The following is a 144,179-nucleotide window of genomic DNA, read 5'->3' on the forward strand; positions in this document are numbered from 1 at the left end:
CATTTATTCAGTTAATGAGAATGATTTTGCCAATTATTCATTACCTTAATTCGTTTAGCTACGGTTGCTTGTTTTAGAATGTTTGTTCAAAACCTTGAATTCACAATCCAATTGAAATTAATCAATTTTATCTTACCCGTACTGCTTGAAATCTCTTCCTGTTCGTTTTTGATCGGAGTGGAAAACAGTCAAGAGCGCTCCGCTCCGCGGATAGCCAGTCATCAGCGACCCAACGGAGCTCTTTTCTCTGTTAACTCATCCATCCTGCCGACAACGCCAAAATGTGGTGGAAGTTTTCCGTGAAGCAGCAGGGTTTAGTAAATATCAATGATCAAAATGAAAACGAATAAAGACTGTTTGAGAATTAAACCAAAGTTTGGTCTTTGAGTATTTCTTTACATTTGCAAATGCAGAGAAAACAGTTTCACAAGTACCACGGCACATCTGAAAGGGTCTTCTAACCTAAAGTCTAAACATCCACACATCATATAGTGAAAACCTCCATTAAGCCACCCCTCTACACTTATCTCTTAGCATGGCCATAGTTGAAAAGAGGACATCATTAACAGTCACACCATTGTCTCACCTTCCCCTCTGCTCTCTGTTCCTAACATTAGCCTAAACAACAGTTTATCTCAGGAGGCAGAAGGAGACACGACTCAGACAGTTCTATGGCCTTCTTCACTTTATCTGCTAAGAGTTAAACAAAATGAGAAGCTAGAGTTTCTTAAAAATAAAACTACTAGCTGAGAGTTCATGGCTGCAGCTGTCCCTCTCTGGTCTTTAAGAGTCTAAGAGGAAGGAACAGGATTTTGTGGAGGTTTAAAACAATCTTTAAACAAATGGTTAACATCATTAAACAAAATGGTTAAAATAAAATTTGGCATCACACTATTAAACATTAGATCTCTGTCTTCTAAAGCAATATTGGTAAACGAATTGATATCAGATAACCAAATTGATTTATTTTGTCTAACCGAAACATGGCTCTTATCGTGTGTAGTTCTTCAATCAGACAAAGTACTTATTGTAGGTGACTTTAACATCCATGTGGACATTGACAGCAATAGCCTTAGTACTGCTTTCAATTCACTACTAGATTCAATTGGTTTCAGTCAGAGTGTGCATGAGGCCACGCACTGTTTTAACCACACCCTCGACCTTGTGCTAGAATATGGAATCAAAATTAAAGATTTAATAGTATTTCCGCAGAATCCTTTATTATCAGATCATTTTTTAATAACTTTAGAATTCCTTTTACCAGACCATAAGAAATTAAATAAAAGTTTCTACACTATAGATGCCTATCTGACAGTGCTATAGCTAAATTTAAGGAAGATATTCCAACAGCATTTAACTCAATGTCGTGCCTTAATATAACAGAGGACCTTTATGTTAACTTTAGTCCTTCCCAACTTGATAATTTTGTAGACGCTGCTACGACCTGCCTATGGACAACTTTGGACTCGGTTGCTCCTCTCAAAAAGAAGACGATGAAGCAAAGGAAATTAGCACCTTGGTATAACTTGCAAACTCGCAAATTAAAACAAATCTCACGAAAACTTGAAAGTAAATGGCGTTCCACCAAACTGGAAGAATCTCATGTAGATTGGCAAGATAGTCTGAAAAATTATAGGAAGGCCCTCAGAAATGCCAGATCAGACTATTACTCAACACTAATAGAAGAAAACAAGAAAAACCCAAGGTTTCTTTTCAGCACTGTCGCCAGGCTGACAGATAGCCACAGCTCTACTGAGCCATCTATTCCTGTAGCTCTGAGTAGTGATGACTTCATGACCTTCTTTAATGATAAAATTATAACAATTAGAAATAAAATTCATCACCTTTTGCCCTCAACTTCTAACAGCTCTCCATTGGGCGCAGGAAGACTGGAGAGAACGATAAGACCTGATACATACTTAAGCTGCTTTTATCCTATAGACCTTGAACAATTAATGTTAAAGGTCTACCTGTCTCTTAGACCCCATTCCAACGAGGCTACATAAAGAAGTGCTACCGGTGGTTAACACTTCATTACTAAAGATGATCAATATGTGTCTATTAACAGGTTATGTACCGCAGTCATTTTAAGTAGCTGTGATAAAACCTCTTCTGAAAAAACCCACGCTAGATCCTGAGGTCTTAGCCAACTATAGACCTATATCTAACCTCCCCTTTCTCTCCAAAATCCTTGAGAAGGTAGTCGCTAACCAATTATGTGACTTTCTACATAGGAATAGTCTATTTGAAGACTTTCAGTCAGGATTTAGAATGCATCATAGCACAGAGACGGCACTGGTGAAAATTACTAACGACCTAACTGCTGCTGACAAAGGACTTGTCTCCATACTTGTCACCATACAACAGAGGGAAGTGAGATGGGACAATATCAGACAGCTGACAAACACAAGGACATATTATTAGTGATAGGGTAGAATGATCTGTGATTCACATTGGGTGGTCACAGTTAGGGTGTTGAAAGGAGTTGGAAAAACATGTTATGCACGAGTGTGGATAGTTTGTGCCTGTGTGTATGAGTAAAGCGGTAACTGCAGGGGCAAAAAAAGAAGGGGTAAATAAATAATGTAAAGGAAAAAGGGAGGGCAGTGTATATGTCTTGTGATGTCTTATATGGCTTGTAGTTATGTTTTTGTTGAATTTAGAAACGTTAGAAATAGGGACCAGCTGTCTTCAAAGGCTGACATTTGCTTCCTTCTGTGTACATTGTGTTTTTCCATTGAAATGTATTCTGAGATTAAATTTGTCCAGTGATTGATGTGGCAAGATTCCTTTGATTTCCAGTTTTGGAGGACTACGTTTTTAGCGACAGCTAGAGAAATGAGCAGTGGATTCCTGAATTTTTGCGGGATGTGGATTTCGGAGATGTTACCAAGGAGAGAGTGTTGGAGATGACGGGATGCTGTAGCTCAGGGTGGTGGACAGTGTCTCAGTGACCGTGATCCAGAAAGAGTGAACTGGTTGACAGAGCCACATGGTGTGCAGAAAGTTGTCTGTGCTACCTAAAGTGCATTGTGAACAGATACCTGTGTTTACTAGGCCCATTTTGAACATTTTCCTTTGGGTGATGTGAGTTCTGTGAATTACTTTATATTGTATAAGCTGCAGGTTTGTGTTAGCAGTCATGGAAAAGGTATTCTTACAGATGTGTTCCCAGTAATCAGGGTTGGGAGACAAGGCCAGATCAGTTTCCCACTTGATTGTTGGCAGTGTTATTGTTGTATTTAGGTTGGAAATCATTGTATATAGCTGGGAGGTTAGTTTTTTGAAGTTATTAATTTTCATAAGGTCTTCTGTAAGCTGAGAGGGTTGTAATGTGTTGTTGGTAAGTCCGATGTTATCTTTAATTTTAAGTCTGAGTTGTTGATATTGAAGGAATTGTTCTCTCCCAACCCCATATTTCTGTGTGAATGTGTTAAATGACATGAAATGGTTGTTCTCAAATAGGTGGTGAAGGTGTGTGATTCCTTTTTGTGCCCATGTGGAGAAGTAAAAAGGTTTGTTCTGTAACATGAACACAGAGTGGGGGTGAACTTGTTTAATTCTAGTGATGATTTTGTGATTTGGTTGGTTTTCCACCAGGCTGTCAGAGGTGAATAGATGGTGATGCGTTGGCAGAAGTTGGATTCCTTGATTGATTGAGAGAGGAAGGGGAGATCTGCAGTTGGGATGTTTGTACATTGGTTTTGTGCCACTTCCAGCCACGGGTAATTGTACTTGTGTATGTTGATCCATTTAACCAAGTACTGTAATTGATTTGCCAGGAAGTAATGATGGAAGTTTGCTGCCTCAAGCCCACCATGTGATTTTTTATTTTGTAGTGTTGAGAGTGATATTCTGTTTTTTTTGTTTTTCCAATAAAATTGTGTTGTTAATGATTGACTGCAGCTATTCTTCCGATGAGTGTGAGTGGGTGGTTAGACCAGTGTTTGTATTTGTCTTTGAGGAGGGGAGTATAGTTGAGGGTGTAAAGCTCCGACAGCCTGGGGGGAATCTGACTCCCTAGGTACTTGATGTTGCCTGTGTGAAGGTGGAGGGAAGTGTCCTGAGCTCCAAAATTCCATGGGTCATCTGAGAGGGGTAGTAACATTGATTTATTCCAGTTGATAGTGTAATGTGAGACATGGGAGAATCTGGCCGGTCTCCTCCTGCATCTCACCAGGTTAAAGTTTTAAAATGAAAGAACATTACCTGGAGGTCAGGAGGGGAAACACAGCCATATCAGGAAGAAAAAGGGCCTTTTTACGGTCGCTGCAGCCGACCTGTCATGCGCCAATGTGACGTCAAAATTACGTAGATCTCGATGGCGCACCGCTCTATTTATTTCAGTGGCGCGCGACAAAGTGGAAACAGGAAGCATGGACGAGTTCGAGGACAACCAGATGCCTCGAATAGCCTTATTTTATTTCATTTTCTTTTGTATTTAATTCTTCCACATTCCAAGACATTTAAAACAATTGAATCATTGAGTACGTTTACATGCACACCAATATTCCATTATTATTCTGAATATAACAATATTAGGAATTTGATACAGGTCATGTAAACAGCATGTTCCGGTTGAATGTTCAGAATAAGGCTTTTTCCAATTAACACGTGGGATATTATTATGATTTGGGTTTTAGAGGCATTCTTTGGACATGTATACAGGATATTCAGAATATGCGTCTCAATCGTGGTTGTACTGGAGGCTTACAGTCAGCTCAGTGCGTTGCTATGGTTACTGTACACAAACCAACCAGCTGACCCAATGAGAAGGAGAAACACAGCTACATGATCAAAGACTTGGATATCAACAGGGTTTTGGATATGCGCACACATCGCTACGCCAACCTTTTCAAGAAGCTGGTTGAAGAATGAAAGAGGGACGCTGTGTTGGCACGGTCGAAAAAGTCCGCTACCACTGGTAAAAAATAAAAGAAACATTCAGTTACAGAAAATACAAACAGTGAATATAAAATGTCAGACAAAGATTATTAAATGAAAAGTCCACAAAGTAAGATAATATGATGGTAAACTACAAAACAATAACTTAATAATAATAAAACTACTAAATAAAAAATGGCGAACTTCCAGTTGGGTGGAGCTAATGAAAGTAAATTAGAAATATGTCTGTATGTCGGTAATATGAGAGGAATGTTTGGATTTTCGTGAATATTGAAGCAACTGTGTTCAAATTGAGGCCTTCCGCGCATTAGGGGGTGCTTGTTGAACTTGCGTGGACCAAATTACTGTTTGTACCAAATTCTGTGAACATCAAATACATTTTTCCAACTATGGCATGCATTTGGGGAACGCTATGAAACTCGCTGTAAATGCCTGGACCCAATAACTGCAGAACTTTGCACGTGTACACATTTTTGTGAAGTTTTAAGCATCCTAAGCCCCTCAAAAATGTGATTCAATATATCTAACATTCTTTCACATACAAGCCAGTAATGAAGTGTAAGCCTTTCAGCATCTAGCATTCACACTCACACAACATTCATGTTTTCATAAAATGCATTTTCTAGTTTCCATATGTACCTTTACTTGTTAATCTAACACAAATAAGATAATAAAATTGTTTGGCTGCCTAAACTTAATTGTCTGATTGCTTCTTCAGGATTGGAGGGAGAGACCAGGTGCCGCTCCAATCAATGTTCCTCTCCTCAAGCAGGAAGTGGGAGGGAGCGAACCCAGCTGGACCAATCCCTGACTGTAACTTGGCATGTTTACAGATTAAAAAAAAGTTAAGACAGGTAGAGGTGCCAGCGGCAGCCGAAACAGCCAGCGTTGTTCCACTCCTCCAGGAGCCATGACCGTCTCTATCGACTGCTTTTAACATGCTACGTTCACGTGAACATACAACTGCTTTTAACATGCTCCATTCATGTGAACGCTATTATGGCTACACTTTGCAATTAATCTGCGGTTCATATGCATTCCGAACCGTGAGTGTTGATCCGTAGGCGTGTTAGTACTAAATCATTCTCAGTAGGTTATCATTCAAACAAACTGAATGAGGAGAAACAGCCTTTGACCCACTCCTAACAGGACTCCACTCAGAAATCCACTTTAAAATCTGATCATCGTAATGAAAAGAAGAAATAACAACATCCCAACATATCCTGTTCTTCTAGGGTTTAATGTGGTCAACATTCATGTACAAACTAATCATCTGGTTCAAATCTACATTTGTGTGAAAATATGTTATACTGCTGTAAGATAATAAATGATCCAATCAGCTCATGATTTAGTCATAAAACAGAAGGTTTCTTGGAGTTTTTATTATTCAATATTACATAAATAAGTATTCCGTATCAGTATTCAGTTTAAGTTTTAAAAAGCTGTGTACCAAATTCTGCGAATATCAGAGCAAATATGTCCAAATAAAGGCCTTCCTTTCATTAGGGGCCGCTAAACACGCATGGTCAAAGGCTTAAACTAATTATGGGGCGCTCTAGAGCCACCATGACACAGTCAAGCCAAAATGTGATGTACTTCCTACCAAATTTCGTGAACATTTAAGAATCTTCTACTTTCTATCCATCCATCTATCTATTCTTCTTTCACATTTAAGTCAGAAATGCACTGTAGCCTCAGCTTTTCAGCACCAGATATTCACACTGCAATTTTTTAGTTTTCATATGTTCCTTTACTTATTAATTGAAAACAGATAAAATAGCATAACATTATACCAGCTAGAGCCATGGGATATGAAGAAAATATGCAATATGCCATGAGATGTCCAGAATCCCAAGCCCCTATAAAATGCTAAAGCATGCCAGGAAAATAATAATAATCCTTTCATAAACTATAAGTTCCTCGCACTTTCAGTGCCTGGGACAACCTATAACTAGAGACTATGTATGAGTCAGACTAAAACAATAACCGGAACAAATCTGTAATAAATCATTCTCAGTAAGTAATCGTTAAAACATGAGACAGGAGAAACATCATCTGACCCACTAACAGGACTATTCCTTCAAAGAGAGGGAGCGTAATATGTAGTCGTAGCCAGGATACCATACATGCTGTTCAGAAGATAAAGTTACTGCTGGTCAGCCTTCAATGTGGAGAGAAGATCAGAATATAACAACACAGCTATCAGGGCATGAGGAGGAGGAGGCAGGAGGAAACAGCTTGGCTCTGAAACATGTTCACTACGAGGCAGTGTGAATGCTCTGGTGGTGAGATTTAAAGTTACTACTACAAGAAAATGTTTTCCCACATTGTTCACACCAGTACGGCTTCTCTCCAGTGTGAATGCACTGGTGTTTTTTAAGATCACTTCTCTGAGAAAAAACTGCCCCACATTGTTCACAGCTGTAAGGTTTATCTCCAGTGTGAATGCGCTGGTGTGTTGTAAGGTGACTCTTGTGAGAAAACATTTTCCCACATTGTTCACACCAGTACGGCTTCTCTCCAGTGTGAACACGTCGGTGGCTTTCAACATGTTCTGTTCTGTTGAACGTTTTCTCACATAGATCACAGCTGTAAGGTTTATCTCCAGTGTGAATGCGCTGGTGTCTTTTAAGGTGGTTACTCTTAGTAAAGGTTTTCCCACATAGATCACACCTGTGTGGCTTCTCTCCAGCATGAATGCGTTGATGTCTTTTAAGGTGGCCACTCTCAGAAAATGTTTTTCCACATTGATCACAACTGTGAGGCTTCTCTCCAGTGTGAATGTGTTAATGGTTTTATAGGTTACCCTGTTGTGCGAAAGCTGCCCCACATTGATCACAGCTGTATGGCTTTTCTCCAGTGTGAACTCTCCGATGACTCTTCAAATATCCAGATGTTGTGAAGGATTTGTCACAGTGTTGACAACTATAACATGTGTGTCCCTCTCCTCTCCGTTTCTATAGCAACAGACAAACAGAGCAAGAGAGAGAGTTAGTGAACAACTTTCTTTAAACCCTGGATTTGCTCTTACTCACATAATTTTCACTCGTCATACAATAATTTATGACAAAATGAAGGAAAATGTCTGCCGGTTGCAGACATGTTATTATGGAAGCAAATCTACTTTTCATAACTTTTATTAGTTCCGAAAAATTCAAAAATTTTCAGGAAAGTCTCAATGTTCAAATATAAAACATTTGAGCACTCGCTTCAGTTTTAGTTTTCAGAAATTTTTCATACATTCTGGTAGTTTTCATTATTTAAATCCCATTAAAACCTTTTGAAATACATACATTAATTTGATGTCAAAGTAAAGTCGTTCTGGTTGCAGACATGTTACTATGGAAGCCATCGGGCTCTGTAGTGTGGACATGAGGCGTAAACATAGCAAAAGAAAACGATGATTGATGTAAAAAGGTTAGCCTGGAGCCCTGATTTGCCAAACTAATTTTTGCGTTTGGAAATACTGCACTCTCCTCTAGTGCAGTGGTTCCCAACCTTTTTTACTTGGCGCCCCCCTTACTCATGTCTAAGAAAAGCTGAGCCCCCCCCGAAACAGAAGTTGAGGAAACTGTCGAGATAGAGCCTTACTTTCTTTTTTGATACAGAGCAGTTATCAGCACTTTTATGTTTCTCCGCCATGTTTCATTCATAAAATGGTGATGCTGTGGCGACAGGAAAAATGAGGATGATAGCAGCTAGCAGCTGACCTGATGACAGCAAGGGTCCCAGGTTAAGAGGTCCCGGAGATTTGGCCTAATAAGTAGCCTGCCTACAATTTTAAGCGAGAACAAAAATATATAGTTTTTATACAGGCTTTTGTATACATTATATATTCTAGTGTATTATCATAATTTGTTTAAGTGCAAATATTTTTTTTTTCCTCAACCTCAAACCAGATTAAGACTTGTGATCTTTGCCGCCCCCCTGAGGGGTGCCCGGACCCCAGGTTGGGAACCACTGCTCTAGTGGATGACTGAGTGGCTCATGTTATTTCAGAGTTGAGCGCAATCATTTTTTCTAGAGAAGGAGCAGCAGCATTATGGATGATTTTAAAGAGTAGGCAAACATTCAAATGTATTATCAAATTTTCAAAATTGAAAATATTGTACTTAGTGATTATTTTGCAGCGGTGATATTGACGAGTTTTTTTTGTCTTGGATCTTAAGGCTGTTTTATATAATGATTCAAGTGGTCTTAAGGCTGTTTTACCTGCTTGACACCAACTTGTCATGCAGTACAAAAAATGTGGAACGATCATTGAACTTAAGTAGGTAGACGATGCCTCAATGGTAAGAGAGTTTGTTACATTTCCAGGGTCCAGGGTAACAACCAAATTTTTCAATTCTTCCACATTTTTTATTTTATGCCCATTTACTAAGACCTCAGGACATGTAGTAAGTTTGCATCTATTTTTAAAAAACATGGTTACCGTCTTCTCAACATTTGTTGTATTTTTCTCAGGAGTGTACAGCACAGTGTCATCTGCATACATTATTAAATCAATATCATTACATACGAGCGGAAAGTCATTTATATATATATATATATATATATATATATATATATATATACATACTAAAAAGCAGTGTGAAACATTAACATCCGTTGTTATCGCGCTTTCCATGTTGGGGTTTACATTTTTAATTTCTACGAGTCATTTTTATATTGAAGGGTTTATGGTCTAAAGTTTAGTCTCCAGTTTAAGGTATGGTTGGTAAAAAATTTCAATATATTTTTTCTAATGGTCTTTACACCCCAACAGCTATAAATAACTTATAGGCTCTAAAAAAGGAGCGTAAAAGATCCATCATCAGTAGCTGCCGTAATCCTGTAAAAACTTTGAGCCCCACTGAGTGTACTCTGCACGATATTGACAAAATGTGATATCGCAATATCAATTATGAATATTGCGATATCGATATTAATTCAAATATTTTTAAACATATGTAAAATTACAAAAGGTTATGGGAAAACGTATCAAATTAGATTCATAACAAAAAAAACAAGTTTTCTTACAACACAAGGTTTATTTCAACTGACGGTGATATTGGACTGGTACTAGGGGTGCACCGATCCGATATTAGGATCGGATATCGGCCCCGATATAGCAAAAATAGCTGGATCGGTGGATCGGAAAAATTAACAGATCCACGAGCCGATCCAGTTTTTTTTTTACACTCCGTTGCAGCACCGGGGCCCCTGTTAACTGCGTACCCTTCTCACTCATGGTAGTAACTTTATAACACAACAATTAATAACCCACAACTAACTCTCTTAAAAGGATAAAACACCAAAGCATATAACAATTTGAGACTTAAACAGTTTCTAACACTAATAATTTTACATTTACAAATGTAGCTACACCGCCGAATGGCATGCTGGGTAACATTACATCTGCTAGCCTAGCTAGCCAGGTAGCATAACAGTCTGTTAAGCTGGGAGAGGCTACGGTCGCTACTGCACAAGAACCTAGAAGAAAGTTAGCTAGAGGATGAAGAAAGACCGGAGATACACCAGAACAACGTGTGCTCAAGAGAGGAGCCGTCTGTTCCCAAGTTTTTTCTTTCTAACAAATCGGACATAATTTAGCCACGGCTGTTGCCCGTCGCTCTAACGTTACTCGGCCGTGCTAACGTTACTGCGCTAACGTTAAAGACCTGTCACTTCAAGCATGCAGCGGAGCAACGTTATGAACGCAATCCACCTCCGGTCCCGCTATAGCCCGTTGAGAAAGACTGGTTCGGAGCAATGATTAAAACTCTGGATTTAAGATGTCTTGCCTCGCTGAAATACGTCCGCCAACCTACTAACGTTATTCAAACAGCGAAGGAGGCTGACAGCGGAGCTACGTTCAGTCCCCCACTACAACCACACTACAACCTAACTTACCTGTGGCCAAGGTAGTGGTTATACAGTACTAGCTTACAACTATTTAGTTTTGAAAGGGAAACGGTGTTAAAGTTGTTTGTATGTGTAAGCTATTCATTCGATTTGAGTTTATTTTACTACTTTGCAGTTTGCACAATACAAATAGTTTAGCTTCTGTAACTGTGGAGCCAAGCAAACCCTTAATCAAAGCTTTTAGTAAACATGATGACATTAACATGTTTTTGTGATATTCTATGTACTCCTGACAGTAGAATAAGCCATTATAAACCTATATAAAGGTGGCCCATTATTGATGGCCCATTATTATGTATTTAAATTTATTTTAAGAAGTTTGATTACATTATATTTTCGATTTGAATGCACAATTGTTTTTTAAATAACAAATAAATAAGAATTCAATACATTACTATGTTATTTTGTCTTAGTTAGGAAAGTAATGTTTAGTTAGGAAGGTCTGGTGCCTTTAGTGTCTTCCACATGGTGGAAGGAAGGTATGATGTGGAAGGTATACAGTTTATTATTAATTCATTAACGGTATCGGATCGGTATCGGGTATCGACAAATACACAAAGCCCTGGCATCGGTATCGGTATCGGGACTGAAAAAGTCGGATCGGTGCACCCCTAACTGGTACAACATGAATAAATAAATAAGGACCATGTCTATAGAACAGGATGTGTTAGAAACAATAAGAAAATGTCATGAGAAACAGGGCCCATTTAGCCGAACTTAGCTCCGCCCACAACATTTGAGGTCGGGAAGTTCGGTCTGGACTTGATCCGTTGTGGAGCAACTATGCCCGAACCAGAGCTGTTTGGACCAATCAAATTGTCAGGGTGGGCTTTATAAGATGATGGACAGATTTCGCCATTGCGAAATGACTAGAATCTGAGTATGACCAGGTCAGGCTAGGGCCCATTAACAACCGTGTAGCCTTTAGAAGGCAATTTGCACTTTCCCCGGCAACTCACAGGGAGAGAAAAGAAAATAGACTGTAGCTGAAAAGGCTTTAGAGGACAAGAGGACAAACAGCGATTGAGATAAGAGGACAAACAGCAATAGCTGAATGAGTTGAAAGGGATGAAAACTGACACTATGGTTGCGTCTTTCTGTTGGACAGGTAACGTTACAGATTTGGTTTTGTTGTGGGGGATTTGTTTCTTTTAGGAAATGTCTAGCCAACGTAGCTTTACATTTATGTAGCGTTACTCATATTAGCCCAATGCTGCTTACGTGAGCTTCCCTGTCAGGCTACTAGTAAGCTAACGTTACACTAGCTAATTTCTAGCTTGCCTAACAAAACGCTAATTTGTATAACTTTATATGATCGCCGGGGTCTGAACATGTGTCATTTACATATTGGCTTTTCACATTTTTCCTTTTATTATTATTTTGTAGTTTTGACAAGGATATTGTTTCACAGTCTCTCTCCGACCGGTGAGTAACATTAGCTTGATGTAGAAATGAGCTGTTCTCTTTGATGTGCAACACATGCACAATGAGTTATATCAATGATACTGGTACTAAATATTAGCCTAGCGCCAGAGAAATGGTAACGGTACTGTTGTTCATTGTGACTGTCTGTCTTTATTCTCTCTCAAGGACAATTACTGCCAGAGTAGTTTACCACAGCTGATGATACTGTCAGAGCCAGACCCGTCTGCTAACACTTGAGCCCTGGACTAAGGCTGAATCCGAATCCTCCCCTTATCCCTTACCCTTTGTCTTATCCCTCGTTGTGCGCGTTCACGTGAGAGCTAGCGCTGTCCGAATCCTCGTATTGATCGAGTGTTAGGGCTTAGGGGGAGGGTCAGATGTCCCTTCCGACCAAGTAAGGACGCAAGCTTACTTCGCCAGCAGGGGTACATTGCATACATTGCACAACAAGGAACATGGCTGCCAGGTCGACCAGAGAGACCCATAAATGTAAGTATTCTCGGCTTAAAAAATGTATTTAAAAATTACGACGGTGTTGTTTTGTGCTCTACACAGTCCTGTACATATATAGTTGCAACCATGTTCTTAATTGAAAAGTTTTTAAAAATCGCTAGTTTGCTATTCTAATGTTACATTGCTGATTTGCACAACAGCCCCACATTTCATTTGAATGGACTCCATGCATATCTACAGTTTTTTGTACAAGTCCAGTCCTGCTAGCTATTTAACGTTTTGTGCTTTGTTCTGGGGGGGGGGGAGACAACTCTAGCTAGTCACGATGTGTTTTATTTTGGGGGGAGACGTAAAACTGTAGCCACTAGCTAGCTATGTGCTTTGTTGGGGTATAACACACACACATATCATTCCCACATGACATGGTCAAAAACATTTGTGGATTGTAAATCAAGATCTATCTTGTTCCTTTAGGAGCCCTCATCCCCAGCTAGCAGCTCCAGCAGTAGCAGCTCTGCAGTCAGCAGGTCACCACTGCCAAGTCCCTCGCCCGCAAAGAAAAGAAAAAGAAATGCCATCCTGGATTTCCTCACTGAGGAGTCCAACAGGGAGCAGCGGCGCCACGAGGAGAGCGAGGCCGAGAACAAGGCAAACACACGGCAGTTGTTGTCCCTCCTTGAGGATTGTTGAGAAATTGTTGTAGTATTTTTTTTTATTTTTTATGGCTGCCATTTGCAACTTTTTTTGCAACGTTTTTTTTTTGAGTTTTCTACATTTGACTGCCTTTTTTTTTTTAACAGTCATCTGCCTCATGTATAGTTTTTATTCTTTTTGGCTGTCTTTTGCAAAGTTTTTTGAGTTTTATACATTTGAGTGCCTTTTTTTACTGTCATCTACCTATGTATATTTTACTATTCCAATATTGTTAATATTATTGCCATTGCACTGAACTGCCTTGCACTACATTCATATTTAAATCTCAGTACACTCGATATTGCACTATTGAAGTTTGACTTTTTGCACTGACTAATGTCCAGTTTTTATTCTGGCCAATAAAGCTATATTGTTATATAATGTTTTGCCCATTTACTTTCATTGGTCAAGTCATATTTGTGCAATCCAAACTTGAATTAACTATTTGGGGGGTCTAACTGAGATGTATTAAGATAAGATAGATTTTATTAATCACACTTTGGGCAAACTCCTAAGCACTGTTTGGATACTGACTCATATTGAGAGACAATAATTGTGTTAAGTTAAAAGCCTCTGATGTAAAGCGGCTGACGAAGCTGGTGAGTGAAATAACTGTAACACATTGTAACACACACGCTTCTTTGCACATCTCATCCCAATCTATTCAATGTGTTATTTTACAGTAATTCAATCATATTGTGTGAAGGCGTATCATGAGCCTTTCATAAAAGCAAATAGAATCATGCCAACAGAACACTTTTTTTCTTATTACTTAAGCACATCATTTAAATGAAGCAGTGGTTACAACAACCACAGAGACTAACCATAACTTAGTAGTTGAATAAATCTGAGTCAATAGTCAAATAAATCAATGTCTTTCTGAACATGTGTGACATTCAAAACCATAATAACTGACACAGATATACAAAACACCATGCATTGTGTATACAAATGTTTATTGCAAACAGACCTAAGTAGTCCACATACATAAAAGAACATAAAAGAATTATAAAATGTATACACTGGTCATGTTCATGGGGCTTGCACATTGCCTGAAACTAAGGCAGCCAGTCTGTGTCTTGCAAATCGGAGTTTCCAAACAGGGATACCCACCATCACCCAGGAGGATGTAGCCTGTTGGGGTATACCGTCTTGTGGTGTAAAAACTGCTGTTTTTTTCAGTATCCGTGTGTCATGGACAGACCCCGGATACCCCACAAAAATGTCCAGAAACCTGCCATTCGAGTCACATATTGCCTGCATGTTGATTGAGTATAATTCAAATAGTCCAATCTGTGACGCTGTGGTGGTTTTATACATATGTGGCTGCCATCGATTGCTCCAACCACATTGTGGAATGCAGGGGTTCCAGAAATGTTGACAAATCCCTGACCCACTGCAGGCAGGTCCACTGTTTGAGGGAAGTCGATTGCTCTCCTCAGATTGTCCCATATGTTCTGGGCCACTCTGTGGATGATGTCATGAACTGTGGCCTTTGGCACATTAAAGACACAGGCCACCACCCGATAAGAGAGTCCATGTGCCAGCCAATAGGTGTATATGAGTACCTCAAGCTCATTACCCCAGCCATGGTCCTGCTCCCTGTGCAAAAGCCTCTGTAAACTGTGCATCGCTCTTCTGGTGAGGCGGAAATCCTGCCTCAGCTCAGTCTCCACATCGAACCACAGGCGCAGTATAGGCATGTTGTGGTGTATGGCACAGTATGTTGTTGGCTCACCAGTCTGGAAAAGAAAACCATTTCACACCATTAATGGGCTGAGTTGGAAAAATCAAACTTTCAAAACCTTCAAACTACTTTTAAACCGTCTCCCCTTCCCCACAACAATAGCATATAGTGGCTACAGTTACGTCCCACCCCCCCATCCCAAAAAAAAAAACATCGTGACCCGAACAAAGCACATAGTGGCTACAATTACGTCGCCCCCCAAAAATAAAACACATCGTGACTACAGTTGTCTCCCCCCCCAGAACAAAGCACGTAGCAGGACTGGACTGGTACAGAAAAATAATCGACAAAATAATACTTATACACATAGATATGTAATGGGTTCTTATTACAATATAATACAGTCCATGTAATGTACACGAGTCCAGCTCGGCTAGCTACACCATAACGTTGTTTGCAGCGAATCCATACATACCATAAACTGATCCACCAGCATTCGTAGGCGTTGTAGACGTCTTCTTCTCCTCGCATGATTTCTTCTATTTGTTGCAGACAATCGCAAAAGAATCACTATAACCAATGCAATCGACATGCGCACACTTGCAGACGGCATCTTGGATGTTTGTGATCAACTTGTCACCTCTGGTGATGTAACAGCCAGCTAGCGACAATGCTTGATGACGTAACCGTAACCAAGTATTTCTTAGGGATATGTTTCCTCCTCTAGCCCTTAGCACTCTGCGTGTAGGGCCTAGGGTTAGGGATAAGACAAAGGGTAAGGGATAAGCGGAGGATTCGGATTCAGCCTAAGTCTGGAATACAGGGGGAGGGGTTAGACGAAGCCCAGAGGAGATGCCTCTTTCAAATCTTGCTAGCTTCTAAACCTTACCAACCCTGCCTTTAATGAGAATCTCCACAGTTTGGCTATAATTGTGTTTGTTCGGCTGCGTTTTGTAAAACTAGGTTTGATACGTTTTTTTTAAGATAATTTTGGGCTTTTCCGCCTTTAATTGACAGGACAGCTAGGTGAGAAAGGGGAGAGAGAGGTGGAAGACATGCAGGAATCAGTCACAGGTCAGATTCAAACCCTGGACCTCTGCGTTGAGGCATAAACCTCTAAGTATATGTGCGCCTGCTCTACTCACTGAGCCAACCCAGCCACAGGTTTGACAATTTTAGTTTTTTTTTTGTTCAGCAATTTTTATTGATTTTCCATTAAACCATGTATCATTTTCTACAGCACATATTGGACCAAATATATACAAACCTACTAACCATACTAACCAATGTGAAAGATACCCCCCACCATCCCAGTTTGTCCCTTTAAATCCAGATCTTCACAAGAATAACCATCCAGGTTTGATAAGTTTTGATGGGAATGATCCCTCCAAGACACAAAGTATTTAGTTAGTTTGAGTCTCTACAAGATGAAAGCAGGAAACATAGATACATAAAAATACATCTTCCTTTCTCCACATTTGATCTCTAACAAGAGAATGAACGGATGATGGAAAATGAAAAACGAAAGATTTGTAACATTTTAAAGTTGGAAAGTATGACTGAGATTTTGACTAATGATAATGAATAAAAACAAAGATTAGAAAATGTTGGGAAAGTCCACATTCATAATTGCGGCCGAGAGATGCAAAACACACTGTGACGCGCTGAAGATAGAATTTCATTGATTTATTCATCCACACGTAAAACACAACTAGTATCTTCCTGCAGTTACCAAAATGTTAAGTTACTTATGATTTGAATGAGTGTGTGATTTCAGTCAACAGAAAGTGTCCCAGGCTTACCCCCTCTCTGTCAAAGCCCAAAAACCCAGGTGAACAGGTGAAGCCAACAAATATAATGTTATCACTTCCTCTCAAACCACGATGAACACGCCCACCACCTAAAATATCAGTGCCTAATATAATAATCAATAAATAATATAAACGAGACCAAAACAACATACAGTTGATACATGTGACTCCTACATCCATTATAGGAGGGCTTATATTGTATAATACAGTATCAGTTAAAAGTTTGGACATGCTTTCCCATTTTGGTGAAGGAGAACATGTGTCCAAACTTTTGACTAGTACTGTATATTACTCATCATTATTATACATTATTAGTGTTTATATGGTGTATATGGTGAAAAAGTAAAGAAGGACTGCGATTTTAAATAACTACCTGTTGGTACTGGAGTCTCACTACATTTTAAACTTATCAACATCACTGGAGGCCACAGCTTCATCACCGTTGATTAAAATTAATTCAAGCAGCAGTCTGTCTAACGGTTGTTCTCTTCAGAAAACGTGAAATCTAACAGGATCCCATAAATAAACTACACAGAACCTCACGACAAGGCCACGCAGCGATTACATTCTTTAGTACAACCTCTTTGGAGGGATATACAGTTAGGTCTAGAAATATTTGGACAGTGACACAATTTTTATAATTTTAGCCCTGTGCGCTAACACAATGGATTTGAAATGAAATCATCAAGATGGAATTGTAGTGCAGCATGTACGATAGAGGTGTGAATCTTCATTGCTCTCCCGATTCGATTACGACTATCGATTCGATATCTCGATGCATCACGATGCGTCAAAAAACATTTTTCTATTAAAGCCATATAGGATATTTGACTTGACAAAGTTGCATTGTGCAATGCCCAAGCTGCAATACGTAACTTTAGACTGGAATGATGAAGTCTTTGGGTTCATTTCTTTAAAGTTGCTACCACAAAGGTTTACCTATTTTGGATTAGTCATATACCACCCTACTTTTAACCAGCAAATCTATTGTCCTGTATTGGAATAACTGACCCCAGACAACTCTTTAACAAAAAAGGTATTGTTTACTGAACAATAACTTAAATGTACAAATAATATTTAGCCGTTAGATTGAATAAAAAAAAACATAACACAAATCACACCTTGCACACATATGCTAACTTCAATATTTCTTCAAATTATATTACACACAACTACCCCTTTACCAGTTTCTCTATCAGTTTCCACTTAAAACACTCCAGCTGCACAAAATGATTCCTCCTTAAAGCATTTCAATGTAAAACTTACTCAAACCCTATTAATCCACTGTGTTACCACACACACCTACCCACCCACACACGTCGAGAGGGGAAAAAAAAGAAAAGAAAAAAGTTGCTGGCTCATGTGGACGTGCAGCAGCCAGCAGGACGTTATCTTCAGTGAAGCAAACACACAGAAATCCAACTTACAGTTAGCTGTTAGTCCAAGAAACACAGCTCCAACACGACAACCAGTCACCAGCTACGGCAAAGTCCTCCTCAGCAGGGAAACACGCTGTTGTCCACTCCAGTCCAAAATCAGCGTCCTCCGAACCAGCAACTCTCCGCAGTTAGCTCCAACTTTAGCTAGTCCGTTAGCTCCAACTTTAGCTAGTCCGTTAACTCCAACTTTAGCTAGTCCGTTAGCTCCAACTTTAGCTAGTCCGTTAGCTCCAACTTTAGCCAGGCACACTAGCACAACGTTTGTTCTAAACCACTGCTGTTAGACAGGAAAAGTGCCGTAGTGTAGCTACACCTCTTCAGCTTCGTTATTCCACTTAGCTCTTCTCCAAGCTAACTATTCTAGCGTCTCTCGATGTTTCTCAGTGTTTTCTTTCCTCTTCTCAATTTGTGATCCTCTCCACTCTCCCGTGTCTCCGCTCAGCCGTTTTGCGTGTGTGTGTCTGGGTTTGTTTGTTTGTGTGTCTGCCTGTCTGTGTGCATGTCTGCCTGTGTGTGTGTGTGTGTGAGAAACTAGTTAAGCTACTGAGAATGTTATTTTTCATTTGAATGTTTATGCCGCGGCAGGAAAATTAACGAGCGACGTCATTGCGTTATAATCGATTATGGTGGGCCACTGCATCGATGCAGCATCGTCCATGTCCACATCCCGATGCATCGATTATCTGATTAATTTCAACACCTTTAGTGTACGAGTGTACGTTCAGCTTTATTTTGAGGGTATTTACATCAAAATTGGAGGAAGGGTTTAGGAATCACACATTTTCATACATAGTCCCCTTATTTCAAGGAACCTAAAGTAATATACTTGGACAATTGAGTCAAAAGCTGTTTCATGAGCAGGTATGGGCTAATAATTGGACAAATTAATATAATCATAAATAAAATGTCCATTCTTAATACTTTGTTGAGAATCCTTTGCAGGCGATGACTGCCTGAAGTCTGGAACCCATAGACATCACCAAACGTTGGGTTTCCTCCTTTGTGATGCTTTGCTCTGTCTTCAGCTGTTGTTTGTTTGCGGGTCTTTGTGCCTTAAATTTTGTCTTAAGAAAGCCTGCACTACAATTTCATCTCGATGATTTCATTTCAAATCCATTGTGTTAGCGCACAGGGCCAAAATTATGAAAATGGTGTCACTGTCCAAATATTTCCGGACCTTTTTAAAAATTTTAAATCAAACTACAAAATGTAATACCATGCAAAATGGGGTTTAACACTTTATGATTTTTTGTAGCTATGGGTGCAGAGGGAAGCACGACCAGTGAGCGCCACAGCTGAAGACAACAGTGATGACTACCACCTACACGCAACGGTGAAGACGATTTTCAGATAACGTTACAACTTTTGTTATTCATGTGATTGCATCTGCTGTGTATTCATTTTCTATGGCATTTTAAAATTCGAAAGATTTTGCATGAGCGTTATGCTAATTTAGCAGATAGCTTAGCCTTGCTGCACTCTGTAACTGTAAAATCACATAAATAAAATGTTCAACTATCAGACTAAGGTAAGCCTTCATGTTGTGGCACAGCCATACACGTATAGTTAAAGCTGCTGGGTTTTTTGTTTTTGGGTTGTTGTTGTTGACACATTATCCTTAATTACTTAATTCTGGTTTCCGTCTTTTTTGAGAAAGAGCGCATCCTGGTGAAGTACAACAGAGAGAATAGTGTGATCCATGCCCATGTGTGTTCTCCCTGCTTATGGCACCCTTCAGAGAGAAACCTGAGGGACTCATTTTGATGTAAGTGTGAAATTATTATAGTTTGAGGCATCTGAAAATTATATTGTATATGATCTTGTTACCATCAACAGTTGACCCGAGGGCTATATCAATATTAAACATATTCTGTTGTAAAGCATTGCAAAGACAGACAAAGACTATATGAAGGATTACAGTTTAACATGTGGAGGTTTATGTGGAAGGCAACAAAAAAAGTTTCTTTTTGTGATTTTGTGATGTCAGATATTTCATTGGAATCAACCCAACCAGTGGCATCAAGATGATAAAGCTGGTCAGCCAAAGACATTTATCGGTGTTTTAAGCCCCCAACGGCTCCTTCCAGGCAGCGCTAGTCCCAGTCTGCTGCTGGTCTTCTGGGGACCTGGTTGCTCCGCTGCTCCGGGTTCTGGTTGTCTTCCTCCATTCCTCTCTGGTCCTGAAGTCCAGCAGATCTCCACTGGGGCTGCTGGACTCACTCTGGATTCTGTTTAGGACAAATCAAATCACTCAGAGATATTCAGGAGCTGCTGTCTCCTCTCGTTTTCCTCACATCCACACACAACTAAAACAACAGTCTGACAACTCAAAGCAGCGGCTGTGAAACGGTTTAATTTCCTATATGTTCTTCACAATAAAAGCCCCCCGTTATCTTGTTATTTAAATGCTTTTCTTATGAAGTGTCCCTGAACTGTAAAGTTACAGAATGACAAGCAGTTCTGTCTTCTCTTCACTTTGACTGCCGTGTAAAAGAGCAACTTTATTAAAGTGTTTACCTGATTGTGTGCAGGTTTACCTGGAGCTCTGTCTTCTTAAAACTCACTAATAACAAACAACACAGCTATCCCGCGGCCAGCCACACATCACAGTGAAGCAACAAGACTTCCTGTTTCCTCCAAGTCAGGGTTTTTCAGATTAAAAGTTTAAAATGAAAGAACGTCACCACCTGGAGGTCAGGAGGGAAACAACAGATACACATTCAGTTTATTAATCAGTTAGTGGTGGACTGGAACTGAGTACATTTACTCAAATACTGTACTTAACTCGAGGTATTTGTACTTTACTTTCTGTACAGCATTTTAATAACTAAAATAATGTAAGTATAAGGAGAAATTAAAAAGTATAGATTCATTTTGAGCATTTTACTTTATTTTTCACCAGATGAATTAATTAAAACAGAAATGTTATGATTATTAAACACACTGCATTCAAAGCAGACAGAAACTAAATAAAACTATCAAAAGCCATCTTGGTCCATCTTTCCATTGTTCCAACAATCACCACTCTGGTTTGGTTGAAATAAACCCTTAATTCGAGGGGGGTCTGGCTGCAGACCTCCAGTGTCAGGCTGCCTCCAGTGTCAGGACCAGAAATAACAAACTTTTTGTGCGTGTCTTAAAGGAGTCTGGCGTATATATTGCGACTAAAAACAACGAAAAAGTAGGAGAAGAAGATTTATTGCCGCAGATTGACTACCATTGGGACAACAGTAAATAACAAATATGTATATATAGATATAGACATAAACACACACCATATGTTTGCTGTTTTACTAGCCGCATTACGCACGCAAATTACCGAATGTTACTAACGTGGATGGGTTGTAATTTTTTACGCTAACGGTGGCTAACGGTTGACTGACGCTCAGGTTATTTGTTGTCTAAATGAAAATGACATGAGGATAAGTTTTTAAGTTTTTCTATCCTTCATTCCACTCATTTTATACTTTTACCAATTGAAATACATATATTTTAACGGCACTTTTTCTGTGTTATGTAGATGCATCGTTCAATCTATGAAGAGGGTAAAGGGTTTAAAGTGGAACGCTGTACAGCTTGTTGTAAGCTGTTCCACTGCCCCCTTTGCCCCAAATACAAACCCAGCCAACGAGCCAAGCTTCAGCAGCACCTCGATGTTCACATTAAAAATGCTATTATATTCAAAGGTATGGATTTGTGTGTGTCTGTGTCTTTGTGTACTCTCATGTCTTGTTATTGGCCAATTTAAACTTTTCTTTACTTGCTCTTAGACTTAGACTTACTTGATTGTCTTGGAAATATTAACACCTTACCTAACACAATCTTTGTTATAGCCAACACTTATTTTTTTCTTGATTTCAGCCATGGCAAACAGTTTGCCCACTGGACAGACACAGCAAAGGCCATCCTGCGAGGTGAGGTGCCATCAGTGTTCCGTCTGAAGAAGCGGAAAATGGATGACGTCACTGAGGTCAGTTTTGAGTTTGTGAGTTGGAAGTAGAGGGACAGAGGGGATTTTAATGAGTTCCCACAATAACAAACTAGTTGATGATGACATAAAGCTGGACCCTGGGAAAACAGGAATGAACAAAGTTGGTTGTGCTTTTTCTTTCAGAATACTACCACAGTGTCATTTTTTAATCCATCCCTCAGTCAGCAATGTTTACAGAATCTGAACTTCATCCATGTTCAGTATTTAGATCTATCTTAGATCCATCAAGGTGGATGATCTAAAGAACTGGCCCTGATGGGATCATTGTATTTGACCTTAAAAAGGAGGATTTGTGTTTTTTTCTTTTAGGGAGAGGATCAAGTACACCCTGTTTTGCAGCCTCCCGAAGCTAGGGATGAAAAAGATGTTGAGATGGTAGGCATGCTCTGTTTTAAACTGAGGTTATTCTGACAAAGCTCATTTTAAGTGTCCCTTTGCTACTTATGCTCTGTTATTTTGACTGTAGAAAATCAGCAGAGTGGGTGGAAACAAACCAGCATTTGTTTTCATCCAAGGTGGAGTTGCCCAGTGCAGTCGGAATGGGAGAGGAGGAAATGGAAGAAGCTGCAAAGCAGTATGCCAGACTTTGGTCTGAGGAGGAAAGTTCCAAGCTTGAGGAACTAGAGAAAGATGACATCCGGGAACCATTTAAGTTCAAATTCTCCACAATCGAGGACATGTGGCTGTTTTGTGATGAGATTTGTGACAAACAAGGATACTTGGCATATTGTGAATGTAAAGTGGAGTAGTAACATTAAATAAAAGCTTAGCTGCAACCACCAGCCTACTTTTTACATTCACAGGACTAATTGAGGACATTGTTTTTTGGGGATTTTTTTCCTGTGTGCCAGTTAGTGTCCAAAACCAGCTGTAAGTTCAAAGATTACCTCTAGTTTTTATGTATTGTGATATCACCATGTTTCTAGTTCTACACCCGTTTCTGCAGGTGTAGTTTTTGATATTTAGAATTTCTGTAAAGAAGATTGCAGTGCCAATTTGTCATTTTATTTTCATTATTTGTAAATAAACCGTCTGTTGAAAACGTACAAACCGGTGTCTCAGGTTTACTCTGTGGCTTGGGGCACAACAGCTGCGATTACATTAGTATGTATAACCCTCTGAGCAGACATTAACTTATCTCAATAAATACATTTTCCATTAGAAAATGCGTATTCCATTAAGCTCAACGTTTTTACATGGACTAATGTCGCTAAACTATAGGCTATGAATGGTGTTTATTTTGACACTTGATGTAGGCTAATGCGATAATAATGCTGGTAGACTTCTAATGCAACGTATAAATTCATGTTTTTCGTGTTAGTGTTGATTAATTTAAAATTAATTAAGAATAAATCAACAACAAAGCGGCTTCTTCCAAAAGTGTGTATACAGTTATATTATAATGTTTCTTGCGCATAAGAGATCGTCAGATAACCTGATTGTCAGTCAACCGTTAACCACCGTTAGCGTAACTTATTTATTACAAACCATCCACATTCGGTATTATCATTCGGCAATATATTCGGCAATTTGCAAACGTAACCCGTGGATTCAGGGTGTTCAGACGCACAAAAAGTTTATTTCCAGTCCTAACACTGGAGGCAGCCTGAGAGTGGAGCCTGCAACGGAAGCAGCCTGACACTGGAGGTCTGCAGCCAGACCCTCTTGCTTAATTCACCCATTTACATGTGGAGATATGCTGGCTCTATACACGCTAAAAGTCCTGATTATTTACATGGAGTCTGGTGGAAATATGCTGGCTCTATACACGCTAAAAGTCCTGATTATTTACATGGAGTCTGGTGGAGTTTGGTGATGGTGATTTTGGGGCTGTTTCATGTTAAACTAAAAGGATCTTACTCTTTAACTAAAAGATCTATCTCTGTAGGGATCCTTTCCAAAATGTTGTCAGACACTTAAAATAATAATCTGAGTCTGTCAGCGGCAAAAACAGAACTTTTAGTGGACGGAAACTTTACCTTTTGATTAGGAGTTTAAAGACAGACACAACAGGAAGAATAAATCCATCAAATCAAGTCACAAATAATCAGCATGTGGCCTTGTTTTATTTCATTAATTTGCATTAAAGTGCTCATATTATGCTCATTTTCAGCTTCATAATTGTATTTAGAGTATTCAGAATAGGTTTATTTGGTTTAATGTCAAAAAACACCATATTTTTGTTGTACTGCACATTCCTGCAGCTCCTCTTTTCACCCTGTGTTGAGCTCTCTGTTTTAGCTACAGAGTGAGACATCACACTTCTATTCCATCTTTGTTGGGAGTTGCACATGCTCAGTACCTAGGTAAAGACTACTAGCCAGTCAGAAGCAGAGTCTGAGGGTGTGCCCTGACAGTACCTAGGTAAGGACTACTAGCTAGTCAGAAGCAGAGTATGAGGGCGTGCCCTGACAGTACCTAGATAAGGACTACTAGCCAGTCAGAAGCAGAGTATGAGGGCATGCCCTGACAGTACCTAGGTAAGGACTACTAGCCAGTCAGAAGCAGAGTATGAGGGCATGCCCTGACAGTACCTAGGTAAGGACTACCAACCGGTCAGAAGCAGAGTATGAGGGCGTGCCACGCTAGCAGCTAGGCGGTCATTATAATGTGTTACAAATAGTGCTGTCAGTTAAAAGCGTTATTAACGGCGTTAACGCAAACCCATTTTAACGGCGTAAATATTTAACGATTAACGTTCTTTTTGGCCCAGCAAACTTTGTAGTTTTTTCACATGCTGTTGGAACAACTAGTAATGTTAGAAAAACTACAACACCACACCGGATCTAGCTAGACCGGAATCAAAACAACAGCCACGCTGCACACACTTGTTTACACTTGCTTGCGAGCCGGCCAAAGAGTAGTAGGCTACATACCTGCAAACTAGTCGCTTTTCGACGAAAATCGCCGTTTTAAATGGGGTCCGAGACCCGGTGCCTTAACGACCGTTATCTACCGGAGCAAATAGCAACGTGGATTTCGGTGCCTTATTTAGGTGCCACTTAGATGCCTGCGCTTCTTCATGATGCTCCGAAAACGGACGTTAGAGGCAACTGAAACATTGACGCACAGGAGGCCAGTCAACACCACACTTTGCAGCAGGTAACGTTAGCCAGCAGCTGGATTAATTGGTGGTTTAATTTAAACTGGTTTAATTTAAGCCTACCGATAGCTTGCAGTTGGATTAAACATGGTTAAAATGTTTACAGCTAAACGGTGTAAAGTGTGTCTGTATTTCACTGGAGAGGACTCCCAACACCAGACTGTAGCTGCCATTGTCTGAAAAACACAGTCATGATGTCATGTTGCTCGCCTCGCCAGCATTGTGGTGCATTCACTGTAATTGTAAAATACCCTTTTCCCATCCAGTGGTTGTTTTCATCGTTTGTGCTCCTTTTTTTTTTTTTTTAGATCAACTTTTTATTGTTTTATATTTTTGACCATACAGAACAGACAAATACAATTGAACAAGGTGCTCCTTTTTAAAATATATATATATATATATATATATATATATATATATATATATATCTATATCTATATCTATCTTTCTGTTCAGACACCATTTTAAAAGTATCGTATCATGTTGATAAGAGCATTAAAATGAGAAAAAAAATAATGGGACAAAAAGAAATCAAGGGACATTTAAAATAGATAAAAATGTGCGATTAATTGCGAGTTAACTATGACATTAATGCGATTAATCGCGATTAAATATTTTAATCGTTTGACAGCACTAGTTACAAAGTGACGCACGTTCATCACAGAAGTAAAGGCTGGACTACAATAGAGCTGTTTGGAGCAGTTTGTGAAAAGTGTTTTCTGTTGGAAATGGTAAGTCCCTTTGGGGTGGACTTTGGGCTTTTTCACTTTGTAAAAAGATATATAACAGGAAAGGCAAATGCCAAAAAGTATAATATGAGCACTTTAATTGTTCCACATTCCAAAACATTTACAACAACTGAATCAATGATGTTATTCTACCAGTCAGATAAATAAATCAGCTGTTTGCTATCGATTGTCTGACTTTGTATTAAATTGATCATTGAATCATCGTCTTTACTTTCAGTCTGAACAAAACTCAACAGATTTAAAACCACATTCAGTCACAGAAAATACAAACAGTGAATATGAAATGTCAGACAAAGATTATTAAATGAAAAGTCCACAAAAGAAGAAAATATGATGTTAAACTACAAAACAACAATAACTTGCGAGCATACAATTAAAAATGGCCAACTCCCAGTATGCCGGTAATGATGAGAGGAATGTTTGGACCAATGTTCGAGAAGATCGAAACAACTATGTCCAAATTAAGGCCTTCCATGCATTAGGGTGCGCTTATTAAACTCGCATGGACCAAATAGCTGTATAGTCTCACAATGCTCAAAGTTTATGGTTTTTGCGCCAACCTTTGGGAGTTTTGGAGTATATAAGGGCATCAGCCAGCATACCTAGGCCCAAATGAGAAAGTAGCCCAGAGAAATTTTAATTATTTTGAACATTTATTCCTAAAATGAAAATTAGACTGAAGAAAATGTATAAACAAAATGTAACATGTTTCTAAAGATGAGAACAAAGTTTTTACCAAATTTCAAAAATGCCTACGTTTTCCAACGAAAACGTTGAGGCAGAGCAGCCTATGTCATCATTCATAAGAGCAAATACTAAATGGTCGCCTTTGAGCCTTCCCCTTCACACTGTGGGTACATTGTTGTAAAACAACTTCAAAAAAATTAAATTAAATCAACAAACATACGTAAAAATAAATGTCAAAAAAACGTCAAATGAACATCGAAAAAAGTGTAAAGTCGAGTGTTCTGAGGAAAGGCAAAAAAACGTCCAGCTGATCCACGATAACATACATGCTGTTCAGAAGATAAAGTTACTGCTTGTCAGCCTTCAATGTGGAGAGAGGATCAGAATATAACACAGCTATCAGGGCATGAGGAGGGGGCAGGAGGAAACAGCTTGGCTCTGAAACATGTTCACTACGAGGCAGTGTGAATGCGCTGGTCTTTTAAAGTGACTACTCCGAGAAAAAGTTTTCCCACATTGTTCACACCAGTACGGCTTCTCTCCAGTGTGAACACGTCGGTGGCTTTCTAGGCTACCACTCTGAGAAAAGGTTTTACCACATAAATCACAGCTGTAAGGTTTATCTCCAGTGTGAATGCGTAGGCCTGTCGCGATAGTCAATAAATCGAGTTATCGCATGATAAGAAAAAATGAGCTCGATAATTTTTCCGGCCGCGATAATTTCCGTTTGCATGCTTGTTTATTTTCCTCGTTTCTCCCTCTCTCTCTCTACCAAAGAGACTGGAGGACCACTCTCGGTTCCTTAGCGTAACGAGGAGTGAACCCTCTTGTCAGGCGCATGGTCTTTGTGTGGGCGGTAGGCTACTCCACAGGCGAGAGAGTTGGAGCAGGGTTTCCTGCAGCACTTTGCAGTTAAGGCCGTCAAAAAAGAAAGTATATGAGCGATATCCACCGCGTTACTTTCGGCGTCCCGTTTTCTCCGTTTCATTCCAAACCACACAGCTGACAACCTGCAGGTGGAGACTGTGGAGACGGGCTCGGACGCTACGCCGCTGTGGACTCTTCAGTTCCGCATAGCGGTTTCAGGAAAGTGGCTCCATGTGTCCGACAACCGCACCAAGACGTAACGGTACAAGCCTACAGCTGTCCGCGGAACGGAGTGTGGAAAGTGTCGTGTGTGTGTGTGTGTCTGTGTGTGTCGGCCCGCCCCACGAAGCTCCGACCTGCAGAGGAGTAGAAGCCGCACCTTCGCCAAAATGAAGGCTGAAAAACAGAACTATTTTGGTACATTTACTCGCACGCGTGGCAGCTAGCCATACATTTAGATTTTATTTTTTATTATATATTATTTAAATGTAATATTTAGTGTTAAATAATTGTAAAATGTAGTACAGAGTCTCTAGTCTGAGAACTTACGTGTCACAAACGGCAATTCCACAACTGTAGCCTACATCAGCGTGAAAGACGACATACCAAAGGAGATCAAAGACATATTGTGGATATTTAAAATGTCTTCCAGTTCCAGTGTTAAATATTCTTTAGAAATAAAAGTGTATTGATCTTTGAAAAGGTGTACCTGTAGTAGTAGTAGTAGTAGTATTATTAGTATTAGGCCTATTATTTGGACATTATCATTATATTAGATGCAAATGGTCTCTCGATGACAATATTATCGTTTATCGCAATAATTTCTGGGACAATTTATCGTCCAGCAAAATTTGTTATCGTGACAGGCCTATGAATGCGTTGATGTCTTTTAAGGTCGCCACTATGGGAAAAAGTTTTCCCACATTGTTCACACCAGTACGGCTTCTCTCCAGTGTGAACACGTCGGTGAGATTTAAGGTTACCACTCCTAGAAAACGTTTTACCACATTGATCACAGCTGTTCGGCTTCTCTCCAGTGTGAATGCGTTGATGTTTTTTTAGGGTACCCTGTTCTGTGAAAGCTGCCCCACATTGATCACAGCTGTACGGCTTTTCTCCAGTGTGAATGCGTTGATGTATTTTTAGGGTACTCTGTCGTGTGAAAGCTGCCCCACATTGATCACAGCTGGGTAGATTATGTCCAGTGTGAACTCTCTGATGAATCTTTAAATATTTTGATGTTGTGAAGGATTTGTCACAGTGTTGACAGTAGTGACGTCTGGGTCCCTCTCCTCTCCGTTTCTATACCAACAGACAAACAGAGTGAGTTAGTGAACAACCTTCTTTAAACCCTGGACTTGCTCTCACTCACAATTTTTTTTATATTATACAATAATTTATGAAAATATGTGCCGGTGGCACACATGTTATTAAGGAAGCAAATGTACTCTTCATAACTTTCATAAGTTCTGAAATATTCTACATTTTTCAGTCAAGTCTCCCCATTCAAATGAATGGGGACAATTTAAAAACTAAAACATTTGCACACTCTTCAGTTTTACTTTCAGTTAGAAATTCCATGGTAACTTTAAAATAACACAAACCATTCATTAGTGCTAAAACAATTCTTCAAGTAACTCGAATAATTTGATTACTAAAAATCCTCGATGCAAAATTGTTAGCCTCAAAGCTTTGTTTAATAGATGTAACTAACGTACGGCTCACTGTGTTTCCGCACGGATGATTCTTACTAGCACACATCGGGCTGACGCTGGACACAAGACTAACAGTGCAGATTACAAAATGAAGGAAGACAGCGAAAATAGTGAGGGGTTAAGAGAAGAGACAGACGAGAGAAAACGACAGAAAGTTTGGGATCATATAAAGCTGCAAACATGCTGCTACATCATCGCAGTAGAAAACATCCATTCCACGGAACACACAACTAGCCTACAGCAAGCTACTCTGCAAATAGCAATGTTTTACAAACAAGCTAAACCGAAAGCTTCCGGTTTGTAATCTAACTGTTTATTAGTTTGCTACTAAACACACTTACCCTCGGCTTAGTGAACAACTCTTTTACATATCCAGTGCAAAGAGCCAGAGGCCAGAAGGGGAAGGGGGCTTAAAATGTTTACATTTAGGCCACCAAAAATGTACTTCTGCCAACAGAATAAGGGGCTTGGTGGAACATGCTGCTCGCGCTTAAAAATATTATATATATATATATATTACAAAGACAAGCAATAAATCATTGTATAGTATGAACAACACACAATTAGATAGATTAAACAAACTGTTCTTTCCTGGAGGCCAGGTCTGTATGTGATGATGAAATTAGGTGATGCATGAATTTATATGAATGACATCTTTTATTTAACTACTTCAATCACAGTAGTATATTGAGAACTGACCAAGCCTGGTGGAAACATTCATATGAAAGTCAGAAACAAATCACACATACTAAAGTGCAGATTGCAGAAATTTAAAAATAATTAAAGCTGCGAGCAGCGATGGACGGGCCCTCGCGCCTCTGTGCGCATTGGGGTTACCGGCGGACGCCCGTCCTTGCGACCGTGCATTTGCGCGGCACTCAGACACCGTAAATCGTCAACAATGAAAAGAGAACTCCCCGCTGAGTTCAACGATACCTCACACAAGACTCTACGTCATACGGTTCATTAGCTGTGAAAAGGGCCGTGGCTAAAGCATAGGGGGCGGGTCAAACCATCACTAATTAAAAAGGAACTCTCTGCTGTGTTCAATGATATCTCACACAAGGGTCTACATCAAACGGGTCATTAGTTATAAAAGGAGGCGTGGCTAGATCTTAGGGGGCGGGCCAAACCATTACCAATGAAGAATGAAGTCTCTGCTGAGTTCAATGACACCTCACACAAGACTCCACCTTAAACGGTTCAAATGTTATGAAAGGGGGCGTGGCCTGAGTAAGTGGGCGTGGTTAAATTATAGGGGGCGGCTCAGTATCACATGTAGACCACACATTATAAGTTTCATGTAAATCGGATGATGTTTGTCATATAAGGCGCATTTCCTTTTGCCAGCGGGGGGGTGCTATGACCAAAAGTCAATTTTGGCCTGTAGGTGTCCTCAGGCCTGGACCCTTGTCAATTGTGAGAAATTTCGGGCACATACGACAATGTACACTCAAGTTACAACAATTTCTTTGTTCATCGCTAAACACTCAAAATGGCCACCACACCACGCCCACACTGTTTGACGAAAAGTTTTTCTTTTAATAACTTTTCATCTTTCAGGTGTTGACCTGGTACAGAAGTTTGAAGTCCATCGGATGAAATCTCTAGGAGGAGTTCGTTAAAGTATAGCACCTTGACTTTTAGGCCTACTTCCTGTTGCCACTAGGGGGCGCTATGACTTTAAGTAAATATCGGCCTTTATTTGTCCTCAGGGTTGGACTCTTATGAATCCTGGAAAGTTTCGAGCCAGTTGGACAACGTACACTCGAGTTACACCCACTTCCTGTTTCGGCGGCGAAATGTACAAAATGGCTGCCCCGCCACGGCCTATGACGAAAAGTTTTTCTTTTAACAACTTTTCATCTTTAACGTCTTAAGATGGTACAGACCGAGTTTGAAGTTGATCGGATGAAATCTCTAGGAGGAGTTCGTTAAAGTACGACATGTGGAAATGGACAAAATCACACTAATTTCGAACTTCGAAATCAAAATGGTGGAATTCCTGTTGGGTTTAGGGTGTGGCTCTAGTGACGTTTTTTGTACATCTTGACATGTTACATATGTATACCAAGTTTCGTAAGTCTATGTTAAACGCACTGCAGGGGCTCAATTTTTGTAACTTTCTAGGGGCGCTAGCGAGCCATTTTTGCGCGCCTATTCCCAAAACCTTTAAAATACGTACATTTTCACCAGACTTGATGCAACCGCCAAATTTGTTGAGTTTTTGAATATGTTAAAGTGATGGTTCGGAGTAATTTCACCCTAGGGTCCTTTGCACCATGACCTCGAGCCAAACACCCCCCCCAGAAGCTTTTTTCAGCTGGGTCGAACATTGGGAGAGTTAGCGTAGAGTAGCGTTATCAGCTGAATAGCTTAGCGCAGGGGCTAATGGATCCGAAGTGTCTCTTAACATTACCCCACTAATGGAAATAATCCAAACGTCTACAGTAGTACATATAGGTTATGCACTCATAAAATGATGGATTGTAAAGTTTGTAAGTACACCAGAAGTTTATGAACACTTGCCTGCTGGCTTCTGCTCTCTGCTGCTGCTGCTGTTACTACCGGGCAGTAAGAGTGCTTAGGGACATCTACAAATTACAACACCGAAAAGAGATGAAAAAACGAAAAATATGTATTAATTTAATGATTAAATAAGGTAATGTCTCCAAACTTACCTCAATTATAACTTGTCTCCTGCTAGTTATTCTACAGTACTTACTTTAAAAAATAAGTGAAATTAAAAAATATTTTTGTTGCATCTCTTTTCGGTGTTGTAATATGTAGACGGCCCTAAGCACTCGTCTTAGAGCAGCAACAACAACAGCAGAGAGCAGAAGCCAGCAGGCAAGTGTTATTTACATAAACTTCTGGTGTACTTACAAACTTTACAATCCATTGTTTTATGAGTGCATAACCTATATGTACTACTGTAGACGTTTGGTATCATTTCGGGCATTATTAGTGGGTTAAAAGACACTTCGGATCCATTAGCCCCTGCGCTAAGCTATTCAGCGGCTAACGCTACTCTACGCTAACTCTCCCAATGTTCGACCCAGGTGAAAAAAGCTTCTGGGGGGGTGTTTGGCCATGGTGCAAAGGACCCTAGGGTGAATTACTCCGAACCATCACTTTAAGCCCCTCAAAAAGCCAATTCATTTGACGGGAAAAGAATAGAAACAATAATTATATATATATATATATATATATATATATATATATATATATATATATATATATATACACACACATTTTAGGGATGCACTGAATATTCGGCCACCGAAAATCTTCGGCCGAAAATGGCCTAAAAGGGCATTTTCGGTTTTCGGCCAAAATACTTTTATCACCGAAACAATACGGCCGAAATGTTGTGATGACGCAAACGGAAACCGCGACCTGCACGTGTGTCAGTACCCGATCCGTTCCACCTGCAAAGTGTCTCCTAAGCAAAGAGGTTGAGACGGACCACAGAGTGAAAACAATGAAAAGTGCTCTTAGAGTCTGTCAGCACACGTTTCACTGAGATCTATTCGGATCCTCTGCACTTCAACGCGACTGGACTTGATCCGCGTTATAAAGACCATTACTTGGATGCGGAAATAAAGCAGGGCGCACGAGAAATGATCCAGGCCGCGATGGATGCGGAGACGGAGCAGCACACGGAGCAGCGCCCAGCGCAGGAGGAGATCAGAGAACAGATAAAAAGACTCATCTCTCTGCACCAGATGAGGGGCATGCACCCTCGTTGTCTGATATGTTCAGTGAAATCCTGCAAGAAAGTGCCTCAAATAATAACAATAGGTAAGCTATTCTGTTCTTAGGCTACTATATACTGTATGTGACTATCAGATTGTAGCCATATTTCTGCTAGATATTTTTTTAATTAAACTTTAATATTAATTTATACAATTACAATGCCTTGATTTTAGTAAAGTTAGTACACAGTCATAGCCATAAATACAATGGTACTAATAATTGGCATAATTTCTTTCGGTGTTTCAGTTTTCGGTCTTGGTTTCCTCTTTTTCGGTTTCGGACAAGAATTTTCATTTCGGTGCATCCCTAATATATATATATATATATATATATACAGTGCCTTGCGAAAGTATTCGGCCCCCTTGAACGTTTCGACCTTTTGCCACATTTCAGGCCTCAAACATAAAGATATAAAACTGTAATTTTTTGTGAAGAATCAACAACAAGTGGGACACAATCATGAAGTGGAACGAAATTTATTGGATATTTCAAACCTTTTAAACAAATAAAAACTGAAATATTGGGCGTGCAAAATTATTCAGCCCCGTTAAATTTAATCTTGGTGGTCGCGCCACCTTTTGCTGCGATTACAGCTGTAAGTGGCTTGGGGTATGTCTCTATCAGTTTTGCACATCGAGAGACTGACATTTTTGCCCATTCCTCCTTGCAAAACAGCTCGAGCTCAGTGAGGTTGGATGGAGAGCGTTTGTGAACAGCAGTTTTCAGTTCTTTCCACAGATTCTCGATTGGATTAAGGTCTGGACTTTGACTTGGCCATTCTAAAACCTGGGTATGTTTATTTGTGAACCATTCCATTGTAGATTTTGCTTTATGTTTTGGATCATTGTCTTGTTGGAAGACAAATCTCCATCCCAGGCTCAGGTCTTTTGCAGAATCCATCAGGTTTTCTTCCAGAATGGTCCTGTATTTGGCTCCATCCATCTTCCCATCAATTTTAACCATCTTCCCTGTCCCTGCTGAAGAAAAGCAGGCCCAAACCATGATGCTGCCACCACCATGTTTGACAGTGGGGATGGTGTGTTCAGGGTGATGAGCTGTGTTGCTTTTACGCCAAACATAACGTTTTGCATTGTTGCCAAAAAGTTCGATTTTGGTTTCATCTGACCACAGCACCTTCTTCCACATGTTTGGTGTGTCTCCCAGGTGGCTTTTGGCAAACTTTAAACGACACTTTTTATGGATATCTTTAAGAAATGGCTTTCTTCTTGCCACTCTTCCATAAAGGCCAGATTTGTGCAGTATACGACTGATTGTTGTCCTATGGACAGAGTCTCCCACCTCAGCTGTAGATCTCTGCAGTTCATCCAGAGTGATCATGGGCCTCTTGGCTGCATCTCTGATCAGTCTTCTCATTGTATGAGCTGAAAGTTTAGAGGGACGGGCTCGGTTCAGATTTGTAGTGGTCTGATACTCCTTCCATTTCAATATTATCGCTTGCACAGTGCTCCTTGGGATGTTTAAAGCTTGGGAAATCTTTTTGTATCCAAATCCGGCTTTAAACTTCTCCACAACAGTATCTCGGACCTGCCTGGTGTGTTCCTTGTTCTTCAAGATGCTCTCTGCGCTTTACACGGACCTCTGAGACTATCACAGAGCAGGTGCATTTATACGGAGACTTGATTACACACAGCTGGATTCTATTTATCATCATTAGTCATTTAGGTCAACATTGGATCATTCAGAGATCCTCACTGAACTTCTGGAGAGAGTTTGCTGCACTGAAAGTAAAGGGGCTGAATAATTTTGCACGCCCACTTTTTCAGTTTTTTATTTGTTAAAAAAGTTTGAAATAGCCAATGAATTTCATTCCACTTCATAATTGGGACCCACTTGTTGTTGATTCTTCACAAAAAATTACAGTTTTATATCTTTATGTTTGAGGCCTGAAATGTGGCAAAAGGTCGAAACGTTCAAGGGGGCCGAATACTTTCGCAAGGCACTGTATATATATATATATAAACAACGGTGTATTTTTTTTTACAGCGCATACAGAGGAGCTGCCTCCTGCCCCTCCCCCTCATGAAGTTGCGTGCCATGACACCGTCAACGTAGCACTTGATCATTTAGGCTATCGTTACGTTAGTAGTAGCATGCTGCTGGTGGTCTTGCCGTGGGATTAACTGTACTAATAAAACCGTTGAAACAACGCAGCCACGCTGCAGTGAAAGCTCCCCGAACGTCATTTATCAGTCTGGTTGTTACCCCTGTCCGCGGCAGTCTCCTCCACTCCATATTTTATAACGGAGCTAGCTAGCTAACCGCTAATCAGAGCTAATCGTTACTAACCGATCCTTCAGTTCTGCGTGCCTGTATCCATTAACTGCATGTATGGACTGGAGCCCGAATAAAAACCTTCATTTTAATAAAATGGCTGTAAAAGTTATAAACTACAATTCAGTTGTTTGAGTTGTTTGAAAGACAGAAGTCTGCTCAAGGTACAGCGTAGCATTAGCGTGCTAAGTTGATGCTTTCTCTGCGGTGCAAACTGATTTGCTCTCGCGAGACACGTGTCACTTGACCAAATCGCAGCCTTTGTGTTTAGGAAATCATGTTTTAACATATTGCGATATTATTGCAAATGTAACCGGTAGGTTAAGTACCTTGTCACGTGAGACATCACGTGAGACACACGGAAATAAATGCCCATCTGGTAAGCTCCGACTTTCCCTTTGTCTGCTGTTGTCGCTGCCTGATGTGCCTCGTGTGCTGTTCCGATTTATGCCCTGTAGTTTGCGGGTTCGCTGGAGGAGATAGCAAGGTACTTCTACTTTGTTTGTCACTCTTATTGTGTGTTTTTGCCATGTCAGGATAGACATTGACTTTTTCTTTTTTTCTCTGTTCATGCAGAGCGCAGCGCCGCTGCCGTTTTGCCTAGTCTGAGTTTATACTTATTTACTTAGCTTACCTGTTTTATTCATTTTAACTTTTCTGTATCTTTTTACGAACGGGTTTTATGTTTGTTTTGAGGGGAGTTCATTTCGTTTAGCTATTGTGTAGTGACTTTTAATCTGGTCTGAGATTTTAGAAATCTAGTGGTTGCTCGAGTTATTTGTAGAGGTGGTGACGTATAACTGGCTAATTTTATTAGTAACATTGCATGGTTTTAATGAGATTTAATTTGGGTTTATTTTGATATTTTGCATGTTGTGTTCATTTGCAGTCCTTGTTTCTTTTGTTATATGATCCACCCACAATAACCATTTTGACCACTTAAATAGTTTTCACTTTAATAGTCTTTATCTGAATGAAATTCCCCTCTCTTACTGTGTTTTGTATTTTTTAGTGGTTTTGTTTTTGTTGCATTAGTTTTGTTTTAGCTTATTTTTATGGTTATATTTAATGAACATTGTCTTTGGGTGCATAATAAATATTTTCAATTTGCCAAAACCAACCTCGTCTCTGATTATTTATGTGGGCTTGCCTGTGTTGTGGGAGTCCCCAGATTGGTACCAACTGATATCAAATTAAAATTTTAACTCTTTGGGTGAAAGTCCCAAGGTGGCGTTTTCGACTGTTAAATTGCTAAATTTTGGGCTAAGCCCTCTATTGGGCCTGGTTACACAAATGCAATTAATCGCTCAGCCCTACCTCCAAGATGACAACACTTGCCCCCACAGGGCGGGGTTTATCAGAGACTACCTCCAGAATGAGGGAGTGGAGAGGATGGAATGGCCTGCCATCAGTCCTGACCTCAACCCCATTGAACAATTGTGGGATCAGCTTGGGCGTGCTGTTCATGCCTGAGTGACCTACACAACAACGTTGGCTGACTTGCAACAAATGCTGGTTAAAGAATGGGATGCCAACCCACAGCAGTGTGTGACCAGGCTGGTGACCAGCATGAGGTGCCAGGCTGTTGTGGCTGTGTATGGTTCTTCCACACGCTACTGAGGCTCCTGTTTTTTAAATGAATACATTGTTAAATTGCCAATATGTCTTGTTTCTTCAAACTTCAATCATCTAATCCACCAAATACCAAACAAGTCAATGGAAGAATAAGCTGTTTGGCATTGGCAGAGAAGATTTGGCAAATTTTTCATGGGCGCAACCCACATACTAGGCGCTGCTGCGCATCCCACAAATGCATGTTCCTTACAAATGGGGCACCATTTGAAAGGCAACTAAACAGGCTTTCCAACGGTATAAGATTTATTTCCAAAAAGCATTGTTACCACAGAGAAATAATCTACCAAACACAACTTTCCTTACTTTTTGTGCTAAGTTTATTTCCTATCCGATTACTCGATTAAATTATGAAATAATCGGTAGAATGCTCAATTCCTAAAGTAATCGATAGCTGCAGCACTACCATTCATACATTCTGGGCATTTTTCAACATTTCCATCCCATTTAAACCTTTTTGAAGTAAAGTTGTTCTGGTTGCAGACATGTTACTATGGAAGTCATCGGGCTCTGTGGACGTGAGGTGTAAACGTAGCAAAAGATAGTCATTTTAAAAACTAAATGTAGTAATGTAAATGTAGCCTAGGTATCACAGGGCTCTAGAGTGCGACCAAAATTTGTAAGGGTGTAACTAAGATTTTTCCTAGGTAACACCGGTGCACCTAATGTCCTCGCATCCGCTGCCTCTCCACAAACGAAGCGATGTCGTTTATATCGATATGGTTTAATGTTGCGTCACATGACCCATTCCTTCTGTAAAGCCGTGCCTGTGTTTGGATCTCTCCGCACAGCCCCCCCCCATTCACTCACACACGGCTCCCCTGCAACATGGAGAGACACAGCGCCGCCGGTCCACATGCTGACATTTGTCTACAGTTTTAATTGTTATTAACACAGCTGTATATTGTTAAGTATGAGAGGGAAACCTGTATTGGTACCAGTGTTTCCGCTGGTAACTCTCTGTTGTTGCGGCCGCCACGACGAAAAGCACATTAGAAGTTATTGAATGCAACTAACTTCAGTTCGTTGAGTAATAGCGTGTGAGATGGAGCCTGCTGGACCTGGGCGAGAGATGTGACCCATGGCCAGAATATCATAGTTCATTAAAAATGCAGCGCAGTGACGATACAGACATTTCATAGCCTACACAAGACGTGTGTAACGCCGCTGACCCGCCAAAGCGCATTCGACCCGTGCTGGACCCGTTCATAATGAGTCAGCCGTCACTCTGTGAGTAGCATACGCTTCAGTCCATCACACTCCCTCTGTCTACCTATGTCTGTCTGTTTTATTTTTTTTTTTTAAGATTTCGGCCTTTATTTTGATAGGAAAGCTGAAGACATGAAAGGGGAGGGGGGAGATAACATGCAGGAAAGGGCCGCAGGTCGGAGTAGAACACGGGCGTTATCTCTCTCTTTTAATCATTCTGTTATTGTTGTTGAAAACAAGTGAAGGAGCTTTCTCCGATATATATATATATATATATATATATATATATATATATATATATATATATATATATATATATATATATACACATATATATATACATACACATATATATATATACATACACACATATATACATACACACACACACATATATACAAGAATATATAAATTCAGGATAACCGATTAAGCCAGTGGTTCCCAACCTTTTTTCCTTGGCGCCCTCCCTACTCATGTCTAAGAAAAGCTGAGCCCCCCCCCGAAACTGAAGTTGAGGTAACTCTCGAGATAGAGCCTTACTTTCTTTTTTGATACAGAGGAGTTATCAGCACTGTTACGTTTCTGCGCCATGTTTCATTCATAAAATAGTGATGCCGTGGCGGCAGGAAAAACGAGGATACAACAAAATATGTAGTTTTCATACAGAATTATATATTCTAGTGTATTATCATAATTTGTTTAACGTGCAAATATATTTTTTTTTACCTCAACCTCAAACCAGATAAAGACTTGCGCCCCCCCCTGTGATCTTTGCCGCACCCCCTGGGGGTGCCCAGACCCCAGGTTGGGAACCACTGGATTAAGCGATGCTTGACCTAGTCCCATCAGAGCATCCTGGCGTTGTGCGTTTCACGACGGCAGAGTTAGGCTGAGGAGAAGAGACTAGGTCGAGCCAGGCTGAAGTAATTTGGATAGATGAGCGTTCATGGCTTTCCTCAACAGACCGCGAGGTAAATCACAGGTTTACTGATGCTAAAATTGAGAATTTTTGGAGTAATGTTTTGCATACATTACACAGAGTAAGCAGCAGCATCTTATGGAAGTTTGATGAAATGAAACACATTTGTAAAGAAAAAACACGGCCGCTGTAATGAAACAGCGAGAGAAAGCGTGGCAGACGACCGCGGACCGCCTGAATGCGTAAGCAGCCTAAAAATATACATTTACTGACCACTGCTCTGAACTGAAACAGTCATAATCATACCATTCAAGAGTTAGGCTACTAATCATTTACACAAATGAACAGTTGTAGCCTACTGTTTGCCTTAAAAGTGAGCAGAAGATAATGTTACTCAGGAAATGTACCATGAAGATGAATTACAACCAGTTATCTACAATGCTAGAATATGATGTGTAGCCTACATACCTCTCTCTTAGGGCTGTGCAATTAATTGAAATTTAATCGTGATTATGATTTTGGCACCCAACGATCACAAAAACAGAATAATCGAGAAAAACAATTATTTAGCTCATTATGTTTTGCAAGTAAACTCTTATTTTCTCATGTGTTCTGAATGAAAAAATAAAGTTTAAAAAGGAAAAGTATTAAGGCAAATTTCACATATTACTGTTGATTTATTTAACTTTTTCCACTGTTTTTTAAGTTCAATAATTGCAACATCTTTCCAGAAGTTAACGAGTAATCGTGTCAAATTATCGTGATTTCAATATTGACCGAAATAATCGTGATTATGTTTTTTTCCATAATCGAGCAGCCCTACTCTCTTTCACTCTGTCTCTCCCTCGTATGGGCTAAAATATACATTTCCTAAGTAACATATTAACTCCTACTGCTCGCTTTTAAGGCTAAGTGTACAGCTGTTTGTTTGTGCAAATGACAATTGACTCCCTCAATGGTTTCAGTTAAGAGCAGCAGTTCATAAATGTATATTTTTAGACTAGCATTCAGTCCGTCCACTATTATCTGCCACTTGTTTTTAAAGAGGCAGAGTTTCCTTCTCTAAATATTATATGCTTTACTTCCTCGTATATACAGCCTGGTCTCATGGCAGTACGTGAAATGGTCACGTATTTTTAATCTATTGAATCGTGGTCACAGGGACGTTTTTGTCATTTAATTCGTGGTGGCCAGGACAAAATGTAAAGTAATGTATTTAAATGGGAAGCATATGTCGTGGTCACAGCACGTCTGCGGTAGCGAGTAGTATTAAATAAAAATCCGCATAAGGAGGTTGGTTGGGGAGGTGGATGGGTCAAATAATTCCGGACTTTCACGCCAGAGACCGGGGATCACGTCCCGCGTGTGGCGTTTTGTTTCCCCGTTAACCGTTCCGTTATGGCGTGTGAGGCGTCCTCCCCTGGGGTGTGGTTTTTGCTTTCCCCGTGAATCTCCCTATAGACCATTTCGTTCTGGCCACCAAAAAATAAAACAACAAAAACGTCCCTGTGAACACGAATCAATAGATTTAAAAATACATGACCATTTCACGTACTGCCGTGAGACTGGGTTGGTATATATGGACATAGAAAATAAAGACATTGAAGAAATTGGCCTCTGAAAAGTAGAAACTATGACGATAACTAAGTGATAAACTCAATGCACACTGTAAACATGACTGTAACAGTGTATTCATCAGTTTAAAAAAACAGCAAAATATAATAATATAACATAATATATACAAAAACCATTGAGGTGTCCTCTCCCTGTTGTTTCATGAATGTACAGTAGCCTATCATCACTATACAGTATAGTTACTGGTCCAGTGAACTAAGACTATAACTAAGGAGGATTGTACAATTAGGATAGGTTTTATTATACAAATTATAGTCCCCGTTTACTGGACAGAACACAGACTGTGTGCTAAGAATGCCAAATACAATGCACATGGAAAAGTAATATACTGTACATGATCCTTTATTGTCAAAGAATATAAAAATAAATAAATCATCTAAAAAGATGAATTGGTCTCTGACCAGTCTGCAGTTGTTAGAACCATTATAGAAACACGTGTATAGGACTTTATATATTACCCTTCATCACTGACTTCATTTAAAACACATTAAAAACTTTATCAGCCTTTTCTAATTAACAACTGTCATACTATATTCACCAAACTTCTAACAACAATATGAACAGCAGTTTATTAGTCTTCATATAAGGCTGTCACATGAATATTTATTTAAATAATGGTTACAATGTCAAAATAATAACAGGACTTAACTGAACAGCAATATGTACCTGTTGTATTTTAATGCAGGCTATTAATAATAAAGTAAAACCAATGCTGAGTGAACAGAAAAGGCTCCAGGAATGGCTGTTAGCCTGGTCATGAGCAGGATAGCTAAAAGTCAGGACTCACCAGCCAGACAGCCGACCGTCGACAGAAAAGCCAGTCGAAATGATCAGTCTCCCTGTGTTGGTCCAAAAAGTCCCTCAGAACACACCAAAGAGACGAGACGTAATACGCCTCCATAACAGCAGGCGGCGCTAATCTGTATTGTTGCCCAAAAATTGAAAACCGGCAGCTGATTGGACGAACGCGTCACATGGGTTTGTTTTCTCCAGAAATTCAAAGCCAGACTGTCATGGCGGCCGTTCAGAATCTGATCTCATATTGTACTAAAATAGTTCACTGAAACATGTTTCTGAAAACATTTTAAGCGAGAAATAGGCCATGCAGTTCCTGAATCTGTCTTCATTTCAGCTCGACAAAGGTCAGTTTAAAAGATTTTCATCAGATTTTGAGAGACTCTAGTCACGCTCATTCTGCTCCCCATTTCCGGGTGAGTCCCGACTGCCCTGCCGCCGACCGAACATGTCAGGTCGGCCAAAATGAACGCCGACAGTCCCCCAGACTGACAACACCACGGGACACACCGAACAGACTCGAGTCACTGACCTCGCCAGACCATCCAATGGCCGATTTTCGGCCCTGTGTGTCCCAGGCTTTAGGGGTGCATCGATCCGACATTAAGATCAGATATCAGCCCCGATATTGACAAAATAGCTTTATCGGGGATCGGAAAAATTAACAGACCCACGGGCCGATCCAGTTTTTTTTTTTTTCTACATCGCAGCACATCCTACATCATTCGTCAGCAGCACGTGTGTCGCATGCTGGAAGAGTTGAGTTAACCATTAAGCAACATGGAGCGAGCCAAAGAGTCGGCTGTGTGGAGATATTTCACGCTTGCCACGCAACTAGTTCGTCGGCTGTTTGCAATGTCTGCAAAGTAAATGTTTCGAGGGGTGGTGGTAGTACTGAAAAGTACAATACTACCAATTTAAATCAAGGACATACAAAAGCACCATGCTAAGCAGCATGCCAAATTCCTGCAGCTCAACAAAACCAAAGCAGCAGGAGACAATACAGCCCAGCTTTGGCCAATGCACTTCAACGAAGTGAAAAGTTTCCGACAGAAAGCTTGAAAGCATTGGCAATAACACAGAAAGTTTTAGAATTCACTGTTTTAGATGCTCAGCTGTTGAAGACGAGGGCTTTTGTCGCCTACTGGAATACTTAGACCCAATTTTACTTCCAGAACTGTATAAAAAAAGTGTGCGAACACATCTCAAAAAGAGATTAAAGATATAAAGACATAAAGACAATGAGCTTCAAGCTAAAAAAACATCCATGGTTCACACACCAGCGATACCATTTCGGCTGCAATTAAGGAGATGCTTGACCAGTGGCACATTCCTTTGAATAAAGTGCATCTCACACTCCAGGACAATACAAGGAACATGGAAAAGACCATGGACAACATGGGGGGTGCAGAGCTTAGGCTGCTTTGCTCACACATTGCAGCTTGTAGTCAATGAGGGACTACTGTCATAACGGAGTGTGAGTGATGGCATTGCAATCGGTAGACAAACTGTGGAACATTTTAAACATTCTCCACTTACATATTCACGGCTGCAAGATATCCAGCTCCAGATGCAAATGCAACCTAAACGCCTGCAACAAGACGTCAAAACAAGGTGGAATAGTACCTGCTTGATGACACAGTGTCTTCTAGATTGTTCTAGCACCATTTGAAGAGCTAACAAGGAAAGTAAGCTCATCGACTGCCTCCCCTGCCGACATCATTCCAGCTGTCACCGTCCTCAAACGCATCCTGGCTAAAAAAGGCGATGCAGATACTAAAACCCTGCTTCAAGCGGTCAACAAACACTTCAACACTGTGGAAGATGAACCCCTATATGTATTTGCCACCCTGCTGGACCCGAGATATAAAAACAGGTAAGACTGTAAACTAACTCATTACATTAGGTCTATATTATAGATTGTTTTACTCTCCACAGTAACACTACTACGGTAATTGATCAGATGAGACATTTTTAAAACATTCTTTATACAAATGTGTGTGTGTGTGTGTGTGTGTGTGTGTGTGTGTATGTATGTATATATATTTTATATACATACATTTGTATATTACATTAATCAGCCTCAAGTTTTTCATATTTAGCCCAACTAACTAAAATGTTTTATTTCTGTTTCAGATACTTTACGTGTGCACAATACACTGACACGGGAACTAGAGGAAGACTTGAGGAGCAGCTCAGCTGGAGCATCAGAGGCTGCAGAGCCACACGAAAAGGAAGCAGGTGGAAGCAGCAGCAGCACCAAGTAAGAGCAGCTTAATGCAAGAGTTTGAGTGTGAAGATCCCGGTTGCAGCAAGCAGCTCAAGCCCTGCAGTCCAACTGCATGGATATGTTTGACCAATACACTGTTAGATTACATTCTGTTTTAGATTTGAATGCACAATTGTTTTTTTTAAATAACAAATAAATAAGAATTCAATAGGTTACATCTATGCTATTTTGTCTTAGTTAGGAAACTCTAGTGCCTTTAGTCTCTTCCAAGGAAGGTATACAGTTTATTATTAATTCAACAACGATATCGAAGTGGTATTGGGCAAGGGCGTAGGAACCGGGGGATATTGGAGACAGTCGCATTTGTCCCACCCAAAAATTATATCGCGGAGGTGAAATATATTTTATTTTGAAATCTTTAACTCGCTTGCTTTTATTTTTAAAGCGCAACACAGCGTCTTGTCACCAGCCCGCCCCCTCAATGGCTCAGACTGTTTGAGAAGCGGGAGTCTGCAGCTGGCAAGAGGCGACAGGTCAGAGGTTAAGATGAAAAGACAGCAGCATCTCAGTTTTAGAGAAGAAAAGAAAGAAAGGAAATGTGAGTTTGTAATAATTTTGTCCAGGAGGATAATTATAGTTTCTGTCTAACGTTAGACTTGTTGATGTTAAGCTGATGTTGTGATTCAACATAGCTAACTAGTACACTCTTGCTAGGTAACCGTTGTTACTATTAACATAACTAGGCAACGTTGGCTGGCGAAAATATGCCAGACTTTCCAGTAAAGTAATGGACAAAAGCGATTTGACACTAAAAACAGTATTTAAGATGATTGTAAAAGAACATGATTTTTCTATTAACTTAACCCATGTAACTTGAAAACGAGTAACATTACACATCTCCTACATCTGGAAAGGAGTTAGTCTGTCTGTGTGTTTTTCGCTTGTTCTTGACATTCCCATCAGTATTTTTCTATACCTTATTCATCTCCACTGCTTTCATTTTAGAGATCAGATGAAGTTCAGCTGGAAACTAACAGTGGTGAGGGTGATGCAGGGAGAGCCAGCACTGCAGAGCTGCAGGTAGGTGTTAAATGAAGGGTGAGGTGATTTTAGTTTGTTGATCATGATAAGAAGTGAACATGGTTTCACTTAAACGATAATATAACAAAATTTTAATATTGCACTAGCTTTCCCATCAGTATTTTCTATACCTTATTCACCTAACCTTAAAGGGTTAGAGTTGTGGTGCTTGTAGTAACTGCAGTCTCGTCGCATTGTGTGACATTGTGATTGTTTTCCTTTTAGGGTGTTCAGAGCAGGGACAGACAGCTGAGAGACATTGAAGTCAGGGGACAGAGGACAGAGTCATATCAGCCACACCCAAAATTAATTGACACTCAAGTTCTGTCTAACAGAACTCTCTCCTTCCAAGAGCGGTGGTACAAGGACTTTCCCTGGCTACATGATGATGCAGTGCAGAAGGGGGGTTGGTGTTTTTGTTGCATGAGAATTTACCAGGACAAACTCACACCATTTGCTGTAAAATCAGAGCCCGCCTTTATCAATTCTGAATTCAAAAATTGGAAAAACGCCATTGAAAAATTTAAAGCACATGAAAGTAGTCATACAAACCGCCATGCTGTCTCTGTGACTGCACAAGAAAATCGTCCTGTAAATGCACAGTTGTCCAGTGCTTTGGCAAATCAACAAGCAGACAACAGGCACTGTCTGGGGAAAATTGTGAGTTCAATCAAATATTTGGCACGGCAGGGACAGGCCTTGAGAGGACATGAGGATGAAAAGAGTCATTTTTATCAGCTCTTGAAAGACAAGGCAGAGGATGATGTCCTTTTAGCCAAATGGTTGCAGAGGTCCCAGAAAGACTACATCAGTCCACAGATCCAGAATGAAATTCTGTCTACAATGAGCAACAATATTGTTAGTGAAATAGCTGATACAATCGGAGATCTACCAGTTCTTCAGGATGCAGTTATTATGGATGGAACACAAGACATTTCCGGGCAAGAACAAGAAAGTATTTGCCTGCGTTATGTTGACAATGACCTGAAGCCCCATGAAGAGTTCATTGGTTTGTATTCTGTTTCTGATACAACAGGAAAAAGCCTTGCTGGAGTAGTTCAAGATGTTCTGCTGAGATTAAACTTACCAAGGCAAGGTTTACGAGATCAAACTTATGACGGGGCATCTAATATGGCCGGGAAGCATGCTGGTGCACAGGCACTGATAAAACAAGAGCAGCCACTAGCACTTTATGTTCATTGTGGGGCCCACTGTACTAATTTAATCACACAGAAAGCTTGCTTAGCCTCTGTTCTGATCAGAGATTCATTGGACTGGGTCAACCAGCTTGGAGTCCTTTTGTCTCATTCAGGGAAGTTTAAGACGATCCATGCAGCAATAGCACATGCAGAGAATCCATCATGCACTGCAATAAAATCCCTGTGTCCCACAAGATGGACAATACGGGGAAAAGCCATCACAGCTGTTTTGTCACAGTATGGGTCAGTGCTGGCGAGCTTGCAGGAGATGGCTTGTGGTGCCTCAAATACTGCATCTACTGCTAATGGCCTGCTAGGGTAGTTTAGGAAAGGCAAAACAGTTCTGGGTCTCATCTTTGCCTCACCAGTGATTTGTGTGCTTGAATGCCTGAACATCTCTTTTCAGAAGAGAACTGAAACCATTGCTGGCATGAGGGCTGCTGTCAAAGTTGTTAGGACCTCACTCAAGGCCAAAAGAGATGAGGCAAGTTTCACAACTCTGTTTGAAGAGGCGACGGCTGTGTTTCAGTCTTGTTAAGCCCATTACCATTCCACAGACCAGACCACCCCCAAAACGCTTCATTGAAGGAGCTGAGGCACATCAGCCTAAAAGTGCCAAGGACCACTACAGAGGCGAATTATCCATCAGGATAAACTTGACTTACTGGACAAGAAGTCAATTTGAAAGAAATTTGTGGCTGCAAATGACAAGAGGAAAAAACATTTAGGCTCTTTTGCCTAGGCAAGTGTTTGTCAACCTTTTGTGTGCCACGGCACATGTTTGACACTAAAAACAAATCACAGCACGCAAATTATTGAACGCAGGACTGTACAGTGCTATCCAACTTTTATTTGTGACAGAAAAAACTACATAAGAATTGATATTTATCAGTTCATTACATCCATTCTAATATCTTTTTCGTTTACCTTTACCTTCACACACCTTAGTGGAAATGTGGAAGGATATCACACTTGAGAGTAAAAACAAGTTGGTTTATTTGTTAAAATTCTTGATGCTGTTTTTGCCTTTCACCTTAACATGTATCTGTTCATTGAAGCATAAGATACAACTAAGAAAAGAAAATGTATTCAGAAAATTTTAATTCAAATTTTGATCAATATGTTATTTATTAATCTACAAAACTGGATGATTAGGCCTGCAATTAAAGAATTGAGTTGATATTTATTACTGAATTACTGTCATTCAAAATGTGTTTTCCTTTATCTTTACAAATGTATCTTTTTAGTAGAATAAAGTATGTTGGTGAATGTTTTGCAGTGTAGTTTTTATGACATATTTCTGTTCAAACCATTAACGGATCTGTCATGTTTCTGATATGTGTCCCCCCCCAATGTTAAACTCATTCCTACGCCCCTGGTATCGGGTATCGACAGATACACAAAGCCCAGGCATCGGTATCGGGACTGAAAAAGTCAGATCGGTGCATCCCTGGGATAGCTGCACAGAATAAATCTCCATGGTAACTTATCTGCCTCTGCTTTCGTGAAACCAAGTCAAGGCTTAATAGATCCAGGATACCTGGGAAACCCCGGCCTAATCTGCTATCTAGGTTTTGTGAAATAGCCCCCTATTTCTGTAGAGTGGTTGTTGTGTCCTGAACACTGACCTGAACATGGCTGCTATCAGAGTCCCAGTCTGCTGCTGGTCTTCTGGGGACCTGGTTGCTCCGCTGCTCCGGGTTCTGGTTGTCCTCCATTCCTCTCTGGTCCTGAAGTCCAGCAGATCTCCACTGGGGCTGCTGGACTCACTCTGGATTCTGTTCAGGACAAATCAAATCACGCAGAGATATTCAGGAGTTCCATTTCCTTCCTAGCTACTACATGAACTCTGAGTAGTTTGGAGAAAACAGCATCATATTAAACCGTGAATACATCTTAAGGTAAAAACAAACACTACCATAACGCTGGCTTTTCGGTGTCTACCCTTCACAATAAAAGCCCAGCTTAAATTCACTCAGAGCATTTCACTGGAACAGGAAACTCAATAAAAAGTTATTTTGCCGAAACTAGATATAAAACAAAAGCTACACACTATATCTTATTAAATTGCTGCGAGCAGTAAATTCACCATTTCTACAGAATGCAAAAAGATAACGTCATCTCGGAGACAGCTGTCTTCCTGTCTCACTCAGACTACGTTGTTTAGGTGTGCTAACTTACAATAATAACTTTACTGTTCTCAAAATACTTCCGCTATAAATAGTCGGGTTTGTTTGGGACAGTGTGAAAGCTCATCTGAACTCGGGTCCAGATCAAAAATCAGAACTCTGGACCGCTTGAAAACGGAGGTCCCGGTTCAGGTGGGACCGCGATCCGACCCAAACACAGGAAGTGGACCAAAAACAGAGCATTTACTAGCCTGCAGTTTCAACCTTTCACACAGTTTACGGACTTAAATATCTGATTTAAGGGATTACCTGTGCAGGTTAGTTCCCCCAATAAATGTGAATGCCTGAAACTCGTTTTTTACATTCGTCTTTTCCAGAGAGTCAGCTAACATTAAGATTACAGTTACCTCAAAACAGTGGCCTAGGTTTTAACAGACACTCTGCTCCAACTCCTCTTTAACATAACAAAACAATAAGAATTTTATTTCTTTATAATTTTAATTAGAATTTAATGATACAGCCAACAGGGTATACTGTTGCACTGCTTAGGCAACACACTGTAATCTGCTCACATTGTTCACCTTCTTCAAAAATATTAGAAACACTAAAGCAGAACCAGAAAACCCAAGACCTTATAAATTCAGTGTCGCTTCATTATTTCTGAGAGCAGAAGAGTGGGCGAGTTTCCCTCTGATATTCTGTCCAATCAACAAGCGACTGGTTCCACCACGTGACGTGTGTTTACAGTGTTTGCTGCGTTTGATAAAGTGCAGTGTGACGCAAACCGAACCAAAAGAAAAATGTAACAATGTTACAACTTCATCCCCGAATCACACCGAGTCCACTGAGCTATAGAGGAGCAACAAACGGAGCAGACAGTTGCTCAGGTTCCCTGAACCTTAATAACTGCCGAATGGGAAGCTAACGCATGCGCAGCTCTGTCTTCTATTCTCTTTGAATGCCGTGTAAAAGAACAGTTATTAAAGTGTTTACCTGATTGTGTGCAGGTTTACCTGGAGCTCTGTCTTCTTAAAACTCACTAATAACAAACAACACAGATATCCCGCGGCCAGCCACACATCACAGTGTAGCAACAAGACTTCCTGTTTCCTCCAAGTCAGGGTTTTTCAGATTAAAAGTTTAAAATGAAAGAACGTCACCACCTGGAGGTCAGAAGGGGAAACATCAGATACACATTCAGTTTATTAATCAGTTGGTGGTGGACTGGAATGAGTACATTTACTCAAATACTGTACTTAACTCGAGGTACTTGTGTAATAATGTACAGCATTTTAATAACTAAAATTGGTGGTGATGGTGCAGTGGATATTACACGTGCCTTTGGTGTGGGAGATCTGGGTTTGATTCCCACTGCGATACATCACCCAATGTGTCCCTGAGCAAGACACTTAAACCCTAGTTGCTCCAGAGGGGTGCGACCTCTGACATATATAGCAATTGTAAGTCGCTTTAGATAAAAGCGTCAGCTAAATGACATGTAATGTCGAAGTATATGGAGAAATTAAAGAATATAGATTCATTTTGAGAATTTTTATTCACTTTTTCACCAGACTCCATTTAATTAAAACAGAAATTTTATGATTATTAAACACACTTATTTCAAAGTGGACAGAAAATAAATAAAACTATCAAAAGCCGTCTTGGTTCATCTTTCCACTGTTCCAACAATCACCACTCTGGTTTGGTTGAAATAAACCCTTAATTCACCCATTTACATGTGGAGATATGCTGGCTCTATACACGCTAAAAGTCCTGATTATTTACATAGAGTCTGGTGGAAATATGCTGTATAAATACAACAATAACACTCCCAACAACCAAGTGGGAAACTGATCTGGCCTTGTCTCCCACCCCTGATTACTGCGAACACATCTGTAAGAATACATTTTCCATGACTGCTAACACAAACCTGCAGCTTATACAATATAAAGTCATTAACAGAACTCACATCACCAAAACTAAAATGTTCAAAATGGGCGTAGCAAACACAGGTATCTGTTCACAATCTATGACTATCTGTCAACCAGTTCACTCTTTCTGGATCACTTTCTGGATCACGGTCACTGAGACACTGTCCACCACCCTGAGCTACAGCATCCCGTCATCTCCAACACTCTGCCTCCTTGGTGACAGCTCCGAAATCCACATCCCGCAAAAATTCAGGAATCTGTTGTTCATTTCTCTAGCTGTCGATAAGAAAGTAGTCCCCCAAAACCGGAAATCAAAGAATTTATGCCACATCAATCACTGGACAATTTTAATCTCAGGATACATTTCAATGGAAAAATACAATGCACACAGAAGGAAGCAAATGTCAGCCTTTGAAGACACCTGGTCCCCATTTCTAACGTTGCTAAATTCAAGAAACTAACTACAATCCGTGTACATTACCAGACATATACCTCCCTCCTAGTTCGTTTACATTTATATCATTTAATTATTCTATTATCCCTAAAAAAAAAGTAATCATTAAAACACACAGCATTTGACCCACTTCTAACAGGACTAACCCTTCAAAGGAAAGGAGCGTAATATGTAGTCGTAGCCACAATAACATACATGCAGGAGGAAACAGCTTGGCTCTGAAAACATGTTCATAAGGCAGTGTGAATGCGCTGGTGTCTTTTAAGGTAACTACTACAAGACAAAGTTTTCCCACATTGATCACAGCTGTACAGCTTCTCTCCAGTGTGAATGCGTTGATGGTTTTTTAGGGTATCCTTGCGTGTGAAAGCTGCCCCACATTGATCACAGCTGTACGGCTTCTCTCCAGTGTGAACGCGTTGATGGTTTTTTAGGGTATCCTTGCGTGTGAAAGCTGCCTCACATTGATCACAGCTGTGTAGACTCTGTCCAGTGTGAACTCTCTGATGAATCTTGAAATATCCAGATGATGTGAAGGATTTGTCACAGTGTTGACAGTGGTGACGTTTGGGTCCCTCTCCTCCTCTCCGTTTCTATAGCAACAGACAAACAGAGAGAGTTAGTGAACAACCTTCTCTAAACCCTGGACTTGCTCTCACTCACAATTTGAACTCTTCATACTATAATTTATGACAAAATGAAGGAACATATGTGCTGGTTGCAGACATGTTATTATGGAAGCAAATGTACTTTATAACTTTTAAAAGATCCAAAATATTGTACATTTTTCAGCTGCTCTGAACTGAAACCATCATAATCATAGCATTCAAGGAGTTAGGCTACTAATCATTTGCACAAATTAACAGTTGTAGCCTACTCTTTGCCTTAAAAGTGAGCAGAAGATAATGTTACTCAGGAAATTTACCATGAAGATCAATTACAACCACTTATCTACAATGCTAAAATATGATGTGTAGCCTACATAACTCTCTCTCACTCACTACGTTTACAAGCAGCCAATAACCCGTTCAAAACTGGAATATTAGCAATAACCCGGTCCCGCACGGGCATGTAAACACCGGCAAAAACACGAATATGCTCATATTCCTGTTTTTAAAAACCCGAAAATGATCCCTGGGTTACCCCTTTTCTAACCCGAAACTTTGGTCATGTATCGGCATATCCCCATCAAAAGGAACATTGATTTGTGTTCTGCGCATGTTCTATTCGCAAGGAATCTTGGTCCTTTGAGTAGAGGAACTTCTTGTATGCGCCAGAAAACCTGCGCGCAATATACCGGAAGTAAACAAGAAGTAGAGGTAAACATGGCGAGACGCAGCACAGCACCACACTTTTGGAGCGAGGAGGAAACCAATTTCTTTATTAGGGTGGTGAAAACCATGAATATAATGTCTTTTGTTGACGGCAGAAAGTACCGAGATAGTGAGATTTATAAGAAGGTGACCGAAAAGTTCTGCGAAGCAGTGTTTCGTCCCGTCAGACACGCTAACCGTGCGTCGCCGTTTACATCGGGATATTGCCAATTGATTACAAATTCCATGTATACAGGAGTAACTCTCTCTGCTCACGCATGTAAACGGGTTATTCCGAATGTTTCAGAAACCCGAATAGTGACCTTAACCCGAAAATTGACAGCTTGTAAACATAGTCACTGTCTCTCCCTCTCTCTCGTATGGGCTAAAATATACATTTCCTAAGTAACATATTAACTCCCACTGCAAACCAAGAGAGAGAGAGAGAGAGTTAGTAAACAAGCTTCTTTAAACCCTGGACTTGCTCTCACTCACAATTTTAACTCTTCGTACAATCATTCATGACAAAATGAAGGAAAATATGTGCCAGTTGCAGACATGTTATTGTGGAAGCAAATGTACTCTTCACAACTTTTATGAATTCCAAAATATTCTACATTTTGCAGGCAAGTTGTAATGAAACAACTGTAACGCTGTAATGAAACAGCTAGAGAAAGCTTGGCAGACGATCGCAGACCGCCTGAATGCATAAGCAGCCTAAAAATATACATTTACTGACCACTGCTCTGAAACCGTCATAATCGTACCATTCAAGGAGTTAGGCTACTAATCATTTGCACAAATTAACAATATATCCTAAATGTTAACTTGAAACGGGTAAACCTTGGGGTGCATTCAAAGTTATTGTAAAATACCATTTTCCCATCTGTTTTTGTCGTTTAACAGCAATTTACTGGTAAAATAAGCTATTATTGTTATGTTATTATTACATTTTTAAGAAATCATTTAAATTCCTCCCTTTTTTGTTTTTGTTCTGGGACGCTTCAGTCTGGAGTAACCCTTTCCTTCGCTCACCTCCTCCTTCCTCTTGCTCCCTCGCTCCTCTGAGTCTCCCGAGGCCTCAATGACAACTTTCCTCTTGCCCTCCTTTTTCTCCTCCTTCTCCTTGTGTTTCTGCATGTACTCTGCGATAAGGTCGGGGCAGTCCCGGTTGTCTTCCGGCTCCCATGTGTTATCCTCACTGGAAAGGTGAGTGCAGACAGAATCAGAATCAGAAGAATCAGAAAGGGTTTTATTGCTAAGTACGTTTTTTAACACATACAAGGAATTTGTTTTGGTGTTGTTGGTGCACATCACACATTCTCTAAATGGATGTATAAACAATATAAGTATAAGTATAATAATAATAAGAAAATCTGGTCAGGCTTTGTTTTTAGGCAATAAATTCTCACTCTAATTGCTAATTCGTATTACTCCTTTTTTCTATTGCCATTTTGTAAGATTATTTGCCGGTCTGCAACTTGGTGTCAAAATACCAAACCTTCAATTTTGAGGGCACGACACAATGCCGAAATTTATGCTGTAGATTATTTGCAATTATAAATAATATTATAGACTCATACTTACTCTAAAAAACCCTTCCATTTCAGCAGAAATTCTACTCTTCCCTTCACCACTCTGCGGTCCAAAACCTTCTCCACCACACACTCCTCCTCCTCCTCCTCCTCTTCCTTAGCTGCTGCTGTGGCGGCTTCTGCAGCTGCAGGAGGTGCTGCAGGCTGCTCCTCCTCCTCCACCTTCTTGCCCTTCTTTCCTGCTACGGTCGCCAGCTTGACGTCTGCTGAGGGCGCCTTTGGTAGACCCAAGGGGGAAACATGCAGAGATAATGATACAAGGGCTAGAAGAACTAATGGGAGGTGGGAGTTAATTATAGTTTACCATGTTTTACTATATTAAAATGTTCTGTTTGAATAGAGAAAATGCAAGGGCTGATGAGGTGACCAATCCATAGGACTTCAGAGTGTGAAGTATCTCCTGCATTAAAACTGAAATAACTACTAAAATGTAAGCCACAAAAGTCATTAACTGGAGCTACAAGCTACGTGCACAGTAGCCTCAATCAACAATGAATAATCCATTTACCAGAAAATCGCCAGATGTTCCTTGCCTTGTTTTGATCGTGCAACAAGGCAGACCTGGTTGGTTCTTTCGGGGAATAATTGTAAAGATTTACAAAGAATATGTTTAACGTTATGCCATTTTATATCTAACTGGGATGTTTTGGGACCGATTGTGGCAGGATTGCTGCGGACGAGGCAATGTTACACAGGGTGATACACTGGTTAGAGCAAATGACGTTTAGCCATGTATGCAGCTAATTTAAATAGCTCACTACTATTTTGTGTCATCATGTCAACAGTTAATTTCATTTTATATTACATATGGCTAGGGTTGGGTACCGTTCACATTTTTGCCGGTGCCGGTACCAATGCCTGAAATTTGGTTCCGGTATTCAACGGTACCTTTTTTTCAGTAACGATGACCCTTTAACAAAAAAATTAATTTCAGTTGTCAAAATAATTTCAAACATATTTATGCAACTTTGCAAGGGGAAGGGGCTGGAGGCAGCAGGTCTGTGTGCGCTGCAAAAAATTCACCGTTGTTTGGAAAGAAAATTGAATTTGGATTTTATCTACCTAGGCGGGTCTCAATTTACCTGGGTGGTGCGCCCAAGTATAACCAATGTAGGGGAAACTCTGCTTCTAACCTCAGTAGTGTGGACGTGAGGTGTAAACATAGCAAAAGATTTTCATTTGAAAAATGTTAAATAGTGTTAGGTAACCCCCCAGGTTTACAGAAATGGTTTGTTGACAAGTAACCAAATGGCTCAGAATTACATGAAATCAATGTGTTGTTAAAGTGGTATTTTGTTTTTCCAATCAGAGGGGTATTGCACAAAAGTAGAATTTATGAATTCAGGATAACCGATAAAGCAAGTCTTGACCTAGTCCCATCAGAGTATCCTGGCGTTCTTTGTTTCACGACGGCCAAGCCGGGCTGAGGAGGAGCGACTAGATCGTGTCAGGCTGAGGAGGAGCGACTAGTAGGGGTGGGGGAAAAAAATCGATACAGCATAGTATCGCAATATTTTCTGTGGCAATACTGTATCGATACACAGACGCCAAGCAGGGCTCGACATAAGCAATGGCCCGATGGCCCGGGGCCAGTAAAAACGTATGTCGGGCTAGTTGATTAGCCAGTGGTTCTGTCTGCTGCATCAGCAAACGTCACACAGAGTGGCACGAAGCGTGTGAATGTTAACATTTCACATTTTCACCTCAGGTAATTTATAACCAATTAATTTGGATACAAGCGTTGCATTTTGGAAGATAGATTGGATTCTGAACAGCAATGCCCACGCTGCGCACACACATACAGCAGGGCCCGAGGTGTGTGCGTTACTTCAGCACATGTAACTGACTGGAAACGTTACCGAGGATTATTTACCGCCGATGGCGCAGATGAAATAACGCTACACTCGTTACTGTAAGTAGGTAGCCTACAATAAAACCTCCATGATTAAAGAGTCAATACTTATCAGTATACCCACCTACCTGTTGTACAGGCATAAACATGTAGAAATCGATATCTCAGTCTGCGCTGTCCACAAACACAGCTCTACTCTGCAAATAGCGACTTCACAAACGAGCTAAAATGAAATATGTCAGTTTGTAGTCTGTTTATCTTAATTTGCAACCAATCTTGAACTTTGGACAAACTCTTGTAAACGTAGCTGCTGTCTAAACGAGCCATCCTCTCCGCTGGAGCGGTAAACCTATGGATGTATTATAAGACCAAAACAAATACATGTGGCTACTTAATATGCACGTCAATGACACCGCGTTCTTCATTCTTGATAATGTTGCCGGTTGTATTATTTAGCAACAACATTGTCTTATTTCAAATGAGGCATACAGGATGAATGCTAGCCTGCTTATCAGTCCATTCATCATTACAGCTGCTGTTTTCCACAACTTTTCACTTCAGGCTCTTTGACAGTGACATTTTTTCCTGACAACAGGCCTTTCTTTCTGTAAGCATTTTCCACCAATCAGGACACTGATTACGTTTCAGTACTCAAGACTTTAACCATCACTCCTCAGTGAACTGCCCCCTAATCTGAGATCATTTTCTAGTTAAGTAGCCTATCTAGTTATCATTATGGATTTTCCATGTTTTTAGGGGTTTGCTTACACTAATACATGTAAAAAATATAGCATTAATTGCGTATTAGGTATCATTTTATTTTCTTTATTAGAAAGTCCGGCCCCTGGAGTGTCTGCTTAAAAAAAATTCTGGCCCTTGGAAAAATGTAGTTGATGTAGTAGCTTTGCTGCTAATGGCACAACATCCAGTGGCAGTGGCTAGCTGTGTTATAACCATTTTCTGAAGCTTCATGGTAGGTGCGGCGTATATATTTTCCTGCATTTTTGTCCTTTGCCAATCACAGCTATGACATTTCTTTCAGGGCGAGTAAAAATGTAGAAGGGGCCAGCAAAACTCTGATCTATTGGCCACGGGGGCCAGTATCGATCTTTTATTATATATGTGTAGGTCAGTTTGTCTGCTTGACAATCTGATTTTGCAGCAATACAATTGAAGTGAGCTGAACAGATGTTGACAAAGTTTCCTTTTGGGGACATAATTTGAAGTTGGAAAAAGTTAATGAATTGCAATATATCGCATAATATTACAATATGTTTAAAATCGCAATAATATTGTATTGTGACATAAGTATCATGATGATATCGTATTGTAAGGCCTCTGGTGATTCCCACCCCTGGCGACTAGGTCGAGTCAGGCTGAGGAGGGGCGACTAGGTCGAGTCAGGCTGAGGAGCAGCGACTAGGTCGGGCCAGGATTAAGTAATTTGGATAGATGAGCAGTCACGGCTGTCATCAACAGACCGCGAGGTCGATAACAGGTTTACTGATGCTAAAATAGAGAATACGCGTTTTGCATACTTTACACAGAGTTAGCAGCAGCTTCTTATGGAAGTTTGATGAAGTGAAACACATTATTTGTAAAGAAGAAACACGGCCGCTGTAATGAAACAGCAAGAGAAAGCGTGGCAGACGATCGCGGACCGGCTGAATGCGTAAGCAGCCTAAAAATATACATTTACTGACCACTGCTCTGAACTGAGACTGTCATAATCATACCATTCAAGGAGTTAAGGCCATTTTATAGTAGTGTGTAAAATCGACAGCAAAGCCCCGCAGACCCATCTGCGTCTACACCGGACCCAACGCCATAGCCTGACGCGCAGCTCTTGAAAAATGTAACTACACGTTGCAGCGATGCACGTCGCTCAGCCATGGCTTGGTAGCGTTGTATTTCCCCCAGCTCATTTCCTAGTTCTCCTTCTCTATAAACAATGTGAAATCAAGGAGAGGATTAACTTTTCCTGCTACAGATTTCCCACCTTGGTCAGAAAACACAGGGGAGACACTGTTTCCCTCACTATGACTCTAGAGTCAGTACTTGCTCCAAAGCTAATTGCCGTCACTCTCTCACTTCTCCCTCGCTCTACAACACACTCCCCACACACACACACACACACACACACACCGGCTCGACGTACACACCAGCGCACAAGTATAAACATCAGGCCACTAGGCTACGGCGAAAGCTCTGCGTGGACCCTGTGCACAACTGTAAAACGGTCTTTAGTCTACTTTAGGCACAAATTAAAAGTTGTAGCCAGGGCTGCACAATATATCGTAAATGTTGCGTTAACTTGAAACGGGTTAACCTCTTGGTGCATTCAAAGTTATTGTAAAATACCCTTTTCTCATCTTTTTTTGTTGTTTAGCAGCAATTTACATTTATTATATTTTTAATAAATAATTTAAATTTCTCCCTTTTTTGTGCTGATCTGAAAAATGTATCCGATCTGTGAGTCAAAACCGTGATCCAAACCGAACCGTGAGTTTGGTGATCCATTGCACCCCTACTATTTTTTATGCATGTGTATATTGTAATGTAGAGAGTCATTTATATATAAATCCTAAAAGACATTTGTGAAACCCTCTGTGTGCATTCATTAATATTGAGAATAGATTTTTGGGACTCTTCAGTCTGGAGTAACCTCTTTCCTTCGCTCACCTCCTCCTCCTTCCTCTTGCTCCCTCGCTCCTCTGAGTCTCCCGAGGCCTCACTCACAACTTTCCTCTTGCCCTCCTTTTTCTCATCCTTCTCCTTGTGTTTCTGCATGTACTCTGCGATAAGGTTGGGGCAGTCCCGGTTGTTTTGCGGCTCCCATGTGTTATCCTCACTGGAAAGGTGAGTGCAGACAGAAGAAAATTTTGTCAGGCTTTGTTTTTAGGTAATACATTCTCACTCTAATTGCTAATTCATATTATTACTTTTTTCTATTGCCATTTTGAAAGGTTATTTGCGGGGCTGCAACTTAGTGTCGATATATACACTACTGGTCAAAATTTTTAGAACACCCCAATTTCTCTAGTTTTTTAGGGACTGTTCATTATTTATTTAAGGGACCACCGGAGGAGTTTTGGGACCTTTAACCAAAAAAGACATGACCCTCCCCTCGCCAGTAAAAAAATTCCTATGACCCTCCAAAACAATTTGGAAAAAAGGCATGACCCTCCCCCAACAACTTATCGATACCTTCTGCACTGGTTTGCGCTTAGCAAATATATACTACCATTGTTTTTTTACAGCCATGACATACGTGTCTAAACCTCTGCATTCTCATCTGACGCATCCCACTCCTCTGTTATGGTGTGGGGGCCATTTCAGTAGATTTACTCACTAACATTGTTGTGGAAACACAATAAGCATGGAAACTAAATGCACACTTCTTGCATTATTGCATTACTTGAAATACTAAGTTACTCCTCTAGTAAACTAGTATTCACATGAAATAAAACTATAAAATATTGAGACCATTCAGCAAGGCACTCTGGGTAACATTCAACACACAAACTGGTTGCTATGGACTCGTCACTAGGCTTCCTCCACTTTGCTGTTTAAACAAAGTGAAATAAACGTATACAAGTCCAAATCTACACAAAACCCCCAATCAATTAGTAAGCTGACATCAAATGTGGCATTTAGGAAACCTTTATTGCAACCTTGGCACGGTAAGATGTCCAGACTTCATATCATTTTCGTCCTGCTGCTCTCATCGTCAGCCAGGAAATACTTTTTTTTTTACTAAAGCAGTATATGAAATCAGATGTATTACCTACCACCATTTAGTTGTTTTGTGTTAAAGCGCCCATATTATGCTCATTTTCAGGTTCATAACTGTATTTAAGGTTTTACCAGAATAGGTTTACATGGTTTAATTTTCAAAAAACACACTATTGTTGTTGTACTGCACAGCTCTCTCTCACTGCTGCAGATCCTCTTTTCACCTGGTTTCTGTTTTAGCTACAGAGTGAGACCTATTTTCATCTTCTTCTTCTGTACTATCTTTGATTGCACTCGCACATGCGCAGTAGTTCAGATGTAGAGCATGTCAGCTAGCTAACTCTAGAGACAGTAAAAGAAAGCCTGTTTCTCCAACTTTGGTCAGTTACAAGGCAGGATTAGTTGGGAGACTTCTAAATGAGGGCGCACATGTAAGTAGTTCTTTTGTAGATTATGGTGAACTTGTGTGTGTTGTAGCAGTGCTTTGCTATTGAGAACGACGTAGCATGCTAGCGTTAGCGTTAGCCGGCTAGCGCTAGCATTAGCCGGCTAACGCTAACGCTACGAGCTAACGGTTGTGGTTAGCCAGCTCATTTCGGACTGTGACGTCACAGTCCCGAGGCCGATTTTGAACAGCTCACTAGGAGACTGGAAGCAGGACACATTCAGAAACCGTATCTCACTCAAAACAGCATGGATGGATTTTTTTCAAAGTTTGTATGTGTGTGGAAGCACCAGAGACACAAAAGAACACCCCAAATCCCAGAAAAAGTGTTTTTTTCATAATATGGGCACTTTAAAGATATTTATAAAATATCTGATCATGCCAGACGATAGACTGTTATACAGTCTATGTGCCAGACATAATTATTCCACTAATTTTTTTAACAATGCAATTACCTGTTTCAGCCACCAGGGGGCAGCTCCCCCTGCCCCACAGCAAACTCATGGGTCAGACCCATCTGACTGGTAGCGGGGGCCGAGACTAAGAGCTACATGGAACAATATGCACCAAACAAGCCACTGTGAAATTTTGCTGTTTCATGAATACAAATGTTGGGTGACCCCCCCACCCCCCATCTGGACTGAAAAATATTAGATGACACTCCCCTCAATAAAGAATGAAAAGACATGACCCTCCCCTATTTTCCTCTGGTGGTCCATTCCATAAATACCAAACGGTCCCTTATTGAAATTTTAGCAGTCTGTCCAATGAATAGCTTGACATGGTACAAAGGTAGCCTAAGTGGTGAACTGCCTGAGGTTAAAAAAAAGTAAGGTTACCCAAAACTGAAAAAATAATGCACATTTCAGAATTTTACAAAAAAAAGCCTTTTTCAGGGGACAAGAAATGGGTAAACAATGTAAAGCTGTTCTGCAGCAATGGAGGTTGATCAAGCTTTGAAAGTTGGTGCTAACAATTCCCACAGGTGTTCCAACTTGTCTGGATTACTTACAACCCCCTCTGTTTGTATAAAAGTATTGTTGGAACACACTGTGGTACCATACCCTCGTGAGCATTATATGAACAGTATTGTACTGCAGAAAGTAGTGTGTTGCCATAAAAATGGCAGGAAAAAGGCAATTAACAATGGAAAAGAGACAGACCATCTGTTACACTGGCGGGGGATAATAGGACCCAAATGCAGAGAAAGGGCAGGCAGGCAGGCAGGAGGTTTGAGCTCGAAGGTTTAATGATAACAAAAAGCGGCAGCACAGAGACTGGAAAAACACAGGGAAAAATCCACAAAAGAATGCAGGGAAGATTCCAAAAAGGCACAAATTAACAGGGCAAGGACACAAACAGACACAAAACGATCTGACAAGAGACAAAGGAAACACAAGGACTAAATACACTAGGTAATGAGGTAACGAGGGGCAGGTGACACAGCAGGTGAAACACATTAGGAGAGACAGGGTAATCAACAAAGGCAGGAAAACACAGGAAGTAAAACTAGACGAGACAAGACAGAAAACCAGACTATCAAAATAAAACAGGAAACAGAAATACACACAACAGGGAACAGAGATATACACACACACACACACACACAACAGAATATACACAGGCCAGAGAATATACAAAACAGGAAACATACAAAACAACAACAACAGGCAACAGAAATGTCCATAACCATCACACCATCATAACACTTAAGAATGTTAATCTTTCCTACAGAGAAATTGCGAAGAAAGTCAAGGTGTCAGTGAGTACAGTATTCTTCACCATCAAAAGGCACTTTGAAACTGGGGGAAACTCTGACAGGAAGAGGTCTGGCAGACCCAAAGCCACAACAGAATCAGAAGACAAGTTTCTGAGAGTCAACAGCTTGCGTGATAGGCGGCTCACAGGACAACAGCTTCAAGCACAGGTTAATAGTGGTCGTAATAAGCAAGTCTCAGTTTAGACTGTAAAGAGAAGACTTGGAGCTGCAGGTTTGATAGGTCGAGTTGCAGCAAGAAAGCCATTGCTAAGACGTCAGAATAAGAAAAAGAGGCTTGCCTGGGCCAAGAAACACTGCCAATGGACTACTGAAGACTGGAAGAAAGTGTTATGGACTGATTTTTGTACGCCGTCGAATAGGTGAAAGAATGGTTCCTCAGTGTGTGACATCAACTGTCAAACATGGAGGAGGAAGCATGATGGTCTAGGGCTGTTTTTTGTAGGGGTGCACCGATCCGATATTAGGATCGGATATCGGCCCCGATATTGAAAAATTAGCTGGATCAGGGATCGGAAAAATTAACAGATCCAGGGGCCGATCCAGTTTTTTTTTTTTTTCTCCGTTGCAGCACCGGGACCCCTGTTAACTGTGTACCCTTCTCACTCATGGTAGTAACTTTATAACACAATAATTAATAACCCACAAATAACTCTCTTTAAAAGAATAAAACACCATAGCATATGTCAATTTGTGACTTAAACAGTTTCTAACACTAATCATTTTACATTTACAAATGTAGCTACACCGCCCAACGGCATGCTGGGTAACATTATAGCGGCTAGCCTAGCTAGCTAGCCAGGTAGCATAACAGTCTGTTAAGCTGGGAGAGGGAGCCTCTTCCAGCTTAACAGACTGTCGGTACTGCACATTCAAGAACCAAGAAGAAAGTTATCTCCGGTCTTTCTTTGAAAGACCGGAGATAACTTTCTTCTTTCTTCTTCTAACTTTCTTCTCGGAGATACAACAGAACGTGTGCTCAAGAGAGGAGCTGTCTGTTGTTCCGAAGTTTTTTGTTTCTAAAAAAATCGGACATAATTTAGCCACTGTTGTTGCCCGTCGCTCTAACGTTACCGTAACGTTACTCTGCCGTGCTAACGTTACCGTGCTAACATTACTGTGCTAACGTTAAAGACATGTCACTTCAAGCATGCAGCGGAGCAACGTTATGAACGCAATCCACCTTCGGTCCCGCTACAGACCGTTGAGAAAGACTGGTTCAGAGCAATGATTAAAACTCTGGATTTAAGATGCCTTGCCTCGCTGAAATACGTCCGCCAACCTACTAACGTTATTCAAACAGCGAAGGAGGCTGACAGCGGAGCTACGTTCAGTCCCCCACTATAACCACACTACAACCTTACTTACTTGTGGCCAAGGTAGTGTTTATACAACTAGCTAGCTTACAACTATTTTGTTTTGAAAGTGAAACAATGTTAAAGTTGTTTGTATGTGTAGGCTACTCATTCGATTGGAGTTTATTTTACTACTTTGCACAATAAAAATAGTTTAGCTTCTGTAACTGTTTCATGGATTCTCCTTCATATAAAGTTATTGTATAATGTCTTGGAGCCAAACCCTTTAGTAATAAAAGCTTTTAGTAAACATGATGATATTCTATTGTGATATTTTATGTACTCCTGACAGTAGAACAAGCCATTATAAACCTATATAAAGGTGGCCCATTATTGAAGGCCCATTATTGTTATTTATTTAAATTTATTTTAAGAAGTTGGATTACATTATATTTTCGATTTGAATGCACAATTGTTTTTTAAATAACAAATAAATAAGAATTAAATACATTACATCTATGTTATTTTGTCTTAGTTAGGAAAGTAATGTTTAGTCAGGAAGGTCTGGTGGATTTAGTCTCTTCCACATGGTGGAAGGAAGGTATACAGTTTATTATTAATTCAGCAATGGTATCAGATCGGTATCGGGTATTGACAGATACACAAAGCCCTGGCATCGGTATCGGTATCGGGACTGAAAAAGTCGGATCGGTGCATCCCTAGTTTTTTGCTGGATACACGGTCGGTGATTTGTACAGAGTGAAAGGCACCCTGAACCAAACAGCTATCACAGCATTTTGCAGCGCCTTGCAGTACCCTCTGGTATGCGCCTAGTTGGTCAGGGGTTCATCCTACAGCAAGATAATGACCCAAAACATAAGTCCAAGCTATGCCAGAACTACCTTAGGAAAAAAGAACAAGATGGTAAGCTTAAAAACATGGAGTGGCCAGCACAGTCACCAGACTTAAACCCCATTGAGCTGGTTTGGGATGAACTGGACAGAAAAGTGAAAGCAAAGCAACCTACAAGTGGCACACATTTATGGGAACTTCTGCAACAGAGTTGGGAAGAACTTTCTGAAGAATATTTGATTTTCATTGTAGAAAGCAGAGCCGGATTAACCATTAGGGCAACTGGTCACTTGCCCAGGGGCACAGGACATCAAGGGGCCCTAGGCTCCGTCAAATATTATGTTAGATCACAGCAGTCCTCACTTTCCTAATTATATGTGGATTTTTGCAACCCGTTCCATCAAAATATTATGTTAAATCACGTCAAAAACAGTGTCTGTAGCTTTCCTGCGTAGCGAGCGAGGAGAGAACGAGCTGTGACAGACGGTGGTAAAGTTGGTTTTATATTGGAAGGTGAAGCCGAATAATAGATTTTTCAAATGTGTCGAATATCCAACGTCCAATATAAAACCAACTTTACCACCGGCCGTGACAGCGAAGTCTGCGTGCGGTGGCGCTGCATCCTGGCAAAGACTGGAGCGACTGAGCTGCACCGAGCCTCTGAAAGTGAAGTCAGTTTCCCCAGGTGAAGTTTAAACACACGTTTCATTTAAAATTGTAATGTATGGTAAAGGCGAATCAGCATCAACAACAGCGCGTCTATTAGCTACGTTAGCCAAAAGTCAAATCGCTCCCTCGTGATTTGTAGAACTTTCTGCCCTTTGATTAGTTTTGATTTTAGTAAAAACAAGAAGAGCATAATACAAAATATTACTAACTGGCATGTTTGAATTCATAACGTTTACAGAAAGTAGCCGTTTCGGTGGCGTTACGTTACAACACGCCACAGTGCTTGCTGAGACCGATCATTTGTATTCAAAAAAAGAGTAGTGCACAGGAGGAAGAGGAGGAGGGAAATGAAGAAGGAGAAGGCAACACAGGAACAGGTGGAATTGAATATGTGAGGGATGAAGAGGAGGCTGTAGTTTCAGAGAGAGGGACAGAGGCAGGAAGAGGAGGCTGTAGATTCAGAGAGAGGGACAGAGGGAGAGAGTGATCAGGAAGATGAAGATGACAGGGAGGAAGAGGAGGCTGTAGATTCAGAGAGAGGGACAGAGGGAGGAAGAGGAGGCTGCAGATTCAGAGAGAGGGACAGAGGGAGGAAGAGGAGGCTGCAGATTCAGAGAGGGACAGAGGGAGAGAGTGATCAGGGGGAGGCAGATGAAGATGACAGGGAGGAAGAGGAGGCTGTAGATTCAGAGAGAGGGACAGAGGGAGGAAGAGGAGGCTGTAGATTCAGAGAGAGGGACAGAGGGAGGAAGAGGAGGCTGTAGATTCAGAGAGAGGGACAGAGGCAGGTAGTGATCAGGAGGAGGCAGATGAAGATGACAGGGAGGAAGAGGCAAGTTGTAAGGCCCATTTGTTAAAATAAAATAATAAGAATATATAGTAGTGCATCAACATAAAATGTTACTATAGTTGATTGTGAGACATTAAACGTGATCTTGACTTTGACTCCATGCTACAGTGTAGCCAATGGTTTACTTTGACTCCATACACACTAACTGCCTGCTTCATGATGATGATGTGATAATTTCACATTTTGCATTTTAGAAATAATCTCTGGTTTCAAGTTAAAGCTTCCCTAGCTGTCTGCTTTATTTCACTGTTACAGTCAAAAGATAATTGATTGGCTACATATTGCAACATTTAATAATTACTCTGTAGCCACCAAGTTCTGTGATAGATTCTTTGTATAAAGTTATGTTAAACATTTGTGCATCTGTTCTGTCTCTTGAATGCACTTTATGCTGAGGCTATTGTACATACATCTTCACTGAGCCATGCAGAAGCCTGATCTGTTAGTATAGAAGTATGGGCTATATGCTGTTGATGATAGCGACTTCGCGATTGTTCCTTTGGGGGGGGGGGGGGGGGCCTTGAGTCTTGTTGCCCAGGGCACATGAAATTGTTAATCCGGCCCTGGTAGAAAGAATGCCACGAGTGTGTTCAGCGGTTATATCTGCCAAAGGGGGCTACTTTGATGAGTCAAAAATGTTCAATACATTTTGGTTTATAAATTGAGTCCATGATTTCTTTTTTTAACTTAAATTGTTCATTTGTTCTATTCTTTCATTTCAGAGTACAATAAGACATTGAATTGCATGAATTTCAATAAAAACCTGGAAAAATTTTGTTGTTCTAAAACTTTTGACCAGTATATATATATATATATATCAGGGCTCGACATTAACTTTTTGAGGCACTTGTCCTTTGGACCAGATTTGTTTGGTGACTTATGATGTGGGGATCTGGGGGCAGGGCTCCAGACTAACTTTTTGCCTTGGTTGCACTGGTGCACCTAACTTTTTTATTTAGGTGCACCAGCACAAAATTTAGGTGCACCCAAATTTTTCCTTGCATCGCCGTTAACGCTGAATGGCGATACACGATATATAGCTCTATATTTTTTTACAAAGTGGGCTAAATGTTCAGTTTTAAGTCAAAGCCACTTTTCACAAGCTCTTTTATTAAAACAGATTGTGATTAAAATAAAATGCAAAGACAGGGTTTCCTTTACCAGTTTAAAAATATACAGCTGCAACACATGTAAATGAAAGTTATCTAAAATAAATAGCCTAGGATATATTATAGATAGATAGATATCTATATCTATATATATCTATCTATCTGAGAAAGCTCCTTCACTTGTTTTCAACAACAACAACAGACTAAAAGTTGAAAGAGAAAGAGGATAGCTCAGTTCGTATATAGAGGTTCGACTCCGACCCTTTCCTACATGTCATTCCCCCTCTCTCTCCCCTTTCATGTTTTCAGCTTTCCTATCAAAATAAAGGCCGAAATCTTAAAAAAAAAAGAAGAAACGACCGAAAGACAGGGGGAGGGGGAGTGCGATGGACTGAAGCGTATGCTAGGCTACTCAGAGAGTGACGGCTGACTCATTAGCGGCGTTACACCCGTCTTGTGTAGGCTATGAAATGTCTGTATCGTCACTGCGCTGACATTTTTATGAACTATGATCCAGCATGCTCCGTCTTACACGCTATTACTCAACCAACTGAAGTTAGTTGCATTTAATAACTTCTCATGTGTTTTTCGCCGTGGCGGACGCAATAACAGCGGAAACACTGGTACCAATACAGGTTTCCCTCTCATACTTAACAATATACAGCTGTGTTAATAACAATTAAAACTGTAGACAAATATCAGCATGTGGACCGGCGGCGCTGTGTCTCGGGGCGGCATGACATGGGACACTCCAGGCTGCAGCCATACAGTCTTGGTTGCAGGCCAGGGGGTAAGCTTCGCTTCAGAACTCGAGCCATCTATGGCGCCATTTTGTTGCTACCTGGCCATCACCTCCTGTTAGCATTCCGCTGACCACCATTTTTTTTTTACGTCACTTGACTGCGAATAACTTTACATCTGAAGCGTTTAAAGACTCTATTTGTCCATTGTTTATTTCTAAAGAAACACGACAATGTATAAAAGGCTCCATTACCTTGTACCTCACGTTATGGCTCCGTAGCAGACGTTTTTGTAAAAATAGGCTAACGATTGTGTCACATAGTAGAGGAATTACCGTATAGTACAGGATAAGCTTGCAGGCAGTTTGGCTTACACGAGCTGTTTAGGATTAATTAGTAATGTTAACTAGCATTTTAGTTAGCAATAATTAGCCTGTGCCCATGTTATCTCCTTACATATACGTACACTCTCCGTCTAAGATTGGGAATGATTGAGATTTCTCTTGGCGCAGCTACCAGAAGACTTTCAGACACGTTGCTCACCTCACATTCTCTCAGTTGGAGGCTGCGCAGTAAAGCTGGCCATCACCGGAAAAGTGCTTATAATAGCCTTCACTGGTCTCCATCCAGAGCAACGGGGTCTGTTGGTCCATTATATACTGTCTATGGTTGCAGGTGAGCCGGTGTGTGAGTGAATGGGGGCGGGGCTGCGCGGAGGAGAGATCCAAACACAGGCACGGCTTTACAGAAGGAATGGGTCATATAACGCAACATTAAACCATATAGATGTAAACGACATCGCTTCGTTCGTGGAGAGGCAGCGGATACGAGGACGTTAGGTGCACCGGTGCAACCTAGGAAAAATCTTAGTCGCACCCTTACAAATTTTGGTGGCATTTGCGACCAAAGTGGTCGCACTCTCGAGCCCTGGGGGATCCTCCCCCATAATTTTTTTAGCATTAAACACTTCATTTTCTGCATTTCGGTGAATTTGTATGCACCTATTTCTACCTTTATCTTTATGTAAAGGGAAACATTAGGCTACAATCCAAATATAACAACATAATGGAAAATATTGCAGTAAGGCTGTCAGGAATTCTGTATTGCTTTCATCTATTTATTCTCCTTTAGATTGACTTTTCTAATTATATCTGAGTCAGCACACATGTAGCTTAGGCATCATTTATTCTTCCCTTTTTTGCATCTTTTGTTGGGGAAGTAACCTCTGTAGATGTGCATATGACAATTATTCACCTCAGTGATACATTATCCATTTAATTTATTAATAAACCTCTTGATTGTAATATTTCAGATGATTGAGCAAGATTTCTGCTCATGTCCAAAACTTTGTGCACATTCAAAATATAACTCATCCCATCTGTGCTCTCTGAGATTTGAAGAAGTCGTGATATTTTGTGAAAAAAATAAAGTTATAATATAGGCTATTACGAGAATAAAGTCACTATATTTTAGAAAATAATCTATAGGCTACCTGCACCGTAGTCTGCTGTGCATTACGTGATTGCTCTGCTGATACGGTAGATCTCAGACCTCCTGACAGACACAGACGTTGAGACGTTTAGGGAAGAGGCTGTACGCTGCTAAACATCAGAGGTGGAAACCCGAAACTTATGGCAGAAATACACGGAGCTCAAACGCGACACATCTGCCGCAGCATGTCCACAGCAGAGCGCATCCATAAACCTGAAGCTGCGCAGCTTTTTACAGCGAGAGTGGACACAAAGCGACGTCCGGTTTGATATTTGTCAGTCAACTTTTCAAAATACATTTGGGGTTACACTCAAAACATTCGGGGCTGAACCCCCGGCAAAATGTTTGATGCTGAAGGAGACGGAGCTGAGCTCCGGCAGGGTGTGTTGTGGACCTGAGGAGGGGGAGCTGCGCTCCGGCCCAATTTAACCTCTGGCTACACCTGACAGCAGGTAACGTTAGCATACCTTTAGCTAGCAGCTGGATTAAACACGGTTAAAATGCTGACAGCTAACGTTACACAGTGTACAGTGTTTCTTTTAGGATTAAGAAACACAACTTATTGGGAATTTAGCTTATTCACCAGTAAACAAACCGGGAACTATATTCTCAGACAGGCTTGCTGCGAGCATATCACTCCGCCCAAGTACTATATTCTTCCGCCTGAGAATATAGTTCCCGGTTTGTTTACAGTTAGAAGACGGCTGTGTCTCATGTTACGTTGTTTTTTGTACACTCTGTGACTCTATAAATCACAACATGTAAATAGGAACATGTTGGCGTTATTTTGTCACTTATTCGGAGCAGTAGGATTGCTGGAACCATTCACCTGCATGTTCTGTGATGGGCTGATGCCGCTGGAGCCGTCAGACAGTTTTACAGCACGCACGGAGATGAGAAGGGTATGTATCGACTTGTCTAACTCTGGGGGTTACGGTGAATAAGATAAATTCCCAATAAGTCGGCGTGTTCCTTTAATATGTACTTAAAAACAGTTCTGAAATGCAAAATAATAGAATTTTAATTGTGTGATAAAACATGCGATTAATCACGATTAACTATAGAAATTAAGCGATTAATCGCAATTTTTTAAAATTAATAGTTTGACAGCCCTAATATATATATAATATTATAGACTCATACTTACTCTGAGAACCCCTTCCATTTCAGCAGAAACTCTACTCTTCCCTTCACCACTCTGCGGTCCAAAACCTTCTCCACCATACACTCCTCCTCGTCCTCTTCCTCAGCTGCTGCTGCTGCTGCAGCTGCAGGAGATGCTGGTGCTGATGGTGCCGCTGCTGCTGCTGCTACAGGAGGTGCTGCAGGCTGCTCCTCCTCCTCCTTGCCCTTCTTTCCTGCTACGGTCGCCAGCTTGACGTCTGCTGAGAGCGCCTTTGGTAGACCCAAGGGGGAAACATGCAGAGATAATGATACAAGGGTTAGAATAACAAATGGGAGGTGTGAGTGAATTATAGTTGACCATGTTTTACTATTTTAAAATGTTCTATTCTGTTTGAATGGAGAAAATGCAAGGGCTGATGAGGTGACCAATCCATAGGACTTCAGAGTGTGAAGTATTTCCTGCATTAAAACTGAAATAACTACTAAAATGTAAGCCACAAAAGTCATTAACTGGAGCTACAAGCTACATGCACAGTAGCCTCAATCAACAACAATTTAGCAGAAAATCGCCAGATGGCAAGTTTTGAAAAACATTTTGACCATGCAACAAGGCCGGCCTGGTTGGTTCTTTCGGGGGATAATTGTAAAGATTTACAAAGAATATGTTTCATGTTATGCCATTTTATAGCTAACTGGGATGTTTTGGGACCGATTGTGGCAGGATTGCTGCGGACAAGGTAATGTTACACAGGGTGATACACTGGTAATACCAAATGACATTTAGCCATGTATGCAGCTAATTTAAATAGCTCGCTTTACCGTATTGTGTCATAGGGCTGGGACATAAATGCGTCGACACAAATAATTTGCGTCGACGCACTAAATAAAATAAATAAATAAAACTCGTGCAAAGTAATGAATGTAATGCGGAACTAATGTAATGCGGAACTACTAACAACTACTACGCGGGTTCTAGGGGCACCTAATCTGTAGCTCCGCCTTAGCTCTGAAGCTAGCCGAGCTCCTCCGCCTACATGCAGGTTTTTGTCAGGTCGACAGTCCAGTGAGAGAGTCAGAGATAGCAGGACGAAAAGACGAATATGGCTATGGCGAGTGGTAGAGGTCGACCGATTAATCGTTAGGCCGATTAATCGGCATTTTTTACATAATCGGCATCGGCCAATATCAAGCCGATTAATAGGCAGGCGCATCTGCGGGCAGCCTGGTGTTGTTGTTGTTGTGGAACACGTGTTCGACGCACGCTGCCCCTAGAGTCAATTACCAGCAGAGTGAGCAGACCTCATCCAGTGCCTAAGGAAGGAGCGGTTCCTCGGAGAAAACGGTAAGGATTAAATTCTTATACAGTACAGGCCAAAAGTTTGGACACACCTTCTCATTCAATGTGTTTCCTTTATTTTCATGACTATTTGCATCGTAGATTCTCACTGAAGGCATCAAAACTATGATAAACACATATGGAATTATGTACTTAACAAAAAAGTGTGAAATAACTGAAAATATGTTTTATATTTTAGATTCTTCAAAGTAGCCACCCTTTGCTTTTTTTGATAACTCTGCAAACCCTTGGTGTTCTCTCAATGAGCTTCTTGAGGTAGTCACCTGAAATGGTTTTCACTTCACAGGTGTGCTTTGTCAGGGTTAATTAGTGGAATTTTTTCCCTTATTAATAAAAAAGCAAAGGGTGGCTACTTTGAAGAATCTAAAATATAAGACATGTTTTCAGTTATTTCACACTTTTTTGTTAAGTACATAATTCCATAAGTGTTCATTCATAGTTTTGATGCCTTCAGTGAGAATCTACAATGTAAATAGTCATGAAAATAAAAAGGAAACGCATTGAAGGAGAAGGTGTGTCCAAACTTTTGGCCTGTACTGTAAGTCGTATATATTTAATGAAAAACGTATGACATGTTACTGCCAACTTCGAGAAAAAAACATGAATAGGCGACATGACGTTCGGCTACTTTGGATATTGTGATGTGGCAAAAATATGATAAATCTGGTTTTTAATTGAATTATGGGGACAAATACAACGTGTATTAATGTGATATAGATAGGAGATGTCAACGTGTCTGCCTGATGGGAGTCACAGACTTTCTCGGTCTTACTGCTTCCAGCGGCTGCCTTCCTCAGTGCTACACAAAGACTCTCCCCCCTCGTGCAGTCTTCAGTTGCTGTGTAGCTGCTGACAATCCACAGATGGTCTGCCGTTATACAGTCGCTAATAGCCATGATGATATACCACTGAAGCAGTCGCGCTAGTTGCGGATAGTCCATCCGGTGAAAAGTTCATACCAAAAACGCCTTAAGCGTAAACATTCAAAATGCAAGATCAGCAAAATGACTTCATACAGTGGAAAATCCCCAGAAGAGGTGGTCTTAGGCCTTAAAAGTAGCCAATTGAAGCTTTACACGCATGTTCTGAGAGTGATCATTGGAGCATTTTTCAGGGGGAGGATCTCTCTTTTTGGACGATATAAAGTGGAGTTAGACAAAGGAATCTTTAGCAAGCTTACCGGTACTTGCTCGGGCTTTCTTGTGTGTTGATTTTCTTTAGTGCACATTAAAGCTCTTTTTCTAATCTGATTCCCTTGACTGCTGCGTAACTCTTTTATAACTCTTAAAACTTGCACCTAAAGCGAGTAACGAGGATCATAGAGCGGTCGCAGCAAGCGGTGGAGTTTGCGCCACTTATCTGGCCTTGAGCTGCGGACATTTCAAATTTACTTCTTCAGTTTGGCGAGCCAGCCAGGAGGAGGACGAGACGAGACCTTTCTGATCCCGGGAGGAACTTGCATTCTGAAGCACCAGGGGCCCAAACATATATCAAAGGTAGGCAGAGCCATTTTTCTGCTAATACTGAGTGTTGACGGAGTGCAAGTCTCGCCCAGGTGGAAAGCGTCAGAAGTCGTTTTTCTCTCCCAAAAGAACCTAGAGGAAATTTTAGTAAATTGGCACAAAGTGAATGGCTAGAATAACTAACAAAAACACTGCCAAAAGGAATCAGATGTGAAAAATATATGTTGTTTGTCTTGAAATACCATGGTGCGGACGAAGTGTATGAATGAGCGCATGAGTTTGGAAAGTGTGTTTGAAGGCTGAGACTAATAACTTGAAAGTGTAAGGAGTAAGGCTAGAGGACATATGAAGGTGTACAGCAGTAAATCAGACAGATAGGAAAAAGAGGTATAGTTTCGGTCTCGGCGCCTTTGTTGTAGCACCGCGGATAAGGTCAAGGTCGCGAGGCTGCAGCAGGAAGCACGAGCAGGAAGATCATCACCAAGAAAGACAGAATAAAGGGAACAGCACAAAATAGGATCTATCTCAGGGGTGGCTGAGAGAGTTTTAAAGGGGTGAAAAAAAAGGCATAAAATGACAGAAAATAACAAAAAAAAGAGGTTATTGCGCCGAGGGGAGGCGAAGTGCGCGGGTCATTCAGGGCGAATGACTTAAACGGCCCACGGGGGGCTAAGAAGGTTTTTTTAGGGAAGAAACCTTATTCCGCCAAGGAGGCGATGAGCGCTGTCATTTAGGGTAAAATGACTTAACCTCATGGAAAACAAGGTATAAAAATAAAAAAAATATATAAAAAAAAGAACAAAAAAAAACCCCGAGAGCAAGCAAACAGTGGAACTAAGGAGAGAGGTGGAGTAGAGTGTAAATTCAGAGTTCACGGCTGTGGGGAGGGGCTCACGGCCAGTAGTTCAGTTGTGGCTATAAGATAATAGCGGGCAGTATTACTCTATTTTTGCAAATTTGAATCAGACAGCTTGTAAATCGACAACCTAGATTACAAGCACAGCTAGAATACTGCTCACTCTCTCTCTTCTCTCTCCCTCTCTCACTCTCTCTCTCTGTCTCACACACATTTTCCCTTTACACACACACGTATTTAACAGCGCACACACACATTTACATCCCCACACACACACACCCAAAGACATATATCATATATACACCCACATTCACATCTCTCTCTCTCTCTCTCACACACACATTTTTTACACACACATACTTACACTTACATAACAACGCACACACATTTTCACCCCCCCCACACACATTCAAAAACATATATCACATATACACCCACACTCACGCACACACACACACACATCCCTCCCTCACACACACACACACACACACACACGATAACGCACACACATTTTTCATCCCTACACACACATTCAAACACATATATCATACATATACCCACCCACACACACACGCACACACACACTGTATCTATCTTGCACACACACACACACACACACACACACACACACACACACACACACACACACACACACACACACACACACACACACTCACATATCATCCTCAAACCACACACACACACACACATTCTGTTTTGGAAAAATATAAAAAGTTGTGCGGTGATAAGAATACGCAGCTGAGCAATTGTGAACTGTATTTAATCGGTAGATTTTTGGATTAAAAACAAAATCAAATAGAGCACTAATTGCGGGTAATATAGCACAACCGTTTTGAGTTATAACACCTGTCAGGACGGATTGATATAGTAAAAACGAAACAAAGGCCTTAGGGCCCACGAGCGCGTATCACTGACAGCCCATGACTAGTAAATGCCGAAAAACCATAAAGTGAGTTAAAAAGAAGGTAGATAAAGAAGCAAACGGTTTTGGTTAATGAGAGTGGAACAGTAAGGCAGGTATATGAAAGGATAAGATGAAAAGGATCAGGAGAGGAAAGTGAACGTATGGAAAGAAAGCGAAACAAGAATGCTAAATTACTATGTTTTTATTAAATAAAGTAATGAAAAAGAAGGAAGAACGAGTAGAGGGAAAAGTAAGTGCTAGAGGGAAAAGTAAGTGCTAGATTGGATAATGCAGGTAGGGATGACGTCAGAATGATGACAATGGCGGACGGCAAAAAAAAAAAAAAAAAAAGGAAAAAAAAAAAAAATAGCTATAGCAAACATCAAATAGGGGGCCCCACACCCAGTAATGATAACAGGAACAGATTGTGATCGAGTCGATAGCATAATTACATACAATATGTTGGAAAATATATGTTGTCGGTATGGGGCATACAAGGGTTTTATGTTGGGTTGGAGGAATAGACCATAGTTGTGGTATGTTGCTAGAATTGAGTGATTTGTGCAGCTACGTGGACAGAGTTTAAGGGAATATTATTATTATCACTGCAAAAGTAAAGTCACTTTCATAAGGTTAAGTAAAAAGACAATTGGAGCTGAATTGAATAAAACATGGGGAAATTTAGTTTAACAATTTAGTCACTAAATGGGTACTAAAATGCTTTGATTGTCATTTGTGGCAGTTATCATAAGGAGTTATGGATTACAGTTTAAAAGTTAAGATGGGTTGTTTAAAGTTGACACATACAAACTGTAGTCATAAGAGAATTGACACCTGAAGCAATATGTAAGTTGACAGGTTGTAAAATTCATTTAGTCACAGGCAGACATAGGTCATAATTAGAACATAGAAAAACACAGAGAAGCCAAGGAGACACACACACACACACGCAGACACAGTCACATATACAGTGCATACACAGCACTGTGGGTTAAGAGTAAACCATACATTTTAGCACAAACACACACACAGCTAATTAGAGGGCATCCCAATTTTTCCACACCCATGAAGAACAGGATTGGATTGATCGACAAGCACAATACACCCAATATTCTTACATCAACACACACTATCATGCACACTGGAGAGGAAGGCCAAGCAGGTGAAAATGACAGTACCAAAAGTGACAGCAGAGGAAAATGCTGTGCTAACAGAATCCAGTGAAAGCTAATATTATTTGGAAAATCTCTAAAAGTGGGTACAGCAAACAAAAGGTTTCTCAATCTGTGGCCCACGGGAGGGACTTTTGATTTGGCTAAGTGTGGGGATTTACAGACACTACGAGCAGATTAAACAAGAACAAGAGCAAAAAGAAGTCTGCAAACACACAAGCTTCCAGGACACGGGACCAGAAGGTCAAAGAACTGGTGCAGAAGGCAGTGAGCATGAGTGAGTTCAACCACTATCGAGCATCATTGTGGCTGGCAATGAGGACTACATCTCCAACCCGAATAAATCCTGCCATGCTCAGAAGACAGCCAATTGGGGACAGTTGCAGAAGTCCACAGGAAACAGAGGCAGGGGTATGGCACCGACCCAGAGGAGGACCCTCTGTAAAGAACTATGTTCAGACAGACTGTGGTAAAGCAACTCCCAGGTCAAGCATCCAAATGCAGCTGACAAGAGACTGGGGAATATGACGGCAGAAACTTCTGTCTGGTCATGAGGCAAAGCTGGCAGTTATGAGACACTCCGAGACCTGTCTGCCAAAGAAGCAGAGGAGGAGGCTCCGGACTGCAGCATCAAGATATGCAAACGACCAAGAGTGAAACTTCCTCAAAGACACCAGAGATATCAAGAGGACAAGGAGGGGGACCTTAAGCTGATGCAAATCTAAAGGCAGACAGGGAAAACATCATCTGGCTCAGAGGACAGGAGCCAGAGGGTCAATGAAATCTGCACCTACGGGCATGACGGAAAAAGCAGCAGCTATGCGTGAGTGTTAAAATCCACACACTTTGCTGGAAAAGGAGGCCCCAACCCCTGAAAATTATATATTGTCATAAGAAGCATGCTCTACCTTTTTCCAGTGTGTTTGAGTTAAGATTAAGGGTTTATAAATATAACCTACATACTAAAAATTAGAGTAAGAAGAATGTATTGGTTCCCCCAGGGAAATTGATGAGGTGTAGTTGTTCACAGTCAATTTAAAAAGGATTGCACATATACTATTAGATTATATGAAGTAGAGTGTGAATGTAAGAAGCTGCAGTGAACGTTTTAAATCCACTGTTCCATCTGAAAGTCTCCCACCGATTGTATCATGCCATAACTATGGAAGAAATTATTGGCTAAGTGAAATTAAACTGGTATAACTATCTTATTATTGAAGAAGCAGCTACAGGAAGTCAAGTATCATAGGAAATTTGGTTAGGACACAACGTAGGATGCATCAACTCAGCCCAGTCTGTGCGAATAACATTGAAAAAGGAAGCTGTTGAAGCCTCCCCTGAATGTACTTGTTGACATTTAGCCACTTCAGTTTTGGAAAATGCTTGTGACAGGTGTCCAAATTTATGTCATACTAAAATTCTTTCTACTGCCAATCTCTCTCCTACATTTTGCCATTAGGAATGCGCACCGATTACATCACTGCGCAAAGGGGGGAAGTGATAAGACGTTTACAGGCAGTATGGTGTCCGACAATGCACAGAACATTAACGGTACAAGCCTACAGCTGTCCGCGGACACGGAGTGTGGAAAGTATGTCAGAGTTGCACCTGTGTGTGTGTGTGTGTGTGTGTGTGTGTGTGTGTGTGTGTGTGTGTGTGTGTGTGTGTGTGTGTGTCGGCCCGCCCCCACGAAGCTCCGACCTGAAGAGGAGCAGAAGCCGCACCTTCGCCAAAATGAAGACTGAAAAACAAAACTATTTTGGTACATTTACTCGCCATGTGGCAGATAGCCATACAGATAGATTTAATTTATTAATTATATATTATTTAAATTTAATATTTAGAGTTAAATAATTGTAAAATGTAGTACAGAGTCTGTAGTCTGAGAACTTACGTGTCACAAACGGCAATTCCACAACTGTACATCAGCGTGAAAGACGACATTCTAAAGGAGATCAAAGACATGTTCTGGATATTTAAAATGTCTTCCAGTTCCAGTGTTAAATATTATTTAGAAATAAAAGTGTATTGATCTTTGAAAAGGTGTACCTGTATTATTATGCCATTATCATTATATTAGATGCAAATGGTCTCTCGATGACAATATTATCGTTTATCGCAATAATTTCTGGGACAATTTATCGTCCAGCAAAATTTGTTATCGTGACAGGCCTAGATAGGATGCTGCAGGAGTGTGACGTTTGTGCAGAAAAATTTGAACTTTTTGCGATTTATTCCACCACCGGACGGACCATTCCGACATCTGATGTTAGAGAACCAGTGACCTAACAGAATCAGGTATGCTCTGGGTGCCGGCTTTACCTCTAGCACTAATGTCTATGTTAACGTGTACTAACACGCACATAACCCCCCGGCGTAGAAAGTCTACGGGACATCCCACGCTTGTTTTTTGTTTTTTCAAAAGTCCGATTGAATGACCTCCACTCGAACAGCTGGAAGATAAATTGATCAGCTATCTAACCCAAATGTATCAAATCCATGAGTGTGTTTCAACAGGTGAAAGGTGCCACGGAAGAAAGATGTGCAGAGATTCTAGAAAACCTAATTCAGATAACTCCTGGATATTGGGTATACATCCTATATCCAAGTGTACGAACGAAGGTGGGACCAACCAAGACAGGAAGGCCTATTGAAAGTCCTATTAGTAACACCAACACCCCTCAGAGTAGAAGGTAAGACGTATTAATTCCATCTTAACCATCGCTGCAGAGCAAATGACCCAACCAGACTACATGAAGCAGTTAGGGGAGGAGCATCAACAGAGCAGAACCTCCTGGATCAGGAGGGGCAGGTGACACCACCCCACAGGGAGTAAGACGATACCAATGCCGCAGAAGAAAAGATTGGGTGGTATTACATGCAGTAACACAACCAGTAGTAGGACAGCGAGCAGTAGGTTCACCTCCAGTTCCACCATTAAGTTACCAAAGGGCAGTCCCATTATTCAGGCAAATAGGCAGATGGCCCACCCAGCAAAACCTGAACAGACGGCCGGAGTATAGAGGGAAAAAAACATGGGTTTTGAGAACACTGATCCAGCAACAATGGTGGCAATAATCCTTATCACTGTATAAATCCAGTCCAAAAGAAAGGAACCCGATAACAAAGCAGAGCTAACCAAAATGAATAGTAGACTGTGTTGGCGGTGGGGGTGATGGCTGCTGAGTCGAGGGAAAATACCATCGAACAAAGACATAAATCTCACCTACACCACGTCAAACGTAAGTGATCAATCATAGCCAGAAATCCAGAGGGCATTACCCTAAAAGGTTATCTAATCCACGAGCACTGCCAAGTCAAAGGTGAGGCGATAATCAGACTCAAATGTGGGCAAAGTTTTTGTTTCGAAGTGAGCTCAGCGGAGTTTATGACTAGACAGCAGGCCCAGCAACTGGTAGAATTACACCTAGAAGAACGAACCAGAACCACTAGATCTGTATCGACTGGGCCCCAGGAGACATTTGAAAAACTGAAGACGTCCCAATGGAAGTCTAATGTCTTTTACCAGTGGTTGGAGTACTCAGCTAAACAGATAACCAGAAAGGATTGTATAGCCTGTTATAATGCCAAAAGGCTACCCCAAATACAGCCATTACCTGGAAGTGAGATAGGAGCCTGTTCAAAGTATCGCGAGTGTTTTGCACCCTGCACGATGCAGATGGCCGGAAGTAACAGTAAACCACAGTGGCCAAACGAAGTATGCCCAAGACGAATGATAAAACGAAACATTAAGGACGACTTTCTACTGCCCCCTGTAGTAAAGAAACCAGAGAACATGATCTTCCCATTTTGTGTAGTACGCGGACCCGAATTAGAGCGAATAATCCATCAAGAAACCCCATGGCTAAATGATTCAAGGAAACTGATCACATGCACACTCGATCCATGGTACCCAAACGATCCCACAGCTAGCGCTCGTATCAAACTCTGTTCAACCACCAGAACAGCCGGTTTTAGATGTGATCAGCTTGTACCAAATAATGGTTATGTTATCTATCATAAAAACCTGATGGAAATCTATAAATACAAAATCCCAGATTATTCATCCGGAACCTATCCCTTGGGCAATATTTTTTGGTTATGCGAAAAAGATATGGAGATCAAACCACAGCTATAGGCTAATTGGACCGGAATTTGTGCCACAGTCCTGTTGTCAGGGCAACTGACCATAATAGCGCCACCAGCAGAAGAGACAGGGGACAGAACTAAAAAAAGTTCAGATAAAGAGTGGACCCCAGACAATCGGGTTTATAAAGCATTTAACCAAGAACCACATGGGGTGCCATCCGAACACCTGGCAATAGGTAACGATTGGATAATTTCAGGACAAGTGGCAGGGTCAATCCCGATATTCGGACAAGTAATAAATGCCCAATATCTTGCCAGAAACAGTCGACAATAGATTTATTAATTACACTATACAAGCACTAGAGATTTGTTTTAGAGACACTATTGGCCAAGGCCAAGGAGTCTGTATCTAGGTTTCCATCCACTTGTCAATCGAATTATCTGAAGTTTGGTAAAAAAAAAAAAACTCATGCGAATAAAGCTGGTGAAAGTGTGTTTCCATCCAACAGCTTTAAAGCGAATAGAAACCTGTGCGTAATGACATCACATGCTGTTTTGCGATTAAATTGGTTTATGGAATTGATTTGAGACATCTTGGGGTGTTTCTATTCATTTTGCACTGAATCGCATGGGATTCGGGCGAACTTTTGCGAACAAAGTTTTGCTAGACAGAAGTAGTTGTTGTTATTTTTCTGGTGAATTAAGTTGAAGGAGTATCTCGTCTCCTCGTTTGTCCACTTGCGTCTGTTTTTGTTGGCGCCTGTCATGTGTGCAGGCGGAGCAGAGATGCTGGGCGGAGATGAGCTGAGGCTTCTTCTTCTTTGTTTTATTGCAGGGTGCAACCATAAAATGACCTAAATCTTAATCGTAATCCATTATTTGTTCGGCAAATAACTAAATAAGATGAGAGAGATTAATGTAGAACTATCCAATTCGAATACTGGACTAATGGGCAGTTGGGAGTGGATCAGTGGATTATCCTGGAGTAGGGTTTTGGAGGGAGTAGGAGTGGCCATCGGAGTTGTGATTTCGATAGCACTGATCGTTTCATGCTGTATTTTTCCGTTAGTTAGGTCAAAGATCCGAAAACCATGGCCGTAGTTACAGGAGGGTTCCCAGTGTATGTAGGCTCTGAGAGCGAGATAACGGAAGATAGGAAGGAGTTGAATCAGGAAGGTTCAGATCAGTATTATGAAATACCAACTGGTAACCATTCAATTGAAGAAATCTATGTGCACATGGAACCCAAACCCACCACCGAGACAAAAGACAACTGATTGACTGTGACCTAATACATGACGGCTGGCAAGTGGACATTTCTTTTGACTCAGCAGGCTAGAACCCCCATGCTAACGAACTCAGTGCATCACTAACCCAACAAATGAAATTGAAATTTTACAATTGAGTGGTGACTAATTCTGATTTCTTATCACTAGACAAATATGGCAGAAAACATCAATTGGAGCTCTAGTTATGGGAAATGCTTGACAGATGAGAAGTACGGTCGACACCTTGGATCTGCCATGAGCTGAGTTCAACCATGCATCCCAACCAAACAGGGCCCAGATGATCCAGGAACTAGGCCCGCCGCAGCCAGTAGGGACCAGGCATCACAACCTCCCAATCCCAGCTCCAGCAGGAACCAAACCTACAGCACCCAACCGTAGCAGAAGCAGCGCCAAAACCGGGACCGAGAGACAGCCCAGAAGGAGGGATGACCAGACCTGAGAACCAAGAGAGATGACCAGACCTGAGGACCAAGCAGATGGGGACGTCGAATCATCAGACATTATGGTGGATAGTGATGACAGCACCGTGGCTGAGACGCAGGGGAACATGTCCACAGCCCCACAAGCTGCCAACATGACACCAGCATTACCAGTGCCTGAATGGGACAGTCCAATCCCAGATAGCAGACACATTTGGGCCAAATTTGGGCCACTTTTGGCACTTACGGCTCAGTTCCGGCAATGGCAAATGTCGTGTGGGCCAGATGTGGCCCACTTGTAACCAGCCGCACCCAACTTGGGTTACGGCAACTGTCGTGTGGGCCAGATGTGGCCCAAATGAAATGAGCCAGGCCTGACTTGACTTACGGCGAGTGTCATGTGGGCCAGACGTGGCCCAAATGTAAGGAGCCGGGCCCGGCCTGGGTTACGGCGACTGTCATGTGGGCCATACGTGGCCCAAATGTAAGGAGCCGGGCCCGGCCTGGGTTACGGCGACTGTCATGTGGGCCATACGTGGCCCAAATGTAAGGAGCCGGCCCCAACCTGGGTTACGGCGACTGTCATGTGGGCCATACGTGGCCCAAATGTAAGGAGCCGGCCCCAACCTGGGTTACGGCGACTGTCATGTGGGCCATACGTGGCCCAAATGTAAGGAGCCGGCCCCAACCTGGGTTACGGCGAATGTAAGGAGCCGGGCCCGGCCTGGGTTACAGTGAGTGTCGTGTGGGCCATACGTGGCCCAAATGTAAGGAGCCGGGCCCGACCTGGGTTATGGCAACTGTCATGTGGGCCGATGTGGCCCAAATGTAAGGAGCCGGGCCCGGCCTGGATTACGGTGAGTGTCGTGTGGGCCATACGTGGCCCAAATGTAAGGAGCCGGGCCCGGCCTGGATTACGGTGAGTGTCGTGTGGGCCATACGTGGCCCAAATGTAAGGAGCCGGGCCCGACCTGGGTTATGGCAACTGTCATGTGGGCCAGACGTGGCCCAACTATAAGGAGCCAAGCCCGACCTGGGTTACGGTGAGTGTCGTGTGGGCCAGAAATGGCCCAAATGTAAGGAGCCGGCCCCAACCTGGGTTACGGCGACTGTCATGTGGGCCAGACGTGGCCCAAATGTAAGGAGCCGGGCCTGGCCTGAGTTACGGTGAGTGTCGTGTGGGCCAGACGTGGCCCAAATGTTATGAGCCAAGCCCAACCTGGGTTATGGCGACTGTCATGTGGGCCAGATGTAAGGAGCCGGCCCCAACCTGGGTTACGGTGAGTGTCGTGTGGGCCAGACATGGCCCAAATGTTGACACTGCTGGTGTCATCAACTCAATTAGCCGGGCCCGGCCTGGGTTACGGCGACTGTCATGTGGGCCAGACGTGGCCCAAATGTAAGGAGCCGGCTCCAACCTGGGTTACGGCGAATGTCATGTGGGCCAGACTTGGCCCAAATGTAAGGAGCCGGTCCCGGCCTGAGTTACGGTGAGTGTTGTGTGGGCCAGACGTGGCCCAAATGTAAGGAGCCGGGCCCGGCCTGAGTTACGGTGAGTGTCGTGTGGGCCAGACGTGGCCCAAATGTTAGGAGCCGGTCCCGGCCTGAGTTACGGTGAGTGTTGTGTGGGCCAGACGTGGCCCAAATGTAAGGAGCCGGGCCCGGCCTGGATTACGGTGAGTGTCGTGTGGGCCATACGTGGCCCAAATGTAAGGAGCCGGGCCCGGCCTGGATTACGGTGAGTGTCGTGTGGGCCATACGTGGCCCAAATGTAAGGAGCCGGGCCCGGCCTGGGTTACGGTGAGTGTCGTGTGGGCCATACGTGGCCCAAATGTAAGGAGCCGGGCCCGACCTGGGTTATGGCAACTCACTGTCGCGTGGACGCGGGCCCAACTATAAGGAGCCAAGCCCGACCTGGGTTACGGTGAGGCGTGTGGCCGGAGAAATGGCCCAAATGTAAGGAGCCGGCCCCAACCTGGGTTACGGCGACTGTCATGTGGGCCAGACGTGGCCCAAATGTAAGGAGCCGGGCCTGGCCTGAGTTACGGTGAGTGTCGTGTGGGCCAGACGTGGCCCAAATGTTATGAGCCAAGCCCAACCTGGGTTATGGCGACTGTCATGTGGGCCAGATGTAAGGAGCCGGCCCCAACCTGGGTTACGGTGAGTGTCGTGTGGGCCAGACATGGCCCAAATGTTGACACTGCTGGTGTCATCAACTCAATTAGCCGGGCCCGGCCTGGGTTACGGCGACTGTCATGTGGGCCAGACGTGGCCCAAATGTAAGGAGCCGGCTCCAACCTGGGTTACGGCGAATGTCATGTGGGCCAGACTTGGCCCAAATGTAAGGAGCCGGTCCCGGCCTGAGTTACGGTGAGTGTTGTGTGGGCCAGACGTGGCCCAAATGTACGAGCCGGGCCCGGCCTGAGTTACGGTGAGGGCCGTGGGCGCGGACATACGCCCAAATGTTAGGAGCCGGTCCCGGCCTGAGTTACGGTGAGTGTTGTGTGGGCCAGACGTGGCCCAAATGTAAGGAGCCGGGCCCGGCCTGAGTTACGGTGAGTGTCGTGTGGGCCAGACGTGGCCCAAATGTTAGGAGCCAAGCCCAACCTGGGTTATGGCAACTGTCATGTGGGCAGGACGTGGCCAAAATCTAAGGAGCCGGGCCCGGCCTGAGTTACGGTGAGTGTCATGTGGGCCATACGCAGAGGTGTTAATTCCAGGTCCAGAAAGTAAAAGTCCTGCCATGTGTTTATTCCACCAATCAGCTGGCTGAGTTCATTGGTGGAATAAACACATGGCAGGACCTTTACTTTCTGGACCTGGAATTGACACCTCTGGCCATACGTGGCCCAAATGTTAGGAGCCAAGCCCAACTTGGGTTATGGCAACTGTCATGTGGGCCAGACGTGGCCAAAATGTAAGGAGCCGGTCCCGGCCTGAGTTACGGTGAGTGTCATGTGGGCCAGACGTGGCCCAAATGTAAGGAGTCGGCCCCAACCTGGGTTACGGTGAGTGTCATGTGGGCCAGACGTGGCCCAAATGTAAGGAGCCGGGCCCGGCCTGAGTTACGGTGAGTGTTGTGTGGGCCAGACGTGGCCCAAATGTAAGGAGCCGGTCCCGGCCTGAGTTACGGTGTGTGTCGTGTGGGCCAGACGTGGCCCAAATGTAAGGATCCGTTCCCAACCTGGGTTACGGTGAGTGTCATGTGGGCCAGACGTGGCCCAAATGTAAGGAGCCGGTCCCGGCCTGAGTTACGGTGAGTGTCGTGTGGGCCAGACATGGCCCAAATGTAAGGAGCCAAGCCTGACTTAGGTTACGGTTAGTGTCGTGTGGGCCAGGCATGGCCCAAATGTTGACACTGCTGGTGTCATCAACTCAATTAGCCACAGTGGTGTGCACAAAAGCATCTCAGACCACAAAATGCATAAAATGTTGAAGATTGACTACAACAGCAGAATATTCATATGCCACTGGATAGACACATTTTTTAATTATTGACTTTTACTTACTTACTATCCCCTTGCCTTCAAATGAATGATAACTAATGTCCAAAGGAACTTTTTTCATTTCTTTTTAATTTTGATTTATTTACCCACTTTTCTGTCTCCAGGCTTTGAAAAAAGCAAAAACTGTTGTCACATTTAATTTGAATAATGGAGAATGTTCTTTGTTATACGTATTGGAAAATATTAGTTTTAATCAATTATATATAATTCCAAGTACAAGGGAATTGTTTGTCCCTACAGTCATTTTTGGAGGTTTAAGCATTTTTAGTTTAAAAAATATATTTTGCTCCCATTTTAAATGCAATGATGTTTACACCAATGTCACATTTATGAAGTGGATAACATAACAAAATAAAATACCGACTAAATATTATAAATAATATTATGAAAATGTCTGTCCACTTTAATGTCACTGGTCTTACCACTCAACAATAATCCTTATAGAGAGGCAAAGTCCTTCCCCTTCCGGTGGACCGCCATGGGCCCTTAACTCAGAAAAAATATGAACGGTAGGCAGTGAATGGGGAAAGACAAATTATCTTTTAATCCCGTTTGAATTGAGTCATGAATTACACATATGATGCTCATCAGTTTAATAGATACTTTCGCAAGTCAAGAAAGTCTCAGTTTGTTGTTAAACTGTTGAAGTATAAGACTGTGAAAATACGTAATTAGAAAGACTATACACTTCAAAGTCGCATGGATGACGTCTCGCTGAAATGAACAGAGGATCTTGCTTGTTCTTTTGCTTATCTGCTGAAAACACTTCACTGGATAAAACACATCAGCTAAGATAACATTATATGTTGTGGAACAGAGCTAAGCTAGCTAGCTAGCTAGCTAGCGAGCAAGTTGAGCATCAAGCTAGGGTGCGTTATTTGTGTGAGCGAGAGATGTAGTTCACTGAGAGATGTGAGAGCTGTAGTTCACTGAGCGGTTTCACACTAAACAAAGTGGTCATATGACAAACCTACGGCTAACTGAGACTTTCTTCGGTTGAAAAATTATCTTTTAAATTGAAAAACATCATATTTGTAATCCAAGGCTCAATTCAAACGGGATCTATAAATAATTTGCCTCTCCCCGTTCACTACCATTCATATTTTTTCAAAAGATAAGTCCCATGGACCGGAAGTAGAAGGGCGTGACTTCGGCTCTCTATTCTGAATAAATCGCTCTGACATCACTTCCTGTACTGTACATTCTACTTCCTAAAGAACTGTAGCCTACATGAAGACACTTGGTAAAATCATAGACATTATAAGAATGGACCAACAGATCCCGCTGCTAGAGTCACTGAGGAAAAATGTAATTAATTTAGAGTTACTTATCAAATATTGGTGATTACAATGGAGTTACATATCAAAATATTCTTTTTGATTAAAAAGCTTATATGTAGCTATTGCATTGCATTTTTATAAGTCTATGTTGGTACTATTGTGAGGTTTAAACTGCCTGGTTTAAATACACTGTTATTCAGCTGTATAGCCCAGTACTAATCAAAAAGTAATCGGATGTAATAAGTTTCACTACTTTGATAAAGTAATTAAGTAGGTATTTTGGTAATGCAACACTGGTGGCCCAAATGTAAGGAGCCGGCCCCGGCCTGGATTACGGTGAGTGTCATGTGGGCCAGAGTGACGTGGCCCAAATGTAATGAGCCGGGCCCGGCCTGGGTTACGGTGAGTGTCGAGTGGGCCAGACGTGGCCCAAATGTAAGGAGCCTGTCAAGACACACACACACGCACAGACACACACAGACACGCACGCACACACACACACACATGAGTCATGACATGGTAAGGGAAGAGTAAAAAAACGTGACATGAAAGATGTATAAAAAACGTTTGTTTCGTATCATTACAGATCATATCATATGTGTATAGCTTTAGCTTAAACAGACTAACGATTTTTAACCTGTTGATTTAGGTTTGTTTTATTCAAGAAACGTTAATAAATTTAAATCCAACACGATATGCGTTGCAAATATATACCAGCAAAGAACTATGGCGGGCGGAGACAGAAACACATTGAGGAGTGCGCTCTATCTGGCACCCCGCCCGCTGGAACTTCGCACAGGAAAAAAACGAGCGCGCCTCATCAACTGGCGTAACCCAGACGGCCACACATCGTCTCTCTGTCGGTGAGTTGGCATCGGACCATGGGCAGCTAATTTTCTCCTCTAAACGATAATTCAGTTCCTGGTGCAGGGAGGCGAGGTAAGCATTCATTTTACTGGTAGTTTGTTTGTAGTCTGAAAATCTGCTTGTTTAAACAGTGTTTCTAGAATAAACTCTATAACGTTACATTAGCTAACGTAACCTAGCTAGCTAGCTTTTGAAGGGTACTGACATTTAACTTGGCTAGCTAGCTAATTAACATTATTTCAGAAGAGTTGTTCATGGAGACATTTGGCTGTATATCGTTTTCATGTTCTATGTCTGTTTGCACATTCAAATTTACGTTATCTAATAATAGTTATTGGTTTTATTTTTTATTAAAGTACGATATATCTGAGTCATCGTATGCTACATTGGCTGGCTAGCTAGGTAGCTAGGTTAATGCTATGGGTTAATGCTAAGACAAATGTTAGCACGCTAAAACGTAGCTTACGTTGATTTAGCTCGGTTTAAGGAGAGGTTTATGAATAAAACGTTACTAACGATAGCTCCACCGACCGTTATTAACGTACGGACATCAAAATTAGTTTTGAATATTTCAATTTAGAAGTGTAAAAAATGGGCGGCAAAAGCTTTTTTCACCGGCAACTGTCACCGTCCTTTACGTTATGTCTTTTAGAACGAACCGCCATCTTGCTTGCTGAACAGTGAACATGCAAAAAAAGGAGGGAAATTTGTATTCAGCTATCATGTAGCCTATTTTGAATGCTCACATTTCCATATTGCATGTGTTTTTAATTGTTTGTGTAACGTTACTAAAAGTTATGTATTAAGTAATTTATGTAGTTCCTTTTTAAATATAAAATGCAAAATGTAATGCTGACAAAGACAGCGGCGGACACATTACCGGTTCCCGCCCGGGGCTGTGGTGTACACTCTGATTTATACACAACTGAGGATCCCAGAGCTGCTGGGTACGTGTGCATCCCTCTTTCCAAAATAGCTAAAATAGTCCATCTTCAACGGAAGCATGACGTGCAAAGTGATGTGTCTTTGTGTTTGTTTATCTGTGTTTATTTGTTTGGGAGGTCGAGGAGGCCGCAGAGGCGCACTAGCCTGGGGATGAGGGGTTTGTGATCTCTGTAAGTATTAAAATCTCGACTCGTGTCCTGTTGTCATCACTGCTTGTGAGTCTGTTGTTTTTGTTATTGTTTTCTCTGAAAGAGTCTGTCTGTTTTCTGTGTCAGGGAACACAAGACAATTGTAATTTGGGGTGGCCCAAATCTTCTTGGAGACTGACTAGTTTCGCTGGCTGGAGAGGTGGCTGCAGCTGTGGGCGGCCAGCAAGCCACCAAACCAGCTGGTTTTCTTCACGCGTGGGCAGAGATGGGCCTTAAAGGAACACGCCGACTTATTGGGAATTTGGCTTATTCACCGTAACCCCCAGAGTTAGACATGTCGATACATACCCTTCTCATCTCCGTGTGTACTGTAATGCTGTCTGACGGCTCCAGCATTAGCTTAGCCTAGCACAGAACATGCAGGAGAATGGTTCCAGTAATCCTACTGCTCCGAATTGTGACAAAGTGACAAAATAACGCCAACATGTTCCTATTTCCATGTTGTGATTTGTATAGTCACAGCGTGTACAAAAAACAACCTAACATGAGACACAGCCATCTTCTAACCGTAAACAAACTGGGAACTATATTCTCAGACAGGCTTGCGAGCATATCACTCCGCCCAAGTACTATATTCTTCCGCCTGAGAATATAGTTACCAGTTTGTTTACGGTTAAAGATGGCTGTGTCTCATGTTACGTTGTTTTTTGTACACGCTGTGACTCTACAAATCACAACATGTAAATAGGAACATGTTGGAGTTATTTTGTCACTTATTCAGAGCAGTAGGATTGCTGGAACCATTCACCTGCATGTTCTGTTATGGGCTGATATGCTGGAGCCGTCAGACAACGTTACAGCACGCACGGAGATGAGAAGGATATGTATCGACTTGTCTAACTCTGGGGGTTATGGTGAATAAGCTAAATTCCCAATAAGTCGGCATGTTCCTTTTTTAAAGGGTCCCCCAATTTCACCGACCTGAGGACCGCTGTGTCTGCACATGTGAGTTCTGTCAGGTTGGAGAGAAGGTCAGGACCCAAATGCAGTTATGCAGATTTATTTAAACCAGGAAAACACTTCAGGCAGGACAGAACACGACAAGAACCACCAAACAGAAACTAAGAATCCGACAACAGACAAGGGAAACAGAGAGACTAAATACAAGAGGTAACGAGGACTAACAAGGGACAGGTGATACAACAGGTGAAACAAATCAGACAATCACAAGGGCGGGAAAACCAAAAAGACAGGAAGTAAAACCAGACAAGACAGAAAACCAGACTTTCAAAATAAAACAGGGAACAGAGCAAAACAGACAAACAAGACTACCATAATAAAACAAAGCACAAAACAAAACACACAAAAAGGCCACGAGAGTGGCACCAAGGCCCCAGGACCCAGCCGGACCATGACAAGTTCTCCTCAGTCACTCATCTGTTCATGCTGGCTTTCATTAAAACTCTGCTGGCTTAACTAACAGTAGCAATCTTTTTTCTTCTACTGTTTTAAGGCCAAGAACAACCTGCCTGCCGAGCAGCGGAAGATGGTGGCCACCTTGTGTGCCACAACACGGCCACAGCTGACTGCTTCTAAGCCCTCAGCCTGAACGTGGCCCAGTCAAAGAGGATAAGGGAGCATTTCCACCAGGCCCTCACCCACACTGGCCATCACCAGCGTCAACAGAAGCGTCCTCCTCCAGTTCCGAGGACGAAACCCCTGTCCCCTACTAGGAGTCAGGGACCTCAGGACTGCAGGAGCAGAGGGAGTTTATGGCGAGGCTGCAAAATGTAAGTAAAATTCTAAGATATGTACTTTAAAGATTCAGTCCATTTTATGTCTGTTACACCAGACCTCACTCTGTGTTTTGTTTCCTCAACAGACACCAGAGAAGGCCCTCAGGACCAGCCAGTACGGCAGGCTGATGGTGGGGCAGACGGGTTCGGGGGGCTCAACTCCACCTGTCGAAAAGATTTCGGGCGAGAGGGGGAGGCGGGCGCGTATTGGGTGCAGCCCAGCATCCCTAGACACACAGACTCTCTCGCTCTCACTCACACACACACACACACACACACACACACACACACACACACACACACACACACGTAAATAGTTGTTTTATTGTGTTTTATAGATTGGTTCAGATTAATTTTGTATTATAACATGTTCTTTTTTAGTACTTTAAGATTCCTTTTTTATTAGATGTTCTTTTTTAGTAGATGTTAAGATTCATTTACTTTTAGTGTGTTTTCAAATGTTGTTCAATATTGGTATGTGTTTAATACAAGTTCCTTTTTACTTAAAATGTCAACTATAATACTGAGCACGCTTAGCCTAAACATGAAGCTAGGAACACCAAATTGGTCAGGTATTCTCAACACAGGCCCACCTTTGAGTTTGAAAAGGTTTAAGGCAATTTGTAGCTTGAAACAAGCTCCAAAGTAACAGAGTTAAAAAGACAAACAGCCAGAGAACTTGAGACAGAAACCAGCCAGGACCAGTCTTAACTGTTAAATGTATAAGGAGCACATATGCAAATAAAAAGCATTACAAAATTCAGTCCAAGCTGCCTAAACACTTCATTTTCAAGCTAACTTTTACCATACACCTGTCTGATTTTCCTTACTGCAGTAACTGAGGAATTTGAGGTATTTAGGGAACATTTATAAATTGCAGCCACCGAACTTGTGGTTACATTCTAAACTGTTTGGGTCTGCGAATGCACATCAGTCAACCGCCACACCCTGATAGCTGCCTGTTCACTGTGTTTATATAGACCAGTGTTTGGGAGAAAGAAACTGCATGTAACTAGATACATGTAATTACATTACAAAATAAATGTTTAGGTGCTAGAGGCACTGAGGAAAAATTTAATTAATTTAGTTACTTATCAAATATTGATGATTACAATGGGGTTACATCTGAAAATATTCTTTTCGATTAAAAAGCTTATATGTAGCTTTATGTAGCTATTGCATTGCATTTTTATAAGTCTGACTATGTTGGTACTACTGTGAGGTTTAAACTGCCTGGTTTAAATTCACTGTTATTCAGCTGTATAGCCCAGTTTGAAACATGTTAGAATACTAATCAAAAGAATAAATTTCACTACTTTGATAAAGTGACCTGTGGTTGAGTTTTGGCCGCCACACTCACCCTGAGTCAAGGCCAAATGTGGGCCATAAGAAAACTGCATATGTGGGCCACATTTGGGCCAAATATCTGGCCCACATTAGGGGGACCTGGGGCTGAGTTTCGGCCGCCACGCTCTCCCTGAGTCCCCCTAATGTGACCCAAATGTGGCCCACATATGCAGTTCTCTTATGGCCCACGTTTGGCTTTGAATGACGGCGCTGACCTCAGGTGAGTGTGGCATCCGAAACTCAGCCACAGGTCCCCCTAATGTGGCCCAAATGTGGCCCACATGTGCAGTTCTCTTATGGCCCACGTTTGGCCTTGAATGACGGCGTTGACTCAGGGTGAGCGTGGCGGCCGAAACTCAGCGTCCCCCAATGTGGCCCAAATAGCTGGCCCATGTGCAGTTCTCTTATGGCCCACGTTTGGCCTTGAATGACGGCGCTGACCTCAGGTGAGTGTGGCATCCGAAACTCAGCCACAGGTCCCCCTAATGTGGCCCAAATGTGGGCCATAAGAGAACTGCACATGTGGGCCACATTTGGGCCACATTAGGGGGACCTGTGGCTGAGTTTCGGGAGCCACACTCACCTGAGGTCAGCGCCGTCATTCAAGGCCAAACGTGGGCCATAAGAGAACTGCACATGTGGGCCACATTTGGGCCAAAGATAAATTGCTATCTGGGATGATGACCATGCCAGCAGAAAGTTTCAGGAGGATGATGAAAGAACTATCACCGACGGACACCCATTATTATCGCACTCTGAGAAGAAAACATCAAGTACAGAGCTACAAACGCAATCAAATCGAGCAACGTAAAAACCTGAGGAGTATTGCAAAGGATCGTGATCAGTGCCTGTAGATCATTAGGGCACAGGATGAGGAGATAAAGAAAGCCCATAGTGCCATAGAATATGCAGAGGTGCAAGCAGCGTCCTTAGCCGCCTCAGTGGCACAGATTACCCAACGCATGAGTCAACAGGATCAATCCTTGGAGATGCAACAAAGGTTGAGAAGAGTGAGTGATAAAACGGAGACCAACCTACAAGAGTAAGAGGGCAAACCTCTCGGGGGCCCTCTACGATGTGTAAAGTATCTGGGTTACCCATCACTTTTGCAAAACAAACCTCAGATGAAAGCACAGGACAATCTGTTAAATGCACTGGACTCAGTAATCACACCACTGGTTAAGTAAAAGGGAAATCATGGTTATGTCACTGAAACAACAATGTTTGTCATGTTATATCACTATCACTGGAAGAAAATAACTGGAATTGATAAGCCATATCAATGTTTGTCAGATCACGTAAAATGAAGCAACTGGATTTGAAGGATTTTTAACGGGTCAAGAGCTGGAAAATCTCACATCAAGTATGGTGTGAATTTTAGTTAATCATAATTATGTGAGGTCACAATCAAGTGTTGCTTGAGTTTCAACAGTATATGGTTAGTCAGAAATGATTGTACACCACATCAGAGTCCTATTTACTTACAGATCGCAGGAGAGCAATAAGAGATAGTTTAACAACAATCAGTAATAGCCGTATAGCATCTAGCATATGTGAAGTGCATTATAACCATGTGCGTCGCGGTGCATTCAAAGTTGTTGTACAATACCCTTTTGCCACGGTGGTTGTCTTTGTCGTTCAACAGCAATTTACTAGTGAAATACGTTATTGTTATAAGTTATAGTTATTACATTATTATTAAATCATTTAATTTTGACCATATGGCCTAAAGTTGTTTTCCCCCCTTTTGCGATAATTAGGTTTTGTCCATTTGGCTTTGTCTGTCAACAAACAAAACAAACCAAAAATACATTTTTTTTCAGGACAGTTTTTGGGAAGATGATAGAAGCGTTTTTAGCCTTGTATCACTTACAATGCACTGAATTATTAGCTGATTTATAAAACAAATGTTAGATTTTATATCTATACCTATCTATAAAATGACTTGAAGAAGATACTATACAAAAACACTAACTTAACCTTGTATTTTCCCCCTTTTTTAGTCATTAAGTCTGATGGCTGAAAAGAAAACCACCCCCTTATGGCAGCGCTTCACCCAGCCAACACCAAAACAAAGAAATGCTGCTGGTTGCTACTGTGTGTCAGCACTACTATTGTTAAAATGGTCAATTTATTTTATTGTTCTCAGCTGTTTGATAAATGCTGCTAAGTGCACTAAACTTTATCTTTTCATTGAAAAGTTTATTTGACAAAGTTAAGTTTATTTTCTTTCTTTCTTCTTACCCGTTTTTTTTATTTATACAATATATGTTTTTACATTATACATGTTTAATGTAAGTATACGCTGTTCTGAAACACACGGCGGAGGCAGAGAAATCAGTACGACCTAAGTCGTGGGAGCATTTCACACTAAATAAATCAAAAGTTACGTGTTAATTGCAAGATAAGCAAAAGCGACATGGCATGGCACGGGCGCACCACGGTGATGAGTCAGCACCTAAAACGGAAACATGTTGGAGTCCTTGATGAGGAGGAAGGGAGTTCAACAGCAGGGTAAGCTCGTTAATAACAGTAGTAAAGCAGGGGTGGTATAGTTTACAAGACTAAAGACACAGTTTTATTCACGCTCCTTTTTTGGCCCATTCATTTTTTTATCTGTTGTCATGTATATATTCTGTGCTTTGTCCCGTATCAGTTATTGTTGTGTGTTGTATGAATGAACTTAACTTGCACTTACTACAATGATGGTAATAATTTAATGAATAAGCTTCAAGTGTGTGTGTGTGTGTGTGTGTGTGTGTGTGTGTCTCTCTGTCTGTCTGTCTGTGTGTCTTGTCTGTATCTGCTCTTTGGGTTACTTACCTTTACACAACTATTAACTAAAACAAGTATTATGTAAGCATGTATTGAGTTGATGTAAATTAATGTTTTTTTTTTATCCGATTCATCGATTAATCGAAAAAATAATCGACAGATTAATCGATTATTAAAATAATTGTTAGTTGCAGCCCTAGAAATACATCTAACATGCTAACGCAGTGTTTTTCAACCTTTTGTGAGCCACGGCACATTTTTTACATTAAAAAAATCCCGCGGCACACCACCAACCAAAAATGTTACAAAATGACACATTGTAGCCTAATAAGATCAGAATCTACATTTTTCCTTTTAAAAATGTATCCATCGCTGTTGCAGGCTTACATCAATGATCTCAGCCCTACTGCTTACATCCTGTCACTGCGGGATGCGCGCGAAAGGTGGCAGTGCAGGGCTCCAGACTTAACTTTTTTCACTAGGAGCACAGTGGCCCCCAACTGAAAAATGTAGGGGCACAACCAGAAAATATAGGGGCACACACCGTAAATCAACATGCTAATATAACCAAATATTCACATTTCTACTAATTTCCACTGTATTACTAATAAATACTTTGATAATAGATGCAGAAATTACAATGTGCTGTTTCAAATTCAGTGTCACTTTTGAAGATGCAACATATAAGGTAAACTGACAGCACCATCGCTGTCATGACAGTAACAAATATATATATATATATTTTTTTTTATAATTGTATTTGGATATTTTTATTTATTTTTATTTTTATCATAACTGTTTTTAATTGCTCTTTAATGTTTTATGTAAAAACACTTTGAATTGCCTTGTTGCTGAAAGGTGCTGTAGAAATAAAGTTGCCTTGCATTACAACCTCATCCTGTCAGTCATTCCCCAGGGCAGAGAAACCACCGTTGTGCCTGCTCGTCTCCGAGGAAGTGTGCACCCCGACCGCTTTCGGCTCGCCATTAATATCATATCGCAGCAAACGCTGTCTGCGTGAACTTATGAAAAACTGTAACCACACTTGAAACCACTTTATCGGCATTTCCATGACTCACTGTGACTTCAACAAAACTGCAGAGCCGAGGTAGTTTGCGTTGTCTGCAGCTCTGCGTGTGTGCGAGTGTGTGCGTTTGTGTCGGAGCACCGCTCTGTGTCAATTTTCAGAGAGGACAGATAAGCTTGCACTTACGCGCTCTCAAGTACCGAAATTTCAACGTTTAACGTGTAAAAAAAGGGGGCAAATTTACTGGTCGCATATGTGCAACTGGATGTAAAATTCAATTCAAATTTGCACACTCTCAAATTTGTTCGCAGTCTGGAGCCCTGCTGGCAGTAATTCTATTGTCTTAAATCAACAAGGTCATTATTGCGCTATACTGCCACCTACTGATACAGAATAGTATTTAATTTCTCTGCCAGTCATCATATTGCATCTGATAATTACTCACAGCACAGAGGACGATCTCTCACGGCACACTAGTGTGCATATCCAACGCCATCACCCAGATGTGCCAATCACTGGAACGAGACAAAAAAACTGTCCAACTTCTCCTCCCTACAGTGATTAACCAGCCTTTAGATACAAATAATTAAAGTTAAATTAAAGGGAGAAGAGCTTAGATGTTTAACATGAGCTTAGCCTATTCATTATTTTACCTACTGTTAAAAAAAGCAAATACAGGCTACTCTTTTTGCACTTGCTCCGTTTAGTTTAGTTTTTATTTTTGTATTCCTCCTGAAAGTGACTGTATTTTGTGGTTGGATTGATAGCCTACATCTGGCTTCAGGTTGCACTACTAATTCATTTTACTTGAACAGTGCAGTGTTAAACAATTTTAATAAATAGAGATTTGAACCTTATTGAAATTAGTTTTGTGTAAATTATTAATAGTTGAGCACTGGGTAAATAATCGCTAATTGAAAAATGAATCGTTAGATTAATCAAAAAATTAATCGTTAGATTAATCAAAAAATGTATCGTTAGATTAGTTGACTAATCAAAAAAATAATCGCTGGATTAATCGTTTAAAAAAAATTTTTTTGGGACAGCCCTATTGTGTCAACAGTTAACTTCATTTTATATTACATGTGGCTAGGGTTGGGTACCGTTAATATTTTTACAGGTGCCGGTACCCAACGGTACCTTTTTTCGTTACTTTCCCTTTGTAATAAAAAAAAAAAGTTAATTTCAGTTGTAAAAATAATTTCAAACCTTTATCCTAGAGTAGCTTCGCTCCGTCCGCACCTCTGTGTGCCTGTGTGTGTGTTTGTCAGTGTATGTCTCTGTGTGTTTGGGTGTGTCTGTATGTAATAATCTGATGCATTTTGTAATAAAAACCTGAACCCAGTATGTAATAATATATCTAATGTCTCTGGTTTTTGTTATAAATTATTACATGACGCTGAGATTTTTTTCAACAAAAAAAATGGCACTTTTTTTTAACAGTAATGTAAAATGGTGCATTGTTAACAAAGTGGAGTTGCTGGTTTTTTCAAACATTGTATTTTATTAATTTATGAATTCTAGCGTGAATCATAGTGACTCAAAAATAATTATAAAAATAAACATGTTCAGTAGATTAGTATTACCTTTCATTGGTCAAAGCACATCAATAAATTATTATTTAACCCTTGAACTTGTCATTTTGATGTTTTTTTAAAACGTTTTTGTCCCTCTTTTTCATTCATGGTAAATAAACCTAATTTAGATGACATTATACCTAATTTATGTGAAATTAAATAAAACAATTAGCTAGTAGGATGTCTCAGTCACTTAAAGCAACTACTAACTGGCTTCTCTGTTAGCCTACAAGCTAGCAATCCACACTGACTTTAGCTAACGCTCTGGAGAGGTATGTCTGGCAATGCTACACTAACTGCTAACGATGCTAACGATGCTAGCGGGCTAACAATGCTAACAGCCGTTGGTATCACAACTTCTACAAACTGTGTGGATGTAAAACGATATTAACACATATACATACACACACACAGCTATGTGTTTACCTTCTGTCCCGTAACGCAGAGTTTTTACTAGAGAAAAGAACAGATTCTCTTCATCATCACGGAAAACGGTCGTTCTCCTCTTCAACCGCCGAGGGCCCGCCCCTCTGCCCTCACAACGACAGCTGATTTGACGGGAAGTTAACAGCAACCAATAGCATTAAAGTAGGTCAAGATATTTAAAAAAAAACAACCAGCAACTGTATTTTACTGTAACACTGAATACACATTCAAAATAAACGATTTAACGGTTACAAAAAGAACAAAAAATGATATAGTATAGATAGAGTATAAATAATTAAATAAACCTGCCATATGTGTAGTAATAACAATAACTTAACATTTCTTTCTTAAATATTATTTACGGTAAATATTTAAAATCCAGCATGTAGAAAGTGTGTGTGTAAGTGTGTGTATATATATATATATATATATATATATATATATATATATATATATATATATATATATATATATATATATATATATATATATATATATATATCATATATATATATATCATATATATATATATATCATATATATATTTCATATATATATATATATCATATATATATCTGTCTGTGTGTGCGCGCGTGTGTGTATGTGAGTGAGTGAGTGAGTGTGTGTGTGTGTATATTTCTTGTGAAATTATTATTAAGATGTTATCAAACTCCAATAACAGAAATATAAATATTTCAGGGAAAACTCCAGATGAAAATATGATAATAAACCAGATTCACTTTCTCTCTCTTCACCTGTTAACCATTTTGATTTCTTCTGTGTATTTTTCATTAGTTCATTAGTTTGTTTTTAGTTTTGAATGTCCTGCAGTTTTCACTCAGTATTAAACTAGAACCAAGCTGGAATGTAACCAAGTCAACATCCGTAAAAGGAACCAAGAAAAACCAGTTGCAGATGTGGAGCAACTCTCTGAATGGGATCAGGAATTCAAACTAACACTCAAACTTACAACTTTTTGATGAGACCCTGAATGTGACAGAAACCTTAAAGTCTCTTGGAGCAGTTTGGCTGCAAGACTTTAAAGTCACAAGTTCAAATCCAGCTGTGGTACCTTTGTTACATGCTCCTCAATTTATTTTATTATTCTTAAAAAAAGAAAAAAAAATGTAAATCCTTTTAGGATTACTCATCCCTTAAAAAAACCTTAAATAGTAGTGGGCTAAACACTGAATCAGCTGTTCCTCTAAAACATCAGCGTGGCGTCTGAATACTTCGAGCTGCTGTTTGGTGCATGTGCTCAAACAACTGAGCTGTCAGCACTTTGAAAGTGGAGCCATATTTTAATTCATCTATAAAGTCTGAGATTTGCTCCATATCTGTGGGCTTTAAGATGTTTTAAGATGTTATATGGGTTTAAAAAGGTTTGAAGAGGATTTAAGGGGCAACAGAAGCAAAAAAAACAACAACTGTAAACTGTGTTTCTCTGCAGGTTGATGAAGGTGAACGCCGAGCGTTAACCAGAGGCCTGTACTACAAATCAAGATCAACATGTCCTGGATTTCTTTCAGTTACCCGGCTTCACTAACCCTAACAACCGCGGTCCCGCGTAACCTGTGTCACGACCAGTGATGCCGGGTAACGCGCTACTTGTAACGCGTTACTCTAATCTGACCACTTTTTTCAGTAACGAGTAATCTAACGCGTTACTATTTCCAAACCAGTAATCAGATTAAAGTTACTTATCCAAGTCAATGTGCGTTACTATTTTTGTCATTTCCTTAGTAAAAATATATATTGTTTTTGCTTTAATTCTTGCGTCTCGGGGAGTGAAGTCACGTATGCCACAAGTCACGTTTTCAGCATGTGGACAGTTGACGTGTACCACGCAGCGACACAAACGTAAACAACAATGGAGGGAGGAGAGAGATGCGCGCTTTCTAGCTGGAAATACAGTCACTATTTTGAGTTTGTATCAGCTAAAGATGACAATACTCTGTGCTGGTCGCGACAAAGTGCTATCGAGCTACAAAAATACTACGTCAAATTTGAAGAAACATTTGGAGTCGCAGCACTGCAGTCAAACTTACAGAGAAAGTCCCGCCAGGTGGTGCAAAGCAGAGAGAAGGAGGTCCCCCACCACCCGAACAACAAAAGCTGGACTTCGGTGCAAAACGAGTAAGTGGGGGAGAGTTGAAGAAGTTGGTCGGGCAGTATGTTGTAGAGGAAATGCTGCCCTTAAACACGGTTGACTCGCCTTCGTTTCGTGCCATAATAAACAAGATCCCTACTACTGTCAATGCCGAGTTGCCTCACAGAACAGCTTTTTCTTCTTACGTTGACAATGAGTATGCAGTGATGGAGAGAAATCTGAAGGCCACGCTGAATGAGGTCGACTTTGTGTCAACTACCGCAGATATTTGGAGTGCTAACAACAAAAGTTATATGGGAGTGACGCTCCACTGGATCAGTAGATCCACATTAGAGCGCAACAAGGCTGCGTTGGCATGTAGGAGAATTCGTGGTAGACACACGTACAAGGTTATTGGTGCAGAAATCGAAAACATTCACTCTTCATATGGACTACTCAACAAAGTAGTTGCAACAGTGACTGATAATGGATCCAACTTTGTCAAGGCGTTTAAAGTTTATCAGCCTGTCACAGAGTCTGATGATGAGAAGGAGGAGGGAGAGTCCAACCCCACAGATGTTGCTGATGATGATGTCACTTTTTTAGATCTGTCAGAAATCCTCTCAGCTGAGGATGAAAGTGATGGCCAGCTGTCTCTTCCCCCGCACCACAGGTGTGCTTCACACACCATCAACCTCATTTCCACAAATGATATCGAGAAATATTTAACTTCCAATGCAGAGACCAAGGCTGTGTATAGGAACAGCACAGCAAAATGCACAGCTTCAAGTAGATCTACCCTTGCATCCGAAAAAGTGGAGGAAGTCAGCAAAAGAAAGCTCCTGGTACCAACATCCACAAGGTGGAATTCCTTTTTTGATGCCATAAAGAGAATTGCAGAAATCCCCATGAGTGAGCTGAATACTCTGTGCACCAAGCTTGGAGTTAAGTGCTTCAAAGACAAAGAGTACCAGTTCCTGCATGAGTACTGCACCGCCATGAAGCCTCTGACTGCAGCACTGGACATTTTACAAGGTGACTGTCCGTATGGGACTTTACTACCCACACTTGAAGTTAGACCCTGGCTATGAAAGGTGCCCTCTCCAGGATGACTGAAGGCCTTCCAGATGCCATAGTGCAGGTATGTTCCATCTTTTAAGCTAGTTAAAATTTCTTGCATCACACTATTCATGAACAAGGAATAGAATATTCATTATCATTGCAAAAGAAGATTAAAACAAATACAAATGTCAGTAAGTAACCTAAAACAAAATTAAATAAATAATACTGATTCCACATTAAGCATGGTTTACAAGTAATTAAAGTAAAAAGGCCTTGTAGGCATAAACATATCAATTATATTTTTCAGGCTATCCATTCTTGTTTTGCCGGTGTGCTGGACGACAAAGATGCCCTTCTCGCCGCTGTCAGTTGTCCAAAATTCAAACTCCGATGGCTGAGAGATGCAGGTAGGAGGGAGCGAGTAAAAGAGCTTCTGACAGCAGAGTGCCGCCGCACAACTGCTCCTGCAGCACAGAGCCCTGCCAGTGTGCCCACCACATCTGCCAGCCAAGGTGAGATGGACTTTTTCACTTTTGAGGCAGAGCCACAGGAGACCTACTCAGCAGAAAATGAAGTCATGGACTACCTGAGGGCAGCCTATGACCTTCAGATTCTGCATCAGTTTTCAAACATAAAGAATATTTTCTTGAAGTAGAACACTCCAACCCCATCAAATGCTCCTGTGGAGCGGCTTTTCAGTCTGGGAGGTTTGGTGCTCACGCCTAGAAGAGATAGACTTTCTGACAAGAGGTTTGAGAAGCTTCTGTTAATGAGGTACAACCACTGGTTTACTCGCCCCACTCCACTGTTTCACTCATAACATGCGATTACAACATAAGATTAGGCCAAAGTAACAAAAGTAGACATATCAGCCAACATGTGGTGTTATACACTTGTTTTGTTTTGTAATACCACTCCTTGCTGCTGTGAACAACAGGATAAATGTTCATAAAACATGTTAAAAAGAATTTAATAGTTACATTTATAAACAATGTAGATTATAAATGGTAAGTTTTGCCATTACAGTGTACAGTTAAATAGGTCAGGTCAAGAAAGACTTTATTTTATTTTTTATAAAAAAAAAAAAAAAGTATTTATGTTAAGTGAAAACAAGAAAGACTGTATTTTATTTTTTATAAACATTTATTTTTTCAGGAAATAGTTTTTAAGTTCAATTACAGTCCATCACAGTGTACAGTTAAATATGTCAGGTCAAGAAAGACTGTCTTTATTTTATTTTTTATAAAAAAACAAGTATTTATGTTAAGTGAAGTCAAGAAAGACTGTATTTTATTTTTGTAAAATACATATAATAAATAAAATTTATAAACATGTATTTTTTCAGGAAATAGTTTTTAAGTTCAACTTAAAATGTCAGGAAGAGATACATTGTTGAAATTACTGTTAAAAATGCACTTCCAATAAAGTGAGTGTTGGCAAAAACGGTTGTCATTTTTATGCTGAGGCGGCGGGGTGTTGTCGGCAGTTGCTGAATGTAACTTATAAAGTAACTTGTAATCTAACTTAGTTACTTTTAAAATCAAGTAATCTGTAAAGTAACTAAATTACTTTTAAAATCAAGTAATCTGTAAAGTAACTAAGTTACTTTTTCAAAGTAACTGTGGCAACACTGGTCACGACGGTGTTCATCAACTAGTTCAATCAACTCAGGGTTTCCCAATCCAGCGACGCGCGCGTTCACATAAAAGAGGCGGTGGTTGCACAGCACGACCAATCGCAAACATCTACCAGAGCTGCATATTTTACATAAGATGAGCAAACTATAATACATAAATATGAAGAACACAGAAACGGTTTTACAGGTAAAACGCAATACAGTCGCTGCTTCCTAAAACAGGAGGAGAGCTGTCAGCTGTCAAAAATAGCCGATGCTGTAAATGCGTAAATTACAATGCTTATCAATATCACTTCCCCATCAGTCCGGCACAAGATCTGACCATAATTACACTTGTGCTTTCCATAAACTGTCGTTGCTTTAGCCTATTATTTCACTTGCAACCCTGGCAGTGGAAGCAATCTTGAGAGCAAATAAAATATACAAAAACATAATTCAAACCGATGTGTGGTATTGGCAACACACGGCTCAACAAGCCAACAAATAGTCTATACGTAAGAGCACAGCTCTCTCTCTCCGCGCACCGAGCTCCACCTCATCTTGTAAGAACAGTAATGCCGTTATCAATTGAATATTGATTTGTCAGTAGGCGGTGCTTTTACACCGGTTGATCTGTAATCGCCAACATAAGTTACCAGGTAACAAGTTATCCACCGTCGTGCTACACAAAACCCTGGGTTGAACCTGAAGTTACCTTGTTAACGCCAAATCTTGCTTCGTAGTACAGGCCTCTGGAGACTGGAAAAAACAATGCTCTGGGTTGTTTGCATTTCTTTAAACCAATCAAACCGGTCTTGGGGCGCAGCGACGGTGGCTCTGCCAAAAAGTCTCAGGAAGGAACTTGTTCTGGTTAGGGTTATAATATATAGTTAACTGTTGACACAATCCAGTAACGTGAACTCCTCTGTATAATAACAGGAAACTAGTGATCTGCTTATAACTTGAAATGCTTTCTGATCAACTCTTCTCTGTGCTTGGACCTTAGACCTTAGATGTTTTATCCTTATTCCAACTATTCTTACTACTTCACCTTCTACTTTTACATTGAAGACAGCAATCCAGTTTAGCTTTTCAGCATTCACACTTCTTTTCTGCAGGAAATCTATTTTCTATTTCAGTAACTTTATGCAGCCGAATTAACTGGATTCCAGTTACATGAGCGTTTATTTCAGACTCCCTGAAAGCAAAACAGAAACTATTCTCATAGAAATATGGAGATATTTTTCTCAACTTCAGTCCATTATCCTCCAATTTGTCAATTGGAACCTGCTAAAAGATCTGGGTTTGGTGAAAGCAATTTTCAGCTTTCAGCATTCACACGTCATTTATTATCATGTGCACAACAATCACAAAGTAGCAGTCATTATATCAGGGTCGCTCCAACAATGCTTATTAAATATGTACAAAAACAAATTCATAGTAAAAATTAAAATCTAGGACAGTAAATAGTATAGTAGTTAAATATATTTACAAAATAAAATATATACAGTTGTGGTAATGATAAGTGACTTCTGGGAATACAAAACGTAAGTGAGGTGAATAGATAATTAAATAATAGAGAAGCTGTATGGCCCTAATCACAGAACGTGCGTCCGTTAATCACGCGTCAAAAAATGTGTGCTATATAAAGAAATTTGCAATCTCAGATTAACTCACAAGTTATCCAAAGTGACTTACAATTGCTATATATGTCAGAGGTCGCACACCTAGGGTTTAACTAGGGGTTAAATGTCTTTCTCAGGGACACCTTGGTTGATGTATCACAGTGGGAATCGAACCCAGATCTCGCACACCAAAGGCACGTGTCTTATCCACTGCGCCATCACCACTACATCACATGTAGATTTTGAGAGACTATGTAAGCTTTTCTAGTCTTAATGACATGTCAAAGCGCTTTAACATAGTACAGGAACCATTCACCATTCACACGCTGCGCACACTCATCAGACACTCACACACATTTACACTCCGATGCGCAGTGTCTTCCCCAAGGACACTTCGGCATGGGACTGCAGGGCTAGGGATCGAACCACCAACCTTCTACAGATTCATTGTTTCAGAGCTTGTTAAAATGTCATCACTCATCTGACAGAAAGTTGAAATCATCTTTCTGCTCCTTTGTGAATGTTACTGCGCGTGTTTGTTGCTGTCCTGTCCCTTACAGGAAGTAGATCCTTTTATATTCCCAAAAACATCTGGTCTTGGTCTGATAAACCTGAACAGAGCACCTCTCCGAATATCGGCTCCCGCAAGGTGTGCAGCCGAGCGGCTTGTCCTCCGTGTGAATGATCATGTGCACCTTCAGATTTGGCCTGTTGTTCAATTCAATTCAATTCAATTCAATTTTATTTATAGTATCAAATCATAACATAAGTTATCTCGAGACACTTTACAGATAGAGTAGGTCTAGACCACACTATAATTTACAAAGCCCCAACAATTCCAACAATTCCAGTAATTCCCTCAAGAGCAAGCAGTGCGACAGTGGCGAGGAAAAACTCCCTCTTGGGAAGAAACCTCGGACAGACCCAGGCTCTTGGTAGGCGGTGTCTGACGAGCCGGTTGGGGGTGTGATGAACAGTGGCGATAGTAGTCACATTAATAATGGAACAGTGACTGGAAGTAGCTGGAAGCTGCAGGGTTCAGCAGGACGCAGCATGACATTGCAGGGCATCGCTGAGCTCAGCAGGGAGTGCAGCAGGACCACGGCGACAGCTGCAACCAGGGTCTTGGTGCCAACGTTCTCCAAGGAAATACGCTGGGGGAAAAAAAAGCATAAGGACTCCGGGGAGTAAACTCCCCAGAAGCTAGGATTAGTAACAAGCATTTCTGGGACGGGCTGCACACAAATAGTAATAGTAATAGTAACAGTAATAGAAAGGGAGAGGAGAGAGCAGCTCAGTGTGTCAAAGGAAGGAAGTCCCCCGGCAGTCTAGAACTATAACAGCGTAACTATAACAGGTAACTAAGAGAGACAGGTCATAAGGAATCTTGTTGAATCTTTTCCCACACTGAGAGCAGCTATATTTCATACCATCGACAGAGACAGACTAGTCTTCAGTCTCTGGTTGGGAAAGTGTCTGTGGGTGTGATTCTGGTCCTCCGAAGTCCTCTCCATCAGCTTCTGATTCCGTGTCTTCAGCTGCCTCTCTGTTCTCCTCAGTTTGACTCTGACGGCCGACACACTGAGGGTTCCTGAGCTGTTTGTACCAGGTGAAGCTTTGGTCACAAACACTGCAGCTGAACAGAATCTTCTTTTTGACCGTGTAAAACTTAAGTGTCTTGCAAGTCTTTTCCCACACTCAGAGCACCTTAATAGTTTTTTTCCATCGTACGACTTACCAGGACTTCAGTATTTTTCAGAGAGTTTAAAGTAGAGATGCACCGATAGACCGGCCGGTGACCGGAATTGGCCGGTTTTCACTTGCTCGGCCATGACCGGCGACCGGCACGTCAGTCTGACATATGCCAATTTCATGCTGGTCAACGCTACAATTAACTGACAACATAAGTCATACAAGTTACAGTTCTCAAGGATGCACACACACACACACACAGGGACTCCTTTTCCTTTCTCTCAACTTTTCCGCCATGTGTCGCGCGTACCCGCTCGCAGTGTGAAGCACGTGTCCACGCTATTCTCGCACATGTAGGGAACCTCGTGAATTAACCTGCAACATGTCATCTGTTTGGAAATTCATGTGTGCAGAAGATAAGAAGTTTGCAATATGCAACACCTCCAAGGAAAAAGTAGGGCGTGGAGGGACAATACAAAATAGTTGGATATTGGATGTGAAAAGAAGGAAATGGTTCCAACATTGCACTTTAGATGTGATTTAATCGGTTTAAAATTTAATCGGAATCGGCTAAAATCTGTATCGGCCAGCCTAACTCAAAGAAAATCGGAAATTGGAATTGGCCTGGAAAGTTGTAATCGGTGCATCTCTAGTTTAAAGCTGACTGAGGTTCTCTGGTCTCCTTCCAAATCAGCACTGTCACCAGTCTCAGGATCAGTGGATGTGAGTTCCTGGCTGGTTCTGGTCCTCCACAGTCCTCTCCATCAGCTTCTGTTTCCATCTGACCAACACATTTATGTGTTTTGACATCAGAACACCAGGCAAATCTTTTGTTACAAACACTGCAGCTGAATCGCTTCTCTCCTGTGTGGATTTCTCATGTGTGACCGTAAACTTCCTCTCTGTGTAAAAGATTTTTTACAAACTGAGCAGCTAAAAGGTTTCTCTCCTGTGTGAGTTCTCATGTGTTTCTTCAGGGTTCCACGTTCAGAGAAAGCTTTACCACACTCAGAGCAACTGAAAGGCTTCTCTCCTGTGTGGATTCTTATGTGTTGTTGTAGATGTCCTCTCTGTGTAAAAGATTTCTTACAGACTGAGCAGCTGAAAGACTTTTCTCCAGTATGAGTTATCGTGTGTCTCTTCAGGGTTCCACTATAAGTGAAAGCTTTACCACACTCAGAGCAACTGAACGGTTTTTCTCCTGTGTGGATTCTTGTGTGTTTCTTCAGATGTGACTTGAAGCCAAATCTTTTCCCACACTCAGAGCAGCTGAATGTTTTCTTATGTCTTGAATCATGTTTCAGAGAGTTTAAAGCTGACTGAGGTTCTCGGGTCTCCTTCCAATCAGCACTGTCATCAGTCTCAGGTTCAGAAGGGTCTCCAGTCTGGTCTTCAGTCTCTGGTTGTAAAAGTGGATGTGAGTTCCTGGCTGGTTCTGGTCCTCCACAGTCCTCTCCATCAGCTTCTATTTCCATGTGTTGACTTTGTCTCTGATGAAGCTGTGTGGACTGAGCTTCCTCTTCATCATTTTCACTCTTCACAGGGACAGGAGTGAATGTGAACTTGGTGATATCAGCCTCCTCCAGCCCTTGAAGCTGCTCTCCCTCCTGACTGCTCCACAGTTCCTCCTGTTCCTCTTTAATGTGGGGGGGGGGCTCTGGCTCCTGCTGGTCCACACTGGAGCTACACTCCTGCCGCTCGTCTTCACCAACAATCACTTCCAGAACGTCTGGAGGTAAAGCTGAAACACAGAAAGACATACATTAGATATCAGTCTCAACAATACTTTGCTAATTAGCTGAGATCACTCCGATGAGGATGCCGCCCCATAATGAAATCATCTGATTTATCCCAGGTCCCCAGAGATCATCATACAAAACTGAGCTTCCAAAACCCTTAACAATTGCGGGATTAGGTGACTGCCGGTGCGGACTGATTATGCTCCGGATGTGGGCTGCGCATTGGATCACAGGTGTCCTCCTGTGTCGGGTGGTGGCACAATGGCCGGGGGGGGGGGTGTTAAAGAACACAATAGGATGCCCCACACGGGACAATTAATGACTTAATCCCTCCGCCGCACAACTCTGCGGAGAATCACACAATCACTTTTTCGTGTGAATACACACTTTTCAGATAATTTTTGGGGCATTTTTAGGCCTTTAGTGTATTGACAGGAGAGCTGAAGAAACGAAAGGGGAGAGAGAGGGGGGGATGACATGCAGCAAAGGGCCGCAGGTCGGAGTCGAACCCAGGCCTGCTGCATCAAGGAGTAAACCTCTATATATTGGCGCCCGGTCTACCAACTGAGTTATCTGGGCGCCTGTGTGAATGCACACTTAAGCTGCTATGAGAGATGCAGTTACGCAGGTGTTTAGGGGTGTGTACCTACTCACCACAGGAAGTTGCGGTACTCTGGGGGGGCAACAGAAGTGCCGGTACTCAGTACTGGTGAGTTCCAACCCATTTCCGGCACTGCTTTTTATGCTTTTCAGCTTTTCCTCACACTGAGCTCACTGATTTAGTTATCTGGTGGGGTTTCGTATCCAGACTGGAGCCGAGTTTGGCAAATACTGCTTCACTTATCTTAGCTACCAGACCATCATCTATCTCCACGTCTTCCACCATTTTGTCAGGTCCGCTGGTTGCTGGTCCCGGCCAGAGTTTTTTCAGATTCGGGTCACAGGACTTGTTTATTTTCAGGTGCACGTTCACGGAAGGCTTGCATCATGTGGACACATTGACAGTGTTGTTGTCATTACTTAGAATTCCTCATGGGGGAGACTGAAACTACGCACTATAGCAGGGATTCTCAAACTTTATATTCAAAAGGTCCAAATCTGATTTATATACAAGGTCAAAAGTCTGTAACGATTGGTGATAAGCAATTTACTTTTATTAAACTTGCTTATAACTTACAAGCAATACGTTTGTTAGGTTAATTCAAGTTTAAGGCAGTCAGATAAAAATTACATTCAAGCCTAGTGGAAAAAATGTTTGACTGCAATCTGTTGCCTAAATTAAAGCAACTCTAACTTTGAAAGCAACATACGTTAAAGTGTTTTCAAAATACATTCCAAATAGTGCAAGAAAGAAATGGCACTGTGTGCCCCAAAATGGTTGTTTTTTAACCTAAGCAGCTCCAACATTTATGATAAAATGTACAGGTGTACACTATCGTTTTAGAAGAAATGTTAACAAAAAGAGAACAATCTTCACGGATTGATTTTCATGCCTAAAAAAATAAATGTTACAAACTAAATAAAACTGTTTGTAAACTGTTTTTGTTTTTATGCCTGAAAAACCTGATTAAACAAAGTGACCTTAAAAACAACAAGGCCCAGTAATATAAAGGCTACTCAGAGAGAGGCTTCACTCTCTCGCTGGGTCACAGATCTCACAGAAAACGTGGTAGTTGATTCATTGGAAGATTTTAACTGACCAAGTTTTGTTGTTCTCACCTCTGTATTCTGAGGATATTGCTTTTGGAAATATTCGTGCTTAGTGTTATAGTGGCGTTTAACATTTCCAGTGTTTCCTCTATGTTGATAGCATAGTGGCGGTGTGCCACGGTAAAATTTCCAGCGCCACGGTATCAGAAATAGGGCAGACGCACAACAGGGTTTCCGCTATGTACACCACGCAACACCTCCTTCGGCTGTTTATTAAAAGTCATAAAGTCGTAGAGCCGTCTGCTCTACTGAACTCAAGCTAACTGTCATCTTCTCTCTCCCCCTAGGATGAGCAGAGCAACTGGAACAGTGACAGGACGTCATCACTTGCGAAGTCATGGCAACCAAATAAACAACAGGGCGAATACTACTTCACTCAATAAGTGATAAACAGCGACGAAAGCCGCAACATAAAATCCACACTCACAGTGTTAGGCACACTGACTTTGATGAATTTACTGTTTATCAGACCCCAGATGAGACAAGAAGCTAATGTTAGCTAACGCTGCTGTGACGGTCCCTCTGCCTCTGACTCCCTGCTGCAAGAGAACGCTGTATTCCTCCGACACGCTGTATTAACGTTACTGTTTCGCAACCGTTTTCCAGGTTAGTGGGGGTGCATTGTTCATACTGCTCAAAACCAACATGAAAAATGACCCACAAGTAAGACCGAAAGAGACATTCACCAAGGTACTGTACCTTTAAGGGAGAGGTGTTATGATATACAAGTTCCGGGTTAACGGCTGAATTATGTCAAACAACGACGGTGGTGAAAATGCTGCTGCTAGCGGCGTGGCTAATGTCGGTGTTATCTACCACCATCAAATTACCAGACTTTTGGCAGCACAACCCACGGCCGTGGTTTCAGCACATCAAGGCCAAGTTCCAGCTGAGAGGAATAACACAGGACGTTACAAAGTATTTCCACGTGGTATCAGCCTTAGATGCCTCAACAACAGCCAGGGCTATGGCGCTGTTAGAGGCTCCTCCGGCTAACGGCAAGTACAACGCACTCAAAACATTCCTGTTGGAACTTTTTGAACTGTCGGAGCTGGAGAAAGCAGACCGCCTGCTGTCCCTGAACGGCCTTGGCGACAGCAAGCCGTCCAAGTTAATGGAGAAGATGCTGGCTGTGCTGGGCGCGGCGGATCCCTCATTCCTCTTCACCCACATTTTCCTGCGGCAGCTTCCAGCACCCGTGCGCACCGCACTGGCCTGCTCCCCCCTCGCTTCCTCCAGAGACTATCGGGCGCTGGCTGTGGAGGCAGAGAGGATTTTCCTCGCCAACTGGCAGCAGTTTGTCCACACGTCTGCCCCGCTTGCACTCCACAAAATATAATTTATGTAATTATGTGTGGTTGTCATCACGTGACAGTGTGGAGGAGAAAGTAGTTTTTTGTAAGTTGTTGTTATGTTAACATTGTTTCAGTATTAGTGTTTGGTATTCAGTTTCTGAACGTTGCACAAGCCAACAGCTTGGTGACGCCGTCTGAGCCTTACGTCATAATTTTTAATTAGTCACGGTAATACCGTATACCGCGTAAAATAGGGAGGAGGTTTGACGGTATCAAAATTTGGATACCTACCCAACCCTAGTTTACTGTCACTGTTACTTAAAGTAAGCTGATGAATATCTATTGAGGGTTGCCGTAAAAAGATTATTTTAAACTTATCTTTGCTTTATCTCCCCTATGATAGAGGCTTGAAACTCCCAAACCTCCAATGGTATTATTGCGCTGCCCAACTTACAACTGCCTCCTGTTGGTTCTCATGGAAACGCCATGTTCCTGGATGAGTTTGGAAATAAGCATGACATCCCCTCTACCACTCAATTCATATTTATATTCAGCTAAATTAAAAGTATTAAAGACATTAACATTAACACAGAAATCTTTATATCTACCTACTCTTAGCTGCATAGAAGAAATAGCAACAAATCAACACCCTAAGAGGGGATTGACGTCAAGTTTCTATGCAATAATCGGGGATGGATCAAAAGTTTCCTCAGAGAGTAAGAGACTGGCATGGTGTGAGGATTTAAATTCTGTAATCTCAACTGAGGAATGGCAGAAGATTTGCTTAAAATCTCAAACACAAACAATAAATATCCATTTTAAATTACTTCAGTATAAGTGCATAATGAGAACAGCCTATCCCGTAGCATCCTCATCAGTGACCTATAGTCTATAAATGCATATTTAAAGCTTTTCATTCTAATGGCTTCCTCATTTTTGAATATAATAACATCAAACCACCTGTAATATTTTTAAGACATCTTCTCACAACTTTCACAGCTGTTAGTTTGTGGGGAAAAAAACTTTGAAAATACCTTATCAATATCCCTGATCTGTTGGCTATTTAATGTATATTTAAAGGTTATTATTTCAACACGTTTCTCATTTCTGAACATATTGACATCAAACCACCTGTAATGCCTCACACCTACCCCACTTTGACATCTTATCACAACTTTTACGCTGTTAGTTTGTGAAAAAATTTTTTTATTTTTTTTTTTTTCCAGTGACCTATAGTCCATAAAATGCATATTTAGATTATCAAATTAACAAAAATGACTTGAAACAATACGTAAAAAAATATTTACAAAGTCTGTTAATCACCTCAAACCTCTTTTCCTGTCTCATTATTGACGTGAGAGGACGCTGGCGCTGGTTATTCGCCGCTTCTCCGTCTGCTATTCTCTTGTGTGTTTGCTGTACCCCCTACCTCTGGACAGCCTCTGTACCCTTGGACAGTCTCTCAGCTGGTTCCCGAAGCCGGCTGGGCTCCTTGACCGGACTCTTGCCTCGTCGGTTAGCCGCTAGCTGGCTGCCCCCGTTCACCAAACGCGTGGCGGCTAATCCTAGCTGCTACAGCGGCTAACCCGATTGCTGACCTCCTTCTCACAGGCAACCTCCACCAGATGCGAGCCGCGACCAAGACTAGACATTCCTCTCCTCCTGTCATGCCGTGGATCATTCTGGCACTCACCTCATTCATCCACCTCTGTGCTCCTAGCCCACGGCTAACCGCTATCACGGAGCTCTCAGTCCCTCCACTCGGCATCATCAAATATTCAACTCTGCAACTGGTCCAACTCGTCAACTACTCCATTCCATCCTGCATCCCAGTCATCAGACAGCTTGGACTTCTACGTCGACCCCGTTACATCCACAGAGGCTCTCGCCGCAAGTTTGTTTTCTTCCACCACGGACAATCCATTCCATCCATCTGGTCACCTGCATGCTCTGTTGCACCTGTCCCACGTCATCAGAATGCTTCACCCACTGGTTCACATAGGGCTGAACGCACCGTCAGGCTACACAGAAAACCCGGACCGGACTACAGTGCTTTCCCCACTTCACTTACACTTAATCATACTCTCCAATCATTTGCTAATCGGCTCACTGTCCCCCCTCAACTGCAATACCCCCACACCCCACCGACCACACGCACTGCTAACCGGGACAACCTCAGATCTCTCCAGCCTGCCCCCATCCTACCACCCTCTCACCATGCCAACTTTGCCCTCCTCAACACCCGATCGCTCAACAATAAAGCCCCTGCCCTCCATGAACTAATCCTCGACAACACTCTTGACTTCATTCTGCTCACCGAAACCTGGCAACAACCCAACAACTTCTTCTCCCTCAACCAAGCATCCCCCCCTGGCTACAACTACATCGGCAAACCCCGCCCCTCCCGCCATGGAGGTGGCCTCGCCGTTATTTTCAATCAAAACTTCCGGATCACAGAACTCACCCTCCCCTCAGTATCATCATTTGAATATCTCGCCTTCAAAGCGCTTTCCTCCATGACAGTCATCCTCATTTACCGGCCACCTAAACCAAATCCCTCCTTCCTCTCTGATTTTACTGAACTCCTCACACTAGCCTCATCTCTCTCTCCACGTCTGCTGCTACTCGGTGACTTAAACATCCACATGGACTCCCCCACCTGCAAGCTCTCATCAGAATTCACCATTTTACTGGATAACTTCTCTCTCACCCAACATGTCACATTCCCCACCCATGAAAAAGGACACATCCTCGACCTGGTCTGCTCCACCAACCAACCGGTGCTCGACCTCCATCCATGCCTCTTTCCCCTCTCTGATCACAAACTGATACGGTTCACCATCCCTTCTCCAACCCCACCCCGCCTCCTCAGGGAAATCACCTTCCCCAACCTCCAAATCTATCAATCCCCACCACATCTCTGACCTGCTCTCCACCACTCTCCACCTGAACTCCAACCTCACCTCACCTGATGACCTCACAGACCACCTCAACTCCACCTTGTCTACCTCCCCTCAACACCCTGGCCCCCTCAAAACAAAACGCGACATTTAACACCTCTTCACCCTGGTACACACCTGCACTCCGGAAAATGAAACAAACTGGCCGCCAACTTGAACGTCTGACAAAGAAATCATCCCTCACAGTCCATCATGAAGCCTATAAATCCCATCTCACCGCCTACAAAGATGCCCTCATTGCTGCCAAATCTGCCTACCTCTCCACCATCCTCACCGACCCCTGCCAAAACCCCAGAACCCTCTTCTCCACAATGAACAACCTCATCAAGCCTCGGACCAACAGCCTCCTTACCTCTACTCCGGATCTCTGCAACGCATTCCATCTCTATCCCCTGTATCTGACCTCCCAGGATCTACTCCAGCACCTACCTTGGACCCCCTCTCCCCATCCCTCCAGACCTCCCGACCCCTCCTCCACACTTTCTCCTCTCCCAGTTTGACCCAGTCACTCCTCCTGAAATCTCCAAACTCATCAGCTCTTCCAAACCCACTACCTGCTCCCTTGACCCCCTCCCTACTCCACTCCTGAAGTCCTGCCTCCCGGTCCTATGCCCCTACCTCACTAACCTCTTCAACTCCTCACTGTCCCTTGGAACTGTCCCCTCTGCTTTCAAAACTGCTGCTGTCACCCCAATCCTTAAAAACCTGGTCTGCATCCCTCCTCTCTCAACAACTACCGCCCAATATCAAACCTCCCCTTTCTGTCTAAAACCCTGGAACGCATAGTCGCCTCACAACTACAAACCCATCTTCATGCCAATAACCTATTCGAACCTCTCCAATCTGGTTTTCGCCCCCTACACAGCACAGAAACCGCTCTCCTAAAAGTCCTCAACGACCTCCTCACTTCTGCTGACACCGGTTCCCTCAACATCCTCATCCTCCTCGACCTGAGTGCAGCCTTCGATACTGTGAGCCATAACATCCTGCTCACCAGACTCAAAGACCTTGTACGGGAAGGTACTGCACTCAGCTGGCTCCAGTCCTACCTAGCCAACAGATCCCATTTCATCTCTCTCCACAACCACACCTCTGCCACAGCCACAGTCACTCAAGGTGTTCCCCAAGGCTCCGTACTTGGCCCCCTCCTCTTCATCATCTACATCCTCCCTCTTGGTCAGATACTCCGCCACTTCAACCTGGACTTCCACTGCTATGCTGATGACACCCAGATCTACCTCAGCACCAAATCCCCCCACAATCCTCCCCTCTCCCACATCAACTCCTGTCTGTCAGCTATTAAAACCTGGATGCAACACAACTTCCTCAAACTCAACAGCGACAAAACAGAATTCCTTCTAATTGGCTCCAAATCCACACTTAGCAAAACCAATAACCCCACTCTCACCATCGACGGCACCATTGTCTCCCCATCTCCCCAGGCCCGCAACCTTGGCGTGATCTTTGATTCCACCCTCTCCCTTGAGCCTCACATCCGTCAAGTCATTAAAACCTCCTTCTTTCACCTCCGCAACATTGCCAAAATCAGACCCTCTCTCACACCCCCCGCTGCTGAAAGACTCATTCACGCCTTCATCTCCTCCCGACTGGACTACTGCAACTCACTTCTCCTTGGCATCAGCTCTACCAACATCAACCGACTCCAACTGGTCCAGAACTCAGCCGCCCGCCTCATTACCCGCTCCAAATCCTGGCACCACATCACTCCTGTCCTAAAACAACTCCACTGGCTTCCTATTTCCCAAAGGATCACCTACAAAATCCTGGTCCTCACCTACAAAGCCCTCCACCATCTGGCCCCCTCATACCTCACTGACCTCCTCTCCCCCTACCAACCCTCACGGTCCCTCAGATCCACCTCAGCCGGTCTCCTCTCCATCCAAAAGTCCAAACTCCGCAGTTTTGGGGACAGAGCCTTCTCCAGAGCAGCTCCCAGGCTCTGGAACTCCCTCCCCCAAGAGATCCGCACCTCTGAGTCCCTCACCATCTTCCAGTCCCGCCTCAAGACCCATCTCTTCAACTCTGCCTACCCATAGCCCACCCCCCTGCCCCCCTCCCTTTCTCATCTGAATTTTGTTTTGTTCTACTTGTTTTGTTTTGTTCTACTTGTTTTATGTTTTTATAATCTACCCTGCCCTGTAAAGCGACTTTGAGTCCATGAAAAGCGCTATATAAATTCAATTTATTATTATTATTATTAAAATGCACAGCACACCAAAGAGGCTAACCTGTTGTGCTTTTGGGACAAGACAACCTTACCAGAGGGCCTCCTTGTGTACTGAGGCCACGCCCCATCAGAATATTAAATTCTGTGTTCAGCAATAAACTGTAGGGCTGGGCGATATGGCTGAAAACTGTATCACGATATAAGTGTTTCATATCGGTCGATATCGATAATTATCGATATTTTTTATGACCTATTTAAAATAAGGACCAGGAGAAAAATATATTAAATTTAAACATTTTTATTTTAAACTTAACCTTCCTCTGATTATAATCCCCTCAGTTATAAAAGCAGAAATGTCAACACAACCATGGAAATCACTCAAATAATTAAAATGTAAACATAAGTCTAAAATCACAGTGAAGAAAGAATAAGTAAGAATTGCTTAATAAGGTGTAATAAAATGGTGCAAAGTGTGAAAACTAAACATAGAGAAACCTGAAACCTGAGAAGAACAATTTTCTGCAGGTTTAGTGCTAGGTTGGTAACCTGGCTTCTGGACAGTGCTCAGCACGTCTGCCTCCGTTATTTCTTTGTAGCGTTTAGTAAGGCGCTGATGCAGAGTACTTCTCCCTGGCGGTCTGCTGCTTGTGCGGTGTAGCAGCTGCAGATGTTGGACGTTGCTGGCGAATACGGCTGTGCTCCAAAGTGTGAGCGCGGCTAAAGTGGTAAAACAAGTTTGTGGTAGTGTTGGTGGGGACGACGGTCGGACTTATAAAATCCCCAAAACTGCCATACTGACTTTTCCTGTTTTATCAACAATTTCCTCGCTCGCTGCGGCACTCACTTTCCACTTATCGCTACACGCCGCCGGTTCTGTTATTGTAGAATGGTAGAATCCAACACGAGACAGCGATGTGGCGCAACCAAACTTGATACTGTTACATGATTGGCTGTTAGAGTGTCACTCCCTACGTTGCTAGGTTACCAGAGAGTGAGTGCCTTTGTTCATGCAACCAAACTTGCTTTGCAACTTCTGGTTTCTTCCGAAGAAGAAAAACAAGTTATCGAACGTTTTATCGAACGCATTTTCTATTGATATTGATTACGTGTCTATCGCGATACATATCGTTATCGTTTTATCGCCCAGCCCTAGCGCTGACTACCACGTCCCAGTGCCGGAATCCCCCACAGGGAAACACAGCCACACTCCACAGCTGCCAGCACCCCAACCACTGCATCCAATCCAGCCACCAGCCAACGGCAACGCAGCACCCCGCGCATCGATGCCCCAGTCACCAAAACAAGGAAATGAAACCCCCGCCCCTATTCGGCCCCGCCACCACCGTCACCGCACCCCGGCACCCAACCCCATACCCCACACAGTCCGCAAGCATGCCAGCGCGCACCACCGGGCCATTGCGGCAGGCAACAGCCGCCCCTCCCCCCGCCCCAAGGGACCGAGCTGCCACACGGCCCCCATACCTGCAGCCCTGCCGCACCCAGGAGGCAAGTTCACCCAGCCCAGGCCAGAAGCCCGCCACCTCCAACCCCCCGCGGCCCTCCCTACCCAGCAGCGAAGCAGCACACCACACACCGCTGCCACCCGCCAAAGGAAAGGGACAGCAGCAACCCCACGACAGCAGTGACAGCCCCCCACTCCAGGGGGCCAACAAATGCACTCAGCCCCTAGGACTCACCCGCCGACCGGACAAAACCCAGAGCAGCGAGGCCGCAAACACCCACCCTGACTAAGTGATAGATTTATTATTGATTTTTAATAATGAATACTGATGAATTTGATTTTAACAGCTGTGAAAGTTGTGAAAAGATGTCAAGACATATTACAGGTGGTTTGATGTGAATACATTCATAAATGAGAAACCTATTAAAATAATAATCTTTATATATGCATTTTATAGACAACATGTCAGTTATGCGGATGCTAAGGGATCTGCTAAAGACCTTCACAAACTTGAGGTTGTGAAAATTGTAAAAGGATGTCTGAGACATTTTACAGGTGGTTTGATGCAAAACCTTAATAAATGAGAAAACCATTGAATTGAAAAGCTTTAAATATGCATTTTAGAGACAATAGGTCACTGATGAGGATGCTAAAGGATTTGCTAAAGACTTTTTGACAAACTAACAGCTGTGAAAGTTGTGATAAGATGTCTGAGACATATTACAGGTGGGTTGATGTGATTAGCTTCATTAATGAGCAACCCATTGAATTGAAAAGCTTTAAATATGAATTTTAGAGACTATAGGTGACTAATGAGGATGCTACGGGATTTGCTAAAGACTTTTTCACAAACTAATAGCTGTGAAAGTTGTGATAAGCTGTCTGGGACACAATATAGGTGATTTGATATGATTTTATTCAAAATTGAGCAAGCCATTGCATTGAAAAGCTTTAAATATGCATTTATAGACTACAGGTCACTGATGAGGATGCTACGGGATTTGCTAAAGACTTTTTCACAAACTAACAGCTGTGAAAGTTCTGGGAGGATGACTGAGACATATTACAGGTGGTTTAATGTCAATATATTCATTAATTAGAAAACGGTTGAAACTACCATATTTATTGGTAACTATAGCCTACATGTTTATTTACATTTATTTATTTTTACTAATTCACAACTGTGACATGTTTAATGGCTCTCCCTCTCTATAATGGAAGTGGTTTGAGATGTCTATGTTGTAAAACAAAAAAGTTAATGAAGATTAAAATGAGTGGAGTTGCAATTTTACAACGGTCCCTAAGTACGCATATTGTGACGGGCGGGTTGGACAGACATTCAGTTCTTTGCGCTCTAAACTGTGTCGATATTTTTTGTGATTTTGAGTTAAAAATGAGTGTGAAACGTCTGTCTAAATAAGCTCTGCAACATACCCAGGAACTGGGGGAAATGGAAGTATTGACACGGAGCTATTGAAGGTAACATCCGCGAAAACCGACGAATGTCAAATATTAAACTGTCTTCACCGAGGTATGGTTATAATGTAGGCAGCGCTGGAATGTAACTAAGTACATTTACTCCAGTACTTGTACGTCAGTCCAAATGTTGAGGTACTTGTACTTTACTTGAGTCTTTTCTTTTCATTACACTGGTATTAGTACTTTAACTGCAGTAAAGGGTCTGAATACTTCTTCCAGAAGTGAATCTAGGACAGCGGACTGGAGGATAAAGTTAGCACGCTGATATAAAAACACATTAGCTTCAGGAGCTAGCTGCATGCGGCTAACAGGCTAACGTTAGCTTAGCGTGATTATGAGAGCAGTTAGATTGTCAGACTAACCTTCTCCCCGCAGCTTGGTCTCCTCCGTGTGTTCCCGGTGTCGCTCCATCTCTGATGAACAGACTAAGAAACGCTGTTCGGGATTCCCTGATCTGGAATCAGCTAACGGCTTCTCTCCTCACTGCTCCCGCTGCTCAGCACGGGCAAACAACAACAAACACCACTTCCGGGGGGACCGCTGTCAAAATAAAAGCCTTCTTTATTCTCTTCATTTCTTCGTGAGGATATATTTTGTTACATTTAGGCATCTTGCATAACTGTTGTTAAATATTGAATTATAAAGTTAATTTGTAAAAACTGAGGGAATGGTTTATATTAATATGATTTATGTAGTTTTTATACATTTTATGTAGTGATGGCGAACTGAAGCTTTCTGAACCAGTGAAGCTTTCAATCCAATTGTATCGAAAAAAGGTTCAATACTCAAAGCTTCAGTACTCTATGAGGACATCTAGGGGTGAACGGAAGAATAGCACTGTGTCACAAACTGTTTCACAGATGCTCCTGGGACGCGTTGTTATGTCCCAGTGTATTGTTTGTTAATTGTATAAATAAAAATATGAGATCATGACAAAAATAAAACAGTTTCACAGATATTAGGCATGAATGTCTACATTTTGATTTATTCATGAATAAATAAATAATGACATAAATAGCTAAGCCTATTTGTGACCTTGCATCAATGAAATGTCATTGCCTTCTCCATAAAATAAAACTATAAAGTTAGGAGTTTGGTTGTGAACGTTTCTTGTGTTTGTAAACAAATACATACATTTTGGAGGGAAATTAATGCAGAACAGACATTGTACACACGTTTCTGTGATTATATTAACATGAATTTCAAAACTCCGCACCAAGATTATTTATTATTTTTATTCAGAAACTCAATTGTCTGTCTTGTAAACCCGAAAATACAAATAAAAAAATCCTTAAAATCATGAACTCAGGTGACGACGGGAGCTGGCTGCAGGATGACTCAATTAAAAACCACCATGAACAGTTTTTAATGTTCAATCAGACTAGAACTACTCCAGAGTCTGCTCTTGAGACTTTGATCTAATTTTCGGGACACCAGAATTCGGGACACCTGCTTGGATTTCAGAATCAGAATCAGAATCAGAAAGGGTTTTTACCGCTGTCAAAAAAAAGCCCCGTTCTTCTAGTTTCACTTTTTTGTTTTGATTTCTTTCATGAGGATATATTTTGTTACCTTTAAGAACGTTGTTTTACTGGTTTACATATCTGTCTATATGGTTCATACTGAATATCCATATTTTTTCAGTTTTTCTTATAATATATTCTGTAAATACACTGCATACATCTATATTATTCTTACTATTATGTTACTGCTACTACATTGCACATATCTGTACATGTTGTTCATACACTATTCATATTACATAGCCATATTTATTCTGCTCTTATAAGGTAACTGCTAATACATTACACATATTTATATTTAATTTATATTACTCTAAACCACCTTCTGTAAACCAACTGTATACTACTGTCTACACTGCACTATATTTCTTGTCCTGTCTATGCACCACCTGTCTATACCTGTCTATACTTTGTTTATCATATTGCACTTTTCTGCTTTTTTTGCAAACTGCATTTCATTGTCTTTGTACTTGTACTCTGCACAATGACAGTAAAGTTGAATCTAATGCAATCCACTGTTACAAACAGTAAAGATTATTAGAAAAACTTTAAAAATATATATATTTAGATATGTTTATAGCCTTTAGTGTGATACTCATTAATCCTACATTTGATGTATTACTTGAGTTGAATATATTTTGCAACAATATCCGGATAGAAGACAAGATCATTTTTATGTTTCTGTGTGTCACAAAAGATAGACAGCAGATTAAGCCAGGATTTCCCAGTTATCCTGGATGACTTAAATCTTGACTCGGTTTCAGGAAAGCAGAGGAACCTAAGTTACCATGGAGATTTATTCCATGCTAACAGCCTTTTCTGTTCACTCAGCAGTGGTTTACCTTATTGTTATTATTGTCATTAGCCTGCATTAAAATACTACAGGTACATGTTGCTGTTCAGTTTAATACTGTTATTATTTTAAACATTTTTCATGTGTGGTCTGTGCTGTTATATTGCTGTATGAAGACAGCTATTCATATTGTTGTTAGAATTTTGGTGAATATATTACGGCAGTTGTTGAGATAATTAGAAAAGGCTGATAAAGTTTTCAATGTGTTTTAAATGAAGTCAGTGATGAAGGGTAATATATAAAGTCCTATACACGTGTTTCTATAATGAAGTCAGTGATGAAGGGTAATATATAAAGTCCTATACACGTGTTTCTATAATGGTTCTAATAACGGCAGACTGCTCAGAGACCAATACATCTTTTTAGATCATTTATTTCTTTTCTATTCTTTACAGTTTTTTACAATCACTTTGGCACTAATTTCAGAACCTTGATGTCGTTTTTCAAAACTCTAGACACAAAACTCACAACCAATGATCAAAATGCTAATTTATCAAAACTCTAACACTTTTTTCAATTGCTTGGATACAATACACATAAACCTAAGATCATATGTTCATTTAACAAAGATCAGCTGTTCAATATGACACAACTTAACATCAAAGTACTACTATTTCAAAAAGTAATTCATACATTACATTTCCGATGATTGTCTATTCATTTCATTACAATGATCTAACTATCAATTGATACAACTGGTCAAAATGATAAGTAACTGTTGCATTACTTTTAATAGTTGTACGGAAACAGACAAACAATATTACATGTTTAGATCATGAAAGTTTCAAGATAACGAGATTTATTGTCACCAATTAGCGTGGAGCATGAAGCAATTAGACTACATGATCTATGGATGTAATATTTCATCATCCTTCTTTACTGTAATGTACTACTGTTTATCAGACACTGTTTCTATGGTCCCATGTACTACGTTTGAGACTATTTACAGTATTGACAGTACTGCACTGTATGCATGCAGGCCCTTGGATATATATATATATATATATATACTGTACTGTATATATACATATACATATATACTAGTACCACATTGTTCGCCATGCCCGAAGGTTTTTTCCAAGATGTTTGGCTAATTGCGATGTAGATGAGAACCTGTGGCCAAATCCACAAGACAGAGTTGATGAATATGTAGAAGTACAGTAATCACTTCTTTGTTTAGCTTTTTACAGTACAAGCAAGTTGAGGAACACTGCATTTGATGTTTTACAGTACTGTCTTTTCTATTTTGTAGCTAATTATTTCGCTTTCATTCAAATAAACCTATGTTGTGATACTGTATTGTTTTTCATCAATACATTTCAGGTTATGGTCAATGAATCCACTGTGTCTGTAGTTTTCTCTCTACTACTGCAGTACTTTTACAGGGATGTATTTACATCTAGTACCATAACGAAACAGGTATCACTTATTTTGTACTACAATATTTAATGATTGTACGAACAATGACACAGTGAAACTATGGGTAGCTTGTGTGTGGGTGATCTAAAGTAACGTTTCAATGGTATTTCACAATCACTTTGTCTTTTGAACCAGTGATTGTGCATGTGCAAGATTTATTTAAAGATATGAATGCACAATGCAGTGTTTTGAACATTGGACAGCCTGTGTTACAAGTGATGATCGTTTTGAGTTTTGTGTCTAGAGTTTTGAAAAATGACATCAAGGTTCTGGAATTAGTAGCAAAGTGATCGTAAAAAACTGTAACAGTGAAGGATCACGTTTGTTCCTCTTCCGTGTTTACTTTATGACATTCTTAGCACACAATGTGTGTTCTGTCCAGTGGTGGAATGTAACTAAGTACATTTACTCCAGTACTGTGTGCATGGGTGCGTGCATGTATATGTGTGCACGTGTGTGTGCGCACGCGTGTGTATGTATGCGTGCTTGTGCGTGTGTGTTTGTGTGCGTGTGTGTGTGCATGTGTGCGTGGTGTGTTTGTGCGTGTTTGTATGTGTGTGCGTGTGTGTGTGCGCGTGTGTGTGTGTGTGTCGAGGGTTCATAAGGCAGTAGCATAATCAATAACACAATCCTGTCTAGTATCTGGATATTGTCTCCAATATATTAAATAGATACATAAAATTAGTGACGTTACCCGTGAACCTCCTGCTTCGAGGCATGTATCGAAGAAATGAACCAATTTGGAATGAAGCTTTGTATCGGAGCTTGATTCGTTTTGAGACAATCACGTGACCAGTGACGTGCAAAGCTTCGTTTCACACACACCCACGTGACCGCTTCGAAGTTGAATTCAAAGCTTTAAAAATAGTGCGACACAGGGCGCGAATTTGTGGGTTGTTGCAGTAGGAGAGTCAGGAGAGTTAGTGAATATAGAGAGATTATTATAGAGATTATTATAGCAAGTAGAGAGTTCATAGAAAGTTTATAGTGAGTAGAGAGTTTATTGCAGGTAAGAAAAGAAATAGGCTCAGCCCTGGAACAGTGGAAATAATTATGTTTCTGAATAAAAATGACATTTGATGTCTAGTCCCACACACATTTGTCACCAAGCACAATAATATCCCCCTGACCTGTCCACGAGCACTGTTATTGTCCATAAGCACCATCACTGTCCCAAATAGGGTGACTAGATGTCCCGAAAAATTTGGGACAGTATATGTGTACATATACTTATACTTATATTGTTTATACCTATACTTATATTGTTTAATATTACATTTAGATAATGTGTGATGTGCACCAACAACACCAAAACAAATTCCTTGAATGTGTTAAAAAACGTACTTGGCAATAAAAACCCTTTCTGATTCTGATTCTGATTCTGAAATCCAAGCAGGTGTCCCGAATTCTGGTGTCCCGAAAATTAGATCAAAGTCTCAAGAGCAGACTCTGGAGTAGTTCTAGTCTGATTGAACATTAAAAACTGTTCATGGTGGTTTTTAATTGAGTCATCCTGCAGCCAGCTCCCGTCGTCACCTGAGTTCATGATTTTAAGGATTTTTTTATTTGTATTTTCGGGTTTACAAGACAGACAATTGAGTTTCTGAATAAAAATAATAAATAATCTTGGTGCGGAGTTTTGAAATTCATGTTAATATAATCACAGAAACGTGTGTACAATGTCTGTTCTGCATTAATTTCCCTCCAAAATGTATGTATTTGTTTACAAACACAAGAAACGTTCACAACCAAACTCCTAACTTTATAGTTTTATTTTATGGAGAAGGCAATGACATTTCATTGATGCAAGGTCACAAATAGGCTTAGCTATTTATGTCATTATTTATTTATTCATGAATAAATCAAAATGTAGACATTCATGCCTAATATCTGTGAAACTGTTTTATTTTTGTCATGATCTCATATTTTTATTTATACAATTAACAAACAATACACTGGGACATAACAACGCGTCCCAGGAGCATCTGTGAAACAGTTTGTGACACAGTGCTATTCTTCCGTTCACCCCTAGATGTCCTCATAGAGTACTGAAGCTTTGAGTATTGAACCTTTTTTCGATACAATTGGATTGAAAGCTTCACTGGTTCAGAAAGCTTCAGTTCGCCATCACTACATAAAATGTATAAAAACTACATAAATCATATTAATATAAACCATTCCCTCAGTTTTTACAAATTAACTTTATAATTCAATATTTAACAACAGTTATGCAAGATGCCTAAATGTAACAAAATATATCCTCACGAAGAAATGAAGAGAATAAAGAAGGCTTTTATTTTGACAGCGGTCCCCCCGGAAGTGGTGTTTGTTGTTGTTTGCCCGTGCTGAGCAGCGGGAGCAGTGAGGAGAGAAGCCGTTAGCTGATTCCAGATCAGGGAATCCCGAACAGCGTTTCTTAGTCTGTTCATCAGAGATGGAGCGACACCGGGAACACACGGAGGAGACCAAGCTGCGGGGAGAAGGTTAGTCTGACAATCTAACTGCTCTCATAATCACGCTAAGCTAACGTTAGCCGCATGCGGCTAGCTCTGAAGCTAACGTGTTTCCATCAGAAGACTCGTTGAGTCGTTTCTGTTGAGATTATTCCTGAAAGCAGCTGTGAACGGTTTCCGGGTTTAAAGCGTCTACACACATATTCCTCTTGTTGTTGTTGGAGGATCCCGGTGTTCCGGTGTTCTAGCCCTACTGGTTTCCACCCTAACTGGTTTCCTTATGTTGTGTTTACCTAACAGCTGCCGATGTGGTCCGCCTCTGTCACCAGATTCGTCACACAATCACAAACATATTACTGGCGATTATAGAATAGTTTCCCAGATCCACTGCGGCGAAAATGTTTGTCAAGAAGCACCACATCGCAGCCACCTCCAAAAAAAAAAAGATCTAAAAACAATATAATAGGCTCGTTCGAGACAGACCCGTTGCTAGACCTCAGTCTTAAGGGGGGCACATGAAATACATGGAGGGGCACAATTATTATTGGCGTACAGTACGTATATGTATAATAATCATATACTCTTGTTATACTATTCGCACGTAATCATCACGTTAAACATAACCAACAGCAATATGACCAGGTAGCCTATATAGCCTACAACACATTACATAGAAGCAATGTTATGAATATCCATAAAACACGTGACTATACAACATATTAGATGTAACACCAGAAGCATCTCTCAAACATTGCATTTTAAAGCAGTCAATAGAAGAATATGCATTGCTATGCATGTGCCATGAGACACGCACGCACGCACGCACACACACACACACACACACACACACACACACACACACACAGAGACTTTGAACCTACCGGTACTTTGAGTGGAGGCAGCATGTCCTCTCTCCAGTCCCTCCTGTCATTTGAAGCTGCATGCTTATTTAAGCCCTTGTCTGTAAATCTTAAACCCCTTAATGAAGAAGGTCGCGTCCGATGATACAGATGTGAATTTCCTGCAGGCATAACAAAATGCAGAGTCCTTTTCCACCGAGTAGCCTACGCAAGCCAGTCCCTGTTCAAATACCAGCTACAGCTACGTTTTTTTTTTTAACCAAACATTTTGACTGGATATTTCCTCAACACAACCTGTTTGGGTTTCTCCGTCACACCCCCTGATTCAACAGTTAGTTGTGGCCCAAATGCTGCCCCAGTCACAGTTGCACTTGACCTGCAGGTCCTGCCAGGCCCAGGGTCGGGCTCCACGGAGCTACTAGCATCAGGCTCAGACTGTCGTCCAGGGGCTCCTTCTCCAACGACAACATCAGGAGGCGTCGGTGCCGTATCCAATTTGGCAGAGGAGAATGTTGGTGGGCTTTTCAACCACTTACGGATATCCATGACGAACTGAAGCGAGTAAGCCGGCGAAAACTCATCCAGCTTTCAAAAATGTGCGGTAACTGTTGAGCAGCTACACTGACGTAGGCTACGTCACGTCGTAGCCTAACTTTCTTTTTAGTAAGGCCGTGATAGGCTGTTGCAGTGTAGATTCCCATCAATCAAACAAAAATCACACCATTGTTTATTTATATTTATAATGTTTTAATGATAAAGAATGCAACATTAATGCAACACAAAATTAGCAACTATGATAATATAAAATTAAAGTAATTTTTTTAAGAGATCTGTGCCTCAAGTGGGGGGGCACAAGCATTTTTGGGGGCGGGCCCGGCCCCCTATGGCCCGCCCATAGCGACGGGTATGGTTCGAGATGAGCCAGATCTGCGCAGAATCGATCACCGGCGATCGGCGCCCAATGCATGCCGGTTAGATTTGTGTCCGACTTGATCCCGACTTGCTCTGACGTCATGCACACGTGGGCAACGATAATCTCACGAGACCAAGGCGGCCGCAGTTCTGAGACGCAGGCAGCGCAGTTGCTTTTCACCAACTGCAAGAGCCAGGCGGACGCAGGTGGACCCAGGGCATGCTGGGAAACGCCGGCCTCTCAGCTGATTGGTTCAGAATCGACTCAACATGATGACGTTTTATATAAACTTTTTATTGATTTTGAATCGGAGGGATTTTAACTGCTATTTGTCTGATTTAAAAGCTTATTCCTTACAGAACACATGTTGTGAGGCTGATAGTGATGTTTAGAAGTCAGAGAGACTGAATCTGTTCAGATTACGGATCATCTACAGTCTGTTGTTAAAATCAGCAACAGATCGCATGTAGCATTTGACAGCTACTCTGTCATAATAAAACCAACTGGAGACTGTGTAGGAGCTGATATATGGGTCTGATAACATTTTATTAAACCGGAATCGGATCCGACTGGACCACAGTGTTTGTGTCACTTCCTGTTCAGCCTGAAGGCTGCTGGAGTCAGCTGGAAAACTGTCCGACTTGAGAGCGCCCCCCGCGCTGCCGCCTGCTCTCGTCTACTTTACAGGCGAGGCGCAGTTCATCTCGAACAAGCCTATTCATTCAAGTTCGGGTCGAACTGGTTTCGATCCTGTGGCAAGAATATAACATGAACACGCGAGCCCGAAGCTCAACGCAGTGAGCTATCGAAGCTCCGTATGAAAACAGCTTCCAGTCACGTATTTATCAACTACGTCAGCAGCCAGGTAACACTTTGTTTTGAGCTGATCTAAAACAACTGGTTACCTTGGCTCAGTTGAGGAAATACCCGATGATAGTTTTCACGTTTCTTTCCTCGCATCTACGGCCAAATTGAATACTACTACTTCATCACAGCCACCTACTAAGCTACACATTGTGACTGATACATATTATTTTAACAGAAACGATAACTTGTGGTCAAATATTGTAGAAACACACAATTGTTACCACCGAGTCACAGAAAAGTGGTAATACGCAACGCAGTTTGAATGCATGGTCTCAATGATTTACAGTCATTGTCTCTCCCTTTGTGTAGCCTATAGCCTATGGTATGGGATATAGTAACCTCTGAAGTTGCAAAACAACGGCTTGTAGCCTAATACAGTGTCAACTTACTTGATCGAGTTTGGCTCCATTTTAATTAATCAAATCATTCCATCCAAACTGATGAAAAGTTCTTCTGAAATCAAACTCCGACACAGCAAAGTAGCTATTGATATTCTTTAATGAGTTTATTCATCTTTAGTGATATGAGTTTCTCTCTGGGTTTCACCAAGTGCGCCCCTTGTGGACAAAATATAACACCAGCATATTACAACATGAGAAACATCTCGTTCATAGCCTTAAATATTACAAGATACTTCCAAAAACGCATTTGTAACGAATCAGTAGGCTACAATAGCAAGAAAGGCGACAAAGAAAGTTGATCTGTAGCCCATTAACAGCTTCACAGTGATGATCAAAGCAACATTTTGCATTTTGCTTTGGGTTGATCTGAAACAATAATCCAAACTGATGTAAAGTTGTTCTGAAATCAGACTCTGACACAGCAAAGTAGCTATTGATATTCTTTATTGAGCTTATTCCTTTTTAACCTGTCCTGCCTCACAGCCTGGTATACAGTACGAGGAACTGAATACCTTGTTGTGCCAAACAGATTTCACTTTAGCAAGAGAGAGATGCACGTTTTTATAAAGTACATGCTGGACAAAAGTAGTTCTGGTTCAAAGGTGGTCTCCCAACACACACCCAATGAAACCACAAACTGCATGTTGTGCACTCTATCTGACAAAAGTGATGGCAGTAGATTAGTTTTAAGTTACATTTGTAAATATACAGAATTTTGAATGTGCTTACCCAGTCATCCTGACCATCTTTCTTTGTTCCTGGACTTTGGCATGCTTTGCCACATGCTCTGCACAGCTCAGACAAGTTTTCTAACACATTACACAAGTGTAAATAGTTTCGACACATTAATGATGATACATTGACATAAATAAACAAAAACAAACCTGAATCCGCTACCAGTCTGCAAGCTATTTCTCTTCTCAACTGAGTAGTTGCAGCCTCATCGGTACTGAACTCCACCAACTCCTCATTAAGGACAAGCTCTGCAAACTACAAAAGACACAGTACAAGTAGTAACAGTCAATAGATGTATTCAACAAAGGGTCATTTGCACACATACCTTACAGACCAATGCCCCACAGGACGTTGAGTCCTGCTGGTGTGGATGGTCAATTGTATCACAAGTCCATTGCGATATATGGATGTTCTTGCGTCTCATGAAAGATCTGTAGATTAGCAAAATATTGTTATTTGGAACACTTTGAATGACATTAGCCTACCACTGACATAACTTGCCTCGTCATATCCTTGCATTTTCTTATGTGGGCAGGGGTTTCACCGAGGGGGTCCATGTAAAGCGCCCGCTTCTCCTTTGGATAAATGACCTTCACAATACACGCAAGATCATGTAAAGAGGATGGAATAGGACATTAAAATACAAATTTTATATTGTAGACTACATTCTCACCACAAGTGTCCAGTGATGTTTGTCACAAATTGCTCCAATTAAAACATCATAGGCCATTGGGTCAATCTGAAAACATACACAAAATGAATAAATACTTGTAGGTATTGTAACCATTTATTGTAACAGAATTTGAAAGTAGTCACCTTCTTTAATCCCCTGAATGATCCTTGCCACATCGCAGTCATCTCAAATGAGTCGACAAGAAAGAACTTTTTTACAGTTCTTTCTTGTACCTTTTGAATGGTGGCATGGATAAATGCATTCAAGACCTTAAGTGACAATTGTGTAGAGTTACATATTGGTATTTAAAATATATTTAAGCATGTACACAATACTTAGTAAATGCATTTACCTCACTCTCTACCTGTCTGCCAGGGGCCAGATTCTGCAGGTCTCTGGCAAACAATTTATAGGGTCCTACCTTGCTCCACAGCACCCCTTGCTGTTTTCCAGACCAGATTTCTGCTATTACTGAGAATTAGAAGACCGTTGTTTACTAAGGACTAATTTGGAATTGAATGCAGCATCAGTTTCCAAAGGTCCCCTAAGTCCTGACACAAATGACAGAGTTGTGCATGTATGCAGATGGCTTTCAGTAAGTAATTTGCAATGAAACATACTTACGTTCTTCTGGGGACTGGGGAACTACGGTGGCCGGGAAGTGCAATGCAACATTACAAAGAATGAAACACTTTTACAAAGCTCGAGACAAATTTACATTTTGGAAAACAAATTTACATTTTGGAAAACAAATTTACATTTTGGAAAACAAATTTACATTTTGGAAAACAAAATAACATTTTAGAAAACAAATTTACATTTTGGAAAACAAATTTACATTTTGGAAAACAAATTTACATTTTGGAAAACAAAATAACATTTTAGAAAACAAATTTACATTTTGGAAAAAAAAATAACATTTTAGAAAACAAATTTACATTTTCGAAAACAAAATAACATTTTCGAAAACAAATTTACATTTTAGAAAACAAATTTACATTTTGGAAAACAAAATAACATTTTAGAAAACAAATTTACATTTTCGAAAACAAATTTACATTTTAGAAAACAAATTAACAAGATGCAAAACACTTTTACCAGTCCCGAAACAAATTTACAAATGACAGATTCTTCACGGAAAGGGAATGTACCACATACCGGAAGTGATGAGGTGTTGTTGGTGAGCGCAGTCAATTTGTGTTGTTGTGAGGAGTATATGGCGGAATGAAGTTTATGGTGACTTTACGTGTGGTCGGTGTTTGGAGTTTTTATATGACGCGGACCTGACGGAAACATTGGAAAAACAGGGAACGTATCGACAGCCGCGGCCGGATCGAGGCTAGCAGGGGGCAGCTGAGTCCGTCTGCAGCTGCAGGACCTGGAGCTCACTGCCCATTCCTGGGAGCCAAAACCGACACCACGCAGCTGGAGACCCAGCGCCATTGCTGGGCCCGCTGGAGGGAAGGGAAGCCCGGGAGAATCAGATCCAGGACTGAACGGAGCGGACTGTCACAGCCTGCTGAAGTTTAAATCACAGGTTTCCTAAAGGGAGTCTGGCCGGGACTCGGACTGTGGATCGACGAAACACGACTTTAAAGTCTCGTTAAATAAATAAATACATGCAGAAATAAATGAATCATTAGTGTTTAAACTTCACTTTGAAGCAGAACCTCTTAGTTCAGAAGGGTGAAGTTTCCGTTTGTACTCATCTGTGAACTGATTATAATAAATATTCTTTGTATTAACACATTAATTAGTCTCTTTGTCTTTTGTTTAAAAAACTAGAACATCGCATGAGATTTTGACGATTTATAGTGATTTTATTTCCGTTAGACCTTTGCCTACATTGACGCTGATGCATTAAGGACGGCCCATAGACAGTATATAAGGGAGTGCCTCCCCTGTTCCAAGATGGCGGCTCTATTGACGATTCGATCCATAACTGCCGTGGTCAAGGCGACATGTATACAACACCTCATCACTTCCGGTATGTGGTACATTCCCTTCCTCGTGAAGAATCTGTCATTTGTAAATTTGTTTTGGGACTGGTAAAAGTGTTTTGCATCTTGTTAATTTGTTTTCTAAAATGTAAATTTGTTTTCTAAAATGTAAATTTGTTTTCGAAAATGTTATTTTGTTTTCCAAAATGTAAATTTGTTTTCTAAAATGTTATTTTGTTTTCCAAAATGTAAATTTGTTTTCTAAAATGTAAATTTGTTTTCGAAAATGTTATTTTGTTTTCCAAAAAATGTAAATTTGTTTTTTAAAAATTTTTTTTTTTTTCCAAAATGTAAATTTGTTTTCGAAAATGTCATTTTGTTTTCCAAAATGTAAATTTGTTTTCTAAAATGTTATTTTGTTTTCCAAAATGTAAATTTGTTTTCGAAAATGTTATTTTGTTTTCCAAAATGTAAATTTGTTTTCTAAAATGTTATTTTGTTTTCCAAAATGTAAATTTGTTTTCCAAAATGTAAAAGTGTTTCATTCTTTGTAATGTTGCATTGCACTTCCCGGCCACCGTAGGGAACCCTGGGCAACCGCAAGGGGCTAGGCTGCAGTGCTGGAGGAGGTGTGGAGGCAGGGCTAGGCTGCAGTGCTGGAGGAGGTGTGGAGGCAGGGCTAGGCTGCAGTGCTGGAGGAGGTGTGGAGGCAGGGCTAGGCTGCAGTGCTGGAGGAGGTGTGGAGGCAGGGCTAGGCTGTGGTGCTGGAGGTGGTGTGGAGGCAGGGCTAGGCTGCAGTGCTGGAGGTGTGGAGGCAGCAAACCATTTCGCTGGTATTCTTGGCTGGGGTTGAACATATCTTTTCAGGTGGTCAATGTTTATCTTCTCAAACACCTTTCCTTCGGTTTTCGAGGTCAGCACTTTTCCCATCAATGTTTATAATGGTGTATATAATAAATCTGCTTCTAATTTGCCCCCCTTTCTTTGGTCCTGGCGAATGTTCTTTCTTAATACCATGTCCCCTATCACAAAACAATTATCCTGGCCCAATGAAAGTTTTCTCTTTTGCACCCTCTGTTGTGCCGCCAATATATTGGCCTCCACTTTGGGGTACACATCTATCAGTTTGGAAGTCAATGATACCTCCTCATTTCCAGCCAGTGTATTGACTTCCTCGTCAGTTATCTGTAACATTGGTGGAGATAAATGAACACAAGTACAGATTATAGCAGATATCATTATTGCTAAAGTGCTATACTGCAGGAAAATTCCATTATACCTGCCACTTGTCTGGAATTTCAGAGGGGTAACGGGCCTCCCCTCCATACATTAGGTAGTATGGGGAGTGTTTTGTGGTTATTTGTTTCTTGGTGCGTAAACCAAACACAGTGGGCTTTATGTATTCCTCCCAGTTGCTTGGGTGGCCCTGCACCATTTTTTTCAAAGCCCTGATATTGTCAAATTAGTAAAAGTTATTCACCGGAATTACACACATACTTATTTCATATATAGAAATAAGTAGAAAAAACACAATTCATACCCTTGAATGGTGCCATTGAGCCTTTCCACCAAGCCATTTGTTTGTGGGTGGTATGGGGCACAGAGGCTTCTGGCAATGCCAAGCTTAGCACACATGTCCAGGTTGATCTGGCAGTGGATATAAAATGAATATGATATGTTTTTTCTCCGCAGTGATGTGATGAACAAGAATACAGTGATATCAAATGTATCTGAATTTGACTTACTTTGTTAACAAATTCTTTGCCCTGGTCAGTCAGAATGCGTTTGGGTGCACCATATTTATAAAAGAAGTCCATAATGCATTCTGACACTTCTTCAGCCGTCTTGCTTTTAAGTGGATATACTTCAATCCATTTTGTGAAGTAGTCCACCATGACACACATATAAATGTGTCCTTTTTTGGAACATTTTAATTTTCCAACCAGGTCCATTCCAACCAACTGAAATGGCTCAGAAACCTAAATGCAAACAAAAGACTAACATAAATTAAGACTTCCATGTTAAACGAAATGTTAAATGTAATGAGGTCAGATTCACCTCTATTGGTTTGTACTGAGTCTTTTCCTTTATAGAGGCCCTCTTCCTCTGACAGTCATCACACTGTGCGATCTAACAAAGTAAAAACAATTAAGAAGACTGGTGACATATGTAGCCTAAATATTTGCATAAGCTTAACATAAATATTGTAGGCTATTTATTTATTATTCATAATAACTAACCCATTTTGTGATGTCTGCTTTCATCCCAGGCCAGTAATATCTTTGTAGGATGGCGTGCATAGTTTTGTCTACTCCACAGTGAGCCCCGATGGCACTGGCATGAAATTCAACAAATATGTTGTTGGCTTCCTGTGGAGTTAGAACTACTTTTGCCAGGTGATGCATTCTTTCATCCTGCGTCCTATGGCACTGGTAATATAACTCCCCGTCTAGGGATTACATTGCATAAATATTGAAATGTCAAAGTTTTATTTCAATTCAATTCAGTAACGCAATTGAACAGTGCGGTTGTCTGATTTGCCTTACTTACTTATGAGTTGGTAACTCTCTGCCCTTCGTTTAATCACATAACGCTGCGATTTCGTAGCGTTACATGGGTACGTCTGTTTCTGTTTGAAATCAATAATTTCTTTCACTAGCCGAGCGTCCATGCTTACAATTGTTCGCTAGAATATCAGCATCACCTGCCATTCTCCTTGGCATTATATAGACCCTCTCCTGACAGATGTTGGTGATTAAATTGATTGATCAATTCATTGATCAATCTATTTAAACAACATCCTCCTTTATTCAGTTCCTCGTACTGTATACCAGGCTGTGAGGCAGGACAGGTTAAAAAGGAATAAGCTCAATAAAGAATATCAATAGCTACTTTGCTGTGTCGGTGTCTGATTTCAGAACAACTTTACATCAGTTTGGATTATTGTTTCAGATCAACCCAAAGCAAAATGCAAAATGTTGCTTTGATCATCACTGTGAAGCTGTTAATGGGCTACAGATCAACTTTCTTTGTCGCCTTTCTTGCTATTGTAGCCTACTGATTCGTTACAAATGCGTTTTTGGAAGTATCTTGTAATATTTAAGGCTATGAACGAGATGTTTCTCATGTTGTAATATGCTGGTGTTATATTTTGTCCAAAAAGGCGAATTGGTGAAACCCAGAGAGAAACTCATATCACTAAAGATGAATAAACTCATTAAAGAATATCAATAGCTACTTTGCTGTGTCGGAGTTTGATTTCAGAAGAACTTTTCATCAGTTTGGATGGAATGATTTGATTAATTAAAATGGAGCCAAACTCGATCAAGTAAGTTGACACTGTATTAGGCTACAAGCCGTTGTTTTGCAACTTCAGAGGTTACTATATCCCATACCATAGGCTATAGGCTACACAAAGGGAGAGACAATGACTGTAAATCATTGAGACCATGCATTCAAACGGCGTTGCGTATTACCACTTTTCTGTGACTCGGTGGTAACAATTGTGTGTTTCTACAATATTTGACCACAAGTTATCGTTTCTGTTAAAATAATATGTATCAGTCACAATGTGTAGCTTAGTAGGTGGCTGTGATGAAGTAGTAGTATTCAATTAGGCCGTAGATGCGAGGAAAGAAACGTGAAAACTATCATTGGGTATTTCCTCAACTGAGCCAAGGTAACCAGTTGTTTTAGATCAGCTCAAAACAAAGTGTTACCTGGCTGCTGACGTAGTTGATAAATACGTGACTGGAAGCTGTTTTCATACGGAGCTTCGATAGCTCACTGCGTTGAGCTTCGGGCTCGCGTGTTCATGTTATATTCTTGCCACAGGATCGAAACCAGTTCGACCCGAACTTGAATGATTATATTGTTTTTAGATCTTTTTTTTTTGGAGGTGGCTGCAATGTGGTGCTTCTTGACAAACATTTTCGCCGCAGTGGATCTGGGAAACTATTCTAAAATCGCCAGTAATTGTTTGTGATTGTGTGACGAATCTGGTGACAGAGGCGGACCACATCGGCAGCTGTTAGGTAAACACAACATAAGGAAACCAGTTAGGGTGGAAACCAGTAGGGCTAGAACACCGGCAGTGGAGATGCTGCTGAGCGTATTACTGCCCTCCACACGTCAAAATTTAAACTAGAGACTTCCATACAGTCCTGCAGATTTTTCTCACTGCAACGTGGCATCATGACTTTGCGTAAACATACACGCCACTTTCCTAAAGCCAAATGGCGTGTTATCTATATTTTTCAGCTATCCACGTGTATGTCTACGCTGTATACAGCAGATGTAAACATACACACAGACGTGTATAAAGTACTAGAGACCCATACTTGAGTAAAAGTACAAGTGCTCTATCAAAAAAGTGACTTGTGTAGAACTAGAAGTGCTCTTTAAGCACACTTAAAGTGGTGGTTCGGAGTAATTTCACCCTAGGGTCAACCTCAAGCCAAACACCCCCCCCCGAATCTTTTTTCACCTGGGTCTAACATTGAGAGAGTTTGCGTAGAGTAGCGTTATCAGCTGAATAGCTTAGTGCAGGGGCTAATGGACCCACGATTGTATCTCGTAAGTTACCCCACTAATAATGCCCGAAATGATACCAAACGTCTACACTAGTACAAACAAAGTTTGTAAGTACACCAGAAGTTTATGAACACTTGCCTGCTCTCTTCTGCTCTCTGCTGCTGCTGCTGCTACCTGCAGATAGACGAGTGCTTAGGGACGTCTACAAATTACTACACCGAAAAGAGATACAACAAAAATATTTATTAATTTAACTTTTTTTTTTTATTTTTTATTAAGTGCTGTAGTATAACTAGCAGGAGACAAGTAATAATTGAGGTAAGTTTGGAGACATTACCTTATTTAATCATTAAATTAATAAAAAAAATGTTTTGCCAAATATTAAATATATTATACTATATTCAAAATAACAAATATTAACAAATACTGTAAATGTACAATTATCACACTGTGCAAGTACAAGTGCAACATCCTCTCCAGCACAGTAACGATTAAAGCCCCAAAAAACGTATCACACACTAGCTAGCTGTGATGTACAGGAGAGTTAGCAAGCTAGCAAAATCCAGATAAACTAGCAGCTTCACATCACAGGGTCAAACATCCAGATAAACTAGATCAGCTTCACATCACAGGGTCAAACATCCAGATAAACTAGATCAGCTTCACATCACAGGGTCAAACATCCAGATAAACTAGATCAGCTTCACATCACAGGGTCAAACATCCAGATAAACTAGATCAGCTTCACATCACAGGGTCAAACATCCAGATAAACTAGATCAGCTTCACATCACAGGGTCAAACATCCAGATAAACTAGATCAGCTTCACATCACAGGGTCAAACATCCAGATAAACTAGATCAGCTTCACATCACAGGGTCAAACATCCAGATAAACTAGATCAGCTTCACATCACAGGGTCAAACATCCAGATAAACTAGATCAGCTTCACATCACAGGGTCAAACATCCAGATAAACTAGATCAGCTTCACATCACAGGGTCAAACATCCACATAAACTAGATCAGCTTCACATCACAGGGTCAAACATCCAGATAAACTAGATCAGCTTCACATGACAGGGTCAAACATCCAGATAAACTAGATCAGCTTCACATGACAGGGTCAAACATCCAGATAAACTAGATCAGCTTCACATCACAGGGTCAAACATCCAGATAAACTAGATCAGCTTCACATCACAGGGTCAAACATGCAGATAAACTAGATCAGCTTCACATCACAGGGTCAAACATCCAGATAAACTAGATCAGCTTCACATCACAGGTTCAAACATCCAGATAAACTAGATCAGCTTCACATCACAGGGTCAAACATCCAGATAAACTAGATCAGCTTCACATCACAGGGTCAAACATCCAGATAAACTAGATCAGCTTCACATCACAGGGTCAAACATCCAGATAAACTAGATCAGCTTCACATCACAGGGTCAAATGGTTAACATTCAGGACTCACTGCAGACTGAAACAACTCAGGAATAGTTTAATATGCTGCAACAATAGCTAAATAGAAAGAGTACAAACGTACATAGTCTCTGACTTCTCAACGGGCAACCGTAATGAAAAGAAACACAACGCAAGCTCGGGGATTTCTTACGTAATTAGCGTACGTAACTAACGTAGCCGTAACTACACACCCTGTAACCTACACAGTCTCTGTAGCGTGAGGAATTCATAACAGTAACGAGTAACGATGCAGCACATAAAAAATGTATCGGAGTAAAAGTATTTCATTCATCGAAAATATGTACTCAAGTAAAAGTGGAAGTAGGAGAAAAAAAAGAATACTCCAGTAGAGTACAAATACAGCCTTTTAGTACTTAGTACTTCTTCTTTTTTTCATAAATATTGTTTAATTTTTTAACATATCAAAACTTTTTTACACACACATACAAAGCCATTCAGCATCTAAGAAAAACAGATGCAAATGAGAGACACCAAGAATAATAATAAAAAAAAGTAAAGACATTAAATAAAAAAGATAAGTAAAAGCTTCTCATCACATCTTATGTTTGACACAACTTCTTAATCAGACATTGGTACGTCATTTCCCTCACGTTCAAGAAAGAATAAAAGAGGGTTCCAGACCTTCTCAAACCTCCCATATTTACCTTTCACAATATAAGATACCTTTTCCATAGATATACTTATTGCCATTTCTTTCAGCCAGTTACCTATACTTGGCGCCTTTATGTTCTTCCAATGTAAAGCCGTTTTGCTTGTAATTAACACATGTCTATTAATGCGTATTCTTTACTTTTCAGTGGTATGTTTAGAGGGTATATGTAATATAAAGACTTTTGCAGAAATTGGTATATTGATATTCAGGATTTTATCTATTATGCATTTCACATCTTTCCAAAATGTCATTATATGTTCACACTCCAAAACGCAATGGAATAGAGTGCCTTTAAAATTGATACATTTAAATAATTCAAATTCCCTCTGTAAATGGTGCCCTGCTGGTAGGTTTTACGTGACCTACTTTCACTTAAGTACGGTGCAGTAAAGTCAATCAGATGTCCGCGATCTACGTAACGACAGTACAGTGGGACGTCTGCCTTCAACAGAGCGACAGTAATAACCTAATATACCATCATTACTGAGTTTAAACTACATTCACGGTTATGTTTGCACTGAATAACGCATTCAATAAACAGAAACATAACTCTTGCAGCGCACATGAACAGATGCGCAATATTAGCTCACACATAAAATAGCACCCTCGTGAATTAGCCTACTGTTGCTAACGTACATTCATAAATCCTGCATAACATCGTCCCGTACCTACAGGACCTCAGACTTACTTATTGATGCACGCACAGAGTAGTGTCGACAAACTTAGTCCAATGAGGGGAGAAAGGAAAGTGTGATAGCGTTCCACGGTGATGCTTTTTTCTCTCTCACTCGAGACCAACGTTACGAGTGTCCAACGTTACTAGAAGGTAGAGCGAGCTACAACTGAAAAGGAGAGAGAGAGAATGTATCACTACAGCCAATCCAGTCTGCTCAAAGCGATGGTCTTTTTCAAAAATAGGTTGCACGTAAAGGGTGAAAAAGTAGCTTCCACTTAAGGAGCCCTATGTCCTGTCTTTGTGTCTTTGCTAGTTTAAAGCCCATGTTGCAGGGTTTATTTTCTAACTAATTTTTGCAATTTGCTTGTTGGTAATAAACATTTAAACTGTTACTCAAGAACATCAAATACAATGGATATCACAAAACAGAATAAAATACGAAAAAGTAGTAGGCTACTATTTTACAGCGGTTTCTCCTTTCCCCCACAATGCATTGCATGACGTCACGTTGGGGAGACGACCATGCGTAAGCCCCGTCTCGGTTCACTGTCACGGTTTCTGCCAATGGTCTGGCAAAATATGGCTTTTGGTCTCGACAGAGTCAATGTGTCTTTACTATGTGTATAATAATGTTGGAGGGAAAGTGAAACACAGCTTGGACGGGGATGCTGTTCGGCTTTTCACAAGTTTAGACCGCTAGCTAACGCTACGCCGTTAGTAGTTAGCTACTAACGGCTAGTTAAATACCGGTATTACAACTGCCTTCGGAGCTGCGTCCATGTTGTCAACATAAGACATGTGGCGTTAGTGCTCCTTTTGTATCATACTTTTATTGAATGAAATATTAAGCTTCGCTCCTACGAAATAGGTGTTTTTTTGTAACATTACACACAAAGCTAAATGGCTATAGTTAGCCTGTACGTATGCTAGCAGGATTAGCTAACGTTGCGTAGCCAGCAACTTCGGCAATCGGCAGTAGTTTCGGCAAGCTAACCACGACAGTATGTCGCCCACAATCAACCTCTGCTGCTAAAAGCAGTCAGTCTGCAGTGATGTTTGAAATGGAGACACATGGATGTGTTAGCTGTCGTGGTTAGCTCGCCGAAACTACTGCTGAAGCTGCTGGCTGGCTATGCAACGTTAGCTAATGTCCGCTAGCATACGTACAGGCTAACTATAGCCAGTTAGCTTTGTGTGTAACTAACAAAAACTCACCCATCTCGTTGGAGCTAGCTAAGTTTAACGTTTCATTCAATAAAGTTATGGTACAAAAGGAGCACTAACGCCACAGGTCGTATGTTAAAAACGTGGACGCAGATATAGGAAACTTCGAAGGCAGTCGTAATATTTACCTAGCCATCTAGGCTAATGTTGTTGCGTTAACGTTAGCGAAACGTCGGCGTAGCGTTAGCTAGCTGTCTAAACTTGTGAAAAGCTGAACAGCATCCCCGTCCAAGTAATAAATAAACACTAGACAAATATGTTGTTACTGGCGCTAGTAGGCTACCATCAAAACGTGAGATATCTAATCAATATGTGTTTATAACCGTCAGGGGATTTCACAGGTGTGACTGGCAAGTTAGCCCATAGCTAGCATGATGCCTTCTATTTTCTAGATCTAGATAAGTTAACCGGTACTTAGCTGAACTAACGACATGATCACTGTCAGTAGATATATAAAGAAAACATTGACTTTCACTTGTTGCTATTCACTGACAGTAAAAACACCTCTTCCTCATCCCAGTCAGTCACCATCGTTCTAGTACTAGGCTGATACACATCTCCCCAACGTGACGTCATCACCGAATTGCGTTAAAAAACCCACTAATACTAAAAATGACAAACCCTAATTCACATGGATGTCTTCTTTTAAATCCTTCTTCCATACTTCAAGTTTGTTATCTGAGGAGTCCTTTGACCCTGACACTATAATGCCATATAGTAGTGAAATCAAGCCTCTGCTATAACAATCTTTTACCACTTACTTCTCTAATATTGATAAAGATGGCATATCTAAAGAGGTAACTTTGAGAAATGAAAATGAAATTACTTATTTGTAGGAATTTAAAGAAATGTTGTCTAGCTATATCGAATGTACGAACTAATTCCTCAAACGACATAAGTTTACTGGAGGAATGTAGATCTGCTACTGTCTTAATCCCCTTATCTGCCCATATTTTAAAACCTGCATCCAGTCAGCCTGGTTTAAACCTTGTATTGCCCCAGATGGGGCTGTAACAAGACAGGGTATTGGGGATGCCTAAATACTTCTTAATTTCATACCATACATTTATCATATTTAAGACTATTGGGTTAGAAATGTTTTTTTCTAAGGTCCTTGAGTTCTGAGGAATATAGATACAAACTTAGAGGCAGGTCAGATGTGATTGCAGATGATTCCATATCCACCCAAGAGGGACTAGCTTGGGAAGAAAAGTGAAACATGATGGTTCTTAATTGTGCAGCCCAATACTTACTTACCATACTTTGCTTTTATTTTTATCATACTTTGCTTTTATTTTTATTTTATTTTTTTCTTTATTTATACTTTATACTGTAATTAAGTTGAGGATTAGATGAGGTGAGCAACATATTGTCTGTTTGAGGGTATATTCATATTGTTTTAAAATTTCTGCTGTATTTATTACATTGCTACTGTATTTATTAGATTTGTATATGATATGTATTTGTATTGATTTTTGTATTTTAGGGTGCCCGTTAAGACCTGGCTAGGGACAACCGATGGAAACTAGCACTTGTAGCTAACTCTGGCTTGTTTACAGCAAGGCCTTTGTCTGTTGATCAATGAGCATTGTCTCTATCAAATAAATAAATAAATGAAATGGTACCACTGCAAATTAGGACACTTAAGCCCCCCTCTATCATATGGTAAATATAGAAGTGAAAGGCAGAGTCTAGGGTGTCTGTTATTCCATATGAAATTAGTAAATAGTTTATTCATTCTTAGAAAGAGGTGTTTAGGAGGCGCCAAAGGGATATTTTGTCCATCTTTCGATGGAATTATTAATATTTTCTAAAAGAGGGTCATAATTTGCTGAAACAATATTCTCAAGAGTTGGTACAATCTTTATGCCCAAATATGTAAAGCAATCCGTTGCTTTGAAAATGGATGCACGATGGTTGGGTTATTGTCCATCTTCCTTATTCAGTAACATAAGCATGCTTTTAGAATTATTATCTTGTATCCTGAGATCTTTCCAAACGAACTAATGAGTTCTAGTAAAGCAGGGATAGAGTTACTAAGGTGTTTTAAAAACAGCAGGACATCATCTGCAAATAAGGCAATTTTATGTTCTATTTGACCAACAGTAATGCCTGTTATGCCGGTTCCTAACTGCAATTCCAAAAGGCTCAATAGAGATTGCAGAGAGGAGAGAGAGGTGAACCCTGTCGGCAGCCTCTAGACATGGCAAATGGTTTGGATACCATGTTATTTGTTAGCACCTCAGCTACAGAATTGTTATAAAGTAACTTAACCCACTTGCAAAATCGCTCCCCAAAGCCAAACCTTGTCAGTAGTTCAAATAAATAGGACCGTTCTACCCTATCGAAGGCCTTTTCGGCATCCAGTGCTAGAACGGCAGTATCTTGTTCGCCTCTTTGGTCATGAAGAATGTTGAGAAGCCTTCTAACATTATGAAATCCCTGTCTACGTTGTCTAAAACCATTTTGGTCCTCTCCTATCAGTCCAGGTAGTATTACTTCCAAGCGCTTAGCCAAAACTTTACATAATATTTTTGTGTCTGAATTGAGGAGACTTATTGACCGCATGTTTTCACATTGTGTGTTAGGTTTTCCTGGTTTTGGTAGTAATGTAATTAGTGCTCCCCTCATAGACATAGGGAGAAGGCCTTCCTGGAAATCCCCTAACATAACTTTCTTTACATTTTTTATAGATGTCTATGGGAAGGCAGTTTTCCCTGCTGTCATCGCATCAATAGCTTCAGAAATTTCTTTCAGTGTTAATTTCTTGTCTATATTAATTCTATCTTCTTCAGGGATTTGTGGTAGATTAATATTATCTAAGAACTGTGTTTGAAATTCTAAGTTAGGAGAGCACTCAGCACTATACAACTTTTCATAATACTCTCTAAATGTTTCATTGATCTCGACTGGATATATTATGTTTCCTGATGGACCCTCAATTGTTAAAACTACAATTGAGGGTCAATCAGGAAACATAATAGATCCAACTCGTTCAGTTTGTCTTTGTTTGATCTGCCATGCAAGTAGTCTTCCTGCTTTATCACCCCGTTCATAAAAGGTTTGTGTCATTTTCAGTACTTTTGCAGCTGCTCTGGTCGCTGACATATCATTGTATCGGGCCCTCAGTTTACAGTAACTTCTCATGATCATCTGCATTATCAGTTGTGGTTTGATGTATATCTTTTTCCAGTCGGGTAATCTGTCCATCTAACTGTTTCATCTCTTGCCTAGATTGTTTGGCTTTTGAGCTACAAAAGCCTATACTTTGACCCCTAATGAATGCTTTAAATGCTTCCCATCTTATACGAGCTGAAGTTTCAGATGTGTTAGTTTCAAAGTATAGGTCTATCCGTTTACCTAGAAATTCTATGCATGATGGATCCTGGAGCCATCCTGTTTGAAAACGCCATTTTTCACCAATTTGCTGTTGACATTAATGCTACTGCTGCATGGTCTGAGATAACCACACCATGATATTGACAATCGCAGACCTTGGGAAGCAATGGTGCAGAAATTAAAAAATAATCGATACGCGAGTGTGTTTGGTGAGTACTAGAGTAGCATGAGTACGCTCTTGAGTTAGGGTTAAGATATCTCCAAATATCCAGCAGATTTAAATCCTTCATGAACTGTTGAATCAGTTTTCTTGATTTGGTATGTGTATTATCAATGCCCGTTGAACGAGCTTTTATTGGGTCCAAAGTGCAATTCATATCACCTGCTATGAAGTATTGCCCTGATAAATTAGAGATTTGGAGAAATAAATCACTTTAAAAAGTTAGGATTATCATCATTATGGCCATAAACATTAAATCAGATAAAATTGATTTTATCTGAAAAAAAAAATCCTTGAACAATTATAAATCTACCTGCTAGATCTTTAGTTATTTTGTCAACCTGTATGGGAATGGATTTATGAATTAGAATCATTACCCCGCTTGCGTTTGAAGTATAGCAACTAGAGAACACCTGACCCTGCCATCTCCTCTGTATTCTAAGTGTATCTCCTGCCTTCATATGAGTTTCCTGTAGAAAGACCACTTTTGCCTGTAAGTGTTTAATTCTGTCCATTATTGTTTAACTTTTTTAATGTTACCCATTCCCCTACAATTCCATGTAAGGGATTTTACCTTTCCAGTCTCAGACATCCCCTATCATAGGTGTTAAGTTATGACAAACATTTTTTATGTAGCATATTCATTGAGCCTTGAGAAGCACAAACATAATATAAAAAGGAAAACAAACTCAGAAAGAGACATCACACATACATTTTAACCTGAACTTGAATCCCATAAAACTCCTCTCCATCCACTGTGGATTACCCTCTCCCCCCAGCCGTTCACTCCCCACATGCAGCTGTATGGTCCACACACCAGTGAGGAACATGCAGGCGCTGGAATCCCCTCTCCTAACTTCACACAACCCAAAACCTTGCTAGTCCACTTCTACTCCTGTTTTCAACCGCAGAACTTGTGCAGCATATTTGTCAGCATTATAGCTGTGAACTCTATATATGTACCATCCAAAGATACGCATATGTAAAAAAGGAAAAAAAAACTGAGGAAATAAAAGGCAGTAATGCCATATTGGACTAGTAGCCTATGCATTCAGAGTTTGTCAAAATAGAAACAGCTGACAACTTTGTCCAGTCTATAAGGCGAACATATCTCATCCCGTCATGTTGAGACAAGTAATAAAACCATAAAAAAGCATAGCAGGCACCGCATAGGCTAAGATTAACTTTGCAGGCTACTGCCTGCATAAGTTGACAAAAAAAGGTAGGCTGCCTTATTAATCCATAGGGCTTCATTCTGAGAGTGAGATAAGGAATCTCATTATCTGAATTATCTGGCAGTTCAACCTGTAGTTCTAATTTCTACTCCTTGTCCAATTCTTCCATGTAGCGTTCCACTACAGCAGGGGTGTCAAACAGTGTGGATTTCTCCCGGTGTGTGAGAAGGAGCCGGGAAGGAAAGACGATCCTGTGTTTGTTGATCCCCTTGTCGCAAAGTCGTCTCCTCACCTCATCATAGGCCCTCTGTTTCTTGTGAATTTCCGCAGATACATCTGGATAGAATCGAATGGATTGGTCCTTATATATAAGCTTGCCCTTGGCTTTAGCCGCTCTCAATACTTGTTCTTTTTGTCTGTAGTTCAGGAACTTCATTATAAGGGTTCTTGGCGGGGGAACTGCTGCATTTACCATTTGCCGCCGCGGCGGTCCGACTCTGTGCGCTCGCT

At 41.1% G+C, this 144,179-nt stretch overlaps 2 protein-coding genes and 2 long non-coding RNA genes across 4 annotated transcripts; 1 reads left to right on the forward strand and 3 right to left on the reverse strand.

The window, feature by feature from the left end:
• Positions 1–14,558: 14,558 nt before the first annotated feature.
• On the reverse strand, positions 14,559–15,696 carry LOC120558495. Its single transcript, XM_039799514.1, has 2 exons — positions 15,543–15,696; positions 14,559–15,122 (listed from the first exon to the last, which is right to left on the reverse strand). Exons 1-2 carry the CDS (start codon positions 15,678–15,680, stop codon positions 14,559–14,561), a joined length of 702 nt encoding a protein of 233 aa, XP_039655448.1. The 5' UTR covers positions 15,681–15,696.
• A 5,606-nt stretch (positions 15,697–21,302) lies between these two features.
• On the forward strand, positions 21,303–23,331 carry LOC120559434. The gene is made up of 4 exons (XR_005639276.1): positions 21,303–22,003; positions 22,179–22,287; positions 22,618–22,683; positions 22,775–23,331. It is a non-coding gene; the product is annotated as an uncharacterized LOC120559434 (long non-coding RNA).
• Positions 23,332–27,124: 3,793 nt separating this feature from the next.
• On the reverse strand, positions 27,125–39,946 carry LOC120559440. Its single transcript, XR_005639282.1, has 3 exons — positions 39,936–39,946; positions 37,927–37,928; positions 27,125–27,325 (listed from the first exon to the last, which is right to left on the reverse strand). It is a non-coding gene; the product is annotated as an uncharacterized LOC120559440 (long non-coding RNA).
• A 9,502-nt stretch (positions 39,947–49,448) lies between these two features.
• LOC120558496 (chromobox protein homolog 1-like) lies at positions 49,449–96,869 on the reverse strand. The gene is made up of 8 exons (XM_039799515.1): positions 96,807–96,869; positions 95,249–95,318; positions 69,564–69,811; positions 58,136–58,304; positions 53,594–53,817; positions 53,042–53,207; positions 51,241–51,286; positions 49,449–49,471 (listed from the first exon to the last, which is right to left on the reverse strand). Exons 3-8 carry the CDS (start codon positions 69,638–69,640, stop codon positions 49,449–49,451), a joined length of 705 nt encoding a protein of 234 aa, XP_039655449.1. The 5' UTR covers positions 69,641–69,811; positions 95,249–95,318; positions 96,807–96,869.
• Positions 96,870–144,179: the final 47,310 nt, after the last annotated feature.

The sequence above is a fragment of the Perca fluviatilis genome, chromosome 5, assembly GCF_010015445.1.
Source record: "Perca fluviatilis chromosome 5, GENO_Pfluv_1.0, whole genome shotgun sequence".
NCBI classification, from domain to species: Eukaryota; Metazoa; Chordata; class Actinopteri; order Perciformes; family Percidae; genus Perca; species Perca fluviatilis.

Excerpts from the sequence above, each read along its gene's own strand:
- LOC120558496 (XM_039799515.1), bottom strand. The coding sequence starts at position 69,640 with ATGGTGGAGAAGGTTTTGGACCGCAGAGTGGTGAAGGGAAGAGTAGAG. Across the intron at positions 58,305-69,563 it reads AAATGGAAGGGGTTCTCAGA|TGAGGATAACACATGGGAGC; the intron begins GTAAGTATGAGT and ends TCACCTTTCCAG. Across the intron at positions 53,818-58,135 it reads GCAAGAGGAAGGAGGAGGAG|GCGCCCTCAGCAGACGTCAA; the intron begins GTGAGCGAAGGA and ends GGTCTACCAAAG.
- LOC120558495 (XM_039799514.1), bottom strand. The coding sequence starts at position 15,680 with ATGCCGTCTGCAAGTGTGCGCATGTCGATTGCATTGGTTATAGTGATT. Across the intron at positions 15,123-15,542 it reads TGCTGGTGGATCAGTTTATG|ACTGGTGAGCCAACAACATA; the intron begins GTATGTATGGAT and ends TTTCTTTTCCAG.